This window comes from Gopherus flavomarginatus, chromosome 11, assembly GCF_025201925.1.
Source record: "Gopherus flavomarginatus isolate rGopFla2 chromosome 11, rGopFla2.mat.asm, whole genome shotgun sequence".
Classification (NCBI taxonomy): Eukaryota; Metazoa; Chordata; order Testudines; family Testudinidae; genus Gopherus; species Gopherus flavomarginatus.
The window spans coordinates 48,576,498-48,719,255 of record NC_066627.1 but is presented as its reverse complement, the minus strand read 5'-3'; the positions used below and the strand labels follow the sequence as shown (position 1 = coordinate 48,719,255).

At 49.6% G+C, this 142,758-nt stretch overlaps 2 protein-coding genes and 1 long non-coding RNA gene across 12 annotated transcripts; 1 reads left to right on the top strand and 2 right to left on the bottom strand.

Moving 5' to 3' along the window:
• Positions 1-7,231: 7,231 nt before the first annotated feature.
• Positions 7,232-48,790, bottom strand: UCKL1 (uridine-cytidine kinase 1 like 1). Of its 7 annotated transcripts, none has more exons than XM_050918312.1 (17): positions 41,256-41,688; positions 40,677-40,771; positions 32,096-32,314; positions 31,298-31,491; positions 29,781-29,887; positions 28,866-29,036; positions 27,585-27,656; positions 24,176-24,365; positions 23,521-23,582; positions 17,515-17,534; positions 13,760-13,858; positions 12,932-13,025; positions 10,815-10,877; positions 10,014-10,136; positions 9,217-9,324; positions 8,409-8,565; positions 7,232-7,623 (listed from the first exon to the last, which is right to left on the bottom strand). In XM_050918312.1, the coding sequence occupies exons 3-17, from the start codon at positions 32,182-32,184 to the stop codon at positions 7,553-7,555; spliced, it is 1,620 nt and encodes a 539-aa protein (XP_050774269.1). In that variant the 5' UTR covers positions 32,185-32,314; positions 40,677-40,771; positions 41,256-41,688; the 3' UTR covers positions 7,232-7,552. The 7 variants fall into 7 exon arrangements, with proteins under 7 accessions (XP_050774269.1, XP_050774272.1, XP_050774275.1 ...); XM_050918315.1 differs by lacking the exon at positions 17,515-17,534 and adding an exon at positions 21,471-21,487 and having other exon boundaries at positions 41,256-41,686; XM_050918318.1 differs by lacking the exons at positions 32,096-32,314; positions 41,256-41,688 and adding an exon at positions 48,672-48,770.
• Positions 48,791-48,992: 202 nt separating this feature from the next.
• On the top strand, positions 48,993-56,887 carry LOC127031530 (uncharacterized). Its single transcript, XR_007768561.1, has 3 exons — positions 48,993-49,183; positions 55,953-56,006; positions 56,636-56,887. It is a non-coding gene; the product is annotated as an uncharacterized LOC127031530 (long non-coding RNA).
• A 14,322-nt stretch (positions 56,888-71,209) lies between these two features.
• ZNF512B (zinc finger protein 512B) lies at positions 71,210-133,800 on the bottom strand. Of its 4 annotated transcripts, none has more exons than XM_050918262.1 (17): positions 133,665-133,800; positions 122,472-122,597; positions 113,223-113,302; positions 111,481-111,624; positions 107,168-107,340; positions 106,725-106,978; positions 105,928-105,999; positions 104,413-104,547; positions 98,728-98,852; positions 95,593-95,685; positions 94,534-94,632; positions 93,140-93,310; positions 91,795-91,986; positions 84,112-84,213; positions 82,772-82,834; positions 77,609-77,707; positions 71,210-75,523 (listed from the first exon to the last, which is right to left on the bottom strand). In XM_050918262.1, exons 1-17 carry the CDS (start codon positions 133,744-133,746, stop codon positions 75,230-75,232), a joined length of 2,304 nt encoding a protein of 767 aa, XP_050774219.1. In that variant the 5' UTR covers positions 133,747-133,800; the 3' UTR covers positions 71,210-75,229. The 4 variants fall into 4 exon arrangements, with proteins under 4 accessions (XP_050774219.1, XP_050774220.1, XP_050774221.1 ...); XM_050918263.1 differs by having other exon boundaries at positions 111,496-111,624; XM_050918264.1 differs by lacking the exon at positions 94,534-94,632.
• Between the last annotated feature and the right edge of the window lie 8,958 nt (positions 133,801-142,758).

The following is a 142,758-nucleotide window of genomic DNA, read 5'->3' as shown; positions in this document are numbered from 1 at the left end:
CAGTGCACAATGAGAGGGCTCCTGGCAGCAATGGTTTCAGGGCGGTATCTCCGTCCTGCCTGTGCTGTGCCTGCGAGTGAACTGCATGCACTGTGTGGCATGCTGCCAGCAGGCCTTTGGCATGGAGCCGCTGGTGTCTGAGCAGTGGGCTCGCTGCTCTGGGCAGCGAGAGGAAAGCATGCAGCACGTGGTATTCAGGGCAGGGTTCCCTGAAGGGCTCTGCCTGGGACAGGGCCCATATGGAGGCCATGAGTGGAAGGGGGCATGTGCTCTCTGGCTGATTGAGGAGGGACTCACAGAAGTGGAATGCGGACTCCCCGTGAGCTGTGCCTGGGGCTGGGGCTAGCCATGGGAAAAAAGGGGATTATTTGCAGCCTGTCCACTTGCGCTCGGTTTCCGGAGGGTTACAGGCCACTTTGTGCTGTGACTTTGCAGCGTGCTCCTCGGGGGGGCATTCATAGCTGGGGTACATTGGCCCCGGCCATGCCTCGTTTGACTCCTAGGCCTACATGTGGCAGAGGACAGAGAAGTGTGTGAGTTCATTGGGGAGCTGGGGGCAAGTCCAGCATCCCCCTGGTCCCAACACGATGTGGGGGAGTCTCCGAGCACCTCTCCTAGCTGACGTCAAAGCACCTTTGGGAATGCTCCCTTGGCTGCTTTCATGACTGAGCAGAGCCCCCTCCCCGTCCATGGGAGCAAGGCCTGGTAGGTGAGTTTCTAGCTACATTTTTTCAGAAAGGTCAAAGCCAGGCATTTCCAAGGAGTGTAGTTAGGTGCCATCCAGTAGGATGTACCTTCCTCTCCTGGCATCACTGCCACCCTGCCTCCCATCTGTTCAGGGAGCTGGGCACCTTGGTGAGGCCAGGAGGAAGGGATGGAGGGAGGGCACATCTACACTGCACGGTAAAGCCAAGGTTACTGGGACTCATGTCAGCTGATCTGTGTTAGGGAACCCTGGGCTTGAGCGTCTACAGTGCAGTGCAACCCTGTAGTCAGACTTTTCTAACCTGGGCTTGAACCTAGGTCTCTGATGTCCACACATCAATGCTCAGGCCCGAGTAAAATTAACCATGTCCCAGAGTCCCTAGTGCCATCCCGCCCCAAAGGTGGCCAAACCTAGGATGGTGGTGCACTGTGGGAAAACTGCATGGTACCAGGAAACCACTCGCTTTGCAAAAGGCTTGTAGGTTCGATCTCTGTTGCAAACCCAGGAGGCTCTTTGCTAGTGTGCATGCAGATCAGTGATCAGAAGAGAATGGGTTTATGCTAAACTGAGCTGCTGCTATTAGAAAAGGGGGTGGCTGGCTTCCTTTTTCAAGAGAATGGATTGCATATTGTTGGGTTAAGCGAGGACTAAGGAATTGTCCCATGGAATTGTGGGATACTTCTGGCTAACTCCCAGGACCCAAGTCAAGCAATGCTGTGTCTATGCTGCAAAGCAATGAGGCTTGGACTCTGGGTCCCAGTTTAACTGGCGTTCAGACCCTCCAGGCCAGGGGGGTCCTGAGACCCTAGCATCAATTCCTGGGTTAGCACAGTTGCAGGGTAGACACAAAGAGGGGTTAGGCTTGAGCTGAGGTGCAAGCGCAGGGTTACATTGCAGTGCAGACATACCCAGAGGGCAAGTCACACACAGTTGCAGAAGCGAGAAGGAAATTGGTTCCATCGCTGAGGCCTCCTCACTTGCCAAGTTAAATGGCGTCCTTGTCTAACGCCTACAGGGTGGCCAGTGATGCTGGTAGCTCCCTCTTTGTCCCCTGGAGAAAGGTGTGTGTACGCTCTTGTACGCCTCACTAAGGCCTTGTCTACACTGGAACGTGGTACAGCTTTACCCTAAAGTGGTAGGACCTGCCCAGTGGGCTTGCAGTTACAGCGCTGTGAAGGTGCTTTACGCCAGCAGAGCTCTTCCTCTACAGCCAAACAGCAGCATAAAGCACATGCCGCCAGCTCCAACTGCAGGCGTATGAGGTGTGGTACTGGTGCACGAGTTAGGACTGCAAAACTTTTGAAGAGCAGAGCAGCCCTAAGAGTTGGTTTATAGCCTAGTGTCAGCTCCCTAATACAGGCAGGGCTCCAAATATAGGCCAAACCACTGGTCCCCTCAGTAACCAACTATGAGAGACCCTATACACTTTGGGAGCAGGCGAGGAAGGGGGCAGAATGGTCAAAGGGGCAAAGGCAGTCACAAAACCTACAGCCAGACCCATGGGCCCAGCTCCTTTATGGGCGTTGAGTGCCTAGTTCTCACAGCTTTCGATGTTTGTTAGGACCCTGAAGACCTTTGACACTCTGGGCACTGAAGATTTGGAGACGGTTTTCCCAGCTCGCCTGGGGAAATCTTCACCGCTCCTGGCTAAACGCAGGAGAAGGAGACACTTCCAGGGCTCCAAAAGGCTGTCTAGAAGGTGAAAGTTTCTGGCCTCTTTCCACCTTGGCAGGGGCAGCTCTGCTCACCTGGCTAACTTTGCGCTATGTAACAACCCTTCAACTGCTAGTCCCCTGTCTGAGCTCACCTGGCTTGCTGATTGGTCTGTTCCCGCAGGACAAATTATGCTTGCCCAGCTATTTAAAAGGAATCCCTGCTGTGCCAGGATGAGTTAGAGAGGCCTGGCTAATGGTGATGTCGACAGTTCTGCTAGGCAGGTACCTGTGTACTACCCAATCAGCAACAATCTGGGGACAGGAATATTGTGATTAAAAAATGACAGCCCTCTCCCTTGAATTTTGGGATGGATGCTCACTGGCCAAGCCCTCAGGAGCCTGCAGTGTTTGGCCTTTCTCAAATCTCCACACTGTTTCAAAGCACATTTCAAGCCATTTATCTGACTAGCACTGGCAAACACATGCTAAATTCATATGCCATAAAAGCTTGCAGCAGATGGGCTTCTGCTTACCCAGTCTGTGCCCAGAAGCCCCACCATGTGATCTGTTTGACCAACCATATCTACTCAACCCCGCTGAGTTTAGTTTGTGTGACCTTGCGCAAGCTGTCGAAACCCATTGTGCCTCAGTTTACCTCTGTAAAGCAGGGACAATGCCTGCCTATGCATGAGAAGCGCTGCATTTGCCATGTACAACAACTTTACTGACCGTACTAACTCCTAGGCAACGCTACGTATTCTTGCATGCCAGCAGATGGCGCTCTATTAATTAACGAGCTACGGGCCATAACTGGCAGCATGTTGCCATCTAGACCTGAGAGCCCGCTATGGCGGGGCTAAGTGCTGGCTTGCGGTTGCTCATTCAGCATCAGCCCTGCAAACAGGCGGGTGCTTTGCAGCTTGGGTCGCTGTGACTCCTAATTGCACAATGGTAGAGTTGCTGCAGGACAGCAAAGCACTTGCGGCTGAAGCCTGGGCCTCCAGCCCCTTTTATTTTAAATGACCATTTTGCCAGTGAGCAGTTGAGGTCTTGCAGCGGCCAGCGGGGCAGATTTGCTGTTCACCACATGGAGTGATGGCTCCACTGCAGCTGGAGCGCTGGGGGTGTCTGTAAGCAAGACAGCGCCGAACGGGGACCGCCCTTGGGCTGAGGGCTAGATCTCTTATTAAAGAGGGGCAAGGTTATCCAATGTGCTTAAGTGACTTAGCAGCCTGCAGCCCATTTCCAAACGCGCTACTGCAAGGAAAAACCCACGGCACCGAGGCCCAAAGCAATTGACTCAGGCTCGCGCTGCTGGGCTGAAATAGGCCCAGGCTCCAGCACAGCTGGAAACAGCTCTATTGCCATCATTAGCCCCTCAAGCCTGAGTCAACTGACCCGGGTGCTGAGACCCAGTGAGGTGGGATTCTCTTTGGGGTGTAGATGTAACCCACACACCTCCTGGGTGTGGGGTTCTGTTCCTTCTCCTGGCACCGAGACCACTTAGAAAGAGATTAGTGAGTCTGCTCTGCAGCCTAAGCTAACAGCTGGCTGGCTTTTATCTCATGCAGTAGAGACTCATGCATTAAATGCCAGAGGTCCCACCTTGACTCCTGCCCGCCGACAACTGGGGCCTGTCAATATTACATAAACATACCCTTAAGGGCCTCAGTCTCACTGATAAAAATCCAGGCTTCTCTGGCTCTTGCAGTGCTTTACCCAGGCAGCAATGGTTCAGCATCGGCAAAGTGGGGAAACTGAGGCACAGAGGAGCAAAGTGATTTGCAGAAGGTTACAAAGTACCTCTTGGAACAGGGAATAGAGCCCAGCTTGCCTTGCTCCCGAGTCCAGTGCATCATCCACTGGGGCACACCGCTGCCTTCCTATTGTTATCTTCCTACACAACCCTGGACCACAGCCTCAAAGGTATTCAGGCACGGCCTGCCCAGTGAGTTCCTATTTCTTAGCAGCTGGAGGTCCCTGGTGTCCTGGCTGATGTGCCAGGGAACAGAAAGGAGTTTTCTAAAACCCTGCCTGAGTCTCCACAGGCTGCAGCCTCCTCCCTGGGAGCCTCTGTCATCTTATTGCATGTCAGCTCTCCCCGTGGCAGCGAAAAGGCTGCACGACACTGCCCCTCTGCGCTGCGCTTGGCTGCCAGCAAATGATGGCAGGCTGCAAGTAACGAGGCGGGAGACAGGCTGTTTTCCATCTTCCTGCTCTGGGGAAGGTGCTGCTACGTACAGCGGGAGGGGCTCGTAGGCTAATTGTCAGCGTTTGGTTAGGGTGATCCTGTCAGTGAACCCCCAGCCTCCCAGCCCGTGTCCTCCTCTTCCACCTCAGACCAGAGCCTGCCGTGTAGTCTAGGGGCTGCCAGCTTGACACACCTTCACGGCCTGTTTCGTGGTGGCCCAGGACACGAGCCCTTTGTCATGTACTCCACGAACGCAGGGATGCACTGCTGCAGGGGCAGAGGTGGCTGCTCTCAGGCAGCAGGGGGAGGGCGCCTGCTAGCCTGCTTTGAGACAGTGACATTATTACCCCCCTTCCCCTGTGTGGCACAAGGGCGGGGGGGGGTCACACATTTTGTGCGGCAGCAGCCACCACTGGCTCCTTTGACACCAGAAGGGTTCTGGGGTGTCTGAGCACCCTCAATTCCAGCTTCTGGGGCTTTCAAAGCCGAGGGACTTTGGTTTCCCTTGCGAAGGGGAGCATGGAGCTCCTCAGGATGCAGCCAGCCGCGCTGCTCCCCTCCCCCAGCCTGCAGCCCGCAGGGCCGTGCTCCCCCCCTTCGCTGGTGTGGTGAGACCTGTGGATACGTGTCCAGGCGCAGGAAGTACAAGGCCTATGCCCAGCTAAGCGGATTGTCCGGTGCTGGAGTTCAGCCACCACTCCGCAGGGCAAGGGCTAGGCTGATGGAAGCGCTTTTCTGGTGACCTCGCCGTGTCTAGCCTGGGGCTTATGGCAGCTTAACGACTTCTCTCCAGGGGGTGAACTCCCTCCCGAGGATGTAGCTAGTATAGGCGTGGATGCTGTGGGGCTCCACAGCTGGAGCACCCACAGATCAGCTCTTCCCCTCTCCCCTCCAGCATCTCCCACCTACCACAATCAGCTGTTCAGCAGCATGCAGGAGGTGCTGGGGCGGGATGGGGAGTGGGGCAGGGTGGGAAAAGGTGGAGTGGGAGCTTGGGAGAAGGAGTTGAATGGGGCATGGTTTGGGCGAGAGCAGAGGTCAAGCCCCCCTTTCCCCCAGGAATTCAACACCTCTGCTAGGTTGACCTACATTTCAGGTATAGCACAGGGCTTGGAGGGGAAGCCCTGGCCCAGGCCTTGCACTTGCCTCCCTCAGCTAGGTCTGGGTTTGCTCACACCGGCTGCGGCTTGCCTTGCTGCTCCTCCTTTGGCTTGCAGCTAGCGCTGTGGGTCATTTACTCAGCCCTGGAAACTCACTTTCTTTCACTGCATGTATGCTTACGAGCTTTTGGGCCACCTACGGTTGGAGGTATTTTTAGTGCGAGCTTATCAGGTGTCGGCACTGCCTCCCCGCACAGCTTTCAAGTGCTGAGATCCTGCGTTCGCCGCGTGCGGGGCTGAGTTTGTTTTAATTAGTTGAGGATTTGCGCAAGAAGCTACACTAGTGAGTACAGCTATTTTGAGCCCAAACCCCTCACTGATTTCCACCCTGCTGCTCCCACGCAGCTTCCTGCCCACATGACCTTTGCTAAGCCCTTCCAACAAGCACATTCCTGCCTCAGCTGTCAGCTCATGGGGTGTGCCTGTGTACCGGGGAGCTGGGCCCTCTCCCTGCAGCGCAGCAGGGCTGGGCGGACAGACTCTCTCCTGCTCCTGCTGCCAGCAGCTCTGGTGTTATGATGAACCTGGCCCTGAGGAGCGGAAAATACTGGAGGTTGCTCTGAAATCCTGCAGGAAACTAGCCCTGGCTCTTCAGCTGTGCAGGTTTCCTGTCATCATCCATTTATTTTGGCAGAGACACCTTCCCGGGAGGTTTACCAAACTCGAGCAGCTTCCTGCTGACAGTCCCCATCCCCCCCACTGTGTGACAGCTCTGATTCAGTGAGGACAAACCCGAGGAGGGGACACAGAGGACAGGCCCCATCCAGGCAGATCAAGAACCACAGGAGCCAGTGTGTCTGCACTCGGCTGCTCTCAGCCTGGCTGCAACACGTACCATGTTGTCCTTCGTGCCTTGGGCTCCCTGTTCCCACATGCATCTGAGGAAGTGGGTATTCACCCACGAAAGCTCATGCTCCAAAACGTCTGTTAGTCTATAAGGTGCCACAGGATTCTTTGCTGCTTTTACTGTTCCCACAGTGGGCTTGTGCCTTTAGCCCTCCTGCTAGTGTCTGCACTGATGGGAACAGGCAGCCCCTAGAGTGGGAGCCAGCCACGCAGGCAGGATTCGCTTCTGACCGCTGGCCAGAGCAGCAAGGACCCAGTGCAGCTGCAGCAATGGCCTGTGCTGCAATCATCAGTCCCCAGCAGTGCGGCTGTTCGCTGCATAGTGACAGGAAGACAAGGATACAGCACAACTCTCGCCTCCCCCAGCGCTCCTCCTTCCTCTTGCTAGGACAGCAGGACAGCGCCTCCGACCTCAGCCATAGCCGCCCTTGCCTTTCAGAGCGCCTAGCAGCACCGTGCTGCTCCTTTTCCAGTCCTCACGCAGGCCAGTGCCGTCCTCGCTGCTGTACCGTGTGTCCCAGGACAGACTGGTGACGGCGGAGAAGGGATTGGAGCATTTTCAACCCAGGCACCAGATTCAGGGTGATAAACCCAGGAGGAGTTTTAAAATGAGCTTTATCTGGGAGCTGCACAGGGATTAGACCTGCACCTGGCCGGGGGGTTGGGGCTATGCTGCAAGAAAACTGGAGAAAATCTTTATTCTGTTTGTTATAAAATCTCACATAAGTTACATAGGCAAATATTTAAATTAAAATAAATTAACTCCGCTCTAAAGTGGGACATGTGCCTGTGCACATACAGTCAGCTAGGATTTGCATTTCTTCCTTTTTAAAAAATAGGCCCTAGATTTCAAACGCAACAGCTGAAAAAAGATCTATGCCCCAGGAGAAATCTTTTTGGAAATGTACAACAGAAGAGTAAGGTGCAGTGGCAAAGCTGCCTCGGCTCTGGGGTGGGGTCCCGTCTTCTGACCCAGGGCAGGCGGGGGTGTTTGCTAGGTGTCCAGGGTGTCGTCGCTCCAGTCAGGGGGGGCATCAGTCCCGAAGTAGCGATCTCCAAAATTCCCTAGGGCATGGGGGCAAGGGGCAGGGGGAGAGAGAGACACACACACACACAAGACATTAATGTGAAGTTACCCACGGAGATCAGTGCCGCAGGAATGCTGGACACCCTTAAGCCAGCTGGGAGGGAACTACCCCTGCTTCCCAAAGAACACGAAGGACGATTGCTCTGACATCCCGTGGGAGAGCCCCCCCTCCAGGACAGCGTGCAAGAACAGAGGGTATGCTGGGCCGCCCATGCGCTCTGCTCTCCCACATGGGCACGGAAAGGCCAACGAGCGCCCCCAAGGGAGGGTGCGTCAGTTTCCGTCACTTGCAAAATGAAGGTGGAGAAGACATGCTGAACGAGGAGACAGCACTGGGATCAGAGCAACCTTCATTTCCCCTTCTTGGGCGATCACTGCCAGCAGCCTTTCCCTTCTGCTCCCAGCAGGCACGGCTCGCGTCAGACAACACCCTCCTCGAGAGCTGGGCAATGGCCCCAGCCTGCCACGGACCAGGGATCAGCCACTCCCTGTCCAGCTCTGCAGTGCCAGCCTGTTAGACCCAGGCTGGCTAACTCTATGGCTAATGCTGTCCCTGCTGTCTTTTCCTTGTAGACTTTGCCCACAGTGGACTCTGGAGGGGCTGAGGCTCCTGTGCGCTGTCTGGGGAAGGAGGAGAGCCTTTCCTCGGTTAAATGCTGCATGCTTTCGTAGCAAGGCTTTGCAGAGCAGGGCGAGCTCCCCTCTCCCGCCCAGCCGTCCCACCCCAAGCAGGTTCCAGAGCTTGTTCCCAGTGGGTACTCACCGATGCCGGGGATGATCCGGAAAAGGTTGTTCACCTTCTTGTCCACAGCCGTTGTGATGATTTTCACCTGGGGGAAGGCGTAGGCCACCGAGTGGACGCCCATCTCCGCCATCAGTAGAGAGAGAAGGAAGATTTTGTCCTCAGGGACGTCGTGATCCTACGAGAGTGTCACGGCGTGAAGGGGGGGAGGGGCCATGTCCCCGCTCTGGAGAGACCCCTCCTCGTTATGCACAGCCCACAGCGGCACAAGGGTCTGTGTGCTCCTCCTCCCCCAGCCCCAATACGCCCCAGCCCTGACTTGGAGAGAGCTCCACTTTCAAGCAGTTCAAACCCTTGGTCTCCCACCCCAAAAGGCCAACACTGTGATTGGGCCCCTGCCCCTGGGGACTGAGAGCAGCCCCCTTCCTCATCTCCTTCTCAGAGCCTCGTCTCCTGGCACCCCAGGACCCGATCTCCCTGCGGGGCTGGGGCCGCCGGGAACCAAGTCTCGGGAAGGGGCTGGCTTGCGTTGGATGTGAATTCAGTCCCCGCAGGGCTTGTCCCCATGTGCTGCCCCAGGGGAGGGCGACTATGAGTGTCTGGCCAGGAAGGTCTCTGTAGCTTGCACCACGCCAGCCGGTCTCCTTCCTCTTTTCACCGCGGCGCCCAGGTTTAATGATGCTGGCGTCAGCTTTGTTTACTTGGACTCCGGGACTGTGCATCAGAGAGCTAGGCTGGACCCATCCCCTCCCCAAGTTCCCAGCACCCCCAGGGCTGCTCCGGGGTTTCCCTTTCTGAATGGAGATGGGCCCACACCACCCTTCCTTACCAGCAGCACTCTCACGGCCATCATGGCCGCCGCTCCTGTGGAGACCGTGCAGTCCATCAGGATCACGTGATCTTCACTAATGTCCTTCGGCAACCTTAGGTAGTGGAGCTGGGCAAGGGACAGGCCAGAGAGAGATTTGGGAAAAGCTCTGCTCACACCCCTTAGCTAGGTGGGGGATGCGTCACCTGCCGCAGGGCATCACTGCCCACTTACCCCATTGCTGGCAGGATTACTGGGCTGGGCTGAATCAGGTACAGGTTGCCGGCCTGTTACCGGACCCTTTGTTTACGAGGCAGCTGCTGCTAAACGCCTGGCCGGGCAAGCGCCGCAGCAGCGGGCTGGTGCTGACCAGACGGGGACCAATACTTAGTGGAGAGCATGCATTTAAAAAGCCCCAGCGACTTCAGCCCAATTGTTTTTAATGGTGAGTGCACCAGCATGTGCACGTTTCAGTGCCTCCCTGGCATGCCTAGTTACCTTCCTGCCACACTCAGCTGTGGCCGGTGTACGTGCCACTGGCTAGTTGTCTAGCAGTCACTGCACGTGCAGCCACGTATGCATTTTTGCACAGACGACTGTGAAAGCCTTCACTTGAAGCCAGACATTTTGGGTCTCAGTGACTGATAAATGCTCATTAAATATGAAAGCCACCAACCAGCCGCCTCCTGACAAGACCTGCTGTGGCCAGCAGGAATGAATGAACTGACTGCAATTAACAGGCACGCGGCAGCGTTAGGGATCCCGGCGACAGAGACGCTGCTGCTGCGAATGGTCCCGGGTCACAAGGCGCCCTTTACCTCTGGCTCTCCAGTGTTGCTGTTGGTCTGGATGAGGATGGTGCCGATTCGGACGTCCTTGCACACAGCTCGGAGCGCCGGCTCCATGGTCTCGCCTGCTCTCAGGATAGACACACCTGTGATCTGACATAGAGAGCGGGGATGAAGCGGCCATGCGGGGCCCCTCAAATGCTCCCATGTCACCGTTCCCTGGTGTCCAAAGGAACCAGCCCTAGCAAGGATCTACAGCCATTTTGGATCTGGAGGCCTCAAGGCACTTCACAGCAGCAGGTAGGATCATTAGCCCCACTTGATCAGCGGGGTCCCAGGCCCTACCTGAGGTCAGTGTAAGAGCTGTGCGCAGAACGCAGCCCCCAGGCCTGGTCCCCTGCTCCCGTTTGCCCAGGCCAGCTCTGGGACTAAGCCATGCATGGCTGTGTGGGAACCACGTTTCCTCCAGCAGTGACAGGGTTAAGCAGCTAGCTCCGCATAGCTACCACCCAGACACAGCTGCCTCCCCAACAGGGAAGATGAGAAGCAAAGCGATTCGGAGCACCCACAGGCACGCACCCCTCATTAGTGCTACTTAAGGGCCTGACCTGACTAGTCACTGCTGTAAATTACGCAGTAGGCTTCAGGATCCCCTGGTTTTTACAGCCCAGCAGCAAGCCAGCCAGCCCCTGGAGCAGACCCAGCTATTCCAGATGCTGAGGGGCCTGATCAAAGGCCTGTTAAGTCAGGGGGAGTCTTCCCATTGACTTCAATGGACATAGGATCTGAGCCACTGAGTGTAATTGAATCCAGCCTTTCCCTTCCCCTTACCTGCTTCCCACTGTAGGATCTGCCTTCGTAGTCCTCTCCCTGAGGGGTCTGGACAGTGCAGCTCTAGAAAGATCACAGCACAAGCTTTCACACGGGCTCAGACCGCCAGCGCACCGGAGACAGGGCACAAAAGCCACAGGCTGGTGCACCATGGAAAGTCATGGAGCCAGGGGATCTGAGGAGGTGATGGAGCCCTGGACACCAGCCATGTGAGCCAGAGATGGCCCCTTACTGAGGTGCAGAGGTCCAGCCACCTCAGAAACATGGCTGCGCCTGCACTGTGCTCTCTGCTCCCAAAGCCGAGCGATGGACACACCTTCATGCTATACAATTACCTACCCCACAGTAGCAGCGACAGTGGAGACACAGCTTTGGGGGGGGGGAAGGCGAGGGGCAGTCCAAGGCCATGGAATGAACCCCCCCGGAAATGAAGGACCATCCCAACCCTCCTCCCCACCTTCCTTGCCCTTGCCTTGCATTTCTTTGATCTGCCTTCTATAAACATACAGGAGAGAAAAAGCAGGAAAGAGTCCTGTGGCACCTTATAGACTAACAGATGTTTTGGAGCATGAGCTTTCGTGGGTGAATACCCACTTCATCAGATGCATGTAGTGGAAATGTCCAGGGGCAGGTATATATATGCAGGCAAGCTAGAGATAATGAGGTTAGTTCAATCAGGGAGGATGAGGCCCTGTTCTAGCAGTTGAGGTGTGAAAACCAAGGAAGGAGAAACTGGTTCTGTAGTTGGCAAGCCATTCACAGTCTTTGTTTAATCCTGAGCTGATGGTGTCAAATTTGCAGATGAACTGAAGCTCAGCAGTTTCTCTTTGAAGTCTAGTCTTGAAGTTTTTTTGCTGCAGGATGGCCACCTTAAGGTCTGCTATAGTGTGGCCAGGGAGGTTGAAGTGTTCTCCTACAGGTTTTTGTATATTGCCATTACTAATATCTGATTTGTGTCCATTTATCCTTTTCCATAGCGACTGTCCAGTTTGGCCAATGCAGATAGCAGAGGGGCATTGCTGGCATATGATGGCATATATTACATAGGTTCCTAACCAGATCAGCCATACCATCACCGGTTCATTCACCTGCACGTCCACCAATGTAATATACGCCATCATATGCCAGCAATGCCCCTCTGCTATGTACATCGGCCAAACTGGACAGTCTCTACGGAAAAGGATAAATGGACACAAATCAGATATTAGGAATGGCAGTATACAAAAACCTGTAGGAGAGCACTTCAACCTCCCTGGCCACACTATAGCAGACCTTAAGGTGGTCATCCTGCAGCAAAAATACTTCAGGACCAGACTTCAAAGAGAAACTGCTAAGCTTCAGTTCATCTGCAAATTTGACACCATCAGCTCAGGATTAAACAAAGACTGTGAATGGCTTGCCAACTACAAAACCAGTTTCTCCTCCCTTGGTTTTCACACCTTAACTGCTAGAACAGGGCCTCATCCTCCCTGATTGAACTAACTTCATTACCTCTAGCTTGCCTGCATATACATATATATATAGATATAGATATAGATATAGATATATACACCTGCCCCTGGACATTTCCACTACATGCATCTGACGAAGTGGGTATTCACCCATGAAAGCTCATGCTCCAAAACGTCTGTTAGTCTATAAGGTGCCACAGGATTCTTTGCTGCTTTTACAGATCCAGACTAACACAGCTACCCCTCTGATACAGGAGAGAAAAAGAGAGCCAGCCAGCCAGCCAGTGTGTCTGTGTGTGCATATTATATATATATATATAAAATCACACTCATACCCACTGCCAACACACAACACGCCCCTGCACATCCTTTTCCCCCCCAGGGAGGAGGCGAGAACAAACCATGTAACAGCTGTCAGTCACACTGCTCACTGCACTGCTGGAAGGTGTGTAGACACTAGGGGCATGAGTGTGGTGTAAGAACCCATATACAACAGACCAGGGTCCCATCTCTGGTGACTGCTGCTGTCTGACCTAGGAGAATCATTTCTTTTTAGCCTTTTCCACGAGAGGGCAAGTCCAGAGGCAAACACAGACCTCCCCTTGTCCCTCCAGAAAGGAGAGAACAACGGGCTTTCCCTGCCATCCCCTCATTCCCTGTACGTACCTGGAAAGGCAGAAATGACAGCGCATGCTCAATCAGCAGCCGCATCAGCCTCTTGGAGTAGAAAATGAACTCGTCTCTGCTGGTCTCCTTGTCTCTAATGGGGAGAGGAGAAAGGCACGTCCTGTCCGTCAATGAGAACTCTCCAGGAGATGCTGACTGTGAGTCAGAGGCTGCCTTAAGGGCAAGGCAGGGTCACGTAGGAAGGAAAAGGTGGACCAGATAAACAGGGCAGGTTCCTCAGCCTCCTCCCAGGTAGAGGCAGCTGATACCATCACAGGCCTTCCACCGGGGGATCCAGCCGAGGACCCTGAACCTCTCCAGGCCCCTTTACCGGGAACTGTGCGATATTGGGTCATCCTACCCCACCCCATGTTGTAGTTTTGTTGCTGGGACACAGGAACTTTTGCAAAGGCAAGCTCCAAGGTGGAGCCATCGCTCTGGCTCAGCGCCCCTGGGTTCTAATCCTAACTCTGCCGCGATCTTGCTGTGGGGCTTTGGGTAGGTCTCTTACATCTCTATGCCTCTGTTTCGGTCTGTACCAACCCAGCTCTTGGGGTGGTGGTAGGAACAACTGTTCACAGCTGTACAGGGCACCGAACATGCAGACGCTCAGAGTTACGGGTTGACATTATCAGATTTTAAATGGATGATTCTAGGAAGCGGGTGAGAACTGCCCAGCCCGACTAGGGTCTCTGGCCCGGGGCAGGATTTCATCTCTGGGGGGCCCTACGAGTAGGAGATGTCAAACGCCGAGACCAAGGCTGGATGATGCTAAAAGCCCCCACACTCATAGCCTCACCCACTCCAAATGCGAGGTGGCGCACTTACCGGATGATGGTGTGCATGCCACGCACTTGCGGGGTACTCTTCAGCACGCTGAGGGTCCGAGGAAGGGGATGGCACTGGTGGGCAGAGGCCAGCGCTGCCCTGGAGACCAACACAACACCACAGCTAGGTGAGTGCTCATTCACGTGCATAAGCAGGCATCCAGTCAAACCCCAAGGAAGACACACACAGGTGACAAGGGGGTTGTTAATGACCCTAATGAGGAGCCATGTCTAGAATCCTGGAGCCTTCGCATCCCACCAACCCACACCTGTCCCCAAGGCAGCTGGGATGTTAAGGCTCCAAACTGGGTGCACAAACATATTTACCATCCAGGATGTGCCAGTTACTGTAACTGACCAGTTGTGTCAGGAGAGATGAAGCTTCTCCATAAAACAGATCACACTCTCGCTGCTTATGGGTCTCATTTGTTTCCTTTGCCCCAATTCACTGGATGGACCCCTCAGTCAGTCAGTGAGGAAGGAACAGCTATGGCAAACACTCAGGAGTAAAGTATCTCAAATCTGACCCCATAAAAGGTGCCTCTCAGAGCCAATATTTTCTGGCACATCATCAGAAGCAGGGTACTTCGTCAGGGTGTTCCACTCCCATGCACTGGCTGACAGCTTTGATCTCTTGAGATTAACGGCACCCCTTGGGATGCACGACTGTTCTAGGAAGAGTTTGGTGTGGGAGCTCTGGTCCATTCAGAGACAGTCACGTCATTACAAAATTAGCAACAGCCTCAAGACACTTTATAGCTGGACAGGGCTGGTGGCTGGGGTGACTCATCTCTGGATGAGAAATCAATTAACATTGCGGAGCGCAATGCCTATTCCTGGACCAAGGAAATGCCATTGATAATGGGTTCCCATTAGCCTGCCTCTCTGTTTGAATGATGTAGTAAGGGCACGTCTCTGGCTGGAAAGGATGAACCAATCAGCCTTGCACATGAGAAACGCTGGACTCAGGCAGCTGCACATTGGGTCACACAAAAAATGATTGCAACTGGTTCGGGAATATATTGGAGGAAGGAAAAGATAAAAGCACCAGCCAGGTAAAGATTTAGTAGAGAACCACCCTGGTTAAATAATGCAACACACACAAGCAAGCCAGGAGGAGGAAGATGACTAGGTAGGGACTGAGGAAGAGGGGCACGGCGACCAGATTCCTCCATCTACCCAGTCATCCTCTGGCCTGAGCTAAAACAAATGCAAATCAAGACGCAAGTGAAGCCCATTGAGCATTTGAGGGTTTTATGCTTATTCCACTAGCTGCTGTTTTGATTGTCAAAAAACAAAGATGTTTCTTTATGGAAATAGACTCTCTCTGTGCTCATGACACCAGAGCTGTAGCCTGTGAACATGCTGCATGTGTGGGCACGCAGGGATCCACCCTGCTGCATCAGCTGATTACGCAGAAAGGCTGCAATAGGTTCAGAGGAGGGTGTGTGTGTGTGGGGAGTTCCACTCCCCAGAGAGAGGGTAGAAATTTCAATGGCAGGAGCCAAGCTGGGAAATGGTATTTGTGAAATACTTTGAGGGGATCTCTCAATACACCCCCACCAAGGGTGGAGAGACCCAGTGTGCAGGAAAACTGTGCTCCCCTTTACAAAGGAGGTGCATGGGGTGCACTCAGTTCCAGGGGGAGGCTTTGCAAGAGCGTTATCCAAAGTGCCACCCCGGCACCACTTGTGCTCTGAAATAAGATGAACCCCTCAAAAGCTCAGGGGTGGGTGGTCAGCGAAACAAGCTGCACTCGGTTAGTGAGGAAGAACCCCAGGTTAGTCTTCCTGGCAGCCGGCTTGTGTCCCACCCCTCCCCATGCCCACCGCGAGGCTTCGCCAGTAGCAAGAGGCTCCTGCAAGTCCCCTCCTCGTGCCGCTGCTCCAGGCTTCCGCGGGGCGATCTGAGGGGATCTGTCACACCCCAGCCTCGCTAGAGGCCCTCGCTCTTCGTAAGGAACCAATCCTGCAGCCACTTTAATGGGGAATGGCTGCAGGATCGGGCCCCAAAACGGGTTTTGACTTGGCCCACACTGGCTTGAGAGGAAGAGAATTGTGTGTGTGTGTGGGGGGGGGGGGTGTCAAGAGGGATAAAAAAACAAACGAAAAAATGAGAAATAATCAAAGAAACCAACTGGAGCCAACAGTCTGCGTCATAAAACAAGGGCAGCAGGCTTGGGGCGTCTCCAGCATGCCCCCTCCTGGGAGAACGGGCTGCTGCCCCCGCAGCGCTGGTGGGGCAGGGATAACGGTGCACTACCTTTACACAGCACCTGGATCCCAAAGTGCGTCACAGCCTGACCCGAAACACAGAGCTGTACACACCCGCTGCCTGGGGGAACGTGGCAGTTCTGTGGCAAGGGCCAGCAACAGCTCCAACCGCAGGGCACCTACAGTAGATGGAAAGCTCCCAGAGGTGGAATTTGAACAGGTCACTAGGACAAGCGACCTCGATCGTGAAGAGTCCCATGGGCTCCTCAGACAACTCCCCCGGGGGCGGGACCTTAGCTTCACCTCTCTGCTGAAAGACAGAGCTCAAGGCTGGCAAAACTGCCGCACAAGAGCCAGCGGTAACGGCGCCTGTGCAGAGCAGCCCACTGTTTTGTTGTTAGACCTGGCAGAGGATTCCCCAATAACCCTGCCACCTGCAGGACCTAGTGCCACTAGCCAGGGAATTGCACCTTACGGCTCCGTCCCCGGAGGATGGCGCGCTGCATTTGCAGACTCATTGGGATCCAGGCCTTAAAGCGAGGTGTGTGGTCAGCACAGTCACAAGCCACAAACCGAATGGCCCTGTGGGTTGCAAAGGCCCTGCGAGGTCACAGCTCTCTGCTGCCCAAGCCCTTGCATCCGATCCAAGTGCTAGTCACCGCCGCCCTCCCGCTCTCCGCCCCCACGCACACTGTGGTACATTACTGTGTGCCACACCAGAAAGGATCAGCCCAGGATGTCTTCTCCAGCACCTACACAAAACACCACGACACAGTACTCGGATGCCACAAGTAGGCATAACGCAACCAGGAACACCCCTCTTACACCACTGAGCTACGAACAGGCCTGGGAGAAACTGTTATTTTGTCACCTACGTTTCCATTGGTTCCTGAAAGGCTTGCACTTTGCTTTCCAGGCTGTGACAGCAGAGGAACCCCTTGGGGCGCCTGCAGCCCTAGACCACTCTGTGAGGTGAGAGTCAGACCAGAGATTAGTTGCTGTGGATCTCATGGCAAACAATCCCCCAAAGCAATGGTGGGACTAGACACCTCATGCTCTGGGGAATTCTCCATTTTCAGCAGAGGGGAAGGATGGTTCAGTGGTTGGAGCAATACCCTAAGACTTGGGGGAAGGAGTCAAGTCCCTGCTCCGCCACAGACTTTATGCAAGACCATGGGCAAATCACTTAGCCTCTCTTTGCCTCAGGTCCCCATCTGTACAATGGGGATACTAGCACTGCCCGGCCTCGCAGAGGGTTTCTAAAGAGAAATACATTAATGACTGTGAGGTGCCCAGGTACTATGGTGATGTGGCCATATAGGTACCCAAGACCGATAGCTCCATACTCTAATTCTCAGGAGCATCTGATCTGGAGAAGAGGTACTTGTGGGAGGGGGGGTTCCTTTCAGTTCAGCTTAAAGAACATCACCCATGCTCCCTCTCTGTGCACCCCCACGTTCAGCATGCAGCCCTGGCTCATCCCCCATCACCCCGCAGCTCCCCTGATTAGTATTAAACTCAAAACACTGCAAGTGCTCCTCACATATCCCAGCGTAGCTTCCTCTGTTCACCAGATGGGAGGGACGTTCAGGGAGAGACAAAGCAGGAAATACAACACGGGTTTAAAGGGGAGGGGAAAAAAAGGAGAAAGCATTTTAATTAGTCAAATGACCGGGGGGCGGGGGGGAGGAGCCATGATCCGTATTAACTTCAAACAGTAACAGTTGGATTCGATCAACACCCGAGACATCAGGGAGCGATCCCTCAGCAAGGGTCTTTCCCACCGAACCTGTGTTTGCGTAACAGATTGTCTTAGATGTGCTGCCCTCTGCTGGACAGCCTCCAAGGGCCCCCCCAGCACTCACACCAACCCAGCATGGGGGGGGGGGGGGGGACATGACAGCATTATGTCCCTTGTGCATTCAGTGGAGCAAGGCCCCAGTCCGAGCCGCGGCCGTGGCAGAGAAGCGGGATGCCACAAAAGCCAGACTGGCAGGAGTCTATTGCGCCCTCCAGGACTTGCACACCTTGCTCCTGCTGATCCTAACAGGAGTTGGTGTCTAAGGCTCCGTCCTCGACTCCTCTGCATGGAGGAGAGACCACACCTCCTATCCAGGACTCGGTGCATTCCCACGATCAGAGAGAGGAGCCTTTGTTTACTCCAAAATCCCAGTAACCGGGAACGCAGGGGAAGGACACACACCAAGGGCCAAGCCTGAAGCTGGGCCTCAAAAAATGCCCTGTTGGCACATGCAGACAGTCACAAGATGTGCCCACCAACCTGCTTGCCAGGCCCACGAGGGGACACAAGCATTCTCACGTGGGTGGCAGATGCCTCTTGATAAAGACCCAGTTAAAGATTTGGCCTGAGCTGGACAAGGACATCTTGTGCAGAGATGGGCCTGAAGCGGCTGCCCGACTTTGGGACAGTCCCGGCTCAGAACCCAACTCCACAGCCCAGGCTCCTCTCCCAGTGGAATGGGAGCTTAGTCCAGTACGTTACATGTTTGCACGTGCATGGCACGAGCACTGGACGTTCCTCGGAGAGGCACCAGCAATCCGGCCCGCTGACCAGAACTTGGCATACAAGGGGATCGCAAACGGGCAGCGAGAACAGCTCAGCAGCTGGCACAACCAACCTGACAGGGACAAGAGCTCATGCTCTCGCTCGACCCTGTGCTTGAGAATGGTGAACTGGCCAGGCTTGGGGGGCCTGCAGGAGTTTGTACCTCTTTGCTGTCTTGGCTCGCAGCCATCCTGCTGGTGAGGCAGGTGAGCAGAATTTCCTCTCCCCCCTTCACTGTGGCTGGCCAGCAATGGAAAATTCAGCCAAGCAGCCGTGAGCAGGTAGAGAAAATGTCTCACTTTGGAAACTTATTTCCCTCCCCAGAACGAAAGCTTCAAGGAGGGGGGGAGGGAGAAATGAAAGCAAAAGAAATATGGGGGTGACCGTCTCTCAGAAAGGCAGGGTGAATACCATCAGTTCTTTGTTGTACATGCAATCAGACAGGAAGCAGACAAGAGACAGCCAGCTACAAAGAAGCTAATGTAGGTAAGGCATTTCAAACACGTACGGCAGGTGGCTTTAACGGCTGACATTTCAAACAAGGACTGCTACACTGTGCCACGGCTTGATATTTAAAGACACAACTGGCAAAGGGCACCTGGAGGTGATCTAGACCTGGGGAGGGGAAGCTCGATTGGCAATGGTGAATTCCTCTTCGAGAACACCCGTTTTTAGAAGCAAGTCCAGTTCTCAAACAGCATGGCGGAAGGGGGAAATAATGGATAAAGGCGTCACCGAGAGCATCACACTTCAACGCAAGCAAGTAGACTCTGGGGTCTGCTCTGCCAAGGAGTGTACATGTCTGTTCCTACCGGTGTTAATGGGAACTGCACGCGTGGGTGTACAGTGTCTGCACACGGATGGCTCAATGTGTTGCAGTTTCAGACAGGAAACGCACCTCCGGGTGTGAAACTTAGAAGCTGAACGTCCAGTGATTATTAAAATTTTCTTTAAATGAGTGAGAATTTGGATGCATCAGCAATTAACCCTGTTAACATCCAGTGAGATGTTCATCCTTGTAAGTTACTCTGTCATTGCACACTGGGCTTAGAATCAGCTCACCTCCATCACACTTAAAAAGTTCCATTGACAAAGTGCCAGAGAGGGGCCAAAGCGATGGAGTTTGGATCTGGATTCCTAGCCAAATTTACCTACAGTTTGTGTGAAAGGTAGGTTAGCCTGGGCCCAGATCCGACATCTGGGTTTTTCTCTACCAGTTACAGATTATGCGTAGCTTCACCAACACAGCATTTGAAAGGCACGGACATTAGAATGAGGGATTTTGGTGTTCATTAGAAGCCATTGAGAACTGAGGCTGGGGAGTTTGGTTAGTTGAAAAGCCCAATTTTTTTCAGGCACATTTCACTCTTTTTGCATGTCCCCATCTATCAGCCGTGATCCGCTACCTAACACACGTGCCCCTGGGTGGACAGGGTGCTGGAAACAGCTGACTTAATAAAAATCTTTGGGTTTCATGAGTTCAAACCAATGTTTGCAGGCATGTTCCAGCTCCTGACCTTCATTTTTTTCAGACTTTTACCAGAAAGGAAGCCTTGATTGAAATCCATGATAAGAATTCTGAGGTTACTCAAGTGTTGTGGTTGTAGTTATTTGTGCAATTAACGTGCTGCAGCACTAAACTCTCCATTACAAAATCAGCACCATTTTATTAATTTGTAGATTTTCAAGAGGCATGAAAAAAAGGCAAAATCAAGATTATGAGTGGTACTTTTTGGATTTCAGAACAATATCAGTTTGGGGGACAAAATCAGCCTGTTACAAATTATACATATGTAACTGAAAAATTTTCATGGTTGTGTCACTATATGCCGCCTTCAGCCTCGACCCTCCAAACACTTATGTACATGAGCACAGTTACCCGTAGGAGTAAAGTTACTCACACGTATAGATGTTTGCTACATTAGGCCCCGAGAGTGTTAAAAGTGAAATTTTAACCATCCAATTTACTTGCTTGAAAATAACTAGCTTTGGGAAAAAACAGAAGCTTTTCTATTCATTTCTGGGTTTGCAAAAGCTTTTTTTATGCCAAATGTAAACTTCAGGCTTACCTGAGTTATGTGTCTCTTTAAACAAAAAGACATACATCTAAGTGGAAACGCATTTTTAGAAATGCATCTTTTCGCCGCCCACAAAAATAGCTGAAATCTTAGCTGAATGCCTAATGGAAGGGAAAAAGTTGACGCACTATCTACACGCTGATAATGTAAGGATAACTAAATAGGTGTCTATTCTGTATATACACCTGGAGCTACTTAGCAATCCTATCTCCCACTGAAGTTATTTCCATAGAACTTGTCCTCCTGGATCAAAATGTGTATGTTACTACTCAGAATCAGTCAAGTTCCCTTTGGGTGCTATTACCCCTCTGCTTTAGTCTCTCGCTCCCCAGGGCTGCCGCAATTCTCAAGGAACTTTGTTTAAACTTGGCGAGGGCTCAGCTTAAATTTCCTTTGGGTTATGAACACAAGGCCCTGGTTTTCCTATGTTTTTCCAGCACCTCTGGCTCAGATGATGAGGTCTCCAAATCACTTTTCACATTAGTTGAAAAAGAAAAACTGGTGAAAAATAACAAATGCTTTCCCATTCTGCAAGTCGGCAGCTTTGTGAACATCTCTGATCCACCGAAGAACAAGTTAGGCTTGGATCCAATGTCAGTGGGAGTTGGACTGGGTATGCGGTCAGGTCAGATATTGGCCATATAAACTGCAGGTACCTTCACTTACGCTATATGCCCAGAGCTCAGAATATTGCCCTCCTGGCTGCACCTGAGTTTAGAGGGTGAGATGAACACTATGGGTCCGAGCTCAACGAGGAAGCTACTGGAGTCTGACAGAGACAGTGCAGCCCAAGCAGTGCCTGGCATTGGAAATGCCTCAGGTCACGCAGACAGGACAGAGTCATGAGGGTCTTACCTGACACTGAGTTCACGCTGCAGCAGTAACACAAAGACACAACGCAACCGGCATTAAGCATTGTCAAGCCCACGGGCATTTAGAGACAAAAAAAAGGGAAAAAATAGGAATATTGTCCTGCGTTCACATTTAGTCTTTCTCCCTCCACCCCACAATAATGCCCCCCTCCAAAAAACTCAGCATCCACAGGTTCTCCCAAAACAGCCGTCTGGGAAGGACCCGCATTTCTCACCCACTGTGAGGTTTATCTGAAAGAAAGTTTTGCTCCTGAGGCCTGTTCCTGGAAGCAGCAGCTATCTCATCTCCATGGAAACCGGCCAGGTCTCAGACCCCAGCTATGAGTCAGTTCAGAGACTGCAAAACCACTTTCCATCTTGCTTTAGATACCAGTTCTTCTTCTGATAAGACATCAGCGTTTCATACTTATACAAGAAAACAGCTCCTATGGTTGGGTAGCAAGATGAAACCTGGATTTCACAACCTCTAGACCTGCCATTATTTCAACTCTACAAATAGGGCCGTTTGCAGCAAACCATTGGGACCTCCTTTTAACTAGGAGAGGAGACATTTTTAGAGGGACACACTCTAAGTAAGTGCTAACATATAGGAGCAGTGTCTCCTTTATGGACTTGCTGGCCTGTGTGGTATTGCATGCAGTCTCATGCACTGAGCTTCCAGGCAGCAAGATGGCTGTAGCCGAGTGGGAGCTTAGAAAGGCCAATTGAAGTGGAGAATATTATTCCCAAGTGCATCTGACATCTGTGCGCATGTGCCCTTCTGGAGCGTAGCTATCTTGAAAAGCAAACAGATTCCAATGCTAAATCAAAGTGCAAAGAGACTTCTCCCCCTGCCTCCAACATATCCCCGAGTTCACATACAAAAGCTATAAGAACCTGAGTGCTGTGGTGCCGAGATCACCAGTCTGCCCTTAATCTTCCCAGGGAAACTGAATTGCAGCACTCAGAGTACGGTACACAACCTCATACGCTGATCTGACACCCACTAGAGTGCTCAGACGGAACCCACCCTCCAGAGCTGTTACACTCCAGTTAAGGGATTCAAGATTTGTGAAAACTTATGGCTGAGGATGTGGAAATCGGAATCTGGATCCGACCTGGAGCTGGTCCAGACTAGTTCTCAGCTCTGAGGTTGAATCATGGTAGTTGGGCTGGATGCTGCTGAAAGGTCTCAGCTCCCAGGGGGCAGATCTCAGCTGTTTTCATGAGGCTTTGACCAACATGGGGGGCATCTGAATTGGATTTGAAAAACTGGCCTGTTCTGAGCGTTGTTCAGAGCCGGAAACCTAAGGGCTACACGTGCTTGGAGGGCAGGAACTGGTGGAAGAGAAAGGGCCAGAGCAAAGCACTGGAGGGAGAGGTCAGGGCCAGGTTTGTGCTCAACTCCCTGCGGCTGCTGAATTTCCTAGGCCTGCGGTTAGGAATACTGTACCGGGGAGGAAGCCAGTACAGTGGATTCCACTTCCTGGCAAGCTCTCAGTTCCCAGCAAGAAGTTGCTATTATCCAAGAGTGCCCAGTAAGGGACAGGTAGGTTCCCGGGGCTGCAGGCATGGAAGGAAGCACTGGGATATGCCGTGCCGAGCCCAGGCCCAGGTCCAGGGCAGGGCACAGCCCAGAGGACGCAGGGAGAGGTGCCATGCAGCTCTGCGGGCCCCCAGCACCCTTGTGCAAAGCTCCAGCATCCAGGCTGCAGCCCTCTGCCTTCAGCTTGTAGCATGCCACTGCACAGAGGCAGGCCTGGCAGCGGCGAGCACGTGGACGCACGGCTTGCTTTGCCCAGCAGTAAGGCAGGTGTGGTGGGGCGGAGAGGAGAGGGAGGCTGGAGAGGAGTTTATTTAGGAGATCAGGAATCTCTATTATCGCCCCACTGCTCTCACATGCAGCAAATCCCTAGACAAACAATACCCGGGCTAGGTGCTGGATGGTGTCACTAGCCACGCCACTGCCCCGGCTCTACCCAGGCGGTAAGCACCCATATTGCCACCTCCCTAAGGCCAGGCTTTGAACTGGAGCTTCCCATCAGAGCCCTTACCTCTTCCAGCTGGCTGTGGACATGCTGGACGATCAGGTCAATGGCCACCGTGTTCCCGCTACCTTCAGTGCGCCAAGAACGAGAGAGAGACAGGGTGAGTTACAGGGACTCAGCGTCACGTCAGCAGCACCCTCTCCGCTGCCTGAGACTCTGAAACACGGGAATGCTGGGTCCCTGTCTTCCCGGACCCAAACCGGTAATGCTGCTCCCTGCCGGTTCATCTCGTGGCAGGCCCAGGCTGTCAGCTGGGGTGAACTGAGGCAGACCCACCGACGTAACCAAAAACCACCCACCACACAGCAGCCCTGTTAGCTCTTTGGCAAGGCTTTGGCACAGCCAGCCAGCTCACCCTGGTGCCAACACACGCCCACAGGGAGTTGCCAGGCCAATTAATCTTGATTGGGAGCCATCAAGAGCAGGGGCTTTAGGGATGGGCAGCAGGGTCATTCAGTGCCCTAGCTGTTGCCGCTGGGCAGCGTGCAGTTGGCATTGATGCCAGCTGGAGGGCAGAAGGGAATAGCCAGAGGCAGAGGGAGGAGGTGCGGGAGCTGGCGTTCGTACTGCTCTGCTAAGAGACAACAAGCCCAGGATTTCTCAGCGAGCCAACATAATGAACGAGGAAAGAGGCCCGCGACAAGCGAGCCGTGCTGGGTACCTCGGGGCACGACGATGTCGGCCAGCCGCATGGTGGGCTGGATGTACTGGTCGAAGGCAGGCTTGACAAACTTATTGTACTGCTTGATGACCCCCTCGATGTCCCGGCCACGCTCGCCAATGTCCCTGCGCAGGCGGCGCACCAGCCGGATGTCCGAGTCCGTGTCGACAAATATCTTCATGTCAAGAAGCTGAAAGGAGGCAGAATGCGCACACAGTGGGGGTGAAGCATCACTCATGCTGGACCCCTCCCACTGCGCTGCCTGGAGGAGGGGTTATCAGGGAGGGGAAGCCACAGGTGGAGACCTGCCAGTCAAACCAGCGAGAGGAAGGGGAGCTCTCCCTCTGCTGTTGGCAGATCCCCGATCCCCCTGTTGCTGTCACAGAGCTGAGGGCCAGGTTCAAGCCCCTTGAAGTGAGCTGAAAATCACCCACTGGGATGTCATCGGGGTCCAAGCAGCCCTGGAAATCACAGCAGGGGAACTAAGATATGTCAGGGTAGTGCTTGGAGTCCTGCTGCACAACCTGCGTCATCATGACAGAGGAACAGTCCCCGACCTCTGGTCTCACCCGGCAGAAGGGAATCCATCACAATCTCCTCTCCTAGCGTGCGTTTCCCCTACAGCTCAATGGGACCATCGGTGGGAGATTGTAATTTGCCTAGTAGTGAGGGTCTGCCACCGAAACGGGGCCCATGCAGCCAGAGTCGGTAATGGGTACAGGCACGAGAAGTTTGGTTCAAAGACCCATCAATGGGGGAGGGAAATTTTATACCTATTGTCACCCTTCTTTTGACATCAGTGTCAGCCTTCTGCTGAGCAACAGCAGATGTCAGGGCCTTGCAGCTCAGCTTCCCACTGGTATCAAAAATGTGACATCTGAGTATATGTGTAACTTATATATAGACCAGTCCTGGAACAGAGGTGGTCAGCCAGCATGCAGGGAGCAACTCCACCTCAGGAGCTGATCTCAAACTGCTGCTTACACAACTTCCTCCCCAAGGACCACTTCCTCGATGCAGAACTGTGCCTAACAAAAAACCAACAACACAACACAAGATACGTCTTCCCAAGGCTAAACACTTGCTTGCACACTAAGGAAAATATCTTGGAAGACTCTGTGTAATAGCTTCACCTGCCCAATTAATATTATTAAATATATTTAGGCATGGCAGAAGTTGCTTTTTTGGGTATAATTTTCCTGGGTACTATTGATGTTTATTTTTAAGCTTTATTTATTTTTATCTATTTAAATCTTCACAGTTGTGGGAACATATGGAGGGGTCAGACTAATTATTTAATGAGAGCAGATGTTGAGATTCAACAAGTTAAAGCTTTATAACTATTAAACATGAACTGTCAACATCACATGTCAATACATACAAGGTAAATATCCTTAAATCCAACTCTTGTAAGTTCTCAGGAAGCATTTTTCACACTTTGTCCAGCTGTAAATTTCAATGATCACTGCTGGGAATATTTTGTGTATGTGTGTGTGGTGAAATCAACGTTCATTGATAAAAAATCTAATTCTTCCAAGCCTAAATCTACCCCTAACCTAATCGCCTCTATATTGCGAAATTTGAATATAGCCCTCCCACCCACGCACCTTCAGAGACACCCATGAAGTGACTAGAAATCCAGGTCAACTGAGACACTGTAGTTCTCAAGCCGGGAGCCCAGTCAGGATGGGCCAACTTTTCATTCTCCAGGCAAAGGCCCAGTCCATAGTCTGCCTGTGGAACTCACTGCCACAAGAGGTCAGAGAGTCCAATATAGCAGCTGATTCTCTTTTTAAAGGGCTGGATAAACTTGTGCCCAACATCAGGATCAGTAAGGTGGGGGAAGGGGTAATCCAAGTTAAACTTCAGGCACGCACTGCTCGTCATGGGTCAGGAAGGAATTCTGTCTATCCAGGTTCTTATTGGATCCTCTCAGCAAAGCCTCTGAGTGCCCTCCCTGTCTCCTCTGTACACAGCATTGCGGGACTCACTAGTGCTCCTTCACCGTCCTGCAAAGAGTCAGGGATTGGCCAATTCCAGAGAAAGGACATCAGGCTTTATGGGCCTTCGGGGGTCTGATCTGTTGCACTGGATCTAACACAGCCTTAATCAGCCAGGTGCAATTCACACATCTACTCTCATGCCCGTGAGACACATTCTGTTCTAATACTCACTTGTACTAGTAGATCCCACTCTTTTGGCGAGTGCTATTTCCCAAGCTTAAGGCTGGGGAGGAGATGACAGTGACTAGTGGCAATGGCAGGGACTTATTAGGATGCGCCAGAATGTAACTCCTGGACATTGGCTGGCTAATGCCAGAAGTGGGCCAAACACAGCAGGTGGCCCATGGCTGCTCAAAGTCACAGCGCTGCCTTTAAGCAGGAAAAGCAAGAAGAGTCTATGCTCCTCTGCGGCTACGGCTACACTTGGGAGATAGGGGTGCGATTTCCAGCACCCGCAGACGGGTTCCTGCTACCTCCCATGAGCTAGCATGCTAAAAATAGTACTGTAACCACGGCAGTGAGTAGTGGCATAGACTAGCTGTAAACCTGCCCGACCTGCCACTCTCTGCTGCCTGTTCGACCCCAGATCCGCGGGCTGTAGCACGCTGGCTTGATGAAAGCTAGTGCAAATGTGGCTTTGTGAGCTGGGAATCCCACCCCTAACTCCAAGTGAGATTCACCCGGCTGACCACTGGATGTCATTATTGCTCCAGACGAGCCGATCACGAGAGTGCCTTGAGCAATAAAGCAAAGCTTCTGGACGAAAGCGGGCAGAGGCATTCGGGTTTGTACACAGCTTGACCTCTCACGTTACATGTTTCACGTATTGCGTTAGTGCACATAAAAAATAAGGAACTCGCAGGCCTGGCAAGGATCAGATAAGCTTGCAGTTGCTGGACCAGCTCGTCCTAGCAAATGGACTGCAATGTGTAGAGATTAGGAGTACAGAATTGTGCCAGACTTAGTGGTGTTTTTGTGCAGCGGACAATTGCCACCAGGAATTAGATTGTAGCCACTCAACTCATTACACCTGGTACCAAATCACCAGCCTCCACATCTCTACAGATGGGTTAGAGCATTAGCCTGTGTTTTTCCCAACGTCCTTCAACTTGGCTTTGTAATCGTTGGCAGCTGAAGCCCACTGAGATCCTACAATAAACTCCCAAAGCTATCAGGAACAGATCTGCTGAAAGTATCTATCTCCCTGGCCCCAGATACTAGAGATCATTAGGGGAAAGATTCCACCTTCCCTTCCTCTCTACACTGTGCGTGTGGATGGAGAGGCGCACAGAACGGAATGCTCCCCTGCCGCTCCTACTTTCCCAGCCAGGACGTGAGAGGAAGCTGTGAGACCCTCTTGGCTTTGCCTCTGCAGACCATCGTCCTTCTGAAGGACCCTCTCTCACCTCCAGGAGCTCCTTGTCCGCAAAAGCCATGATGCCTTCAAAGATAATCACGTTGGCGCCGTACAGAGTTTTCTGGGAGGAAACAGAAGGAAATCGGTCAAACTCAATGCAGTTAGAAAGAGAACGAGAGGAGAAAAATACTCCACGGGAGGGAGAGATGATAAAGGAGCATGAAGTTCAGCATGACAGGAAGGATTTCAATGCCCCGGGACTCCAGGGTCAATTAAGGGTCATTGCTGGGCCCCAACGAGTGGGTGCTTGAAAAGTGCCGCTGGGACAGCGGACATGACAAGGGCACCTCCCTTACAGTAAAAACTGCAATGGAAAAGACCAGAATATGATCTATCTCAGAGGGTCCAGCCCCTTAAAAGACACCATCCCCAGAGAGAGGATGCATCAGATAAAGGGAGCAGCAGCCGGCCTCCCACATGTTTCCAGGCAAGAGATGAGGCTGCTTTTCAATTGATCTTCAAGCCAAGGAAGGAAGTAAAGAGCTCAGCCTGACTGGGGACTGAACAAGCCCATTACGGAGGAGGCTGTTCCTATTATTGCTTATGAATACCAGTCCTGAGATGGGCGACTCGCACTGCTTCCACTAAAGAGACGGTCTTTTCATTTCTCCTTGCCAGCGCTGGGAAATCTCACCCACTCAGAGCCTTTCCATGTCAAATCTCTGCCCTCCTCCCTCAAGACTGCAGACATGATCCTCTCTGCAAGGAGGTCTGGATTGAATTCCCGTCAGACCTTCTCCGTGCTACTCCTCACATCGACGGCCGGGGTCAGTGTTGCATAATCTACGGCTCTCCCTATGTAAGGAGTCGAGAGACAAGTGCTCACGCACACCAGCTTCTGTCCCTGGGCAGCTGAGACTAGAGACCTGCTCTGTTGGCACCAAAACCATGGGATTCTACCACTTGAGCTAGTGGGGAACTCCCTTTGCTGCCAGAAGCAGCAGATCCTTTATCTTCTGTTTGCCAGCCACTAGATGAGAGGATCGCTCCCTCCCTTATACACACCAAGCCAGCCCATTTAGGGAGAGCACAATGCCACTGCTGGGTTCCTACCAAGCCAGGCACCAGAAATAGACACCATACTTCCCATACAGCAATGTGACCCCTAGGCAGGGATCTTGAGTTTTCAATCTATGGCGTTTGATGGGACTTTTAGACTGAAGATGAAGGTGCATTATCCCTCTTCCTAGCTCAGCATAGCCCCTCCACCTCCAGCACACGAATCACCCCGCAACCCCCAGGCCCCATCAGTCCCTTTGTGTCCTCGTACCCATTCCTTCTTCCGGCTGTGGCTGGTGAAGTCGTAGATGGGGATCGTTACACTCTTGCCTTGCTTGAGTTTCTTCAGGGTGGAGATGATCAAGTCAAAGTCGAAGGCGTCGGGGTGGTCGAAGTTGAAGTCGTTGCTGGCCGCCTGCTCCTGCTGCTGTTTGGTGAGCACCTATCCGAGACAAGAGGGGGCGAGGCAGGGTTCATTGCCACCCCGTCGAAGCAGAGAACGGCACAGCCTCAGGATGCCTCAGCCGGGAGCCACCCGGGCTGCGCTACGACAGTGCGTGGATGCACGTCCCTGACACGAGACAGCAGCATGACAGCCCAAGTGTGAAGAATTGCCCTAGAGCCAGGGATTCCCTGGGTCTCCTACCCCAACAGACAGAAGCAGCTTTGCTTTGGCATATGGGCTGCAGCGGGTGAGACCCCAGCCCTTTTATTTCTAAGGAAGAGGGAGGACGGACCAGTGGTTAGGGTGGCCCTTTCTTGGAGTCTGGATGCACAGGGCTTGGGCAGATGGGGGAGGGGGGCAGCTCCTTGGACACTGACCCCGACCCCTGCGGCTGGGGAGCAATGGGGGAGTGCACAGCCTCCTGCAGCCGTGGGAGGTTCCCGGAGGTGGGTCTGAGCTGGCCCTGGGAGTGGCTTGTGGAAGAGGAAGTCCTTTTCCCCCTCCAGCCCAGCCAGGATGAGCAGCTGGAGCCCGGTGCAAAGCAGGAGCCCCTGGCTGGGGGGGCCCCAGCCCCACCCCTCCCCAGCTCCTGATGCAGCCAGGCCACAGACACACACTCAAAGGAGTCGCCTATCTCCCCCGACCTGTTCTGCCAAGCACACCCCACTCAGCAGGACAGGGAGAGGACTCCAGAGCGGATAAACACGCTTGACCTGGGCTAAGGAGCTGGCAGCAGCTCACCTTGTAGAAAGAGTCCATGGAGAGCAGCACCACCCAGGGGACATCTAAAGCTTCGATGATCATTCTGGCCACGGTGGTCTTTCCAGAAGCACTGCCTCCTCCCAAGCCTGATGGGGGGAGAGAAAGGGAGAGTAACATGAAGCAAACATCCCGGCAGCCCGACCTTCCAACCTCAGTTAACACTGGCAGATCTCGCCTGGCCGCACTTGAAAAGTCAGGAGGGAACCTGTGGAAATCTACAGCACGTTACTTCCCATTCGCATAATTAAAAGTGCTGCGACGCCAAACAAATGATTCTGTAATTACAAGCAGCTGGGGATGGCGAAGGCCCTTCAGACGAGAATCATCAGGTTAGGAGGAGAGCCGGCATTCGAACCAGCCTGGAGAGAGTCCTGGTATCGGACACACACGACAGTAAAAAATAAACTCCTCCCGCAAGCACGAGGGGCCAACAGGGGGACATTGCTGAGGGAGAGATAGCACCCCTCCACCGGCCTGGCTATTTGGAGCATCGCTCACTATGTGTACACAGCAGCCAATGGCATGAGACCCTTATCTCGGTGGGATCTTTGGGCACCACCGTAATACAAACAGATACGTCCAATGTCTGTCACTCTGCAACACACTACGGGGTGGGGGGTCCCAAGTTCTAGGCTGCGTACACAGAGGATCACTCTGTGACCATAGTCACTGGTAGGACTACAGACCCGCCCCACTCCCTTGCGGTCCTATATTTACAGATTCCAAAATCAGACAAAACCATTGGGATCATCTAGTCTGACCTCCTGTAGAACACAGGCCAGAGAATAATTCCTAGATCAGGGGTTGTCAACCTTGCAGAAGTGCTGTGCTGAATCTTCATTTATTCTCTAATTTAAGGATTCACGTGACAGTAATGCATTTTAACGTTTTTAGAAGGTCTCCTTCTCTAAGTCTATAATATCTAACCTAACTATTGTGGTATGTCAAGTAAATAAGGTCTTTAAAATGTTTAAGAAGCGTAATTTAAAATTAAATTAAAATGCAGAGCCCCCCGGACCGGTGGCCATGACCCGGGCAGTGTGAGTGCCACTGAAAATCAGCTTGCGTGCCCCTTCGGCACAGTTGCCACAGGTTGCCTACTCCTGCCCTACAGCATTGTAGCTTCCAGCTGCCCACGGAGAAAGATGAGGACCCTAACGGAGCAGTCGCTAAGACAGACTAATCAGAGGCACAACCCTCTCCCCTCCCCCACCAGTTTGAGAAGCTTAGAGGCCCAAGCTTGGGAACCAAGCTGGAGTCTCTGGCGTGGCAGCGAAGTGTGCTAGGGAGGTAGGAGCCATCTCAGAGGGTTGCACTGTTGCAAAGGACCCTATGCCAAGCACGTACCAAGATCCCTGCTATGGCAGCTGTGAGGGATGGTACAACCTGAAGGAACACACCCCACGCCAGCACTCAGCAGACAGCCTCTGAAGCCACCCTCCGGATGTTAACGCCCGACAGGCCTGTGCTCGGAAAGCTCCCAGCAGATGCCTTACCGATGACAAAGGCCTCTTTGGACTGCGTCCCGTGCTCGTTGTACCATGGCGGCCGCCCAGCTGTGTAGATCGTCCTTTTGCTCGTCCGCAGCAGGGGCGGCTCGGATTTGCACTGGCTGGTGGTCCGTTTCCGGGGCGGCCTCGTGGCACCCACCGCGGGGTACAGTCTGTCTAAGGAGTCCGCTCCGCTGGTGCTAGGAGACGAGAAGAAGAAGAAACCTGGTCATCTGGGGCAACATTCGCAGCGGGGGCCCCCCCATCTGTGAGGGCATCCCCTCGGGAGCCGTGTAGGGGGGGCTGAAACTGACACACTGACCCAAAAAAACAGGCCAGAGGGATTAACAATAAACCGTGTTCTCCTGAACTCGCCCAGGCGAAGGAACACAGCTGGGTTAATGACGAACCCTCCTCTCCCAGCCATTGTGCCATCTCTGCAGTGGATTCTGCAGTGGTTCTTTGCACTGCCAGTGGGATGGAACAGACCCCGCAGGGTGGAGGCCAGAGGAGGGTCGTGCCCAAAGCACTGCATTAACCCACTGCCTAAGGGCACTCCTGGGTCTGACAGGCTTAAGAAAGAGGCCGTTTGGTAACAGGAAGTTGCCCCAAGTTCTGGCCCTGACTAGGGCCATCAGCAGCAAGCTGCTATTCAGGGAAAGTCTCTAGTGGATAGAAGGACCTGGAGCTCATGACCCCGGGCTCTCTTCCGGGCTGTGCCGGGCTTCTTGTGTGACCTCAAGCCAGTCGCTCAACCATTACGTGCCTCAGTTTGCCCATGTGTAAAAACTTGCCTGCTAGTACCTCACCCAGGGGGAAGTTTGCTGGTGAAAGCTTCTGAGATCCTCCCTGGCAAAGGGGCTACAAAAGCACATAGCATTGGGAAGTGCCATGATGGAGAGAGTCTCCTCTCGAAAGCTCCCTCAGCAAGCAGTGAATTCTGTGTTATCCATGTGCCAGGGTAAGAACGTCTCTGTTCTTTAGCCGGGCCTGGCCTGAAGCAGCCCAGACGTGTTTACATGACTGTGGAGAACACATAAGCGTCTATATGAGGCCACGCACTCCCACTCCTTAACACACACCTCTTCAAGCAATATCTCCTCCCTCCCCCACCCCCATTACCCAAACTGCCCCCCCACTGGCCTGCCCTGAACAGCCCCCTCGAGTCTCAGCTCTCTCTCTCTCCAGGGCAGGGAATGAGTGCCCAGCTGCAGAAAGTCAGAGGATCTGTATTTAATAATGATTATTCTCTGCCTTTCAGTAGAACCTAGAGGTCCCACAAGCAGGGCTCTCCAGTGCCTGGTGCTGTACACACATGGAAGAAAAACCAGTCCCTGCCCTGAAGAGATTACAATCCACATCATACCAACACGTGGCAAACCCCCGGCAGCCACACACCCACCTGAGAAGGCAGAGGGGTTCATGGGGACATAAAGAAAAATTACCCATATAAAGGGATCAAAAATAGCCAGGCACAGACAGGAGCCTCCCCCACCGCCCTTCCCTGATAGCAGGGTTGTATTTGCCTTGCAGTGGCTGTCTGGCTGCAGCCAGTGCATTTCCAGTGCTTCTGGCCTCACAACAGAAGGGGGATGCAGGCTGCTGTAATACAAGCACACGAGCTCCTGGGGAGGGGTGCGCGAGAGGTGGGTGCATGAGTGTGCTCTGTGCTGCGCTGCTAACCGTCTCCTCCTCTCATCAGCTGCTGCAGCAGGAGGGCGGGGGACCAACCTCTTGGCCAGGTTCTTTCACGCTTGGCAGCCCCACGGCAGAGGCTCCGAGTGGTGCTAGGCGGCCCCCGGCCAGGAGATAAGCTGCAGCCGGTGCTGCCAGGTCAACGTGCCCGGGATGGAACAGATTATTTATCTCAGCTCCTGCCGACTCTGGCCTCCCTGCTCCTCGCGCTTTCCATTTCCGAGGCTTGGGGGTGGGGGGAGCTTTCCTCCGTCTTAAGCACACGTGAGGGGATAACGACAGCACCAGCAGGTGCAGCCTGGGCAGGGAAGCAGGCTTAGCACAGCCTGCCCCCGTCTTCTGGGGCCCAGTGGAGAAAGACCCGAGCTGGCGCGGGAACAGCAGAAAGTGAGGGTCGCTGGCAGAGCGCTATTACTCTGGCTCCTACCTAGGATCCAAGCTACTCCTGAGACCCCTGCCCATACAAAAGGGTCAGGGGTCCTATCAGCCTTCCCCCTACAGGCCCCCCTCCCACCTGGGGAGAGCAAGGAGGCCCTGACACTGCTCCCCCCTCGTTGGGGGCCCCATCCAAGAGGCCAGCTGCAGAGCCATCACCCTCGCAGAGAAAATTGGCAAGCGTCACCAACCATTTTTAGATCAAGATTCGGTGTTTTTCTAAAAGATCTGCTCTAACGCAAAGAGGAATTATCCAGGGGACCTCCTATGGCCAGAGTTATCCAGGCGGTCAGACCGGATGGTCACAATGGTCCCTTCTGGCCTAGGCAGGTGGGGCACTAGCAGATAAGAGGGGCACCGAAGGCTGGACGCTAGAGCTGGTGCGGACACCACTTCCTTTTTGTCTTGGAACACCACTCTTTGCAGGACAAGCCCGTCATGGGGCCACCCACTGCTCTTTGCAGGACAGACCCGTCAAAGGGCCACCCACCGCTCTTTGCAGGACAAGCCCGTCACGGGGCCACCCAGGTCTGTCAGCAGGGCACAGAAGGAACTGGAGACAAAGAGATGCTTTGGACATCAAGCGCCTCACCCCCATCCCACTTCCTGACCCCAGCTGATTTGCTGAAGGGGCCAAAGTCTGGGAGAAAACAGCCAGGCCACAAAGGCAGGCAGAGGAAATCACTCTGCGCAGGACAGGAAATCTGGCGATCTCCCCTTGCTATGTTCACTGTGCTGGGGGGACCCTCCCACTTATTTCCAGGGGATCCCCCCGCAGCATGATTTCAGTGCCATCCTATTTCTATGCTGTACTCTCTTTAAGAAGCGAGATGGGGAGCAGGGGCTGGGAGTGGTGGAAAAGGTGTGTATTTGCAGCCAAGTGAGTTCAGAGGGGCAGTGGAGTCACGCAGGCTGAACGGGCTCCTGGAAGTTGGAGCAGCTCCCGGCCCTCTGCGGACTCACTCCAAACCCTTTTGGTCTCTGACCAGCTCTGGCTGTAACCTTTCAAACCCTGCTTGAGAGGCTCAGCGGCAGGCAACCTGCCCAGGGATTAGGGAGATCATCTACCTGGCCTGGAATTTAACAACATGCCAGCCTCCATCTCCCAGTGAAACTCGTGCCTGGCTGCAGAGAAGATGAGCTCTCAGCCTTCACCAATCCCACAGCATGCAAGCGCCCACCGCCCACACGGAGCTGTTTGTGATGGTGGTGACAGGTTTGTTTCTTTCCTATTGGCTTGATGGCCCTCCCCCCCCACCCGCCACTACCTTTGGGTTTCTTCCCTACCTAGCAAACACCAATCCCCTCCCCAGCTCCCAGGGTCTGAATGGAGCAGAAACGGGACCATCTCGCCTTTACCAACTTCTGCTTCCTCCGACGGTAACAGCACGAGCCCTGCAGCCCCAATTGTGACAGTCGGGTTCTGATGGACAAGGAACAGTAGCTGCTGCAGATCCAACATGAAGAGCATGATCCTTTGAGTCCAACACCCAGGGACTGGCTTGGGGAGTTTTATATTTCTTGGCTACTCAATGGTAAGTTTTTATGGTTTTTTTTAAAAGCTTTTCCCCCCTCAGCCTGCTTATAACAATTTTAAACCTGGTCAAAGCTTGGTCTGAAAACCCTCAGCAAAAGGACAACTGGAAGTTTAAATGTTCAAAGCACCTGCTGCAGCTACGCAGAACAAACAGTGAAGAGGTGTAAATCTTGGTCTCTCAGCTAGCAGGAGAAGGGGTTGGTGGGTCAGGCAAAGGGCCAGGAATCAAGCAATCTGGATTCAGTTCCCAGCTCCATCACGGATTCCCTGCATGATCCTGAGTGACTCACAGAGCCTTTCTGGGCCTCAGATAACAGCTGTCTTTCCTTTCCTCTGGTTCTTCTATTTAGGTCACATCTAACCAGAGGATGTGGGCAGCACCTGCCTCTCCTTTACTTTAGTGGAGTTGCATCCAGGTGCAGGGATCTGACTACACAGCAACATCCATGACAGAGAATTAAACAGCATGATCACAAACAGGTGAAGCCGACAGGGAACGTCCACTGGACTGTATCAACTCAAAGGGCTCCTTCCCACACAGAGAAAGTGGGAAAGCACGGCCAGATAGCCTGGGTATTTTGTTCTGCTCTCCCTTGGGGGACCCTGCAGCAGCAATTAACAGAGCCCGTTATTCCCCGAGAGGTGCTGACACCCGAGAAGGATGCTGCTGCGTAGACAAAGACGTTCCAGCTCGATAAAAGCAAAGGTGACGAAGATGCAGTTGTTATTTACCGGGGAGGAAAAAATGTTTGTTTCATCTACATTCCAAATGCAGCTCTCTGGCTGGGGACTGATAGCTCGCTGAAGCGTCTGAGCGAGTTTTACCGATGGAGGACACAGGGATCCTGTCTACCAGAGCCCTTCTCACTCTCGTTTTCCTAGCCGCATCAGCGATACCATTGTGAGACGAGTGGGCAACCTCAGCTGGGCTCTGGGCAGTGCAGGGCTCTCAGGGCAGGATGAGGTTCAGTAAGCTTGGCAGGGCAGAGATTGTCTCATCCTCACTGGCGGTGTTCGTCCCGCAGGCGTCTCCTGCATAGCTCAGGTATGAGGCCCTGCCCGTGATCTCACATGCACAGCGTGGGCAAGATCACACCATATGGAGGGCACCATTTTGAGCCTGAGCAGCAGTGAAGACGGAGCAGCTGACACCCGGTGAGTTGGATCCAGCTTTTAGGGGGCCCTTCGCTGCCTTGGGACCCCTGCAGTTGGGGCAGATTTCCAACACTACAAACCAACATGAGCCCTACTCTTTCAAACCAACATGAGCCCAGCACAGTGGATCCCCTGTCCCCGACTCCAATCTCAAGGTGCCACCCTACTACAAATATAAACTAGGGCCAGGAGCCAGGATCTCTCAAGTTCTGCTTTGCCTCTGCCTTTGGCTCAGTCAGCTCCAGTGGGCCCAGACTTTCAGAGGTGGCTTCTAATTTTGGATGTCCAACACAAGACACCAGCAGGCTGATTTCCCAGAAGGGTCAACTTCCCGCAGCTCTCACCAACTTCAGCTGGCATTGCACATACTCGGCTCCTCTGAAAATCTGAGCCCAGGTGGTTCAAGCCAGGCCCAGAATTAGAGGCTACACTTTGAAAGTTGAAACCTCCATTTTGTTGTGCCTCCGTTTCCCCATCTATAACACACACTCCACCATGGCCCCACCTTCCAGGATGCTGTGCTGATTAACATTTGTACAGCACTTGAGCTTGTGAAGTACCGTGCGCACACAGCAATCCCACTGGTTACCCAGCTGCAGTGTTCCAGCAGTGAGGTCCATTGGGACCTTTTCTAACTTCCGTTGCCATGGGATGCATAAAGATATGCGAGGGAAAAAGATGACTTAGACATTTCCGTTCATGAGAAGCAGAACCATCATCTTGAAGGGCCCTTCGGGAGAACCCTTCTTGGATCCAGCAGAGAATTTTCATCCTATTCCAAGAGTTCATTTGTTATTTGCTACATATTTTTGCCTCCAAGTAGCCTTGCAGTTTAACACAATCCCATAATCCAGGTATTAAGTGAACATATGTTTATTTGTTTCAGCTGTTTTGGAGTCCAACAAAGATCATGAAACAGAAACTAATGTTGCACTTCAACTTTTTTTACTGCTGTATTTTCTGATAGTGCACCAGAATTCTTCTGTTCAGTCCATGTAATGGCAATTCCCATATATAGTTCCCAGACAGGTTTTTTTCGTTGGCTCCAATCTCTTTTTTTAGTTCACAGTGTCAATGACCAAGTGGTTATAATTAAGGCTGTGTGTTTTCTGTGACTTCTGCAGTGGCTGGTGCTGGGTCAGGGGCTGCCCGAGCTGGGCAGCCCCTGGGCCAGCAGTAGCAGTTTGGGTGTAGGAGGAGCCTCATGGCTGGGGTAGGGGATTGGGGTGCAGGGGAAGGGGTACGCTTACTGGGGGGGCAGTCCCTGGCTCCCACAGGCATGTCCCTGCAGCTCCTAGGCAGAGGGGCTGGGGGGCTTCATGCACTGCCCGCTGCTCCACCCCCTGTGGTTCCCAGCCAATGGGAGCTGCACCTGCAGAGCCGGTGCTTGTCGCAGGAGCAGCGCGTGGCCCCTCCCCCTAGGAGCAGAGACACGGAGCTGGGTAGGGAGCCTGCGAGCCCCACCAACCCTTCCCTCCCACCAGCGGGGGGCTCCCCCACAGAGCAGCTGCAGCCCCTTGGCCAAAGTTTTAGTTAGGGATATATAGTAAAAGTCATGGGCAGGTCACAGGCTGTGAATATCTGTTTACTGTCTGTGACTTGTCCATGACTTTTACTAAAAATATCCACGACTAAAACGTAGCTTTACTTATAATGCAATCTTGCCTGCTTAGATTGTAAGGGGTTTGCAGAAGGGACAGTCTCACCACGTGCGTATGGCATTCACATAGAATTATAATGCTTCATCTCGCAGTAGTGCTTAGGACACTAGTCACAGAACGGGAGCCCAGCGTGCTAGGTGCTGTACAAACACAGAACAAATGATGGTTCCCTGCCTCAAAGAGCAGATAATCTAAGTGGGGCCCTGATCTCTGTTGGCTGTAACATGAAACAGCCTCAAGCATGGGCATTTAGCACACACAATCCTGCCCCTTAGGCAAGGGGGCTACAGTCCGCTCTGGGTTAATGGCCCAAGGCCACATGGATAGGTATTTGTAAAAAGAAAATTTGTATTTTGTACTAGGAAGAAGAAATTGGGCCTTGAAATTTCTGGAGAGAGTTAAAATAATTTGATTCAGAACGATCACTTGCTTGGCTTACGTTGCTGGAAGCTGGAATTACAATGAGAAGGTCGTACGAAAGGACTGCCCGCTCTGGGAGTTTCAGCGGAGCACTCTAGCATTGCTCAGGTGCTTTGTGGGGTGTGACAGGTCATCAGAAAGCATTTCAAAGCCTTCGGGACACTATAGCATCGTTCAGTTCTAAAGCCATCTCCTGTTGTCTGGGTACCGCACCTGGCCCAACAGGGTCCTGCTCCGCAACTGAGACAAGGTAATCCTCCCCAGAACTGATCACCGACTCGTAGATCCTGAAACAGGCACAAAGTGAAGCCCATTTGGCTCACCAACGACAATGAAAGCCAAACGTTAATGCCACCTCCTCGACACGAAGGGGATCAGCCCTGGTCGTAGATTTCTCCCCACGGTTCTATGGGTAACGTTCCGAAAAGTAACTAAGTGACCTCGGAGCCGAAGTCTTGTTGAAAACCAGCAGGACTCAGGCTTCGGCATAACATTTTAAAAGCACTAGGGGATGGAATCCTGGCTCCACCCATGTCAATGGGACTTTCGCCAGTGGCTTCAACACAGCCAGAACTTCAGCCTATATCTGAAGCACAATGGTCAGGAGAATGGAAGAGACCAGGAATGATCCTTATACTGTCTCCCCTGTTGGTCTTCAGCTTAGACCTCAAAGAAAGGCTCTGATACGTCAGGGATACCCTTCCACTTCAGTGGCTCCCCAGCTCGGGCCTTCTCATTGCTATTCCCAAAGGAGGGGAGTGGAGACACACCAGCGACAAGTAATCTCTCCTCTTCCTCGTCTGCTCCCTAAGGTACAGCCTGGTGGGACATGCCCCTCTGTGGGAGCACGTTTCCAGTGAAGTCAGTCCAGGAAACCACCGGGGAACAACACATCCCACCATGGTATGTTGTATTGGGTGGGACAGGGAGAATGAATTTCCAGTTAAAAACAAAGTGTCATTTCAGCCCAAAAACACTACAAGAGTTTAATATGAGGAAGGCTGGGTGCCTCCCAAATGTATCTGGGTACAGCGTAGTGTTGCCTAGTGGCTCATGCACTGGACTGGGACTCAGGAGACCAACAATGTTCTGTTACTGCTGGGAGACCTTGGATAAGTCACTTCCTCTCTCCGTGCCTCATGGTCCCCATCTGTAAAATGGGAGAATGATACTGACACCCCCTGCTCCCCCGCCATCAAACACTTTGAGATCTGTGATGAGAAGAGCTGGGTTTTAATAGTGTGAAATTATTATTCGCTGCCGGGTAGACAGAGAAGTTTCTTCTCCTTCCTTGCTGCCCTTTGCCCCATCCCCTCCCACTCAGAGACACGTGGATTCTGGATAAGCCAGAGAAGTATTATTTCAGCTTTTAACATTAAACCTGACCAGATGAAGGACAGAGACACGCTCTGGCTACACAGCCCAGGACACTCATCACAACACTCCCAACCTCACAAAATTCTCTTGTGTCTCTGCAGATTCCTCCTGATTCTCAACCACAAACTTTCCTCCAAAAAGGACTCCAGATTAAATCCTTCCCATCTAATTCCACTTGCCCTGACCGGGGGAGGGGCGGAGCAAACTCCAGGGATAATTCTGGTTCCTTGACCAGTGTGAAATACCAGTGAATTCGTTCCCCAGTGTCCCAGAGAGCTGTCCATTAATCCTGGAGAGTAAATCGACTGCACTCCTGTTGGTGATTGATGTGTTAGCCCCAGTCTCTCTGCTGCAAAATGGGATTTAGTTGTGCAGATTAATATTGGCACAAACTAAGGTAGCTTTTCTTTGTCACTCAATTTACCCATCATACAGGGGAGAGAGGAGACGGATGCTTCCAATTTTAGTTCAGACTTTGCCCCTAGTCTCAGGTAGTCCTGGGGCTGCCCCCCTTTTAAAGTTCAGTTCCTTCCATCCCAATGCATTCTGTGCGCCAAACTGCCATCTATTGACGTTAGGACCAGCTGGCATCATGGACAGGATCAGACAGGCTGAGAGGCCAAAGAGAAGACACCCCCCCACACACGAGGGTCGGGTCATCTAAAAAGGCAGCAGATTTCATTTTCAGCAGGAAAAAGAGTTCACACACTTCTCAAACACTCCCAACTCTGAATAAAAAAATCACAGTTCCTCCTTCCCCCTAACAGCCAGGAAAGGGAAAGAGTGAGTTAAAGGGGATCCCACCCCTGTGTGCAATATGCTAACCCTAACCATTGAGCCTGACTCTCTTCCCAGCTATTCCGCCCCCTGCCCCGCCCAACCATCACCACCACCACCACCCCTAAACCCTGCAGCAAGAGGAGCTGTTTTGCCCAGGTTTCATCCTGTGTCCTGGGCGAAGCTGCTTTCTCTCCCAGCTGCTGTCTCCAATGTCCCAGCCTTTGACAAACAGCCACAGGGTTCTTGGGTCTCGAGGCGCTAAGAGTTCATTCACAGGCAAACAGGGATTTAAAAAAAACAACAACAAGCAAACTCTGACACTCACCTGCCTTCAGCCCTGAGGGCCCAGCAGCCAGATATCCCAACACCCGCATACATCGGGGGGCTGCTCATTTCACCCAGCTGCAGCAGAATCCGGGTCTAGTGAGGGGTGGGGGGGGAGTTTCAGGAGTTTAGAGAGAGAGGGAAAGTAAGTGTGTGTGTGTGTGTGTGTGTGTGTGTGTGGCTGGCCTGTCACATGGCCACCTGCATGGCACTAGCATTGTAACAGGGCTGCCATGTGAATGAAGCACTCTGGAGAAATGACACCAGCGTAGTCCTGCGTGGGGCTATTCCCTACCCCCAGAGAGCCTGTGGGGCTGGAGGAAGGGTTTCAGACACCCAGCATAGTTTGCTTTGCAATCCCAGGGTTCTGGGGTGTTAGTGAAGGGCTGGGCAAGGAAGACAGAGGGAGGAGAGAAAGAGCCAGCAGCAGAGTCCTGGAGTGGCCAACGCGTCTAGGAAAGGGATCGCTTATCCTAGAGATTATGTTCATTACCTGATATTAATAGCATGGACTTTGTTAAAAAAAAAACGCAGCAGCACCTCCTCTTCCCCTTCCCTCACTCCGACAGGGCTCGCTCACCTGCTGCTGACATTCAGAGTCCGGGCTCGCTGGGGGGAGCAGCAAGGATGCCCCACTGCTGGCGTAAGTGATGGGCCTGTCTCACCGACTCCCCCATCCAAGTAATTGTAGCAGTGTCGGGATAAAGGGAGCTGCAGCTGGGGCTGGGGGGGAGCCAGAGTCCTTCAGAACGGATCAGAGCGAGCAGATTAGCAGGCCCATCCCATAGTCTCCCCCGAGGGATGTAGCAGATATTAGCCGAATACCCAAACAAGAGCCAGTGAGACTCTCTCTGTCCTAAGCAGCCCATCACCAGAAGCTGAGCCGGGGTATTAATACTGTCCTGGCTTTCCTGGGGCAGACCCCAGCTCTGCAGGGGAAGGAGCCAGGAGCCTCCAGCCTCCTGGCTTTTGGCTACAAATTCAAATTCAATCTGAGCAGGGAAGTTCTGAAGAGCTCGCGACCGAGCGGGTTGCTGGAGGTGGATCTGCAGCTGCGGAGCTCTCCTTATATCCCCTGAGCTGCTTCCAGCCCCAGCACAAACAAGTCTGTGAAACTCAATACCCCCAGCCATGGGTAACCACGCAAACAAGACACCCCCTCACCCCATGCACAAGGACGCTGCATTCTGCGCTCTCAGCCGTCCTGCTGCCAGGTGCTTTCCGCCAGCCCTGCCACTTCGGCAGCAATTTTCCACCCGCTGCTCCTCTCCCAGCTTAACACGCCCTTCCAGCAGAGAGAACAACACGGGACGCAGCTGCACATGGGGAAAGGCAGGGAGCTTGGCATGGCGCCACGTGGCTGGACCTGGGGAAATACCTGACTGCCAGCAGGTGCCCACGGGCAGCTAAGCATGAACGAGCGGCGGAGTACAGGAAAAGGGGACTTGGCAAACTGAATGCAGGGAGTGAGGGGAAGGGTCAAGGGGGCAGGATTCTAGGCAAAGGACCACAGATGGGCTGGTACAGCAGAGCTGGTAAGGAGTAGGGGACTAAGAGCATCAGGTCAGCTCCCAGACTACTGCACTGGGCAGCACAGCATGGGGAGGAGGTGACCAGACAACTTTTGTGAGTGACCTTTAAAGGCCGTTAACGCACGTCTCTGGGCGGGTTTCCTTTGTTGAGGCAGGTACAACACTTCAGGGATCTGATTTTCAGGAACCACAACCCCAACTGGTCAACATAAGCTGCGGGGTCTGAAAGCTGAACTCCAACCGCCTCTGATATTTAAACACTGAGCAGCCTGTTGAGCTGGCCTCTGGAGACAAAGGCCCAACTCTGAAATAAACAGGACGGCGCACGTGAGTGGGTGAATGGGATTTCGGGGCACTGGGATCCTAGTCTAGTATGGGGCACACATAACGTTAGCACCAATGCACAACAGCTAGATTAACAGAAGAGAATGTTACCCCGAAACATGTTACCAAATCACTAACGCTTGGACCAATGAGGACGTGTAAAGAAACAGACAAAAAGAAACTGCTCCAAACCCCTGCTTGAAATAAACAGTGGAACTGTGACACAGGGCCACAGGGAAGGGAATTCAAAGGGAAAGCTGACAATGCGTCCCTAACTGGAGCCATTATACTGAGCCGTCCCCCCAAACAATGCTGATTGCACGGCAGAGCGGGCGAACTTCAAAGGAACACGTGGCGAACTTTTCTGCTCTGTAATTTTATTTTAAACTCCCCCGTGTCTGTAAAGCCTTTTCAGAAGTTTAAAAATAAAATATCTCCCCAGCAATTTCTATTCTTTCCCATTAAAGAAAAAGACATAAGAAGCTGGAGCCCTCCCGACCAATGATTCATTGTTCTTTACAGTGAACATCAGAGAGCCTTTTTCCGGTCTTTGTTTCAATGTCCAACTGACAGGGCTGTCACTCATTCTCCTGACTGAGTCTACTCCACAGGCTAACCTAGCTCCTAATCTAGTAAGAGTCAGACAAAATCGCCTTTCTTCATTCTATGTTGTGGCTGTTTTAAATGTACGCCAATAACAATATTTTCCATCTTTGCAAAGCGTTTCGGACTCTGAACAAAGGCTCAGTGGCAGCACACAACAGGAGAACATCAACTCAAATCTAAGGACTGCACTTTCTGGTACCACAGATTGCCTTCCAAAGAGCTCACTGACATCCCAGAAGAAGAGTCTGAAAGGAATGATCAACAGCACTGTCCACCCCAAGCTATATAGCTGCATTCACACTGGGAGAGCTTTGCTTGCATCGCATACTGATAGTCCTGGACTGACAAAGTGCTTCTAGTGTAGACATGGCCCAGGAGGGCTAAAAAACGTACTTCTAAAAAGAAACGCAAGCTGAGATTCTCATGTAATCAAGTGAGAATGAGGTCCAAGACCTGGGACTTTGAATCCCTCCCTCCCCTAAAGACAGCAATACAATAAAATCATCAGAGCTGGCAACCTGCGTCAGAAGCACCTACGTTTCCTTCAGTTGATTCATCCAGATTTGGCAACGGGTTAGTTGTGAAAATCAAAGAAGGTAGATTTAAAAGAGTTCTTGAAACAGGTCCTCTTGTTAATCTCGCCCCCTTGCTCCTTGACCCTCTTTAAACAATCTCTCGGCCTCTTTAGCACGCGTACCTTTCAGATGCTTGTGAACTTCCCTTTTCAGCTGGTTAGGCTGATGGGAGCACAGAGGGTAAGATACCGATCATCATTTCTGTATTCTATTAGTTCTACGACTGAGACCCCCGACGGCCCTTGGGTGGGTGTAGGTGAAATGCAGATGAAGAATGTTCGTCAGACTGGGGGATGACCTGTGGCTGGCGTTGTACATTGATTATGAAAATGGCCCCGATATTGTCATAATAGGACATGCACTAAATATAAAAACTAGTGTCACTTCTTCCCAATTTGCCTTAATTCCCGCATGTTCATGCAGAATTTAGGAAAATGCTGATCATTTATTTTTCCTTTAGTTTTTAGGACAAAGCTGAAATTAACCAGGGCTCCTTCTGTTATAGTGGCTGTGACCCCAATCTTACAACTGGATCCATGAGGGCCTTTGTGTCCATGCACGACCCAAGCAGGAGTCCACCCACATAGATCCGACTCCAGGATCAGGGCCCGTGTGCGTGAATCCATTATAGCGGGCCCTGCTATGAATGTAGCATGGCTCATACTGCTGGCTGGGCAGAACACACTAAGGCCTGTATGAACACTGCCTAATTTATTTCTTCTGCTGACCCTCCATGACAGCGTGGTGGCTCTCCCACTTCAAAAAGGGGCAGCGCAAAGAGAGATTCAGGATCTGAAGGACAGTCCCCCTGCAGACTGTACATGACTCCGAGCCACTTGGGTCCTTATGCACTTGTCAGGGCCAGATCCTTGGCTGGTGCAAATCGACACAGCTCCACTGACCTTGGTGGAGCGAGGCTGATTTACACCAGCCGATCAGCTGGCCCTCATGTCAGTCTCTGTTGCCTTGCCCCTGAGCTAGAGGCTATCTGACCACGATGAGCTCGCTGCCTGGGAGGCCCTTCTGCCGTAGCGAAGTGCTGCTCCAGGCCTTCCTTTCATGCAGTGTTAACTAGTAAAGGCCACTTGAGAAAGAACCAGTGAAATGCCCGCGAGAGAAGGGCTCTGAGACTAACCGCCAGCCGTCCTGCCGCCCGCTCAGACTCCTGGGCTGCGTTAACCCTAAGGAAGGAACCACCTTTGATCCTGCTTGTCACACCCAGCTCTCTCTGTGACAGCCCCATCAGCTGCAGCGTAACAGTCCGGCCACTGGCGCTCCCAGGGCCAAAGTCTGAAGGGCGTCTCATCCTTAGAGGGGGACACCCATCTTCTTCTCTGCACACAGGGGCCTCTGTTCCTGGGTGGGTGCAGAGGAGAGATATCAGCAAACAATTAAAGCGCCTAAAGGAAGCATGTAAGTCCCCCAGACTCCTCTCATGCAGCTGCTTGGTGCCCATCAGACTAAGGCCTTCCCTACATTAGAGAAATGTGCACCAGTGTAACCGCGTTGTCGCAGTTACACTGTTGCAAACTCCTAATAAGAATGCATGAGGCTAATAGAGAGCAGGGCTTATACCAGCCAGTACAACTGACAAAAGTAAATAATTTATTTGAGACAGACAAGGCCTGAGCCCACCAGTCCTGCCCTGCTCAGTGCAGTGTGCACAGCTCAGGGACAGAGGCTGTTTCCCGCCCGTCGTTTATTAAACGCTGGGCTGTGCTGAGCTTGATTTGAGCTTGGGTATTTCTGGGGCATTCTCAGCTCAGTTTTGAAAGTTATTCCCACCCGACTCCAGCATGTTCAATAGGCCAGGGGAACCGGCTCCACCAGGGGAACACAGGACTGGCGCAGGGCATGCTGATGTGCTGGTCAGATCTTGTTCTCATGAGGGGAACCAAGAACTGAAGCACTCGGCCGAGCCTAGCAAAAAGCAGAGCCCTGGCAGCTGTGTGTGCAGGATGGACAGGGAGGGCAGATGCGCCTCTTCCCTCGCTGAGCCTCCCTAACAACAGAAAGGGAGCAGTGGTCCTTCCTCCAGACCTCCCCGGTCCCTGCCAGCTCATCAGATCAGCAGCTTCAGCCCAGGTGCAGGAGGGAGCAGTTTGAAAGTAGCGTTCTGCCCCCTCCCACCACCACGACAACCAGAGCAAGACGCGTAACTGTGACTTGGTGCATGATGCAGTGCCAACCTGCACCAAGAATATGGTCCCATTCCCCTGGTGAGAGGCAGGACCCAACTCCTGACACTGGCAGAGCCACTGGCACAGCCAGTCTAGATCACCAGCTGCACAGGATGAAAAGAGTCCAAAGAGTTAAAAAGTTTCTGCTCTAGGATATAACCAGCAGCAGCACCTTAATCTACAGCTAGGGTCAAGTTTAAGGGGATGGCAGTAGCACCCCCTAGTGGCAAATGTCCAAATATTTAAATACTGCAACAGAGATTATCACTACCACCACTTCCTTCTATGGCAACACCATTCCACAATGATTAAGCAACTTGAATGCAATACTCATGCCCACGGGAAAAAATGAAGAGTCACTACAGCTAGCTGAGAAGGGAGCTCACGCCTGGACAGAAAGGAGTGTTTACATAAGGCAAATCATTTAAAGGGGCCCCATCCACTTAAAAATCATGGGCCTGACCCTCCACAAACATACACTACATTTACAATGGAGTGAGATGGAATGATTATTCCCCTACATCGATATAACAGAGGAGAACCAGGCCCCATGGAATTACACACACACACATTTTCATCCTCTGTTAATAACTTTAATTACTGAAGCTAAATGGAGTTTACAAATAACGCGCTGTTCTCACCGCTGTTTATGATCTGTTCATTTTTACATTTCTGACAGCTTGGACACAGGAAACCACGAGGTCAGTGTAGCTGATACCCTACCACTTGGTTAAAACAGCCACTGTTCTACAACCCAGCTACTCATCCGCTTCTCTAGCTATTACTCAGTAATGCACTTCCTTCCCCTGGTAAACTCATTATGTGCATAGGCCCCATTTCACAGTTGATGAAACTGAGGCAACAAAAGGTTAAGGGCAGCATTTTCAAATGCAGGTGCCTGACTCTCTCTTTCCCCCCAAGTAAATGGTCTGTTTGTCACTGACTCATCTGGAAATCAGTGCATTCAGCGTCTCTGAAAAATGTAAGCACTCAAGTTTGAAAAGTTTGACCTTAGTGACTTGCCCACAGTCACACATCATGTGTCTGATTAATTTGGAGCAGAACACATGGGAACTCTGGACTCCCAGGGATTTGCTCCAAACACTAGACTGTGCTGTCACAGGTGCACTGCACTGTAGTAAGCGTTACTTTGCAGTATTTATTATCAATACCCTTTGCAGACACTCATCATGGAGTTCTGAACATATCACCTCTAGAGCTAGTATATTCCAGGCATGGTCTCAGGCCAAAGTTGTTTTTTTTTTGTTTTGTTTTTTTTTAAATAAAGAAAATGTGAGGACTATCCATCCACCCATTTTTCTGTTAGGTGAGTAGGGAAAAAATATACATGTCTTTTCCAAGATGGCAAATTTTAAGACATTTTTGCAGTGCATGATATTTGGAAGAGGTGTGCGCACAGATTTTCAAACAGCTAAACTTTAATATTTTCCAGAAAGCTAATCCTCACTGCAGTTTAACCTCTTGACCATTTCACAAAGCAACAAGAAAGAAAGTGACTAATTCCTTGGTTTTGTGTATGCAGACTAGAACCCTTTGCTAAGGTTGAGGTGTGTGAAACTAACGCCCACTTGGAATCTTTCCTCACCAAAAGAGTTCAACCCAGAGATCGTTTTCACAGTTTTAAAGATAGCAACAGATAAAGATTTCACAAGTGCAGAAAGGTTCCAGTTGTGTTTATAAACATCAGGTGAAATCCTGACCTCTCTGAAGTCAATGGCCATTTTGCCATTGACTTCAGGAGGGTCGGAATTTCACCCCAGAAGAATAAACTGCAGATTTTATAACCCTTGCAAGAGCAGTCTGTGATGCTTACACTGGTCACCCCTAAATATTTACAGTTGAGATTTGCAAGTAATTAAGGGTACCACACTATTCCCTAATGAGAGCAAGGCATATCATACTATCATTACAATGTAAAACTGTACAGTTCTGAAGGGTGACCGCTGTGCAAAGCAAGAAGCCCGCCGAGGACTCCACCGTTATCACTGGGCCCATCATGGTCATTTGGAGCTTCATGCAGAGAGCTGGGTTTGAACTCAGAGCTCCTGTACTAGCCCCAGATACCTGAGTCTAACAAGAATCTCTGCTAACAACATGGGGCCTATGACACCAGGCAGCTGAGCAGGTCTGATTAGGCCAGTACAGGGCAGTGGAAACACAAACACTTTTCACTCTGAAGTATTCCAGTGCACTTTCCAAATGCTTGCCATGCTAGGGTGACCAGACAGCAAATGGGAAAAATCAGGATGGGGGTGGGGGTATAATAGGAGCCTATATAAGAAAAAGACCCCAAAATCAGGACTGTCCCTATAAAATCGGGACATCTGGTCACCCTACTCCATGCTGCCCCACTGGAATGCAGCCAGCTCTGGGGAGGAGGGTGCCCATCAGGTGCACAGCACCTTGCAAGGCAGAGAAGGAAGGGAAAGTTTGGACAAGCACCCTAGTGCAAATCCTGCCCCTTGCGAGTGCCGTGGAGATGGTTAATGCTCATGCAGAAGAGACAAAACCACTGCGCTCCAGGGCTCCTCAGAAAGTCGCCACCACAGCAAACTGCAGGGGCAAAGCGGATGCATCTTGAAGCCACCCCCTTGGAGAGCTCAGGGGAGCCTGTCCTGCCTTGCCGGTGGACTCCAGTCCTACCTACCACCCTTGCCCGGGCAACCGCCCCCGAAACAAACAAGCCATAGGAACACCCACCTCCTGCACCCCAAAGATCCGCCACGGCAGCCCCTGGCTCCTCAGTGCGCCCTGTTACCTGCCATCTCCCGGCGCGCCTCTCTCCTCATGCACTGCCTCTCCCCCTCCATCACCAGCCGCTGCAGCCATCGCGCTTCTCCATCAGCTGTTGGGAGAGGGGCTGGGGAGGGAGGCGCTCTCAGCCCCGGGGCTTCATGGGAGTTGTAGTTCACAGGCGGGAGCGAAGGCGCTGCTCTCAAAGGCGAGGAATCCATGGGTGGACTACAACTGACCGGATGGGTCGGAGCCCTTTGCATCATGGGAGTTGTAGTTTTTTTTGAGGGGGTGTTGCAGGGGAGGAAATTTAACGACCGTTCAAGGAAAGGAAACTGAAAGGGGGGGTTGGAGGTCACGGGGAGCAGAGCAAGGAGATTGATGCTGCTGGCCATGCAAAGCCCTGTGGTGGGTTTAAATATAAAAAGAGCTTGCAAAGGACCATAGTGCGCACTAGCAAGCCTGCAAATGCCAGAGTGATCCGCCTGCAAAATATTAGCAGTAAAGGACACCAGGCCTGCAAAATACTTGAGCGGGGTTGGTGACCTTTCAGCAGTGCTGTGCTGAGTCTTCATTTAGTCACTCTAATTTAAGATTTTGCATGCCAGTAATACATTTTAACGTTTTTAGAAGGTCTCTTTCTATAAGTCTATAATATATAAACGATTGTTGTACGTAAAGTAAATAAGGTTTTTAAATGTTTAAGAAGCTTCATTTAAAATTAAATTAAAATGCAGAGCCCCCGGACCAGTGGCCAGGACCCGGGTAGTGTGAGTGCCACTGAAAATCAGCTCCCGTGCTGCCTCTGACGAAGACATGCATCTGACAAAGTGGGTATTCACCCACGAAAGCTCATGCTCCAAGACGTCTGTTAGTCTAGAAGGTGCCACAGGATTCTTTGGTGCTGCCTTTGGCACCCATTCTGTAGGTTGCCCACCCCTGTACTAGAGCTACTTAACAGTGAGCCTCCGAAATCGTGAGCCTGCTAAGTATGGGAACTATATAACTTTATTGCATATGCCAAGTCAACGACCAGGCCCTGTTGTAAACGGGAAGAACTGGGGGAAAGGGAGCTCTCCCAAAAATGCTTGTGAGAGTTAAAACACTTTAGTAGTACGCTGCACATTCCTTCGGTGCTGAGAGAGCCTTTCAAAACTGCTTGGCACGTCTATGCAGCAAGTCCTATAAGGAAGTTAGTCACATAAGCTGGGTATATTCTTAGACTATTGTGTGTGACCAGCGGTGGGTTAACAGCAAATGGTTGCTATATTCTTAAATTAAGCATCAGAACTTGGGTTCCATTCTGAGTCTTCATAGATTTTTAAAGGCAGAATGGGCCATTATGATCATCTTGTCTGATCTCAAGTCATAGAATTTCATCCAGTAATTCCTCCTTCAAGCCTATGACTGATCTCAGAACTCTTCCGGTGTATTTTATTTATAAGCTCATGGAGAAATGATGCATACACTATCTGTCACAACTGAATTAGCAGATGGTAGATAATGTGGTTGATGATTGTTTGGAAGCTTTGATTCTGCAAAGAATTCTTAACTTTTATGTGCTTAACTTTTCATCCCAGGAGTAGTTCCATTGAATACACAGTGCGTAAAGCTTGGCTAAGCATGTGGCTTTGTAGGATCAGGGCATGAGATTTCTTTTTCCATGATCACAAAGGTTACTGGAATGCTTTCTCCCACAAACAGCTGTACATTTGAATGAATGCGACTCGAGACTCAAAAGGGGCAGAAGAAAATACTGGAACAGAAAAGAAGGCAAAAGAGTAAAATGTTTCTTTGACAGCAACGTTCTTGCGCCATCCACACAGCAAAGATTGCTTTTCTTCGGTGCTCTGCCGCAATGCACTTAAACAGAAAATAGTGATTATAACATCATCCAGCAGCCCCTGAAACACAAACACTCTTAGCCAAGGCTGGGCGAACAGACAAGAGCACTTGTTTCCTCCCCTTCTCACCAGCACGAGGAGCAGCTGTTGGCTGAGTCATTAATAGCATCAGTCACCGAGAGGGCTACAGGAGAGATTTGTGCAAACAATGCTAAGTTCAGAAAGGAACTGGCTCAACAATGCAAACTCCATGGGGAGAGGGGCTGCTGATCCGCTGCACTCGCTTCCCCATGGCATTGTGCACATTCTTGCACTGCCTGAGCCCCTCGAGACTTAAGTGAATTATTGACCCTTTGCAGACACTTGAGAAAACAGACGCGCAATCTCCCTTCTTCACTGGAGGGCTGCCTGGCCTCTTACTTGCCAAGGCGAACGCCACATGGTGCAATGGCACCTGCCACACTATGGATATTATTAGATCCAGATCTGCTCTGAGCTACATCCCCATTGAATTTGTGGGTTTCCATGGGGTGTAATTCAGGATGGCTTGTGTTTTCGAGGGGGTAGGGGAAAGGGCAGATGCAGAAAATCCCCCAGCTTGCTTTACACATTCCTAATCTCCCTGTCAAAGAGGGCCTTAGCCTCATTTCATTGGGATCGAATGGTCCAACTCACAGATTTGTTGGCAAACTGCTGCGTTAAGGGACATGTGGCTAAATCTGCTGCTTGTTTGGTGATCTGCCAATAAAGGCATGAGAAAGCGACGAGGATTTTATTGTCAATCTGAACTGGATCCTACAGGCAGGTTTCATTCTTGCATCTTTGGAGCTCCCCAGCTGCTGTGAACACTTCACTGAGGACTTTGCAAGGGCCAGGTAACACCATACACCCGGAAGTGAAATGAGGGTGGTGGAGCATTGCTTTAGACTGACTACCATATCTATATATTCACAGTTCATGCCGGAGATGGGCCCAAGCCATAGAATTCAGAAGTAGCAGGGGTCACAATTTGCCCCCCCTGGCCAATTGTTTCAACCTTGGTGGAGTAGCTGGTGCAGTCGTCTGATGCAATATCCTGTCATCTGTGGTGAGCTGAGTTCAGTTCTTCCCACAGAAGATGAGTACAGATGCATTTGAGTCTCATCATAGCTCCCAGTTGTGCACATCACCCAAACACCACACAGTTAAACGCAGCTGGCAATGTCTGCTTTAGAGAGGCCAGAACCTGCTAGCATAAAGCAAACGATGCTGAAAGCCAGAGTTAAGGTGCAGGGGCAGAACTATATGGAGGAAGCTTACCCCGAGCCTGCCCTTGCTATGCCTATTGCTAAACAAACTCATGGAAAGGTAGATCCATCTCCTTGCACCTCCATAGGTGACTTTAATGAGGCTGTGGGCAGGTGCAGGGGAGTGTTGGGGCCTAACTTTACATGGGGAAAAACCAAAGTGAATCTGGGATTAGCAATCATCTAGCCAGGCAAATGCTCCCTGAACAGAGCCTGAGGGCTTTTCAATTTTACCCATGAGAAGGCCAAACGGGGAGTTTTGCTATCTGAGCGTATTTGAATCTCCCAAATGAACTGGGGATTAAACAGGTCATGAGCCTGCCTTTCCTCCTGCAGTTGGTTGAAAGTTCCTCTGCAGTTTATAGTCACAGCTCTGGCCCGCTCACAATGGACTGAAGGAAAAGCCTTCTGGTTATGGAAACCATCCGCTGCTCTCTTGCAGAGTAGGAGGTGTTGTCCATGGAAACACATCACCACGTTTGGCTCCAGCCGAAATCATTCCCATGTCTTATTTTAATGATTCCCATTTTCCCACTCGGGGTAGAAGACCATTTCCCGAAGTCTCAACTTTCCATTTTTGTGCTGGATCAGAGCAGCCTGGGAGCATCACACAGAGCCAGGGGGGCTAAAGGAACCAGGAGAGGTTTTGAATAACAATAGCTCCATCCAGTGGCTGGAAAGGGTTTGCACGTGCATATTCCCTGGAGATTTTCAGGAATGAAAACCTTTGGGGGTTGTGACTGGAATACGGCATGAGAAAGCCTGACATAGGGACCAGCATAGCAAGATCAGATGCATTTCCCCCAGACTTGACCTCAATCAGCTAAATCAAGGTGCCAGGTGGAAATGTATGTCTGCACTGAGGGAGGTGACTGCTGATCACTACACTGTCCCCGGTTTAACACGGACCTTCCTTCTAGACCAGTGATTCTCAAACTTTTGCACTGGTGCCTCCTTTCACATAGCAAACCTCTGCGGGTGACCCACCCCTATAAATTAAAAACACATTTTTATATATTTAATACCATTATAAATGCTGGAGGCAAAGCAGGGTTTGGGGTAGAGGCTGACAGCTCACAACCTCCTATGTAATAGCCTCGCGACCCCCTGAGACATCCCGACCCCCAGTTTGAGAACCCCTGTTCTAGTGGAAAGAGGATGGGTTTCTATGGTGATTCTTAATCCATGCCCCTCATCTCCCTAGAGAGAATAGTCCCCCCAGAGGAGGAGCTGCGTCAGGGGGTCAAAATTCAGGAGACCTGATCCCTTTCCTCTTCCCCTAGTAGCCAGAGATCATAAATCTAATCCTGCTCATATTGACGTCAATGGCCAAGCTCCCATTGATTTCAATGGGAGCAAGATTGGGCCTAAGACCTCCCCTAAACCAGCTCTTGCTTCTCATTCCGTTACAGGTGCATTAACCCACAGCTGAAGCCTTGCACCCTTCGGGTGGCCCGGCTGCCTGGGCAGCAGTGATGCCCCAGGACTGATGCAGACGCTTGTTCTCACAGCCAGGAAGGGACATTTAGTCCAGGGGAGAGGGAGGTTGCTGGGGATGGGACCTGCAGCTGGAGCGCATCCAGGTCTAATGCAGGGAACAGCTGACTGTGCCTGAGGGTCCAGCTGAACTGGCCTGAGTTCCTAGAAACCTCTCACTTCAGTGCCAAGCGGGTTAAGTCAATGGGCCTAAGAGAGCAGCGGGGCCTTTTGGTTTTTGCTGTGCAGTGATCAGCATGACTCTGTTATTCCTGAAAGAACGACAGGAGTTCTTGCCACGCCGGCGCTTGTCCCAGCTGAGGAGCTGGCAGCCAGCGCCGGGCTAGAGAGAGACACGATCATTATTCACATCCCCGCCCCGGCCAAGCAAACGCCCCCCCGCCTGCCAAGAGCACATCCCTTTGATCTCCCTCCTGGGGGGCAGCTTTCAGGCTCTGTTCACCTGATGCTTTCATGCCGGACCACCGGCGGCTCAGCCCAGGTGATCCATTTGCTGATGAATGAGGTTCATTCAGCAAGAACAGCTTTTATTGAACACTAGAGAGGCTGGGCCAGCTGTCAAGCTGTGGGCTTTGCAGCCAGGCTTGGAACAGCTGGAAAATGCTGGTCACTCGGTCTCTTCAGAGCCATTCATTCTTCTACCCGCACTGTGAACACAGAGAGGGTGTTTAAAACAACACAAAACAGAGGATGTAGAGAGCGTGTTGTGCCAGCTGCCAGCCGCGGTGCCTCTTACTGCCTGCATCCCTGGCTGGAAAACTACCCAGCATGCAGCTTGCCCCAAGCAGGTTTAGTTATGTTGGCTTACGGGTCCCGGCCCATTTGTATAAGTGCAGAGAAGGATGCATCTGCTGACCTCTTTGTAATGCAACCTGCTAACTCTAAAGGACTCCCCTCAAGTAGCTCAGGTAGGAAATCTTCTCAGGCTGCCTTGTGAATTTCTCTATCATATCTTGATGCATAGAGGAGCATTGTGCACCTTTAGTCTATAGCCCCTGTACTTGGACTATTAATAGAGCTCCATTCATGCTAGGGAGACGTGGGTCCTATGGGGACTAGACTGGTGTGCACTTTAGCATGTGGGTTCCATCCATGTGGAAACTTGAGTCCAAGCGCCACATGAAAACTTGCTTTGCCCTGGTGGTGTTGCAGGCACGCCAGTACCATGCTGAACCCACGTCGCAAGAGCAACACTCCAGCCAGTAGAGACACAGAACCGGTATGAAGCTTCTAACGGGGGAAGACACAGGACCTTCTGGGATCAGCACTCCCCAAAAGTAGGCAACAAGCTGAGAAGGTGGCTGGTCAGGTGGTGTCTCCAGCTGATCTGGTCAGGGACAGCTGTCCTACCTCTGTGGACTTGCAGAGGCAGGGTGGGGTTGGAGATAGCACCTGCCCCCTAGCAGAGTGAATGCATCATCTGCAGGCCCTACCCTCTTGGCTTGTTTGGAATCTAGTTCCTACTGTGGGGAGAGTCACTCGTGACTGATACACCAGGATGGGAGGAGAGGCCGTGAGGCCAGCAGGTGAACATTCCAAAGAAAAAGCTAGCCACTGTTTAAGCATTGAGATTTAATTTGAGTGCCTGCCCGGGGGACGATAGCTGGGGCCGAGGCTGCTCACCTCTTTGCAGAATCAGCTACTTAATAATAACAGCACTTGGCCTCAGCAGATCTCCAGGCATGTTACAAAGGCGGCCAGTAGCATTGTCCACATTTTACAGATGGGGAAACTGAGACACTGCACAGTGAAGTGACTTGTTTAGGCCACCTTACCAGCCAGTGTCAGAGTGGGAACAGAAGTGGGGTCTTATGAGTCCCTGTCCAGTGTACTATGCCTTAGGCCACATAACCTCTTAAGCCAAGTGGGCTCAGTCTCACTCCCATCCAGACCACCTCATCCCAATAACAATAATTTGCTCTGCTGGGGGGAGAGTTCCTTTTCAGCACCCAGTGAACGTTCCTGCAAGGAACTCAAGGCAAATGATAACCCTGAGCTTTCGGTGAACAAACTCACTCACACCACACTACAAAAAAATCAAAAAAAAATCAATAAACATTTATTTGATACAGCTTCTTTTTGAATATATACAGTACATAGATGTATCCCTTCTAGGTGTTCAGTGGCGCTGTTGTTAATAATTATTTATTACAGTACTCTCAAGCGGAGGCTTTGTCTATGATTAACAAAAGAACAGATCGTCACAAATTGGGAGTTTATTAGAAGATAGTTTACTGTTAAAACTTTTTTTTATTTTTTGCAAATAAACACTTTATATATATATATATATATATATATATTTATATATTTATATATATGGTTACAAGTGATAAATTGAAAATCTTTTTTTCCCAAATGCACTTATGCACTAAGAACTGGCATTGACCAGAAACATTCGGACATGTCATGGAATGGGTACCACAAAGAGAACGGAAAGAAAAAAAAATCCCCAACAGCTTGCGTTGATGTGCGTGAGTCTACTGGGATGAAAGCAACTCCTGTGCCCATTTTGGCTGGATTGTCCTCAGCGGTGACTCCAATCAGGAATCAGTCACCATGTAGAACTACAGTAAAAGAATCTGACCAGAGATTGATTTTCTCCCCGTATTGAACCGTGATATTTGCTGTCATTGCGTACAAAGGTTTTCCTGATACATTGCACTCTCATTTTCACTTCAGAGTTCCGCAAAAGGAAGAGGAAATTTGAGATCAAGTCTGGAGTTGGTGTTTCAGGTAACAGTTTGGGCTAGATTTTCACAGCTTGTGTGAAGTGTGTGGTTATGGAACTCGAGTGCACAACCACACTTTGTATGTGTGATTGAATCATGTTGTTTTTGAAATGTTAGCCCTTCAATTTATGATTTGCAGACGCACATTTAGGGCCAGATTTTCACCCACTGGAGATGCACTACTGCATGTGCAAAAATGTTCGTGAAATTTGTGTGTGCAGTAACCGTGATGGTGTGCAAAAGAATCAGTGACATTACCTGATTTGTGTGTGTAGTCAGGGTCGTTGCAGTTCCGAAAATCTGGCCCTTCATTTAGATTTAAGAAGACAATAAAGTCCATCACACAGTTATTAAACCCCGAGAAGTTTCTGGGATTTGCTTACCATGCAATAGCTGCCTTATTACATCTAAGTTAAATGGGCATTTGGAAGCCTTCATTTAAACCATGATGGTGTTATGCACAGAAAGCAATAACCCAAAGAGCATGTAGGGATGCCTTCAGCCTCTCCTGAAACATGGGGGTTCAGCACGACTGCCCTGTTGCAATACTTTCCTGCATTTATAAACTAGCTAGATATTCACAATCAGTTTGGTTTTTCAGACCCTTCTTATCCCTTTCTTTGCTTGCAACAGGCCTTCATCAGCTTAAGCTGAATGGAGTGGGTCCATTCACCACGTAGCACAAACAGGCCAACCCGCGCTGCTGTTTGAATTGCTCTGCTTATGTCAACCCATTTTAGAAGATGGGGTTTGCAAGGGCTCGGTGACGAGAGTCCAAACTCCAGATTCGTCAGTTTCGTTCAATGAGGGCTGGCTTCGATAATGGAGCCAAAAGGCTTTGCGGCGTCTCCCTTGGGGTGACCCTATGGCTTAGGTGTTTCAGGTGTAGTTATTGCACAGGCTAGAATAAGAGGCGCTACAGCCCTGGAGGATACCCCATTTGCAAATGAACTGCACAAATGTCACATGCTGCACTCCCTGCACAGATTAGGAATCAGAGACAAGGGAGCTCCCAACAATCAATCCATGATGGGGAGAGGGGACAAATTCCTTAATTCAAAAATGCAGATGAGGCAGGTGGTAGCTGCAGGTAGTGGCAGTGGTCTGCCCCTGGATTAACTTCCTTAGGCGGCCCAAGCCAGGCCAAACCCTTAGGAGAGAGGTACCATGGGTAAAGGGCTCACAGAGAGCTCGGTAGGACCAGCATGGGAGTAAGTGATAGACATGTCATCAGCTTATGTGACTGAGTGAGAAACGAGCCCAAATACCAGCAGAGCTATAGCCTGATGAAACAGTGGACCCAGGCATGAATTCCTTCTCCCTGTAGAACTCCCGTTGGCTTCAATGGAATTTACACGTCGGGAGTAAAGAATTGGGCCGTAAACAATTCAATTCCTATGCCTATGGGATATACAATAAAATCAAAGTCCGAGGTACGTATGGACCCTGAACACAGCACGCTCCAGGACCTTCCAAACCACTGATTGACCCTTAACCCAGCTCAACTAGATCTGAAGCTGATAAAGTGAGAGAAACGAGCTTGGCTCCGAACTGAAATGGTTGTAGGCTCATGTCTCGTATATACAGGTAAACGGGCAGAATGAAATGGAGAAGGAGGAAAAGAACATCGGATTAGCCACCACCTAGTATTAATAATGGGGGCTGGCACTTCGTGGGCGGGATACCATGCCAGCCAGATGAATCAATGCATGGATTCCCTTGGCAGCCTGAATGATCGCAAATATTTTCCTTTGAACAGCAGGTTTCCTATAAAGTCCAGCCACCCCTGCCCATCCAAAAATCTCCACCAAGCATCCTTTTACGATGGACAAACCACAACACAAGCAAGCCAGGACATTTCCAGCAATATCTAAAGGCACTGGGGCAGTTTCTCTCTGAACCCCTGCTCCCATCTGTTTTCAGAACAATGTAGCTATTACAACATGCTATTCCATGGCCTGGACCAGAGGCGACAGACAGGTATTTCTAGCATGGCTTTTGAGATGCGCCTCTAGGACGGCCACAGCTTCCCTGCCTCAGCTTCCTTTGGAGAATAAGTGGAATAAAGATGTCAAGAGCTTGACTTGCACCCGAGATCATCTTAATTCCCTCAGTTTGGGCGACAGCCCTGTTCATCCTCAGCGTTCCCATCTATTCGGTTTTTTGTAAGGTCTCCACAAATCCTACTGAAATGGGCCCTTGCTTGCCAGCCATTGCTCTAACCCAGATCCTGGGTTTCTTGCCTCTCCATGTACAGAGCTATTCTGTGTTAGAAAACATAACAAAATGTGAGCACGAAGGCCTGAAAAGGAAATCAAAATGCAAGAGGGAGCCTTGCAACTGCATTGTGCGTGTGCCTTATTGTGAAGGAAAAACCTATTAATACCTACAACTGATGAGTGTCAGTTTTATTGGGGATTTAACACAGATCAGATTAAAATGTGATCAGTTGAGTTTCTGGAAGAAATTTCCCTAAGGTGATACAAAATGGACTGATCTCGCCTACAGCTTGTGAAACGTCAGGGTTGGATTTTGAAAAGCACTCAGCAACCATCAAATCTTGTTCCTGGCGAAGTTAATGGTTAAAAAAATAAAAGGGATACAACCCCCCCCCCAGAATGCTTCGGCAAATCTCTCCCTCAGTATATTTGGGATCAGCTCCAGAGAGACCATTCACTGTGGTGCCCTTTATGAGGTCGGTTGTGGTTTCCTGTGTATGTCTGACCAGAACTCAGCCTGGTAGCCATTCAGCATCTTGGCTGGGACTCACATCTAAGGTTCCACTCCCACAACCTCTATCCATGTAACTTTGGGGGGCAGTTATGTTTGTGTAAGAGCTCAGAGTCCAGTGACAATCATTCCGGCTCTCTAGTTATGTGCTGACTTTTCCTTTCTATCTGCTCTGAAGTTGGCGATATAAAGGTCCCTAATGGAGGGTAAGGTGAATGAGCAGAACCTATTGTCCAGTGCCCATGTGGAGGAAGCAGGATTTCTTTGGCAAAACAGGAATTCCAACATAAAACCACTGCTTCCTTTTGCAATTTTTGGATGTTCTTTTTTGCACCTCTTGTACCTGGGTAGCCAGGAGCCCAAAGACAGAGCTAACAGATCACAGACATCAGAGTTGGAAAAGACCCATTAACTCATTCGCAGGTCCAGTGCTTGGAGCAGAACTCAAAGGAGGTAGGGAGGTATAGGGGCTGTAAACCACCTTTCTGCTCCCCTGATCCTTGGGGCTGATTTGGTTCCCAGCACAATTTAGAGCAGCCACAAGTTTGCTCTAACTTGCACCAGCTTGTAAGAGCTGTCCAAAAACTGCTATACTGGCAGGCATTGTTGGAACGCCCTCCCTTAGCTGAGGATGAGAGGGGGCAAGTTAGGGCAGCCACAGAGATGAGTAAAGCCAACTCTCTGCCAGCCAGGAATTTCCCCCGTTGGGGGAATCCTCAGCTGCCATGTTATGGAAGCTTTACAGACTCTTTGCAACACTAGTACAGCACAAAGAAGCCAGAGTAGGGGTTAGGACCTGTTCTACTGAATTTGTCCCATTGCCACAGTGGGAGGTAAGCCAGATCTGCACCAGTCTAAATCTGGAGTAAATCTCATACACTGAAAGGGAACTGGAGCTACTTCAGATCTGTGACAATGTAAATGAGATCAAGATTTGGCCCGCAGTTTCCAGATAGAAGAGGTATTATAGAGTAAACCGATACTGTATTTTACCTTTTACCTTGGCCAAAAGAACATGCCTCTGAAACAACCTGAAATTATTTTATATTGAAACTCATTCTACATCTAAGCCCTGATCTTAATTTGGGGTACAGCTGATGTTATTTTAATCCTCACCTACCTTAAACTTAATCCCCCAGTCTGGAAGAGCTATTCAATCCAAGCAGATCCTCTTCCTGAAGCAGAGTAAAGTGCTAAAGTAACCACCTCAGGAAGCTAACGACAATACCAGACACCAGGACCGGTGTATCCAGCACTGACATTGAGGGGCACAATTTCAAAAGTGGCCTGCAAAACTGTGCACCTATGGATGTATGCAGACTGAGTACCTGTGCATCTAATTAGTTATCCGTGCAGTGCATTTACCTCATTTGAAAGCACAAAAGGATACTCCCACCTGTTCACCTATACTGTGGGGGCCAAATTCTGAAAATGCGGTCCTTACTTATTTCATACCCTATCGATTGTTTTCTAGGGATACCTACATATGGGGAGGGCTGTGCTGGATGGAAAGAAATAGGCTCAAATTTTCAGCTGGCCTCCACAAACTCCAGTTGTCTATTTAACTAGCTGCAATTGCGCACGCAAATCTGGTAGTACGACATCCATTCAGGTGCCTGTTGAAAACGTGAGCCATAGTATATAATATTTTCTTAAATAAAGATTTATTATGCAGTTATTTTTCAGGTGATTAAAAAAGTCTTTTGAACATCTCCCCCACTTAAAATCTGCTCCTGCAGCTCATCAAACTCTTGGGCTGAATTCCTGCTCACAGTCATTCAGGACTTACGCGAGTGAAACTGACCGGTATCTGCCTCCTTTGCACTGCAAATCACAGAATCATAGATTATTAGGGCTGGAAGGGACCTCAGGAGATCATCTAGTCCAGCCCCCTGCTCAAAGCAGGACCAATCCCCAACTAAATCCCCAAATGGCCCCCTCAAGGATTGAATTTACAACCCTGGGTTTAGCAGGCCATAAATTACCCATTTTCCTTTAAACTCCTGAGAGTTGTGCAATTCTAGCAAAGAATTAAAAGGGCTCGAAAGGACCCAGGTCTGGGTGGCTTTTCTGACTATCCCAGAAAAATGGTGAATTTCATGACTTTAAAAGAAGTGTCACAACTGAAGACAATGCAAGTTACTGCAATGAAGGTGCTACGATAACAAGCAATGCAGATGATGACTGCCGCACTCCCTGCCACATCCAGGGAAGAAGTTAACTTGACTCGATTCCTCTCGGGTCTCAGATACTGAACTTTATTCTTTTCCATGATGTGCTAAGAAAATAACTCCCTCTCTCTCTCTGCTTCCCATTCCGCTGCTGTAATTGCTCCAGGCTGGAAGGTGTAACTGGCTGCTGGGTTCAGAGAGGTCTGCATACCAGTTTGAATCCTTAACCGAGTTCTGCTGGTTTCTTACCATTATGAGTAAAGATGCCATTTACTCTGCCGTGCTACCATTTTTCTGCTGCTTGAGATAGCAAGAAGCCTAACAGAGAGAGCTCCCCAAATCAAACCCCTGGATCCAAACACACCTCAGCTTTGGGGAAGTCTTGCTTTGAGCCTTACATTTTGGGTTTGTATCTAGCTTTTTACATCCATCAGCATTTCTCACTCACCTAAGCCCATTTTTGAGTATCCAAGGTTGGGGTTTCTCATCTGAGAAGCCCAAAGTAGAAATGACCTAGCAAGAACGAACAGGTTTGCAGGCTGTCCGTAAAGATGCTATTCCCCACCATGATCGGAAATGCTTCCTGGGGGGGGGACGGGACTGTATTGGCTTAGCCTGTGTTGGGGGGAGGAATTGTCCGGTGGCCCCGCTGCTGTTTAACGAGAATTCATGATTGCTCTCTAGGCTGTCTATAGAACTGGCCTTCCCAGGAGGGGGCGCCATTGCACATCCTCATGTCCAGGAGTGACTGAGGCTCAAAAAGCCTTTCAGCATCTTATCATCAAGACTAGAGAGAATGTGGAGGGAAGCACGTGTCATGGACATCAGCACCACCTGTCTGACGTCAGGCTGGGTTATTTGGCCAGCTCCCTGGTGAAGATTGCTGGGGAGTGGGAGGGACGGCTCTGGGAAACAAACAACACAGAATGACCCGTCCCTACCCCTTCCTCGCATTCTGGCTAGAGCAGGGGTAGGCAACCTATGGCACGGGGGCCGAATGCAGCACGTGAGCTGATTTTCAGTGGCACTCACACTGCCTGGGTCCTGGCCAGCGGTCCAGGGGGCTCTGCATTTTAATTTAATTTTAAATGAAGCTTCTTAAACATTTTAAAAACCTTATTTACTTTACATATATTACAGACTTAGAGAAAGAGACCTTCTAAAAAACGTTAAAATGTATGACTGGCACGTGAAACCTTAAATCAGAGTGAATAAACGAAGACTCGGCACAGCCCTTCTGAAAGGTTGCCAATCCCTGGGCTAGAGGTTCCCCACCATCACCCTGTCCCCATCCCCAGTTCGGCTCAGTCTCATTCTGAGCAATAGCCACAACGCATAGCCTGACCCACGCAGATGCGAACCCGGCTAAAGGCACTGCCTGGAGCTGTGACGGCATTTGGATTTCAGAGCCTGAAAGAGACCAGCACTTAGGGCAGGTCCCTGACACAGCCTAGGAGAAAGGAGGGCCTTGAAACAGACTTGGGTGGAGAGCGGCGGCTGCTGACTGGGAACCCAGCTGTGAAGGCAGAGCTGCCTCCAGCAGCAGCGCAGAAGTAAGGGTGTCAATACCATGCCATGCCACCCTCACTTCTGTGCTGCTGCTGATGGCAGCGCTGCCTTCACAGCTGGGCTCCCAGTCAGCAGCTACCGCTCTCCAGCCACTCAGCTCTCTGAAATCTGCACTCCCCTACAGTAGCCAGATTTCAGTGGGGGAGACCAGCTTTCATGGCTGGTGATGTGTTTTTCATGGCCGTGAATTTGCTAGGGCCCTACTCGTGTATGTCTCCACAGAGTAGAGATAAAGGTATTAGGATTTTAGTACTTGAATCCGATGGGACGTCTCAAAGAGCCCTAGCTGTTCCCATTCTAACATACCATGCCACCCTCACTGTGCTGTTATAAATAGGCATGATTACAGAGGGCAGATAATGGGGGGAGGCCTGATGGCTCAGATCTTCAAAGATATTTAGGCACCTAGCTCCCATTGAAACCAAAGTTTCTAAGAAGTGGTTTTTCCCCCCAGCTTCCATGCTGGCTGAGGACATGATCTAACATCCGTGACGGCAGTACATATGCCAGCCTTGCCCTATACATCCAGGACAGATACAGCAATCCTGGAAGCCAGGTCCAGCTGATGATCTAGCAGAACCAAGCAGAAAAGCAGTTAAAACCGTGATGAGTGCAAGTGATGACACTGTTTCTATTGATACAGGGACAACCATGATTGGCTGCAAGAAATAATATAGGCCAGTGTCACTGCTAACCCTGAGTCACTCCATGAATGACCCTCCCTTTGAAATCAATGGGGCTCCTCTCGCTGCAGCACAAGCCCCCATATGTTTCCTTTTTCCTGAGAATTGACTTTTAATGAGTGGAACCTGGACATGATTTTCCTCATCCCAGTAAAGCCAATGGCAGTGTTCCCATCGGCTTCAACAGAAGCAGGATGGGATCCAGATTTATATATGTGCTCAATGTTTACAGTATGTTCTTCCATCTACTTTCTGAACTTCTTCCAACAATAAAACACTTCCTCGCTGAGAATGAAACCAAGATGGTGGAGGGACCAATGCAGACTTCAGCCCCGGGGAAACCCCCCCAGCAAGAACAATAAACCAATCCTCTCACAACCAACTTTAAAACCTTTCTGCTCAATTAAAGGCTCAACGAGATTTAAATCCAAAACTCTAACCCTGATGGAAAATCTCACCACCAGAGAGTCCAGTATTTATGACAACGAAGAGTAGAATAAGGGTATAAAATATGGTACCACTAGTCACAACTAGCAACTGGAAATTTCACAGATAGCAAAGACACACACACCAGGATGGTAAACATCAAAATTCACATAATCTATTGCAGTCAGTGATGCTCTGAAAAAACAGCAGTGATAAAACTATAGTCAGAACGCCTATTATAACTAGCTCTTTTCATCTGTAGACCTCAAAGCACTTTACAAAAGCAGTCAGTACCATCAGCCCCCTTTTACAGATGGGGAAACTGAGGCACAGAGCAGGGACATAACTGGCCCAAGTGTCACCTGGCAGCAAAGCCAGTAACTAGAACTCCAGCTCTCCCAAGTCCCAGTTCAGTGCACTACCCACTTGGCCACACTGCCTCTCAGAATGAGACTATCCTCCTCTCCTGGCCAAGTTTTATAATTAGCCTTACAGCATCTCCACTCCCTTCCCTGTAATGGAGGTGTTGAAACTGGCAGTGATACAGGGCTAGATCCTCAGCTGGGGTAAATCAGTGCAGCTCTTTTGAAGGTAATGGAGGTAGGTCCATGTACACCAGCTGAAGTTCTGGCCCTCAATTTTATAACCGATTTTTCCTGTTTTCTGGCTGCTCCTGGGCTCACTGATCTATGGCAAGTTTCTGAGGCCAACTTCCACCAGATGTGAAAGACACAAAGAGTGGCAGCATCTAACTGGAAAGATGCACCCCCAATACAGTTTGTGGGTATCGGAGGAGAGATGGGAGCTCTTTAATGAAGGCCCTGGGAGCGGGAAGGAGGGGAGAGGAGAGAGGATCCCCAAAGAACTCCGAACAGAACTGTGGTTCAGGTCTTCAGCCAGCATATACTGGCATTGACTTCAATGGAGCTCCAGGCATTGACATCAGCTGAGGATCTGGACCTCTGTTAGGGCTATTTCCAGTTCCTCCTCGCGACCTCTCTTTCTATAACTCTTTTCATGAACTCATCATAGCTACAGAACAGGTACAAGCTGTCACTCCCCTTGCTCGTGAAGATAAAGGTCACAGTGACACCCAGCTGCTGTGTCTTCTGCATGGAAACTGCACATGAAATACAGAAATGACTGATCAATAGAAAGGACGCAAGCCTCCTCACCCCGAGCTCTGCGATACGTGTTTCAGTCTTTGATCATTACCAAGTCGGGAGGTAAAGGTAATATTTTAAAAACGGCTTTTGCAGTTAACACTCGGGTTTCAACAGCAGCAGCAAAGGAGCAAAACCAGTCGAAAGGCACGTCACAAAGGTTTGTATGGCAAGAGTCAGTGAGTAGGAGTTGCCTGCATCTCTCAGAGGGCAGAACCTGGGCTCAAATGTCAATTTCAAAGGTTTCCTGGTATTACACAGATGTGCTGCAAAGCTGCTGCATCTGGAGAAGTGGCCAACGCCCTGCTGGCACTGCTACCAACCTGGAGCTGCACACAGCACTTCGGATCACAGGGGGTTGCTGATGTCAAAGGGCCTGATGTCCTTTGCACTAAAGGCCACTTTTTACACTGCCAGCGTGGGGTAAAGGGGCCTTGGTGGTAACGCACATCAGGGCCAAAGTGTTTTACTCTCACAGGGAGCCAATGTGGACTTCGAGGGAAACGTTCCAAACAATGTGGCTTAGGTCACATGTGCACTGGTGCGTGCACACAAAATCTACCACTGGGAACACATGAGTTCATACACATGCACAGGTAAGTGCACTCACCAGCAGCCGTTTGTGGACACAGTCACCCAGTCTGGCTAGGCAAATGCACAGATTACCGGCTCCATATATGTATCAAAGTGCCATAAAACAGAAACACACACACACACACACACACACACACACAATCTGAAACAAGCAACACCCCAACCAACCCACTCTGCACACAGTGGACGCCATTACATGCACATTCCCCATATGGGGGATCTTGTAGTAAGCCTGGTAATTAACTGTACATAGAGTAAGTGCTACTGCGACCTTCCTGGCATAGATCAGTGCAGCTGTTCACAACAATGGAACTACACCTATTTCCAGCAGCTGAGGATCTCTACCTCTGTATTTAATGGATTTGACTGCACTGTTATGGAGAACGTCTTTCTTCTGTTTGTTTCTGAACTACCACCCCACACTGATCTGAGCTCCCACTGGAGAGTCCAGCCTGGCATGTCTTTAGTTAGGAAAAACTCCCATTGCAGTCGACTGGCTTAGTGCTTGCTGAGCAGGAAGAGATCAGGCCCAGATGAGATACAGAGTCCGGTGTGTAATACTCACACAGCCCCGCATGCATGCAGAAGGGCCAGATGTTTTCTAACAGTCACTGAAGCTACAAACAGCAAATATAAAATGACTTAGGAATATATTTCATGGCTTTTGGCTACCAGCAAGGAGCTAATTGCATTTGCAATGTCTGGGCCCCAATCCTTGGGGCCGGCCAAGTTTTGCTCAGCGTAGGAACTGAGGCAGGGGATCTGCTAGGGGGCCTATGCTGGATCTCTAACATCCAGAGATCCCCCATATCGGGGCAATCCAGAGCTGCCCAGTTAGGGCAGTTTTATGCCCCTTTGCCAGGTCAGAGCAGTGCAAAAGGGCTGTAGTGGGGGCCAGCACGTGGCCCTTGGTTTCCAGCCACCAGTGACACTGGTACCCAGATACTAAGGCATTTGAAATGCCTAAGATGGACAGATGGATATTTCACTGGCTGGGCAGTACAAGCACGGTGGCCAGGCACTGGCACTGCACTTTAGGTCCCTGAGAACTGAGGAGGGCAGGGAACATAAGCCTCACATTGCTCTACAGAAAGCTTCCATGGACTGAATGACCCTGGCGGGCTCTGGAGGAAATTCTCTCCATCCCTCCTTGGCCAAAGCTCAAGAGCTGAAAACTGAGGGCGGGGGGGGGGGGGGGGGGGGGGAGAGAGAGAGAGAGTCAGCACTGAATAGAAATGGAAAGTGAAAGAAGGGAACGAACTACTATGAAAAATATGTCACTGATAGTTAAACAATCAGTCAGATCAGAGGCCTAGCGCTTGGCTATCATTAAGTCTGGGAAAGGGCAGTCCTGGGAATTCTTGGCCATCGGGCTTCAGTTCATTACCAAGAATCTAGAAAGTGGGAAACTAGGAGTATATGTGGAACCCTGGCAGGACTATCAGACATGGGCGTGATGAACACATAGAGCAAACTGTGATAGCAGAAATGAGCTCAAGAGATGCCAAGCTTTGCTTCCGGAGAGAGAAAAGGAATGGAAAGGCTTGAGACCGGAGCAGTACATGAAATGTTAACATGGCTGCCACGTTGGGCCAGTTGGTCTTTTTCTGCTTCAGAAATTTCCGATTTCTTCTCCCCAGTGTATTGATGACTCTGGAGGTTACGTGTCCCAGTGTGCACGAGTGCCTAACTTGCATGCACAATGACTGCTGCTGCATGTGCAGTCATGGAAACTGTGTGCACAAGTAGCCAATCAGGTGAATTTGCACATGCAGATACCCAGTGTGTGCACACAACTGCGGTAAGAGTGCATGCAAATTAGACATGCAGGTGCACACACCTAACACATTTGAAACTCTGCACTGAATCTTGCGCTCACATTCATTTTACTGATGTGCATTTTCCTAGGCTTTGTCCCAGGCAGTCTCCTTTGCTCTGCAGCTGTTTGTGCTGTGAAAACAGAAAGGATGAAGGGCAATGAAAAGCTATTTTTAAGGCAAGTCTCAACACTGTTCGCACTGCTGAGAAGAACAGAGCTGCAGCTGCTTAGGCATTCTGCAAGTTGGAGTGAGGCCTGGGAAATGATTCCTAAGCTGCATTCCTCTTGGGAAGCAGGAATTATAAGGGAAGAGAATCAAGTACTTCAACAATCTCTGTTTACTGTACACCTTCCCCACAGGTGGGCTGAAGACACACCACTGATCTGTAGCCTTTCCATTCTCTACAGCCACAGCCTTCCCACACCTGGGACAGGAAATATTTGGGACTTTCTTTTCCTTTCTCATGACTAGTGGTGAAACTGCAGCGTAATAAAGAGAAGGGCAAATGAAAGTGTCCCGTCTTGGGAAGACAGATTAATAAGATTTTTTTAAAAGGATGGGCAGATGGTGCCTCAAGTGGTTGGATCAGGAAGCCTGAATGTAACCCATGAGATTTTTGGATAGAGATGATGGAATTCAAAGGCCACCAACTGTATCTACGCAGCTGTGACCAGGAATGAAATGAACTAGAGGCTGTCTTGCTATTCTTCCATACACAGGGTAACCCCATAATTCCCCTCTAGTTGGTCCTAGATATGAACTAACACACAAATCAGTATCATCAGCATTGGCAGGATGTTTAACATTGCTGAGTGCTCGGAACTGGGTTCACACCACAGAAACCCACAGAGTCCTTCAGACCCTATTCTTTGGGAATGCCCTTTCGCACACGTCCCACTTGCTTGCATCCAGCCTGTAAGGCTCATGAGGAAGGCAATGCTCATGTGTGCACCATGATTTGGACTTCAGATAAAACCCTCTTTGCGCAGCTCGAATGTAAGTGCTTCAGGGCGGGGTCCTATGTGCTTTGCACACAACAAGTGCAATGGGGCTCCAATCAGGGCAAGGGCTGTGCCTTCCTATACGTCTGGTGCAGAGGGGCCCTGATCCTGACTGGGCTCCTGATCCAGATGGAGGCATCTGGCGGCTACTGTAAAACAAATACTATTTAATGGCAGCATGGAAACTATGTCTGCGGGACTAAGTCCTCGCCCCAGTGTGTGGATACAAACTGACCCATGCACTCTGCTGTGCTGCATAACTGATGGTTTTTCTAGTACCGATCAACAGGCTGCTTCTCAGAGGGGCTGGGCAGCTGCAGGTCCCGGTAACTGCCATGCGATCAGCACCCCTGAAAAGCAGGCCGCTGGTGGGGTGGATTTGTGGAAAAGGTGAATAGGCAAGACGCTCTCCCAACCAGGATCCTGAATGCGCTGTATTCAGGTCTGTTATTGCCTGGCTCGCACACAGGTGAGCAGCAGGAGGATGGGGGGGGGGGGGAGCTTTTCTCGCCCTCAGCTGTGTGGTCTGCAGGAGTTGCACACAGAACTGCAGGCCTTGAGCTCAGGGGAGGGACATAAAAACGGTACCTACCTTTCATGACTGTTATTCTTTGAGACATGTTGCTCGTGTCCATTCCATTCTCGGGGTGTGTGCGCTCATGTGCACTGTTGTCGGAATTTTTTGCCGTAGTGATATCCGTAGGGCGAGCTGTGGTGCCCTCTGGAGGGCCGCGCTCATGTGCCAGTATATAAGGCACTGCTGGCCCTACGACTTTTCAGTTCCTTCTTCCTAGCAACTCCGACAGAGGGGCAGGAGAGCAGGTATTAGAATGGACAGGAGCAATACATCTCGAAGAACACCAGTTACGAAAGGTAGGTAACCGTTTCTTCTTCGTCAAGTGCTTGCCCATGTCGATTCCATTCTAGGTGACTCACAAGTCGTATCCATGGAGGCTCGGAGTTCACAGTCGTGCGGCTTGCAATACTGCTCTGCCAAAGCCAGCATCGACCCGGGCTTGCTGGGTCAGTGCATAATGGGATGTGAACGTGTGGATGGGCGACCAGGTAGCAGCCCTGCAGATATCTTGAATCGGCATCTGGGCCAGGAAGGCTGCCAACGAGGCTTGCACCCTGGTTGAACGGGCAGCTACAATCACTGACGGTGGCACTTTCGCCTGTTCATAGCAAAACCTGATGCAGATGGTGATCCAAGATGAGATTCTTGGAATGGACACAGGAAGGCCTTTCATCCTGTCTGCCACCACGACGAAAAGCCGTGTCAATTTACATAGTGGCTTAGTCTGTTTTATGGAGAAAGCCAGCGCCCTCCTGACGTCCAGCGAGTGTAATCTCACTTCTCATCTGACTTATCAGGTTTCGGGAAGAAGACTGGTAGGTATATGTCCTGGTTGGTATGAAACTACTGTAAAAACTATAGACCAAGTAGGTACCAGGAAAAACCACTGTCCACTTGCGAGGCAGGAAGGCGGCACTCTGACCCACCGCCCTGGCAGCAAGAGGGAACGGAGAGCAGCGCCTCATACACCAGCACGTGAGCACGGCACTCCAGAGGCTGGCCCTATGGATACTGCTAAGGCAAAAAATGCTGACAACTGTGCACCTGGGTGTGCACACACCTAGAATGGAATCCACATGAGCAAGCACTCGAAGCAGGAGGACTGGTCTCACCTTTTACCCCTCAGGGTGCCCCAAAGGGCCAGCCAGGACTCCATCCCAAACTGGTCAGCTGCATGGGGTAGAGAGAGCTGTGTAGTACTGATAAACATCACCTCCAACAGGTCCATTCTGCCTCCGGATGTTCCCCTGCTCTGCCCCTCCTGAGATGCTATCAACTCCTGTCTGATTCAAGCCATCTCTGTGCATGTTTGAACTCTCAAATCCCGGACCCTGTGCTAACCCCTTGGGGAGGCAACTGGTGCTCCATGGGGAGCTGAACTGGAGAAGCACAGAGCCCAGGGAAGCAGCTCAACCACTTCAGGTAAGGAAGAAGCTCCACTATCAACACAGACTCATGTCACTTTTCAAGCCCCCAGCCACAGAGGACAAGACCATCAAATGCCCATGATCTAGCACACAAGCACACAGCTGTCCTCCAGCAGCATGAACCTGGCCCACTGCTGTTCACACACCAACCAGCATCAGACACCGTGCCACCAGCAGGACTGAACCACAAACTGGTTGCCACTGAGTGGAATCCATCCCTTTTGGGACTTGAACCGAGGAACACGACGACATCTAAAAGCAGCAGCAGCTGCTCTACCATTTGAGCTTAAGGAGAACCCCTGCATCAGCTGTCACTGAGAATAGTGCTGAGATACGTTTTCAGGCTTTAACTGGGTGACACTCACACAGCTGGGGTGGATGCATGTCAGCAGATACTGTGCAATCAGAAATGGACCAGAAGCCAAAACTTGGATCCAAACAGCCCCCAAACTTTTGGAAAGTTCCCAATGGGAACCCAGCTCTAAATTCTCCTCTCTAACAGACCAAATGGAACTCACAGATCCAAGAACTCCCAGATACAGGAGTCTTGGAGACCTGGCTTCAGATGCAGATTCTGTGGCTCAGGCCCATTTCAGACACACCTATGTAATAGATATAAACAACTGCAATGCCCCCTGTCTGATCACAACCCATTCCACACTCGAGAAAGGCCTCAGGAGAGAATGTACTGGACCATATGAGAGGAGCTCCCCAATCAGTGGCTCTCCAGAAGATCCCATTTTGAACTGCGCAGAACTGGGCGAGACCCCCGAAGCGGTGCTGGCATGTCCCCTCGTGTTGAGAGTATCTGACAAAGCTGCTTTTGTTTGTAAATCTGGGACGTCACAAAACCGAAGTGTCCTCCTGCAATTCCGTTAATGAAAAACGTGCGATGGTCACTGAAAATAAAGGTCAAGGTGTTTCCAGTGCTAAGGAGCCAGTCCTGCCTCCTCTTCCGGGGCCAAAGGGAAGCCCAGCCGCTGGAACCCCACGCATGCTGCACAGCCCAGATTGATGCACAGCCCAGACCTGCACAGCCCAGGTCTCCTTGGAGAGCAGGACACTGTGGATTTAGAGCCAGGAGCCATTAGCCTTGAGTAGCTGCTCTGGTACCATGAGAAGACGACTCCTCCTTGCAGAGTCCCCAGTGCCTGGCCCATTTACTTGGGATGAGGGGAAGATTTTGGGCCTAGGGGCTCAGTTCTTTAAAGGAGGTAGCTGTGGGTGCCCCAGCAGAAGCATGTGCACTGAAGCGTACACAAGACACACGGTTGTGCTGTGTGACAGCCAATGTGCACAACCAGACCTGCAGAATTTGAGGGTGCAGCAAGTATGCTTTGGGACCCACGTTTTTCAAGGCTTGGGCCTACACAATACCAATTGTGTTTAAGTGTAATCCTGCTATTTGTACTGTACATGCCACGATGCATTCTCCTTGCTTCTTTCCACAGCCTTTCCTCTATTCCTTTCAGCCACGCTTTCTGCTGTGTCAGGATCCTTATCTGAACATCTAAACATCTTCCAGCTGGTGTTTAATCTGTAACTATTCAAACAGTTCTCACTGAGATTATGAAAAGCAGGCGCCTGAAATCAAGCCTCTAATGTCCAGATTTAGGCTCCGAGATAAAGTGACCCAATTTCTCAAAAGTGCTGAGCATCCAGCAGCGTTCACTGACGTCAACAGGAGCTGGGTGCTCAGCATGGCTGAGAAATCAGGTCACTTTATTTAGGAGCCTATATACAGATTTAGGAGCATAACTGGATGTGCTTTTTTTGAAAATCCGAGGCCCCATTACTTCTCACATCCGCTCTCATGCTGCGTTCCATTCCTGCGAGAGAACAGCAGAATGCTACTGCTGCTCTAGGACCTTTTAGCAAGTGGCAATATTAGCACGGAACAATGGCAGGATAGCACCTCCCTGGAGCATCGGCGGGATACAGCTTAACAGCGTTCCACCACCCTGGGAAAAATAACCCTCAATGCAATGGCTTTCTGGTAATTACTGCTTTGATGACTCCATTTGAAACAGGCAGCCCTACTATTGAGCTCTGTCTGGCTAGAATATCACCAAAACGACTGCAAAATTTCAACTGGTCTTCTTTTTCCTACTTTTTTTGCAATGTACTGGAAAGTTGCGAGGAAAGTTAGCTCCAGTTTATCCTGTAGCAAAGGCTAGGAAATCGTCGGCCTTCTGGCTACTAAGAAGCATCCTCTTCCCCTGGGGGATAAGATCTGTACCTTGTGCTACTGACAACAAGATAAACAACAGAACCGATGATGCCCAAAAGGCAGACAGGGCCAGATGTGCCGGCTAATTAAATTTGTTCACTAATTGCTTTAAAATGCGGCCCAGCAGTGTTCTGTAAACAATGGCCAAATGCAAGGGAGAGATTTTATCCCGAGCAAACTGTAGGCCACAATTTTCAGGGGCAAGTAGTGGAGGCTTTAGCCACACGTTTTAATTCAGCTGTCAAGATATATGCTGGGCACTTAAGCAAGGATTCCCCAGAGGAGTTGACCTGACATCAGGAGTAGACAGCTCTATCTCTGAGGCAGTAATAATGTGTCACTGGAGAAGGTGGTTAATTATTACTGAATGGCTCTTCAGAGCATGAAAAAATACTAAGAATCGAGAGGATGGAGGACAGGCTGTGAAATGCAGTGAAGCAAAGTGAAGGTCAAGGTTTTAATTGACTAAATGAGCAGAATTTCTTCCCCCGAACGTAATCTTCCAACCCCCCCAATTTGGAACAAATGAGGGAAAAGCTCCTTGGGTTTTGTTCCACTGGCAAGTGAAAAACATGTTACAAAAATGCTCTGGTAAGCCTCCTTGTGATATGAACTGCAGTGAGCCCCATGTATTTATCAAGGAGTGAGGTAGCCTGGTTTTTGTCTAGAAGCCGATGGACTTTGGTCTGGGGAAGTTTCGCCTCCAGCCCAGAGCAAGGTGTTCTGAGAATTTCTGCTCAGAGAAATACTAACACAAAACAAGTGTGGTTGTTTAAAAGGGACTCTCAGTAATGACAAATTGGGAAGATGAACTGAGGTCAGTATGAGTTTCAGGGGATCAGAGGCTGCTCTCCTGGGCTGCGGCATGTTCCTCCCAAAGGGAGGGAGTAAGAACGAGTCAAGAGAGGAGTGCATCCATCAAGCCACGGAGGTGTGACTATAAAGCATGACCTGTGATTGTCACTTGGTGTCAATGTAGTGCATCAAATTCAGGCTGGAGAGATCTCATTGGCCTAGTGAAGAGAACTGGGTGACTAATTCATAGAGCACTTGGATGACTTTTGCCTCTTTCTCTGTCTGTGATCATCCTGCAATGTTCTCAAATGGATTCGTTATCGGAAGTTCTTCACCCTCTTGGGTCTTTGTGAGTCTTCAGTATTCAAGAGTGGAGCTGATTTGATTGGACAGATAGGTCACGTGGTTTGTTTCTGACCCCTGACTGAATGAGCCTCACTCTTAGAATCAGCTTTCCGGGGTGAAGGCTCATGATCACGAATTTGAAAGTCTCTTTCTGCCAATCCTCCACAGCGTTTGCTCCTGTAGTGAACACTCCTGCCAGAGAAAGCGAGCACAGAAAGGGGGAATTCAAAGAAATGTCCATGCATATTTTCTGCAGCAGTCACCCAGCTCTGTTGCTAACAGGCTATTTGTACCAATAGCTAGTATCAATTTGATACAGTATTTTATATTGATGTACATTTTTTTAAAAAGTCTGGAAAAGTTCTCCCAAAATCCAGAGGGTTTTTCTCCCCTTCAATCTGGCAATGGAGCTCAGATAATTTTGCAACTGCCCAGCCTTCAGTTAAAAAAATAAAACAAATGCCCCCCCCCACATAAAAAAACTCTTCCTTGGGACTGGTTTCATTCAGCCTGATCTCCAGAGGTGCTGAGAACCTGCTACGCCAGTGTATTTTCGTTGGAGTCACAAGTGCGCTGCACCTCTGACAGTCATGATCTTTTTCTCATGCCCCGCAGGCATGTTTCTTGCCTCGTTGAGCATTCTTTGCTGCTTGTGAATGACAATAGCCCAAACAGACAAACTCCTTGTGCTACGGCGAACGCACCGCCACATTCGGTCACCACACCTCCCTACCCTGACGGTGGAGAAGAAACCATGCCCAACACACTGGTCAGGCCATGAAACCAACAGACCATGGGTTAAATGCTTGGAACCACAACATCTTTTGAAATCGACAGGTGGGCTTCTGAGCTACAGCTCCCCGTTGGGAATCCAGCACGAGCATCATTCAGAGAAACAAAGTGGACTAACTGTGGCTCTTCCAGGGGGGTGCCATGGGGCACCAGGTTGCCTTACAAACCCCAAATCTTTCCTAAGGGTGCTATGCTTTGGATCCTGGCTATAACCATCTTCTGCATCTGGCTTCGGGACTGGCATCTTCTAAGCCTCACCAGCCACTGCAACAGGTAGGCAAAACCTATTCACTGGAGACACCTCTTCAACCCTGCCCCTAGGTCATCACAATTAACAAGCCACAGGCTGTTGCACCATTTGTGGGCGTGCTACAGATGGTGTCTAAAAGATCATTTCCCTCCCTCTCCTGCCCCACCCAAAAAGAAACCAATCATGTTCCTGTGCTGGCACTGCAATCCAACAAGCAATCCCAAATAAAAAGCCTTTACGCCCCGCCTCTATTGCACTTTCCTCTCGCTCAAGCATCACCAGTTCAGCACACAGAATTTGAAGGAAGCGGTGAGCGGGGGAGTCCCCACTTTGCAGGGGTTTGGCTGCGTTACGTGACAGGTCAGCAGAAGAGTTGTGCAGCCCGTGTGTACACACAAGTGCACACGCGTGTGTGTGGAGTGGAGTCGAGGGGTACGGGCTTGTGCACGGGGGTGACGGATGGAGGATCACAGTCTTTTCTTTTTTTCCAGTGTGAAACAAGGTCCATGATTTTAAAGTGGTTTTTTGTTGTTTTTTTTTTAAAAAAAACAAACAAACAAATGGATGAGCAGGGGGCGGGGGAGAGAAAACCGTGAGGGGCCCCACCCCATTACCCTGGGCTGTAAACTAATGCTCGGAGAGTCTCTGAACCCCTTATTTCTCAGGCATCTTACTGGCTCCCCCTTTCCTGTGGGTGGGCAGCTTGGTGCCTCTCTCTCTCCCTTCGGGGCTGCAGTTGGATCCTTCCCAGGGCTCCGGGACTTTCTTATGATTAGTCTTTGCTGCCGAGCTCTCCTTGCCTGTCGGAGACGTTTCCGGAGGCCTTTCCTTGGGTTTCCTGCCCCTTTTCTTCCCACTTGTGCTTTTCTTTTTCTCCTCCTGGCTGGAGGAAATCTGGTCCCTGTTCTTTTTCTTCTGGGCAGCCTCTGAAGAGGTTCGGAACCAGTTCTGTGTCCAAAGGGAAAAAGAACAGGAGTAGGGGTTAGTCACCCTCCCAGGTCAGGGAGCACTGTCCCAGCCACTCCATTTACACCTCCCCACCGTCCTTCTTATAAAACCCCCCTATTTTCCCTCCTGGCCTCACTCTCACCAGGGAAAACTCCTGTATTCTGAACACATCCCCCCAGATTTCCCTCTCTGACCTCTGAAATCCCCCTTATTCCATCCTCCTGCCCCTGTTCCCCCAGTTTTAACTTGTCAATGGGTCCTGTACAATGATGCAGCACATCTCCAGCCACAGTCTGAATGCATCTCTTAGCATCTGTCCACAGAGACACTGACATGTAATGATGGAAGCAGGGGGAAGGGAAGCAGGAAAGAGGGGACTCTTTGGGGAAGCTTAAGTTTTGCAAATGCCACAAATTAGTTTTGGATGCTCCTGACTCCCAGCCTGGTGCCTACCCACTAGACCACACTGCCTCTCATAATGGGGCCCTGAGCTGCAAACCTTTTCCTCCTATAGTTTACACCATTTTTCTGTCTAGAGGGGAAACAAATCTGTGCTGTGTATTAAGGACAGAAGGAACGGTGCACTCTGTATGTGCTATTCAGGTGCGGATTGTATCTCTCTTCACATGAAAATTTCTCTCTCCTCTTCTCCCCCTTCACCCCCTCCTCCCAGTTTCTCTCTATTTTTCCTCACCTCCCAGGCTCCGCTCCACTTTCCCCTCTATGTTTTCAGTTCCCTTTCTCTGAGTCTCCACTCTGCTCCGCTCCACTTTCCCCTCTCTTCCCTTTCTCTGAGTCTCCCATAAGCAGAATGGGAACCTAACAACCTTCAAATCAGAGTCAAGCTTTTCAGCCTGGGGGTTGGTTGGAAACTGGGCTGAATGAGCTTGCCACTGCCCACCCTGAACACAAAGTGTGTAAAGTAAGGCCATAGGAGAGCCGTGCCTCCGGACGCGCCAGAGACTAGACTGGGTGCTCTGGGGCCTCAGATGAAGGTCCAACAGGTGGAACAAGGAGGGAGGGCCAGAAAAGCAAAGAGGTGTAAGCTCACCCCCCACCCCTCCCGCCTCTGCCTAAACCAGGGGTGGGGAAAAAAAATCAGGGTGTGAAATTGTATGGAGGGCCGGGTAGGGAAGGCTGTGCCTCCCCAAACAGCCTGCCCCCCCATCCGCCCCCTCCCACTTCCCGCCCCTGACTGCCCCCCTCAAAACCCCCAACCCATCCAACGCCCCCCTGCTCCTTGTCCCCTGACCACCCCCTCCTGGGACCCTCGTCCCTAACCGCCTCCCGGGACCCCAGCCCCATCTAACCCCTCCCACTCCCTGTCCCCAGACTGCCCCCCCAGAACCTCCACCCTATCCAACTGCCCCTGCTCCCTGTTCCCTGACTGCCCCCACCCCAGAACCTCCACCCTATGCAACCGCCCCCTGCTCCCTGTCCCGACTGCCCCCCCAGAACCTCCACCCCATCCAACCGCCCCCTGCTCCCTGTGCCCTGACTGCCCCCCACCAGAACCTCCACCTTATCCAACCGCCCCCCGCTCCCTGTGCCCTGACTGCCCCCCACCAGAACCTCCACCCCATCCAACTGCCCCCCGCTCCCTGTGCCCTGACTGCCCCCCCAGAACCTCCACCCTATCCAACCGCCCCCTGCTCCCTGTGCCCTGACTGCCCCCCACCAGAACCTCCACCCTATCCAACCGCCCCCTGCTCCCTGTGCCCTGACTGCCCCTGGGAACCTCCTGCCCCTTATCCAACCCCCCGCCCCCTTACCACATTGCTCAGAGCAGTTGAAGCTCGCAGCCCTGCCGTAGCCAGCCCCGCCGCCCATGCTGCCCGGCAGGAGCGGTGGGCCAGAGCGCTGGTGGTGTGGTGAGGTGAGGCTGTTGGGGAGGCGACGGGGGCTGGCCTCCCCAGCTGGGAGCTCAGTGGCCGGGCAGGACGGTCCCGCGGGCCGGACGTGGCCCACTTCTGGCCTAAACACTGCTAGCTCCAATGGGAGCTTCTAGTGGACACAGATGAACCTTAGCAGGAAACAGCCTCAACCATGCCCCGGAGCCCCATTGCACCCTGCCCACTTCCTTACCTCTGAGTGAGTCTTGAGGATATGGTATTTGACTCCACTTTCTGAGCTAAACTCCTTCTGGCAGAGAAGGCACTGGTACTTCCCAACAGAGTGGTCTCCCTGAAAGGCAGAGAACATGCTCCTGTATTCCAAAGCAGGTTCAAATGTGTGCTGCACGAGAGAATACAGCCTCCCTCTCTCTTCACTATCCAGAAGCCCCTTGGAAATCTCTAGGGATTGTCTGCAGAAAATGGCCTGCTGCTTGGGCCCATGATGATGGGTCCAGGGCCACTTGAAGGCCACAAATGCCCCCTCAACATCCAGAGCTCAAAGACTTTGTCTTCAAGGTAAATGATTAGATGTATTCCTAAAATCCTGCATCCATGGTTATGTGGACACGCCAGCGCCCCTGAAGTTGCAGGCCAGGAATTTACCATGTAATCCGGTCCCTTATCTGTTACAGTGAGGGGGCTCCTTCTCCTCAGAAGGATCCAAAAGGAAGAGAAGCTTCCTTTGATACAAATGGAGGACAAATTTTGGGCGTGTGTGAAGATGCATGCACATTCGCATATCTGACTTGTGTGGGCAATTACTGCAACCATGGTAAAGCTGCAAACATTAATATGCTCAATTAGACACCTGTGCATGCAATTACCCACACAATATGTGCAAAGCAGGTGCACAGATGAACACATGTACCTGAAAACCTGGGCCTACTCCCTAGAACACCCATGAAAAACATCAGGGAACATGATGCGCAGGACTTATTCCCTGGGGAAGCAAAGGAGTGTGAGGATCTTCCACACACAGAGAGGCATGTTTTCCTCCACAATGGCATGGATTTTAATTGCCTGAAAGCCAGGAAACTCAAAGCTGCCGTTCCCATGGAAACTGTAATTGTACCTGTGTATCAACACATAAAAGTAACCCCTCCTACAATAATACAAAACACCACATGTGCACCCCAAGGGGAATGAATGATGGTTTCTGTGGGAGTGAAAATGGGAATTTCCTGGTGTTTGTGCATTTAAAATCTTGACTGTAATATTACATTAACAGACTCTTTTTTTTCCATTTAATATCGCTAGCTACACGATTTCTTTACTGTCAGCAAATTCAGTGATCGTTAAGAACACCTACTGGGAGTGAAACTTCTAATTTATGATCAATGGGTCTTTCCTAATTTTGCCTTTATACTCTTGAACAGGCCATTAAATTGCTGGATTTTCATTATTAGAGTCCTTGTGAAAATGAATGATTTTTCGACTCTGCCTCGGTCCACTGGCACAGAGGGGATAATGCATTCTTTATTGACCAGGGAATTACATATTAGGCCCTCTGGGCGATGTATGGGCTCTGTGGGAATTTCTTCATAATTGGGTTCATGTTGTAAATTTTATGGCAGGCAGGTCTTTCATTTTCTAGCTGTGTCTGCATACAGGCAGGCCAGGCCAGCCCAGACTCCCACTTCACACACAATCCAGAAATGATCAGGCAAAAATCACAGATCATTGATCCATACTGACCCCAGTGCAATGATTCTGCGTCAGTTTGACCCTTCTTAATGATAGATAAATATATTCTAAACACTCCACTGGGATTTCATGAAAAATATAATTCAGTCCAGTTCCTTAGGTCTCCTAAGAATTACTGGACGGTGTCTGCCAGACACCCCAACTACCCACCCCACTGATTAGAAGAGAGGATTATTGTAGGTTTAAATCCTGCCGTCTTTTTTCCAGCAAAACTTCCTCTGAAGTCAATGCTAGAGTAAGAGCTGAGGCCCTGTTCCTCACACTAGTGTTAACTTGTGTGTTATGAGTTCTACAGCAGCCATGGGGCATAGTATCCTCCAACAAGGTTCCTCCACTGTATCCTCCAACTAACCTCCAAAGCTGTCCGATGGCCACTAGTCTGTGCGTGGGAGCCACACGTTCCCTATCCTGCCTGTCCCACATTGGGCTCCCAAACTACATCTCCACACAGTGGTAGAGGACACCTGCAGACTGCTTGCATGGGAATTCCCCATGCTCTCCCCATGTCACGGGACTGCACTGAGTCTATGTCCTTCCTTGCACAAGTTGGAGAGCAGGGGTCGCTCCTGAGTCAGGACGACATGATTTGATCTGTTCTCTGGATGCTAGAGGCAAGCCCTGTAGATTGCTGCTAGCACGGATTATATCAGGGATCGGCAACCTTTGGCACATGGCTCACCAGGGTTTGTTTACCTGCCGCATCCACAGGTTCGGCCGATTGCGGCTCCCACTGGCCGTGGTTCGCCGCTCCAGGCCAATGGGAGCTGCAGAAGCAGTGCGGGCCGAGGGATGTGCTGGCAGCCGCTTCCTGGAGCCCCCATTGTTCTGGAGCAGTGAACTGCGGCCAGTGGGAGTCACGATCAGCCGAACCTGCGGATGCGGCAGGTAAACAAACCAGCCCGGCCCGCCAGGGTGCTTATCTTGGCGAGCCACCTGCCAAAGGTTGCCGATCCCTGGTCTACATGTTGCAAAATAAGGTACATGAATTTGTGCATTTAGAAAATACATGGGCGGTTGTTCGGCTGATTTGTGAGTGTAGTTACCACAGCTGTGCACTCAAGTGACCAGTTAGGGATGTAAGGGATCATTTGTGCATTTGTTCCCTGTGCGCTGCCATGGTAATTCCATCTACAATTAAGGGTGCAGCTGCCTGCATATTTTTTGCAAATGCAGGCCTGCATGGTCTGGAGTCTCTTGGCTTTGCTGTGAAGGGGCCTCTTGTTCCGGCAAGCAGGATAATTTTGCAATCCATCCAAACAACAGGTACAATCTCCTCTATTTTGTGAAAACTCTGCTTTTTGTGCAGGATTTCTGCATATGATTTTCTAAATTCTCTCATTATTGTTCTAGTTAAAGGTAGCGGGGACAGGGCTGTGAACATTTTCAATAATAATCTGCAGGTAGGGTGACCAGACAGCAAATGTGAAAAATTGGGACAGCGGGTAATAGGAGCCTATATAAGACCCCAAAATTGGGACTGTCCCTATAAAATCAGGATGTCTGGTCACCCTATCAGCAGGTATGAATTTGGCCCATAGGAACTGAAGAGTTGCCTTCTGGAATCTACTACATTCCATGTGATTTAGAGCTGAAAGGATTTCAGGAGATAAAAGTTTGCCAAGTTCTTTCTGGTTCCAATTCAATGGGTCTGCAGTGACTCGCCTTCTCTTGCGGTGGGCCAATGTTCCTGGAGTTAATTTAAACTGGAAGCACTACTGCTGTATCTCTCAGGTGTAACAGCCCTCACGCTCCATTACAGTGGAGGTCTTGTACTTACCTAGATAGATAATGTGACTATGTGGCCATTTCCCTGCCCTTGGTTGGACTCTTTATGTGACACATGGTATTTCTATAGGCTGGGATTTCTGAAGTGGATGAGTGGAGTTAGGTGCCCAAGTCAATAGACGTTACGTGTCTAATTCCCTTAGCACCTTCCTCTTTGGCACTGAACGACGGGTTATTTTGTATTTACTGTACTGTGTGTTAAGCATCAGAACCCAGCTAGACGGTTAGGATGAGAATCACTCTGTCTAAGGAGGAGCCTAAGCAAGGATGCCAGAGGCACTTAAGCCCTGTGCTTGACAAGCTAGACAGCATGTTAAGACGTGTCTCTCTACTCCTTGCTGACCACGAGGGTGGGGTCCATACCTGCCTGAATAAGGGGGCATGGTGGACAGCCCTGAGAGTATGCTATATTAGGCTCGATACACAGCAGATACACAGCAGGGTTTCCCATCTCCATAGGTGTGTGGCAGGGCTGTGTTCTGTCACCACAGCTGTCCGGCATTGCCACTGTCTGATGGATAAACTTGCGACGGCAGCTGTCACTGAACTGAATCCTGTTCTGCTTTGAGATCTTCAATATGCCAATGACATTGTCCTGTTGGCTCAGTTTGGTGAATCGCTGCAGCTGAGGGTCGGTCTAATTGGGCATGAAACAACACACGCTGGTCTGGTGATTAAGCCAGAGAAGTGCCAGGCCACTCCCATCAAGCAGCATCCAGCTCCAGACTGCAACCCGCTCAGTATTAACCTGTGCGGATGGTGTATCGAGCTGGTGGCAGCTGTCAAACACTTGAGCAGCCTCAAAGGTGGTGCTGGAAGATGCTCAGAAGATGCGTCTGTGCTTCCAGCACCAGCTGCTGCCGGGTTTCAGGTCCTTTGGCAGCCTCTGCGGGGGCATTGTGACATCCCGTTTGCCACCCAGCCGCTGCTCTACAGAACACAGCGACACCAGGTCAGGTGCAGCAAAGTGAAACGTGGGTGCGGAGGGAAGCTTAAGAACACCAGATTGATGTTTTCAGTTCTCGTCCACTTTGTCAGCTGCTTCATATCAAGTGGCAGGGCAAGATCAGAAAGGTGAACCCAGCAACTGCCTCCATCAGCACTGGCTTGGTTTTGGCAGCTCGCCTGGTATGGGCGTATTATTAACATGGAAAACCAACCCATTCCAAGGCGTGCGCACCAAGGGATGCTGCTACGCGGCCAGTGATCACATGGGCGTCCAAAGTTTTGAGGGTATGACAAGATTGCTAGTGATGGACACAAACTGAATATACAACCCGACCACCTTAAGTCCCTTGCCAGAGATTGAGCTGGGTGGTGCTCAATCTCGAAGGAGGCCATGCCCCTTTGGGACGTGCCATGATGATGATGATGATGTAGTATCCAGCTCACAGATGGCAGGTGACAATACAGGAATTTGTATTCCCTCTGCACTGATCCTGTACAAGGACCGTGGGCCCGTCTGGGGTTCAGGGAGTGCCTGGTTTCCAGCTGGACCACTGCACAGGATGACTTTCACCCAGCCGGCTCTACCTGGCAACTAAGGCCCCTGATTTCAGTCAGCATGAGGCAGGTACGCCTCTCCTCACCCCTAGAGGTGGCTTGAGGGCCTTGGAAAGTTTCCATTTGCACAGCTTGCGTGGGAGCTGAGCAGAGTGTTTGGGTTCCCAGTGGCATCAACCTTTCCCAAGGACCCAATGCAATGAATAGTTTTTAAAAAACCCTCTGACATACTTTCTATCTGTGGCATATGGCCCATTTCCCCCTAATGAGTGGGAGGAGAATGAGAGAGAAGACCGCCCACCCTGAACAGTGATGGCAGCAAAATGGCAGAAAGTCTAGACCCATTTTCAGACAAACTTACCTTGTTGCAGTTAGTCAGGTGGGCTTTCAGGCCAGAAACGCTGGAGTAGATGGCTTCACAGCTCTGCAGAAAGAAACAAAGAGGCAGAGAGGTCTAGCAACTTGCTTCCTGTCTTTCTATATTTCATGGACTGCAGCCCACCGTACCCAGGAGGCTGTCTTTGATTGCCAGCCCTGGATAATCAGCATGAGGTTAATTTTCTGTGATGCACAGGGATCGAGCCACACGTTTCCTATTAGTGCTAATGGGAGTCATGTGGGTTCGTTCCTCTGCACCAGGGCTGAAAAACGTATCCCTAAATGTCTCTGTGAAAAATGTACCTTTTTGAGCGGTTAGGAGGCCCTGCTGAGCTCCCAGAGTTCTTAAAGCCTCAGCAGAAGATCCAGGCAGAGAGGCTAATTACCCAGGCAATAGCATAATCAGTTTCTTAGCAGCGTCTTTTCAAAGTGCATATATATGACATTAATTAGCTAACATGTCTCACCCTGCTAACATCCTGGTTTTAAAATTAGCAAGGCTTCATTTCAGATTATAAATCAATGGCCCAGTGAGATGGGTGCAGTTCACATTCAGAGGAAAGACAGGCAAAGCCTGAGTTTCAGAAGCGGTTAGATGCAGAAGTGCACACCCAAAATGCACGCACCTAATCCACAGGGGAAATTACTGCGGCTGTGCATGCACAATTGGGTATTTTTGCATGCAAACAGCTAATCTTTGCTCTTTGCACACTCAGTTACTTGAGTTGCACAATCAGTTAGTATAGTCACATCTATCTAATAGAGTAAAAATCAAGACTCTGACTTGCTTTAATATGGGACAGTCCAGGGAAATGTGGGTCCTATACAAAAAGAGACTCCCTGGATCAAAACCTGCAAGTCTTAATTTAGGCAAAACTCCCCATGACTTCAAAAAGCAGCTCCCATAAACCAGAGCCGGCAGTCTTCAGGAAGGTCCCTCTGCGCCGCTGTTATTGCTCAACAAACAGAGCTCTCCCCTTAGAACAATGAGCCCCGGATTCCCCGTTCCACTCTCTACCCTTTTGCTGGTAATTATGTCCATCGGTATTATAATGAGTACCCCAGGAGTGCACAGTGATTGGACATGCTTCAAACAGTCATATGAATGGGCCAAATCCTGAAGTTTTTACTCAGGCCATGCTTCATTAACTTCCCTGGGAGTGTTACCTACGTACAGACTGAATAAAAACCTGAGCAAGCATCTCACTGTTCAGTTCAGAGGTTTTCCCATTGAGAATTCCCTCTTTCTACTGAACATTCCAGCCTTGTGTTTTCTTTTGAAAAATCACACCCACACACCCTGTGTACAGAGAACCTCCTTACGTTATTGGGGCAGTTGACGTGTCCTTTCTCCTTCACTTCATTTTTCCAGGTTTCCAAGAGCCTCGGATTTAACTTCGGAAGCCCTGGCCGGGTGTAATTTAGCTGCCAAACAATAGAACCTTATTAGCAGAGTTGCGCACACCAGCCCTCTGGGCCTTTGAATGGGTTCCCCCCCGCCCCAAGAGGTGAATCAGGGCTAAACAATGAGTTTGGAGGTTTCAGCCAAGTCCTTCATAGCTATGTCATCCTCGCCACGGAACATACTGAATGCAACCCAGTGTGAGAGCCAGTCTCTGCTCTGGAGTGGCCAGGACTGCGAATGAAAGCGAGGCTGGTTAAGGTATATGACAGAGTAGCGCGGGAGAACTGTCTACAGTATAACTGGTGCCAGCGAGTACTATTTGAAGCAGCTGTTTTCCAAAGACAGAAACGTAGCTGTCCTGGAGTCTGAGCTCCCATTGACTTCAGTGGGGGCAGGACTGAGCCCCACATTTCCACAATTTTGTGCTAAAGATGCCCCTATAGCATTGCTGCACTTCCTAACCAATTAACAAACCACACTCTATTGCTGGCAGAGGGGGTGATGCCTAACTTTCAACAGCCTATATGGCTTCCATCCACTGATTAACAGGACTATTCCATTAAACAATGAAAGACTCTGTGTCTCCCTCTGCTCTCTTTTTTGGCTTGGCCTCTCATTCCAAGTTCCCTCATTCCAGGTGGCCTCTTATTCTCATTTTAATTACAGCTTTGTTAGTAACTTTGGGGCTTAGTGTAAGGGACCAGACCTTCAAATGAGCCTCACAGTGGACTCCATTTCTGCATGCGCAGCATTGCACACACAATCATGTCCATGGACAATTTCTGTGCTGTACTCTTGCATGTGCATCTGTTGGCTTAAGTTTTCAGGAAAATGTATGTGCAACTACATGCTTGCTTTGCAGGCTGTGTTGTGGTAATTGCATGCAGAAATGCTCATTTACATAGTCTAACTGGCTAGCTGTAGATGCAGCTACTGCTGTTGCATTTGTGCATGCATTTGTGTGTGTGGAACTGCAGACAGTTTTCTGAAAATTTAGATTGATGGATTTTGTATGTGTGAATTCTACCACCTGTGCTCACAAGTGATAATGCATAGATTAACTGCGCTTGAAAAAGAACAGGATTTGTTTGGAGAGTGTTCCCCAAAGGAATTCAAGATCACATTTTCCAATAGACTTAGGAGTTGACAATCTACAGTTCTTTCTCATCGGTGACTTTACTGAACATGCTGATTTTGCCTTCTTGCTTTCTTCTACTTAGGATGGGGCGACATGCTTCCCTTCCGGCAATCTACTCTGAAACATGGCACTCGCTGAGAAAGGGGATGCCAGTGTCCCACCAAGTTCAGATGACTTTAATCACCCAGAGGTCTGTCCTCAAACACAGGCCTTTCATTGCCAATCAAATGTCACTGAAAAATGAAAGAGCCACATCTCAGAACAGACCATTGAACAACGTTCACGCACTCAACTCTGTCCAGGAGAAATGGGGTGCCATAACTGGAGGCTAGATGGAGCCAACAGATTCCTGACGGGAATCCTTGCTTGGAGCTGTGTGGGGATGCCATACCTGAGTGGGGAGGAGCACACAAAGCATTGTCCACTGGCCCTGAAACCTATACCTGGGCAGCAAAGGTCCCATGCCCTTTAATTAAAACTTTAAAAAAATCAATAGATAACACAAATGAACACTAATAGCAACTGGATATGGAGCCAGCAGCTGCCCGACCCCGCAGCCTCACAAGGGACGCTGAGATTCCAACATCTCTAGTCACTCCAGCTTCCCAGCTCCAGAGAGAAATCAGTGTCACAATAACTTGCAAAGATCATGTTTCCCCAGAGCACTGCAGTTCCAGAGACGTCAGCATCATCTTTATGTCTCTATTAAGAAGGAGCCTCAGGCATGGAATATTTTATTTTTTCCATTTATTTTCTCAAATGGCCTGTAAATAAAAATCTTCATGGCCAAATCATTAAACAGCTACAACTGTATTTGGCTAGGGCCCAATCATCATTTCAGGAGAATAGCTGGGGGTGGGAGGATGAGTGGGGTGGGAAGGCTTTTTGACTGAAAGTTGTATTTAATTAGCTTTCATATTTCAATCCTCTCCCTCTAGACAGCTCTCCTTCCCTAAAACACACCATAACAAATCAAAACCACACTTGCTGCCCAAGCCAGCAAACTGCAAATCAAGCAGGCTTTATGAGTCAGAGAGGTTCTTAGCACAAGTCACTGTTCTCTGATCACATGCTGTCTCTGTAGAGCAAAAACTCTGGGAGGAAGGGGAGATACAGTTACTAGGCAATTCGCCTTTGGAGATGTAGGTTCAAAGCTAGTTGGGTTACAGGTATAATGAGTTTGGGAGTCTCAGCCCCATGATCCTTAATTAATTAGCTTTTGTGCAAAGCACAGAACCCTGTTTTTTGAGATGGGCTGGAACCAGCATCTTGCATCCTAAACTCATTCCTGCCCCCACCTGGGGTTTGCTGGAAAATCCAAACCCAGATTTGAATTTTGCTCCCTTGCTTTATAATAGGCCAAGTCAAATGTCCATATCTAACCTGGCCTGATTTTGGAGGTGTTGGAAATCTAGATCCCAGTGTGGATTTCACAGCCTGAGCCCAGGTCTAAACTTGTCATAGTTCTTTGTTCAGCCAAAGGCCAGAACTGGAACTCGGTGGCTGTCTATCGGTGGATGCACTGAGGTGTGTTTCCTCCTTTAGGCTAGCAGCTTTGCTAGCGCATTTCAGCCTCGATCAGTGCGAAAACATCACCCCTCAGTCCTCTAAAGAGATTGCCAATGGGACAGTGGTGTGGATAGATGCTCACAAGAGGCTAAGGCAAGACCAACCAATTCATTGCACATGTGATCTCAGCTTGGATTTGAGCCTCCAGTTCCAGGGCTTAGTCACTGAAAGCTAGGTCTAGGGTTGCCAACCCTCCAGGATTGGCTGGACGTCTCCAGGAATTCAAGATTACACTTTAATTAACGATTATGTCATGGGATGAAAGCTCCAGGAATATGTCCAATCAAAATGGGCACTCCTTGGTAGGCCACCCACCCCTGCCTGAAAGCCACAATCTTTATAGCAACTAATTAATCAAGACATTGATGCAGCCAGAGAACGTTCACCAGAACAGGCCATAGCACTCAGCCATTACTTTGCAGGCGCATCTAGCAAAACCACAAAAGCAAATCACAGTTTCTCCCCCAAAAGACCACAACAGAGACTGGAGAAGAACAGGGCTTGGACAGCAGAGTCCCTGCCTGAGATAAGGCACATTAAATCTAGGACAGGGGAGTCGCTCTGGGCTTGCTGCACAGAGAACTGCTTCTCCAAATAAGACTGGTCCACAGAGGGAGGGCACCAAACCATGAAACAGATCTTCTGTCACCTTGCCTCTTCGAAGTTTGTTCCTTGAGCTCCAGAGAGACAGCACTGCACAATTTCTTTCCTTCAAAGCATTGAGATACGTGCACACATCACTCCAGAGCCTGGAGCGGGTGTGAACAAAGTCTGAGATCTGAGTGATGCCCCGTCCTGGATATGTTAGATTCACTATGTCCCAGTAATGCCAGAGAAGGTTCAAGGAGAAATCTGCACAGTGTCTTCCTGGGCCTTTCCCAGAATGTGCCCTTCAAAGCGTGACGTATCCAGCAGCTACCTAGTGTGGAACACCTCACCCATTTCTGTTTAAGCAGAGTCATGTAAAGATTATGGGCAAGAAAACAAGGCTCTAGTCAATATTCAGAAACGTGGATTTGCTTAGTGCAGAGAGGAACATGTTGCTGAAGTGCAGTAATTTTGGAGGAATTGTTTTTCTCTAGTGCCATAGAGCCTGGGTTACAAGGAGCTTGTTAAATTGTCTCAGAGTCATTATAACAACCCCCATCTGCAGGATCTGAACTTAGGTTCTCAGCTCTATAGCAGCCCACTACTACTTTAGCTACAGGAGAACTTCAATCAGCTGGTCGTTGTAGAAGTTTGTTATCTTCTGTGGGGGGCCACCAATCGAAGGGACTGTAACACACATTGAGCAAGCAGAAGACCTGGGTTATGAATGTAAAAGGGGGGTACATCCATTTAAGAAACTTTCCACTGGGGCTCGAAGCAAACAAATTGTCAGCTGGGGGAATTGACAGAACTGAATTGTTCCTCTAAGGCAGGGGCAGGCAGCCTAGGGCACGCATGCCAAAGGCGGCACGCGAGCTGATTTTCACTGGCACTCACACTGCCCGGGTCCTGGCCACCAGTCCAGGGGGCTCTGAATTTTAATTTAATTTTAAATGAAGTGTCTTAAACATTTTAAAAACCTTATTTACTTTTCATACAACAATAGTTTAGTTATATATTATAGACTTATAGAAAGAGACCTTCTAAAAACATTAAAATGTATTACTGGCACACGAAACCTTAAATTAGAGTGAATAAATGGAGACTTGGCACACCACTTCTGAAAGGTCGCCGACCCCCGCTCTAAGGGATAAAAAGGCTGCAGTGAGTTATTTTGCAATTGTGACGTACCAAACTACTCCCAGGATTTAAACTTTGTTCTCAGGACTATCAAAGGTGCCCTGAAAGGGGGAGAGATGGGACACATTGCCTTTTTCATGAGCATTTTCCCTCCAAATGCTGTGGAAGTGGTGGCTAATAGATTGGGAATTCTGAGGGGCCAGGGACTCAGAGGGGCTCCTTCTAAAGTAGATGGCAAGTATCTGGCTCTGGCCTTTACAAAAGGGCATAAGGCCTTAGGCACCCAAAATTGGGGAGCACCTAATTCCCTTATAACCCTTGAAAATGGCAGCCTTGTCTACACTAGGGAGGATTTACTGGTGTAGCTTCACTGCAGCCCTTCCCCAGTGGAGATGCAGTTTACCCCCAGTACAGCTCAGACCACTTCCCCAAACAAAATAAGCTACACAAGCAAAAGGACTTTTTTTTTTGCTGGTATGAATGTGCCTACCCTAGGGCTTTCGGCAGCACAGCTATGTCAGTTAGGGGAGGGATTTCTTCAGCCTCCTGGCTGACAAGTTTAGACCAGGGCTGAGTGAAGCAAGCCAGTCTGGTGGGGAAAAGGGCAATTCTGGAAAGGAAAAAAGCAATGCAGAGCCTAGCAGTGTATTTTAAAGTCAGCAAAACTCCTATCGGCAGCCCAGCGAAGACCCTCCTGCCTCTTTTGTGGCTGTTTATTTTGCGAGTGAATAGGGAGTATAATGAATTTACTTTTTGAAAAGATGAGTTGTCAAGGCAAGGAGGCCCTGTTTGCAACACACTCAAGGCTTTCTGAGAAAAAAATTCATCTTTGTGATATCGACCCTACCTAAAAGTCAAGGAGCGATTCGCCCATGACAACCCCCTGGATATGTCAGCTTGCAGTCAGATTTCTTGAGATCAAGGACCCTTCTTTGGAGCCCAGAATCTGGATTAAGGCCCTTTAATCATATTTTTTAGACAAAGTATTAACTAGAAGTGACTTTCCCACAAGAAGCTGACATCAGTGTTTTGGCTAAGAACATGGGGGAAGATGTTACGCCTCTTTATGGGAAGGACTCAGCGTTCACGCATTCCTGGGAATGACCTTTCTTTTAGAAATCATAGCACTCAGGGACTGAAATTCAGAGCAATCGGAAAAGGATTTCACAGAGCTGCAGCCTGGTAAAAGGCCCAGGGCCCTGTATATAAAGTAAAACACACTCCCCAACCCCAAAATACAAAACAAAAAACCACCAAAGAGGGAGAGGGACTCTGGCAGGAGATATGGTGGAGAGGGCCCAATAGGACAGCTTTAGAATTCAAATCCAGATCTGAATTCCATAGCTGGCTCCCAGACTCAGTGATGAACCCCCTCAAGGCTCCTGATCCCCAAACTCTGGGAAAGCCTCAATCCAAACCTGGGCTAGCAATTGCTGGACCTGGGTCTCGCTGCTGTGCCATCATGTCCGTATTGCACTACGTAGACCATCCGACTGGGGTCTGTGGCTTGACCTCTTTCCACACTGCAAAATGACAGGGCTTGGACTCGAGTCACAGCAGGACTTGGGCTCTGACCCACCGCCCTGGCAGAGTCCTAGCACCTGGATCCTGAGTACTTGCTGATCTGAGCCAGACTGACATATGTGTGGATGGAAGAGGGGTTTGGGCTCAAATCTGAGTCAGAGCCCGGGCTTCATGGGCTGTGTAGACATAGCCTGAATCGCCAGCTCCCTCCAGTCCCGCTCCTTCTCAGCCAAGCTCCCTCCAGTCCCACTCCCTCCCGCCCCACTCCCTCCCAGCCAAGCTCCCTCCAGTCCCACTCCCTCCTGCCAGCTCCCTCCAGTCCCACTCCCTCCCGCCAGCTCCCTCCAGTCCCACTCCCTCTCGGCCAAGCTCCCTCCAGTCCCACTCCCTCTCAGCCAGCTCCCTCCAGTCCCACTCCCTCTCAGCCAGCTCCCTCCAGTCCTACTCCCTCTCAGCCAGCTCCCTCCAGTCCCACTCCCTCTCAGCCAAGCTCCCTCCAGTCCTACTCCCTCTCAGCCAGCTCCCTCCAGTCCCACTCCCTCCCGCCAGCTCCCTCCAGTCCTACTCCCTCTTGGCCAAGCTCCCTCCAGTCCCACTCCCTCCTGCCAGCTCCCTCCAGTCCCACTCCCTCCTGCCAGCTCCCTCCAGTCCCACTCCCTCCTGCCAGCTCCCTCCAGTCCCACTCCCTCTCAGCCAAGCTCCCTCCAGTCCCACTCCCTCTCAGCCAGCTCCCTCCAGTCCCACTCCCTCTCAGCCAGCTCCCTCCAGTCCCACTCCCTCCCGCCAGCTCCCTCCAGTCCTACTCCCTCTTGGCCAAGCTCCCTCCAGTCCCACTCCCTCTTGGCCAAGCTCCCTCCAGTCCCACTCCCTCCTGCCAGCTCCCTCCAGTCCCACTCCCTCCTGCCAGCTCCCTCCAGTCCCACTCCCTCTCAGCCAGCTCCCTCCAGTCCCACTCCCTCTCAGCCAGCTCCCTCCAGTCCCACTCCCTCTCAGCCAGCTCCCTCCAGTCCCACTCCCTCCCGCCAGCTCCCTCCAGTCCCACTCCCTCTTGGCCAAGCTCCCTCCAGTCCCACTCCCTCCTGCCAGCTCCCTCCAGTCCCACTCCCTCCTGCCAGCTCCCTCCAGTCCCACTCCCTCTCAGCCAAGCTCCCTCCAGTCCCACTCCCTCTCAGCCAGCTCCCTCCAGTCCCACTCCCTCCCGCCAGCTCCCTCCAGTCCTACTCCCTCTTGGCCAAGCTCCCTCCAGTCCCACTCCCTCCTGCCAGCTCCCTCCAGTCCCACTCCCTCCTGCCAGCTCCCTCCAGTCCCACTCCCTCTCAGCCAAGCTCCCTCCAGTCCCACTCCCTCTCAGCCAGCTCCCTCCAGTCCCACTCCCTCCCGCCAGCTCCCTCCAGTCCCACTCCCTCCCAGCCAAGCGCGGAGACGTGTCCTGCCTTGGACGGAAGCTGGTGAGGGTGAGACGAGGGTCGGCGAGTGTGCACCTGTGTGAGGATGCCCACACACCGCACTATTATTTTATTAAATAAGGGATAAATGATCCACCCCAGCTGTCAGATTGGTTCCTTGGCATGTAGAGGTGCGTGGCACTCCAGTGTCTCCACTCACACCTAGCGTAATGGCAGGAAAAATCAGGAGTTCTTACTCGCTTAGTTTCAGGTACCAGGTCCTCCTTCATCCTTCGTTTGGTCCAGTCCTTGGCCAGTTCATCCTCAGCTATCTCCTGCAGGTGGAAGACTGCTACTTGGGCTGATGTGCGCCGGATTCTACCACTAGGAGTCCTTTCAAAATCTTCTACTGGGCTGGCCTCTGGCTTCACCTCTGGCTCTTCGGGAGGCTGAAATATGGAAAGGATTAGGAAAGAGAATGGCTAGCAGCTGTGAGAGGAAAGACCTATGACAAAAGGGAAGTCTTCCTATCACTGGTGCAGGGAAGTTCAGCTCTTGCCTTTGGAAGCTTTCAGGGCCTGTGTATTTGTACGCCAGCTTTTGCACACTCCACTGATTGCACTGCATGTTGCAAAGGAATTGTCACATACAGATAAGTTTTGGGCTTACAAAATGCTAAAGGCACTTTCCCAGGCCTTCTCCACAAACATGCAAAATTAGAGGCTGAAGGCTGCAAATCTGGCCCTCCAACCGGAGTGAAGCTTCCTTCTGAACAGAGCTAGAAGTCTAACTTCTTTAGTGAGATGGTATTTTAACCCTAGCTGTATTCCCACGTATAGTAAAGTCTCACTCTGAACAAGTTACAGCAGTGAGTGACTGTCCCATCATAGAGTTCAACAAAATGTATGAAACACTGACTAAGTGTACCCTACACTGTAGCTGGAGGTGTAATTTCTAGCTCACGTGGATCTCATCAAGCCAGCGCACTAAAACTTGCCATGTAGACACATTGGTGCAGGAGGTGGGATCGGCTGGGTGAGTACCATCCTGCCCGGGGCCTAGCTAGCCCGCGCCGCCGCTATACTGCTAGTTTTAGCACATTAGTTTGCTCACCGATAGCACGTATATGCTGAGCTAAGATGGAAGTTACACCTCCAGCTCCAGGATAGATGGACCCGCAGAAGTCAGTTCTACCAGCCTTATTCACACTGAGCAGCAGGCACTCACAAGAATAGCCTCCAGTGGGGACTCTCTTTGGGTTTGTGATGGGGTGGGTTCATGTCCGATCAGAGGATAATTTCACGTTCAAATTACATGTCTGACTGAACATTTAAATGGGCAGTGAGATGTGTGTACACAACAGCAGAGAACTGAAGCTTCATTTGACTCTTGTTGTTCCACTCCGGAACTTTTCTCATCTGTCTCAAAACTCCAAGGTAGTGTTTAAAGAAGTTAGGGACAGTTTGGCCCCATTGTAATGAGAGTTTCCTGCTGCCCTATGAACATAACGTGGGCTTTGGGGGTTTGCTGCCGCTAACACACTATCTGCTTAAGTGAACAGAGACACAAGCTTTAACAATCAGCCTTGCTCTCGAGTCTCACCGAAGAAGCGTGCTCCGACCGCACGTGGTAGTCATGTCCTGCCTTGGATTTATACTTCTTCCTGCAATGTGGGCAGGTGAATATGGGCTTCTCCACTTCAGAGGGCTGCTTCCCGCACCGTTTCTGGTGGTACTGGTACCCCATCAGACTGGAAAAGTTGGCTGTGCACCCCTATGGAGATGGGAATAAGAGAGGGTTAGATGGTGCATTCACTGCACATGCATGCAAACAGGCTGAAAGGATCATAGCTCCATCACTCCAACATTTCAAGGAGGAACACATCAGTACCATCTACCATGCTGTTCTGCACCTTCACAGTATGGCCCCTGGACTTCCCCATTAACTCCTGTGGGAGCTGCAAACCACAGGCAGCTGCACCTTCCCCGCAACCTCTCTCTAACTAGTTTGGGAGGTATCTTATCATGTCCTTCATTTTGCGCAAGGATGTTGTGTCCCAAACCCATTCTGCGTGTTGCCCTGGAAATGGAGCAGACATTCCTCGCTTTCTGGGGAATCTGTCCTAGTTTACTTCTCTAAGATTACAGCTCTGCCAGCTGGTGTGCTCCACCTCCGATATGATTTTGTACCATCCACCAAACCCGTCAAAGGCACAATTCTGAGACTTGGGTTCAGAGCAACCCGAGATCTCCGCTTGTTTAGAGCACGCACAAGTCAATGGAAAGGCGCCTGCCCAGTGGACACCTTCATTCCAAAACATCTTCAAAAAATTACATTTAGCCTCAGACACGGAGAAGTAGAGGGAGGAGACCAGTCTGGGCTTGACCTGTGCCCCCTGCAGCACTTCAGCACCCAAGTGCGAGGATTCTCAGAATCACGTATCACAGACGGGGTGAAAAGTGTACATCTTGGGGTGGAGAGAACTGCTGCATGTGGGACCAACCTGGCAAACCCTTCACAGCCAATTATTTTGCTCCTTTACCTGTTCCCAACGTGCCTGTTCCCAATGTACACTGTACATGTAATTGCAGCTATTCACTGAAGTTCTTCAGTGAATAATTCTTGCCCCAGAGCTTGCCTGTGAGCAGTTTGTTGGTCACGAGTATTCAGCATTCCCACTGGATGGGTTAGATACGATTGGACATGCTGGCCCACATGTGTTATGTCTCTGTTCCCTGACTGGAGGAGATTCAGGGCAGATACTTGAGTTTACCAGTTGGGAATTCCCCTTCTGTGAATATTCCTCAACCTCCCTGTTTCCATGATCATTCCTGCCAGGAACTGACAGATTGCACACACGCCCGGGGAGAACTGAGCTGCGGCGAATTCATTCTGAAACGCCCACAGACACAGAGACGTCTCTGGCTGCCTCTGTATCTGGGTTCTTTATTCCTTTCATCCTTTTGCAGAACGATAAGTAGGAATTGTTCTTATACCTCGTTGGGGCATTTCAGTTTCCCCATCTGCTTTAGCACTTTCCTCAGCCTTTCCCGCTCTTCCTGTTCACCAACTCCAGCAGTTTCCACAGGACCAGGCTGGAAACAAGGAAGTAACAGAAGCGACAGAGTCAGCCATTCACTCCTGTCCTCTGTGCCGAGTGCTGTCGCAAACTTCGCCCTCACAAGAAATTACTCTCTCTGAACTCTTAGAGGAGAGTCTCGGGTTAAAAGTCATGGGCTGGATTTTCCATAGTTTCAATGCCCTTGAAACTGCTTGCTTAATTTGCCCATACAGTTAGCATGTGTTTGCATGCAAACGGCTAATTTGAAAATCCATATGCAACTCATAAGTGAAAAAATCTGCTTTTACAATAGACCACAGGAGACGGATTCACAACAAAAATGCAATATGGAATTGGTAAATTCAGGACATACAGAAAATACAGTTATGCCTTGCCCTGGTCTCCCAGAAACATATAGGACCAGATTTTTAAGAGCGGCCTTAAAAAGTCTGTGCCTGCCAGCTTATGTGCACACAGATAAGTTCCTGTGCAAACCCCACGTTTGCATGTCCTAGGTAGACTTGGTTGCATGCCCTGTGGAGGGTTAAATGCCAAATTATGTGATTCCTGCAAGTAACTACCCATTTCCCATGGTTTTGCAAGCACAATTTTGGAGGCAGAGTTTAGGCACTTTTGAAAATTTGGCTCCACAATTTTGCAATTTTAGTCTTTTCTGGTCATGCTACGACGTGCGGAGTCCAGTGGATGTCCACGCTGTATATGTGGCTATACGCTGTGTGTTAAGGACTGACAGTGCTCAGTACAGGGAAATCAGGGCGTGTTGCAGATCTGGATTGAGGTACATGTTGGGAGCTGTGTGTGGGATGGTGGAAAGCCAGTGCTTCCAGCCCTTTGTTTGCATAAGGACCAAATTCACCATTTAAAAAAAAAGAAGAATTGTTTCTTCATTCATCTTCTTCACCTGCATCTCCCGGAGACAGAGAGAGAGAGAATGAAAACTGGAGATATCAGTGTGTGCTCCGGGAGCCCTTACCTTGTTGACATGCTCGGCCATGGTGTGATAGTTTAGCCCAGCTTTGGACTTGAACTGCTTTGTGCAGTGTTGACATTTCAAGGCATCCTGCAGCTGAACAGATTAAAGGGGAGTCACCACGCCAGCCATTTCATTTTTTATTTCCCAGTGAGCACATTCTGCCTCAACCCAACAGGGAACACGTGATGCAGGCCCCACAAGATGACATTTTGAAAGCTACTGAATGATGCTGGATCTGAACCAGAACCTTAGATCAGAACCCCAGCCCTGGGATCCAGTCTGAGCTGGCAGCTTTATCCTCTCTCTCCAATGCACCTTAATGTGGGTTTCTAATCCTCATGCCCCAAACTTCGGAGAAGTTTGATTTCAGGCCTGGATTTTCAACTCCCCAGACTTGGGTGCACTTGAACCTGGGGTCTCAGTTCAGCTCATTAGAGGGATACAAAATGTAGATCTACTGGTCTCGCAGAAACTGCACTCTGCAGACACCTGTAATCATGATGAGTCCTGGAATGTGATAGACTCCCCTCTGCTACTGGACTGTCCAAAACTGAAGAACTATTTGAAAATGTCATCGAGATTTCATCAGCAGAATAGTTTCATGAGACGCTTACTCTGCCATACGACCCCTGACTCTGCATTACATGTGGCCTGTTAAAAGATGCAATGAAAATGAGCTACTCTGCATTGCAACTGCTATCCCGCTGATGGACAAGCAGAATCTACAAAGCGATTAAGCTCATATTGACTTCCACTGAGGTGAATATCAAGATTTATCGACCCCAGAGGCAAATACACACCACAGTGAACCAAGAGACAGCAAGTCCAGATAGCCACCAAAACGAAGTCAATGCATGTCATTCTTCCAGTCGTTCACACAGCTGTCATTTAACTGTATAAAGTGTAGGGGGATTACCCTGTAGGAAAACACCAGCTCCTAAACCATCTCCCTTCCCGGCTACTGGCATAGTGCCCAAGAGATCTCTGGTTGCCATATCAGGCCCTTGCGGCTAGTGGAAATTGATTCAAGTCCGAGCAGGTCCAATCTACACTGAGGAGCAGGTGGGCCCACAGCTGGCTAGGATCGGGCCCACAGGTGGCTAGGATCGGGCCCACAGCTGGCTAGGATCGGGCCCACAGCTGGCTAGGATCGGGGGAGCAGAAAGCTTCTTTTGCACCCTCACCCTGAGCTGAGCTCCTCAGCCACAGCAGAGGATCTGGGTCTATAATTCCATCATGGGAGATTTTCCTGACATCAGAAACCACAAAGAAGAGCCCTAGGTAAGGTCAAAACTTCCAGCAACAGAAGTTAGTCCAATAAAAGATATTGCCCACCCCCTCCACCTCGTCTCTAAAATATCCTGGGACCAATATGGCTCCAACACCACTGCAAACTATAAACCATGGCTAAATCACGCCCAAATCAGCCAGATTCAATTCTTCCAGAAGTGACAGGAGCACCAGCTATGGGCTATAAGCGAGCACCACAGGATGGTGCCCCTCTGAACGGCCCAGCAGGCAGCAAGAGGCCCAGCTACCTGATCTGCACAGCCACATGCCTGTTTACATGCGGAAAGACAAGTTTTACTGCTCTCACATGGATTCACACATCAAGCAGGCTGGCCAGTCTCATGGCCCTCTACATTACCCACTGGTCTAGGGAGACCTTCACAAAGCACACTGTAAATGTAACAGAGAATGGATGAAATCTGGACACCACTGAGAGTTTTGCAATTGACTTCAACGGAGTCAGTGGTCAGAACTGACCCTATGTCATCTTTCTATTAGAATGGACTTCTTCTAACCCACCAGGAGCCTGATGAAGATGGAATTGGTTTGTCTGAGGGATGCTGACGCAGAGGAGAGTCAGCTTTTCACGGTACCATTACTGACCGACAGCACTTTGACTGGCTTACTAAACACACCTAGTTGCCCCAAAGTCTGGCCTCAGTAGCACGCATACAATGGGTATCAATGCATACGCAGCAGCGGAGGTGTTATACAGCTGCAACTGAGGGTGTGTCCAGACAATAAGAAAACAGCTTATGCAAAAATGTACTGACCCAGTTTCTTAAAAACTTTTGGGGCACCTTTATGTGTGTAATTACTGCAATTGTGTGTCCAAATTGGGGATTTGCCTGGAAAAACCGACACAATTATCCAACGTGTGCGCTCAAGGGCAGTACCTGCACACACAAATTAGGCACAAACGCTGTGTGTGCAGTCGCATGCCTAAACAGTTTGAAAAGCAGGCACCCATCTTATGTTTTAAATGGATTCTGAGTAAGTTGGTTTTTCAGAGACTGACGTTTAACAGGCCACATTTTAATACAGAGATGCTCTCTTCCACACCTCCACTTGCATTCATTATCCAGGGAACCACCTCCACCCCTTGACAATGCCTAAGGTCTCCTGTGCCGCAATATCCTACATGGAAAAGTAGTAGTACAGAGGCACTGAGTGTGTGTTTGCCTTATTTTAAACACAATTTAAATCCAGACGGGGTGTTTTTCTGAGAGATGTGCGTGACCACAACCACAAGTTATTGGGCTCAGTGCACGAATGTCCCATAGTGAACCTCTCTGTGTTACGCAGGAGGTCAGATTAGATGATCTCCATGGGCATGTCTGGCTTTAAAAATCTATTAATTTAGCAGCTGGAAATGAAGGCGGAGAAGCCAGCCTGAAGCGCCTAGTCAGCTCTCTGGAGACAACCAGTAGGTGTCCCACAGCTTGAGGTTTAGCAAGCACCAATATCCGTTAGAGAAGAGTCATTAATTATTAATTAACAAACAAGAGCAAGGATGGCCCAGTGGTTAGGGCACCCACTTAAGACTTGAGAGCCCCAGGTCAATTCCCTGCCCTTCCACAGACTGTGTGTGTGACCATGGGCAAAACCCTGAGCTTTTCTGTGCCTCAGTTCCCCCTCTGAACAGTGGGGACAAACAGCATCACCTTATCTCACAGGGGTGTTGTGAGGGTAAATCCATTAAAAACTGATGCGCTCTGAGGTCTGCTGATGAACAGTGCTCCATAAGAGGCAGGTATTTGTTATTATTAATAATTTCATCTTGGGTGTGCAAATCTCTTCACCACCAGAATAAATTAGCTCAACTTGACCATTGCGAGCACCTACTTTTTGACAGACGTCCATGTGCTTTTTGAGCCCAACAATGGTCTTCCTGGTTATAACGCCACACGTAGGACAGGCAACTTCTCCTTTCTCATTGATCTCCCGCTGCCATTGGTCCTCTGGGTTTGCTAGAGGGCGGGGAAGAAAAGCAAAACAGGTAAAAAGGTTGGTGCTAGAGGGACAGCACTTTTTCCAGAGTAAAGTCCTTTCCAGGATTCATGAATAAGTGAAACACCAAGGTTCGAAAGGTTGGAAGCCACTGAAGTTGTCAAATGCAACAAATCATTCATAGAAAAGCCCCCAAATTGCAGACCACATTTCCAAAATTACAGGGGCAAAAATGCAGTTGGATGCCTAATTTGCATATAAAATTATTGCAATGGCTTGGGCAAACAGAGCCATTTGCACAGAGTAATTTGATTTGCATGCCCATTATTGTGCGCAGTGGGGAAAAACGAATATTTCCAATATCTGGTCTTGCTGGGAAGCTTCTGCACTTTGGTAATTCATGCACCAGGGCGTCCCTGTTTCATGCATGGAGTCAGGCTGCTAGGCCATGTGATTGCAATGGGGTTTACAAACCCCATGACGAGCATAGGCAGAAGGAAGAGGAGATGAGGCTGACCACAGCCCAGCACAGCTGCAGACTTGCTGATCGTGGAGGCATGTACCCTCGGCTGGGACCAATAAGGAAAACAAGCCCAGCTATAAAGGAAGCAGAACAGAAGAAGATGGGGATGCCAAAAGGACTGGGATAGCTGAGGGGTAACAGCCCCATACCGGTCTGCCTCTAAGAAACAGAGAGAGACAAAGGAAGACTGCAAGCCCTGGAGGTTAAGAACTGACTGACTCATTTCAGGTTAAGTTGAGATGAACAGGGGGAGACCAGAATCATGTCCCCCAGATATGGATATGGCAACAGAGCTTGCTTATACACACCAGGTGTGATCATCATCAGATCCTTTTAATGCTCTGCCAGGTATGGCTCAGACTTGGTTAAGTAGGTAGTTTATACACAGCGCTACCCAGTGGCTGAACAGTACAATACAGTTTAGCATTCCATTACATCTCCCCCTTTAAGTTCTACACCCCTACCATTTCCCATAGTTACATTATCATGCTATCTTTGTAGTTCAGTACAGATCAATCTGTTGTATGTTGCAGAATCCAATTGGTTTTCTAATTACATGACTCAAAAATGTAACAACCTGTTCATCTGGCTGTTCATTAGTTGCAATGACTGGCTGTGGCTGGTTTTGAATCCTGGATTCTTCTTCTTCTTCTGCATCTGTCATCTGTAATGCTGTTCTGTGCTGTTCTTTCTGAAGAGCAAACTGGAGACATCAACCGTTTCTGTTGAACTCTTCACTGTCGGTCTTGATCACATATGATCAAGTTTTTCTTTGAGACAGCTGGCGTTGCCCATCCTTTTTCTACATCCAATTTGACATGAACATGGTCACCCGGTTCTATATGTGGCCATTCTCTGAGTGGTATCTGCTGTAGAAGTTGTTCATAAGCTCTTTTAGATTTTTTACCTGATTTGGCTACTCTCTTCATGTCTGGCCACTTTGGAGATAGGGTTTTTTCCAAAGTTGGAAGAGAACTTTTGTGATGGTCTTTCTGTCAGGAGTTGTGCTGGACTATATCCAGTATCTGCTAACGGTGTCAATCTGTAACTCAGAAGAGCAAGAATGGATCTTCCTGCTGTAGGATTTTCCCGGCTGTCTGTACAGCTCTCTCACCTCTCCAATTTGCTTGTGGGTAATGTTGGCTCCTAGTAATAGCATCAAAATCATGTGTTGTTTGGAATGACTTAAATTCTGCTGCAGTAAACTGTGGTCCACTGTCCATCACTGGTTGTTCTGGAATACTGATGTGAACAAAAGTGGTACTTCAGTTTCTCAATAACACTGCGACCTGTTACATCTTTCAGGTACATTATTTCAGTATACCTGGAAACAGTCCACAAGCACCAGCTAATTATGTCCTCTGAATCTGCATAAATCTGCAGCTAATCTCTTCCCAGGTCCCTCAGGAAGTGGTGGCTGTACACTGTATGGCTCAGCATTGTCTCTTATGTTGATTTGAACTGGATCTCCTTTCAAAAGTTCAGTATCAACAAATCCTCTATAGAGTTCTGACTTCCACCTTTCTTACTGAGCCCATCATGGCTGCCGCCTTTCGGCTGAGAAGGTTGTTGGTCTTTGATCACACACACTCTGAATGCAAAGCTTTTGTCTTTGTAAATTATTTCTGTGACGAACTGTCCTATGCAGTTCAGAATCCCTGGAGGGCTACTCAGAGCTGAGTCAAGTGACTTCAGCTCTGGCCTGGGACAGAAAGTAAGTCCTTTCTGAGATGACTCTGACATCAGCTCCTGAGTCAATTTTAAAGTCAATGGTTCTGTCGTGAACATTCAATTTCACTTTCCAGGCAGGCTCCGTGTCATCACAAGTGATAGATCCCAGAAACAATGCCTCTTGATTGTCTGTAATTTGAGTCAACTCCCTGACTGCTTTGGTGCAGCAAACAGCCACAAAATGTCCATATTTCGTGCATGTATTACACCTTGCGTCTCCGGCTGGCCATGCATCATCTCCCAGGATATCACTTTTCCCACACCGTGTGCATGTAGGCTGGAATTTGTCCCTCTTAGCCTGGGAGTTCTCTCACCTTCCTTCAGGAGTTGTATGATAATGACTTTTAACTCTCAAGTGTTTGTTCATAGCTTCTAAGCTAGTTTCAGGGTTTTCGGGCTGCACCTGCCTTTTGTTCTGTTGTTTCACTAATACTGACTGCTTTACTATCTGAACAGCTGTAGCTAAGTTTAAATCTCTCTTCAACTGTAGCTGCTGTGAAAGGTTTTTATCTGTTAACTCAATAACCAGTCTCTCTTTGATATTCTCATGTTTTGCATTCTCAAAATCACAGTTTTCAGCGAATGTATGCAGAACTCTTATAAAACATTCAACATTTCCCCTTGGTTCTTGAATTTCTGGTGAACACATGTCGATGAGGTACAAAGTCTGCATCAAATATAGGCAGAACCCTTTCATGGACATCTTTGTGACTGTCTTCAGTAAAGTTAAAGGGTTTAAAAATATGCTCTGCTTGCTTCCCCATAGCATAAATTAAAGAAGATATCTGGGTATCTCCAGTTTCTCTGTGGAGTTTGTTTGCAGTTCGAAATCTTGCAAATCACTGCTTCCAGTCTGTCCACTGGAAAGGCTTATCAAAGCTGAAGTTCTCTGGGGGGCACTGAAGAGTGGCATGTTGATGAGATCTTGCAACCTTTGCTGCTTTGTTCCTTCTGTCTCTGATCTTAGTTTACTCCTGATCCCATGTCATGTCCTTGTACCAGATACGGACTGGCTACAGACCTTGCTTATGATGATCACACCTGGTATGTTTAAGATCCTTTAATGCTCTGCCAGGTAGGGCTGAGGTTCATTTCAAGAAGGTATTTTACACACCATGCCACCTAGTGGGTGAACGTATAATAGTGTTTAGCAGGCCATTAGGGAAAAGCTGGGACTACTAGACAGACAGCCCCTAGCGTGGCTGAGAGTGATCCTTCCTTCCCCCAGCTACTCATCTCCTCTAAGAGAAACTCAGAGAAGGAATGAAACATAAGCGTCAACGTCAGGCTTCCGAACCGACTGTGTGCAGGTAAACTCTGTAACTGGTATCTCTGCCACCTCCACAAACACAGGCAGCTGCTGTCTGCATGCCAAGTTTCCAACGTGTTATTTAAATGTGTGATATGAGATTTAAAAAAAAAAACAAAAAACTCACAGGAGACCAGATTCTGATCGCAGACGGCTGTAAATCTGGAGTTCCCTCCGCTGACTCAGATAGGGTGACTCTGCTTTTACGCCGGGAAGTGTGGTTAGCATGTGGCCCACTGAGTTTGTATATTTGAATGTCTCCGCATTGTGATGAGCTGAGAGAGCCACTTATTTGCATGTGCAATCAGTGAAAAGCACTGCAGCTGTGTTTATTCTGCACCTCCTGCATGCCTCTCGCTAAGATTGCCAGCGAAAGCAAGTGCCGCCCGAGGAAGAACTCCGAAACGCAGGCTCCAGCTAGAAAATGGTCGAGATGTTCATTCAGTTCGTAGTGGAAGAACTGTGCACAGAGCACAGCCGATAGTCCAGACACTGGTCCCACTGAAGTCAGTGGGAGTTTGGTTAGTGACTTCATGCATGAGGGGCAAGATTTGGGCCTATGTCATTTTTCATTGCTTATAGCGGGGGTAGGCAACCTATGGCATGTGTGCCGAAGGCGGCACGCAAGGCGATTTTCAGTAGCACTCACACTGCCTGGGTCCTGGCCACTGGTCTGGGGGACTCTGCATTTTAATTTATTTCTAAATGAAGCTTCTTAAACATTTTAAAAACCTTATTTACTTTATATACAACAATAGTTTATTTATACATTATAGACTTATAGAAAGAGACCTTCTAAAAACGTTAAAATGTATGACTGGCACGTGAAACCTTAAATCAGAGTGAACAAATGAAGACTCGGCACAGCACTTCTGAAAGGTTGTCGACCCCTGGCTTACAGCGTCATTACTTGAAACCAGAGTGCAGATTCTAGGCTGCCTTGGGGAAGTTTTGTGATGCTTTCCCTGCACAAAGCTGCCCTAATGCCATCTTCACTGGCCATTGGGCAATCTTTCCTATGCAGCAGCATCACTGGGAGCTGCTGTAGTGGCTCCTATCCCACCCTCCCTCCCTGTGGGTGGTGCAGGGGAAAATGCCAAGAGAAAGGGGTTGTGGCAAGGACACCTTCAGGGCTGGCTCTGGCTTTTTTGCCGCCTCAAGCAAAAAAACAACCAAACAAAGAAAATCTGTGGGGCGGCCGGAGCGCGGGTGCAGGGGGACTCCCGGCGCTGCAGACGTGCCCCAGGCAGCAGGGGAGGGGGGCAGGAGTGGGGGGGGAGAGAGAAGGGAGGCGGTAAGGGCTTCTGCTGCGACGCCTGTCGAGAGGGCTCCGCGCCGCTCCGGTCAGCGGGGAGGGAAGGACGTGGGCTGCCCTGCTGGGCTTGCTACAGACCAGGTACCAGCTGGGGCAGACAGAGGGCGCAGCCCGCTCCCAGCAGGGCACTCCTCTCCTCTGCGCCGGCCAAAACGGTGGAACAAAACAAAAAAACAAAAAACAAACAAAAAAAGGATTCGAGGGAATGCTGCCCCTTAGAATCTGCCACCCCAAGCATAAGCTTGCTTGGCTGGTGCCACATGCAGCTGGGGTAACTCAGAGAAGCCTATTGGCTGCTCTAAATTGTTGTGGAGAACTGGAACAATGGAGACCAGCCCAGCATCATGAAGGTGAAACAGCAGCATAATCTTCTCAGCCACCCTCTCCTGAGCTCTGCTAAGCACTTGTCAGCCTCGGCTTGAGATCTGCGCCTCAATGTCACTAAGACCCCAAAGTCCACATTGAGAGCTGAGTCTATCATGAATGGGAAGGTTAAAAAATAAGCTATTTCTGAGTGCTCCAAGCATTGAGACAAGTGTCGAAACATTTTCTAGTCATTCCTCACTCAGGTAAATTGACTTTGGTCTCTTATTATCCTAGCTCCATTAACCAATCTGTTGCTTTGTTTTTCCTCCCTCACTCTTGGGAGGTTACTACCAAGTGACCCAGTTCTCAGCAGGCCGGGGAATCCTCACGCCTCACCTGACGATAAATGCGTGACGGCCTCCCTTTTCACACCAGCTCCTGGAGGCTTCTTTTTCAGCTCATCCATGCTGCTGGTCCCCTCCAGTTTCTTGGCTCGATGGGCCTTTGCCTTGTCCTCTGCTTTCGCCAGGCCTGTATTAAAAGACATAGCCTTAAAAATTTGCCATCATGAATCCTGGGACTTCATTAAACAGGCTGTGTTGTCAGACTGTGTGAAACTGCCTGGGAATAGGAGAGCAGAGAGCAGGGCTAGCGTAAGAGTGAGTGCCAGGCACACGCGGGAACAGAGATCCCTTGGGAGACCAGGCTGCTGCCACCTGCGCTGCTGAGTGAGCTGCCGTGTTGCCAAGTCTGACTGCAAAGGCAAACAAATTTGCTCCTGGTGGAAAAGAGATTAACAGGCAGAGTTATATACACACCGAGCCAACGGCACTCGGGCCAGCTTCCCCGCTTAATCATGCCTTTGTGTCCTTTCTCCCATCTCATCTTTGCATCTTGATCCATGCTCGGAACAAGCAATTCCTTTCTTTTCATTCTGGTCCCTCAAGACACACTTCTTATGTGATTCCTTTTGGCCATAATCCACTGAGGAAAGGGGCCAGGATTGTGTCTTCCCCTACATACTATATAGTGCCAGACAAGCAGCTGATGGACCAACAAATAAATAGCAACAATAACAGCTCCATCTGATGCCCCTCTGCTCTGCACATGCAAAACCTCACGCTGTATGGGCAGTTAATAGGCAGGTTACTCACCTGGGCATGTGCAAGAAATGGAAGATACAGTTTTAAAAGCCACTTTTGAAAATCTGGCCAATGGGGCAGATATGGGTTGCAGCAAGACCTGTTTGACCAGAATCACTTTTTGGTCCAACACCCACAGCTTGGAATTTTAGAATGCAAGTCCCAAGAGCCATGTGCATTTTTAGGCATCTGTTTCATGCTCTTTCTCCACATGCCCGCATGGGAGGAGTTACATGTGAAAACTGAGCATTTACAAGTGCAAATGCGTATTTGTGAGAACAGCGTCTGATTTGCTCAGGCAATGGCAGGAACCTCGTGTGCAAAAATGATGCAAAAATGTTCCACGAACTCCAGGCCCCAACTGGCTGTTAAAGGCACTAGGGATCCTGTAACCAGTTGCCAACATCTGAGATGGGGAAGGAGATGAGGATGCTGCAGCATCCTCAGGGTGGAGCTGCAGGTAGAATATTAAATCAAAGGCAGTATGATGCAGCCATACTTCTGGTGCTGCCCAGCCCTCCTTTTTTGGGTGGCAGGTCAGAGGAGATCATCTCAGTCATAAGCCATTCACAGGTGAAGTTTTAGGTCCCATCTTAGATACAGAGTCTAACCAATGCCTCTGTTGGAGGCTCTGCTAGGGGTGCCCTGGGTAATGAAGAGATCACAGATACCTGCCTTCACAGGAGCAGGTAGGAGGGGCTGTATTCTGGGAACACACAGGGGGAAGCGACAGGCTCTGGAATTGAAACAGGGCTGCCCCATATGTTACCTTTCAATCCAAATGTCCCCGAGATGGATGGCTGCTCCCCGGTAAATTTCTTAGGAGTTTTCTGTTTCCTTCCTGACTCGAGAGAGAGAAAACAGAGATAAAAATTTGGTCAAATAACTGCACTGCAAATGTGGGTTTAAATACACATGGGGCAAAGGAACATGGATGAACTCTGGATCAGGAGGTGAGCAGTAAGGGATCCAACCTCACTTTACCCTCCCCCCTTCCAGGGGCTTTACTGCCCTGAAATGAAGCAGCTATGGATGGGACCCTCAGCTAACACCCTCGTATAGCACTAGAGGTGCTGTCCTTCTTCCCAGAGCCCAGGGCAGCTGAAAGGTCTGCTACCTAACCCTCGGATCCGAGATGTTATTCCCTATCCTCGTAAGGCAGATCTGACTGCTGAAGGCTGTTTAACAACCTGGAGTGGAGTGACTAATGGCTCCCCTATCCCCCTACGCAGTTTCTGCACGTATGGTCTCCTTAGTGCTTTGAGAGTGGAACTCCATTTTCCATCCCCAAGGCAGTCCCGACCCATGTCAGTCTCTCCCCTCTGACTGGCTGCTCTGTGTACGTGGCTTCGATTTCTGGCTGTGGCTGTGCTGTGCAGTTTCATTGTGTCCTGCTCCCTGGGAGCCAGATGCACAAGTGTAAATGGAGAGCGAGGCCATTGCTTTCAGCGGAGTCAGCCTCCATCACATTGCTGTGCCGGAGATCGGGAGTGACTCTACCCTTCGCCCTGGGACGCCACCCGCTCCAGCCTCCTGAACCAACGGAGCCCCGGGCTCTACTCTTACTGTGCTTCATCCTTTCTGGGTCTTCCTCCTGGAGGGAAGCCTGCGTGCCCCCTTGTTGTTTGGGGTCCTTGCAGCTCGAAGACTTGGCCATCGGGGTAGTTGCTGCTACTGCCTCTGCTGCCGTGATCTGAAACACTTTGTTCTTCCTGCTCTCCACTAGGCACTCTCCATTCTCAGGGAGCTCCTGGGCCACAGTCTTCTCCACCTTTGCCTGTTTGGGATGGATGGTGGGGGAATCTGAACTCTCAGCAGCTCTAGGGCAAAGCATAGAGGGCTCATTTAAAGCAGAGTCAAGAAAGCAACGTTGTTGACACCTCTTCCAACCCACCAGCCAATCGGGATTGCACTCCAGTGGCCAGTGGGAAGGGAATTGGGAGTTTTCCCCTTCTCTCTTCCCAGCCTTCCCCAAAACACTGGCAAGCAGCTAAGCCACGTGCCGGTACCTTTTCTTGCCACTGGCCTTGCCAACAGCTTTCTGCACTTTGTTTTCTGCTTTGCTAGCTGATACTGGCCTATCCAAGTGGTTCCAGAGCCTGTGCTTTTCCAGCTGGGTCTTGGATGTGAAGGCAGCTTCGCAGTAAGAGCAAGGGTAAGTCAGCTTCTCCAAGATCGCCCCCTGCAAGAGAGCAGAGAGGTGGGAGAGGGAAAGGACCAGCCCTTTCCCTGAAGGTGAAAGAACCTTCCTGCAAACTCACACTGCCAAGACTGGGAGGTAGAAGAATCCCTTTCCACGAGCACCACCAGCAACACGCCACAGCAGGTGAGTTTTTCAAAAGCACCAGGGCCATAGGTACCTGATCTCCATTGTCTTTCAATGGGAATTGGAGGGTTATGGTTATTTCTCTTTGGCTCCATTGAAAATTCCAGCCAGCATTTTAAATTGGAGCCAGGGAGTGCTTTGGTGAGCTACACATACCCTGGTGCATCAAAATGGGAATCTGGTCCTTCGTGGGGATGAAAAGAGAAAACCTTTTTAAAAATAAAAGCATAACAGAGATCTCAATACAATCAGCTGCCTAAACTGAAAGCGCAAATCCTGCATTTGCACATGCAAACAGGCACAGAGACGTGCAATTGGAAGGCTGCTAGAAAGCTGGCGTTTTGTGCACAATTCAGATGGCTGCTTCCTGAGAACAGGGGGCAAGTTTATTTCAAGTTGCAGCTTTGAGCTGGAGGATGAATCCTGAAATGTGATTTCCTTTCCCATCCTCTTTTCACTCCCTCATTCCATGCAATCTGGGCTCGACATTCATTTAATTCTTAGGCAAAGCCCTGCGGAGGGGCCTTAGCTCCCAACTTGCTTTAGAATTCTGACAGGGATCAGGCCATGTGGGGCTTGGATCATTTTGCTAGGGAAAAACCTGAAGTTCTCAAGCAGTCTTTCCAGAGGCAATGGGAATCCAGGGGGATAGGGGTAGGGGTGGGGTTGCCTACGGAAGGACTCTGTTGGGTTACAGGAAAGAGCTGCCCCTTGGCACTGAGAGACGTGTATAGACAAGGAAGTGTCAGGGGATGCAGCATTAGTCTGGCCTGTCTGGATAGAAGGAGATGGACTTTAATGGATGTAAGCAGCAACTGAGCATTAGAACTCTCCGTCTCCATTTAAGAGATTATGGGTGAAACCCTGGCCCTGCTGAAAGTACAGTAATGGCAAAACTCTCATTGACTCCAACAGGGCCTGGATGTCACCTCACGTGTATACTGGGAAGTGTCAAGAAATGCAGTATTAGATCTGCCTCTTTATATGCAAAGGTCCCTCCTAGGAAATCTGAACCCTGTGCACTGCCTCCTCTGACTTCTCCCCTGTACATTCAAACAGGGCACCAGCGGGCTCTGGCCTGGCCCCTATCTTGGGGGAATCTATTGCCCACCTCCATGAGGAACAGAGGGCCGTAGCTCCCTGGCATGGGGTGGGAGAAGGCAGCGCAGGCGTTGGGGAATGCATGCCAGGACTCTGTGCCCCGGCATAGAGATGCATTGGGAGTGAAGGAGTGAATGCACATCACTGCAGAACCACCCACCATTCCTCACCATAGGCAGGCAGTGCAGCAGCCAAAGGGGTTTCTGTAGCCCTCAGGCTGGAGTACCAGCCACAGAGTGGCTTTCTTCCCTCACACGTCCCCAGCACACAGTCCAGTCAGTTGGGCTAAGGGCTGGATACTGGCCTGGGCCCTCAATGAGCAGAGTTTCCTGTTGATTTGTATTTCGCTGGTACTAATGTAGCTTTGCACATGATCACGTAAAATTCGTCCACAATCTGACCTGAAGGGAACACGACAGCTGAAGAGGCTAATACATTTGATAATCCCGTTTCAGGGAGTGGATATGTCATACTTCAAAATGTTCTCTGTCCATCCCCTGAGCTACCCATGCCATGGCAGGTAAAGCAAACCTATCCCCTGTTCATTGCCCACGCTACCTCTTAATAAACTACAGAACAGCAGCAGAGACTGAAACAAACAGCAACCCTCAGTGCCATAAAAGTGGGGCAGAAAGTTGAGGGGAGATTGCTGATTACAGAAAGATTTCTGCAAACACATCACAGCTCAGTTTTTGCTGCCTTCGAATCTCGACAAATTCACCTATTTGGAGCCTGCCCAGAAATTCTGCACAATCCCAACTGCTCAGATAGAAATGGGGGGAAAAAATTCTGTGTCTGTGTGTGTGTGTGTGTGTGGGCGGGCGTGACTCAATTAAAAAAAAAGACAACATATTTCCTCCTCTAGCCTGTTTTGGGTTTTGAGCTGCACAGGGCAGGGATTGTGCCTCCCTCTGTTTGTAAAGTCCCTGGAACAAATTGGGAGATACTGCCATGTAAATAAATCAGTCTTTATCAATAACCCCCACCACCATCTGCAAAGAACCACCTTCAGGACCACATATCACACAGGTGCTACCCACACTCGTATGTCTACCTTGTTGTGGGGACATGGTTACATCTCACACACTGCTCCAAAAGTACATTCACCTTGCCCTCCACCACTCTCCCACCTTGGGCATCCTTAGCGAAAGTGATTTTCTTTTTAGAGGGGAGGTCACATAATCTAGGTGAGCAATTTCCTTTTGCGGGCTGGTAGTGCAGCCTGGATTTCTGCACCATGCGCACAGATAGGCATGTACCTGCACACGCACGCACAGATACTTGCACAAAAGACAACCGCAAACAAAATTAGTATCTTCCTGGATAGAGAAAGGCCTAATTAAATGAAGTTTTTGTTCCCGTTTTAAACAGCTGAGTCATTCAAACTAACCACAACCATATTTTCCCCCCTAATACTTCAAACAGTGGCTCCACTGGGGAGGTTTTGGATTTTTTAATGTTTTAAAAGGTCCAGCTCATTTCAATTGTCATGTTCCTGACATTCATTGCCAGCTTTGAGTGCAGGGGACTGGCCTAGATGACCTGTTGAGGTCCCTTCCAGTCCTGCACTTCTACGATTGAAATGAACCAACCCAGGCATTTTGTGACCTTTCCACAGATTTTCAAGGAATATTCAAGACGTCTATATTTTGAGGAACAAGAGAGCTTTGTCTTCACTAGGAAAAGTGGTGGAGTGTAGGTCAGGTTTAGCTAACACGTGCTAACTACACCTCACCTGAACGTGAGCTTTTTCCTAGGGTACATGCAAGGTCAGGGGCACTGGAACAATTTGTATAGTGGGGGTTCCGAGAACCATTGAACCAAAGTGTAAACCCTGCATATAATGAAAACCACTTCAAGCTGGGGGTGCAACAGCCCCCCCGCAGCCCTCCTTGTCCCAGCACCTACGTGTGTGATTTAACAGGTCAGTGGTAGCCCTGATTAGGTTTTAGCTCAAGCAGGTAAATCAGTCTAATGGTGTTACCTTGCACATACACTAGGAAAAAGGTTAAGTTCAGATCAAACTTAACTGCATAGGCCCCCCAGGTTCCCCGGGTGCGTACTCGCATAGCTAGCTCACGGTGTAACCCACCTCGCTGCACCCTCACTGATACTCTTAGCAAGCTAGCCAGAGCACTGCTAGAGCACGTGTCGCGAGGCTATGTCTACCCAGCATTTGGGAGCGAGCAGGTGCGGGAGGTCGACAGACATGGCTTAGCGGGGCTTGCATTTGCGCTCTAACAATAGCTGTGCAGACAGCGCTTTGAAGTGGCAGCTCAGACTAGAGTCCAGGCTCTGAAGCCCACCCACGTCCCTACCTTCAGAGCCCGCGCTCCTGCCCAAGCCACAACTTCAAGTGCTGTCGCGCTAGCATGAGCCCCACTAAACCAGGTCTGTCGACCTGGGCTGGAAGGCTCATTCCAAACTGCTGTGTAGACACAGCCTAATGGAGACGAGACTGTATTCTTCTTGAGATCTGCCCAATAATCCAAGCCAGCCGGTTACACAGCTTTGGTGGGCATGAAACCACTGGCATGCAACAGGCTGGTGCTCACTAACACCACACCATCACATGGAAAGCAACCTGGAGAAACCCATTCCCATAGCTGACAGAGCATGTGATGAATGAGGGAAAGAGGTGCAGTAGGTACTATTCAGCTTTCCCTTCCAGCCAGAGGTCAGATGTCAGGATGGCACTGCACAAGGGCAGATGGTTCGAGGAGGGATGGGGATAAAATATGGACTCAGTATGACAGTGCCTGAGAAAACTTGAAAGACCTAGGCAGCTTAGCCCTACTGCTGAGAAATCGTCCAGACTTGGGTGTTGTGCTGGAAGCGACGGGGAACACTGAAAATTATACACACAAGAACTGATCATCAAAAGGAAACACAAACCTTCATCCTCCTTACCCCTTGGCAGCGCTGATAGTGGTACTTCAGGCCGTAAATACTGGGGAACTCCAGCCAGCAGCCTGAATTGGGGCACTTCACCCTGGAGTGGGCCTTGAACTCATCTTTCCACTGGTTCATCAGGGGCAGCTGAGAAAGGGAGACATGGTTGCATACAGCTGAATAAACACCTTCCAGCATCCCGCGAACACAACACATGCTGAGGCAAACATTTCAGAAGAGCTGGGGTCGAATGTGCAGGCCCAGCGTGTACTCAAAATGTGCCCCTGCAAAATGAACTACTTGTACCTGACACCACCTGCTTTCCACTCTCAGTCAGGTACATGCACTCAGGTTCGCTTCAACTGGGGATGCAATCATGCACTCATACACTGCACCTGTTGCAAAAGGGAAGCAGCCCATCTGTGTTTCCCAGGTGACTAAAGTACATTCCAGCCCAGCTCAGTAAATCTCACCAAAAGTCGCTTCAGTGATTTAACCAGCCCACATTTCATCTAGTCAGCAAATCACACCGCACCCTAGTCTAATAACAACCTGCTCCGTATGTTGTCCACGCTACAGGGCTGAAATGAAATTGTACAACTCCCCAGGGAACAACTCACACCTTACTACGCGCCACCCGATAATTAAACCAGCTCTGACACCCCCATGATGAATACGCCAGATCTCTAACCTGCCTAATGGAAAGCACCGTCTCTACATGCAAAAGCCTATTCAGGTGACTCACGATGTTGAGTGTCCAACAGGAGACACCATAAAGAGGCCCAGTTCTCAGAAAGTGCCGAGCAACTACACAGGTGTCTCAAGCGTGGCACTCAACCTGCCAGTCACTCGTTGGAAGCCGGACCGCATCTATTTTTCACGTTATGCCAATGATTTATTCCAATCCCGCCCATCAAACACCCCCGCCTTTGGCCACCCTACTGAAGAAACCACACTCTGGATCATGCCAGTTGTTAAGCCATACTTTATATATAATCCCCATAAATAAACCATAGCTCACATCACCCTGTCACTCATGTCACTCCTGTAAGCACATCACACTTGGCATCAAATTGTTCAAAGGGGACGCACCCAGCTGTGCAGACAGATGTGTGTGCAAACACAGCTTCATTAGCACATGCGACAGCAGGGCCAGCCTGAACAAAAACGCTTGCAAAGGGGCAGCTAGATAGCTGAACTGCGGCAACAAACACTTGCATTGTCTGGTTTTTAAATCAGCATCCCTGGGTCCTGCTCCTGAGAGGTGCTGAATCCAGTGGGCACCCAGCACCTTGCAGGTCAGTCCCACATTGCACCGCCCATGATCACAGAGCTTTAGTGATGTCTCCCCCAGCTCGAAGGGCTGCCCTAAGGACTCAGACTGGCATCTGAGCTGCTAACCCAGGCTGCAAGGCAGCCTCATGCTGGAAGGTGGGGTTCCTTTGAATTAGGCTGGTTGTTGTCGCTCCCCTTCTCCCTGGCTGATGCACACACAGGCTCTGTAACAGCATCGCCCCCAGATTCCTTCACAGTCAGTGGAATTAATCCGGGGGATCAGGAACACCACCTGGGCACCTGGTGCTGGCCCTGCCCCACCTCAGACCCTTAGGGGTTGGGCTGGCTTTTTACTAACTACTTTCCAGGGGGCTGGACAGGATGAGGAAGAGAGAAGGGGAAGGAGAGAATCACAGATAGAGAGGCGGGGGAGGAGGGGGATCAGGGTATCAATGGATTTAGATTCTTACAGGAATGTCTTTCAGCACCTGGTTTTCTGCCTTAGGTCTCCCTTTCTTCTTGCCTTCTGTTTTGTCGCTGGTTGCATTTCCTGCAAACAAACACAGAACATGTGGCCCACAGCTACCCAGCCAGCAAGTCCAGACCTTGATTTCCGTCATTGCACTAGACTTCCCCTGCCTATTACCCACCATTTCCTAGCCCTCCCTCCTGACTGTGCCATGACTGTCCAAACTTCGCACCACCACAATTCAGCCTGAATCTAATCCAGGGTTAGAGTCAACCTCAGTGCATGCTAGCAGCCAAACTCCAAGGGCAGGAATTTCAAAACACTCAGCTCTGGCCTAGTTCTGCCCCTGTTTAACTCATTGACCTCAGCAGGAGCCACGCCCGGCCAAAGCTGAGTGCTCCTGAAATCCCTGCCGACGCATCCGTTTCTTTTTGTCTCCAACAATAAACAAGCTTGGGCTGGAAAAAGGAGCCAAACCCTGATGCCCTAGGAAGGGAACCAGGGGCAAAGATACAACAGGATCGAGTAGCCCGAGCCAGGCTGGAAAACATAGGAAATGTCCCACCCCCTCTTAAAGCATTAGAGCTCCGCTGCACTCCCACCCTGCCTGCACAACAACCACTCCCAGCAATGGACAGCGCCGTGGCAATTACAGGTGTGCTTAGAATGGAAGCATTATGGCAGAGGAGGTGAGAGCTAGGAGGAGATGGCACGGGTAGGGGAGAGTGACCAGTTATGGCCATGGAGCTGATCCTGGGGAGCTGCAGAGACTGGAGGTGAGACAGTAAGGCCAGGAAGAAGGAACAGACGATGGAGGACTAAACAGAGGCTACATGCTGCACATCATCTCCGTGAGGCTGTTTAGGGGGAAAGTTCACCCCTCTCCCGGGGGGCCAGCATGCAGCCTGTGAAGTGCTTACATCCTACCCTGAGGGCCTTGTACTCGGCCGACCCTCAGCCTGGGCTCAAGACGTAGCAGCTTTAAGGCTCCTGCCCCTTGGTTCCCTACATGAGCCCTCGCTCCCGGGCAACCCTTATTGGTCCCAGCAGGAGTTCAGCTCACTCTTGGGGTCTTTCCAGAGCCCTACTTACAGTGACCTCGTCTCTAGCTCCTGGCGGCACTTCCCAAGACCCACCACAGGTCACTGGTTGGAAGCAGCCCGCCAGGGCCTTGGTTCACATCCGGCTTGTAGGATCAGTCTGCCCTAAACGGGGGGCTGAAGGAAAAGGTCAGCAACTGCCTAAGGCTGAATTACTGGAGCTCACTAGCAATCCCTGGAGAAACACCCCCCACCCCTCCTTAGGCCAGTCTCCTGCTCGTAAGCTCCACTTCTACATGGGGACCTCGGAGCACGTTCTGGGAGTATGTCTGATGAGTACTGCCTGAATGCAAAAACAGGCAGACGGACAGGGTGCGTTCCAGCACCGGCCTAAACGGGACGATCATGATGTCTAGCCCTTGTTCTGGCTCCACTGTCCAGGGATGAACTGCACTGGAGCTAAAAGAATAATTGATAGTTTGGGTCTGTCAACTCAAAACAATCGCCCCCTTCCCCCATTTTTTAGTATAGTTTTCCATGTTATTTTCCCCTTTCTGTTTTTTAAAAAACAAACCGAGCTACATTTCTAAACGAAACGTGTTTCTGAAAGGAAAAGTCGACATTATCATTTCGAAAATATCGATGTGAATGTTTCAACATTAAAAAAAGCCATTTTTTGCGGCCAAAACTATTCACGCATTCGACCCAAAATTGTGAATAGTTTTGGTCAGGCCAAAACTGCATTTTTTTTTTACCAAATAAACTATTTGTCCCAAAAATTTCACCCAGTTCTAAAACTTTTCCCATGTGAACTAAAATTGGATTATCATAGTTTTTCTGCTATCAAACTTGCTGAATACATCAACAGCAGCAAGGTACCTACCCAAATGACCCTGGTTTGCAGAGTCCATCTGCCAAGCTGATGTCCCACAGGGCTGTATTTTCATAAGATCCACTAGCATCCTGCATTACAGCCAGCATAATGCACCCTTAAAATACAACCTTAATCAACGGGGTAATCCTCTGAAAATTCCATTAGGTCGAGCTCCTTTGGTATTGTCATAAACAGAGTGTTAAGGGTTAATGTCTCTTATACCTGTAAAGGGTTACAAGCAGGCAACTGGACACCTGACCAGAAGACCAATCAGAAGACAAGATACTTTTAAATGTGGGTGGAGGGAAGTTTGGGTGTGACTTCTTTGTTCTTTGTTCTTCTCTCAGAGGGTTTGAGAGAGACCAGACATTACTACAGGCTCTCTAAGTTTCTTTTCAAATAGAAGGTAAAAACCAGGCGGTTTAGGCTTTTTAATTGTTTTACTCTATTTGCAATTGTGGATCTGGCTGGTTAACTTTTATATGTGTAGTTGCTGGGAATATTTTGATTTCTATTGGTACTGGGGGGAAAGTCTCTCTCTGGTATCTGTAAGCTATAGGACCCTGTATATTTACATCTTGAAGTTACAGAGATAATTCTTTACTTTTTCTTTCTTTTATTAAAAGATTTCTTTTTAGAGAACCTGATTGATTTTTTTCTTGTTTCCCTTGTTTTATCCCAGGGGATTGGGATAACTCACCAGGACTGGTGGGGGAGACGGGAGGAGAGAGAGAGAGAATCTCTCTTTGTTTTCCTTGAATCTGTTTGCCTCTTTGTGAGAGGGAAGGGAGATGCTTCTCTGTATGGTGATTTAAGAGGTTGGATCAGTATCTCTCAGAATAGCCCAGGGAGGGAAATTCTGGGAGGGGGAGAGGTGAGGGAATGGCTTATTTCTCCTTGTTTTAAGAACTCAAGGGATCTGGGTTCTTGGGGTCCCCAGGGAAGGTTTTGAGGGGACCAGAGGGTATCAGGCCCTGGAAAATTCCTGATTGGTGGCAGCATATCAGAACTAAGCTGGTAATTAAGCTTAGGGAAACTCATGCTAGTACCCATATTTTGGACGCTAAGGTCCAGAACTGGGAAGGAATGCTATGACAGGTATCCAATGACCTGGGTTGTTCTGCCCAGGACCGGCTCTGCAGTTTTCGCCGCCCCAAGCAGCGCACCGAATTGCCGCTGCAGGCCGCAGGGGCAGTCCGTGTGCCCTTAGGGCGGCAGGCGTGTTTCCGCGGCGGCGGCAATTCGGCGGCAGCTTCCGTTTAGCTGAAGCCGCTGCGGACAGCTAAATATAGAAGCTGCTGCCAAATTGCCGCCACCGCGGAAACGCACGTGCCGCCCTAAGGGCACACGGACTGCCCCCGCCGTCCGCGGCGGCAATTCGGCACTCTGCTGGGGGCAAAAACACACGGACTGCCACCCCTTGAAGATTGCTGCCCCAAGCACCAGCTTGGAACACTGGTGCCTGGAGCCGGCCCTGGTTCTGCCAACTCCTGCACCAGTGTCCCAATGTAACTTCCTATCATTTCAAGCAGGACTGACACTCTCCTTTCTAATTTCATACACTCCCCCAAAAACAAAAACAGAGATGAAGCCCCAGTTTGGCCTAACCCCACTCAGCAGCAGAGTTTTCATTATTGTCATGGGCCTGACAGAACAGCACAGAGCCCTTCTGAACAGTTGAGAATGACAATGTGTATTTACATATCACAGTGCCGAGCACTATATGGCTGCTTATGTCATAACATTATGGTCTCCAGCTGGCAGCCAGGAGGCCTTCCCAGCACTATTCCAGTTTTACACTGAAATCAATGGAGCTACTCTAGGGTAAGGCAGGAGTAGTGCCGCAGAGAATCAGTATCACCAAAGCAGGCTGGAGCTCTGCCCTTCCTCTTCTCCACTGCAGATTGTCAGGGTCTCAGTCAGGATCTTGGTGCATCAAAGATTTTTCAGGGGTCTACTCCATACCCCACGGATGGGGCAATTACATACTTAAATTCCTCGTGAACAGTCGGAGGACAAGCCTACCCCCATGCTGTTCTCCTGGCCTATCACATCAGCTAACAGCACAGATGGGAGTTCCTTGCAAGAGGAAGGGGGCAGTTTCCTTATCCTCCTTGCCTGCCTCTGAAGATTTTGGGATACTAATACAGGACATTCCAGGAACATCCTCTAGGATGAAGAGGCTCGGCCCTGCGAAAGACCGCAAGGGAGACAGTTTTGCTGACCATCTGTGGTCAGTGCTGCTTATTTTGCAAACAGGAGCTTTTGGAGTCGACTGAAGTATGTATTTACTGGCAAGGAATCAGAAGAGCCTCCAGTCACACTCTAAAGCCATGGTCGAGTTTCCCTCGCTGCATCACAGAACAGGCTGTGTGAGTCAGGGTGAGCTACTGCACCCCAAAACCATTGGCCGTTGGTTTTGTTATCAATACAGTTGCTGACATGGCAGATTGAGTTTAAGGGGGCCTCAAATATGTACCTTAGAGGCTTTGGTCTTGTGCCTGAGGTGGTGGGTATGAATGCACCACAAAACACGTCCTGATTGTGCCTTTCTGGTATCGCAATCTCTCTCTCTAGTCTAACTTCCAGGTCAGGAACCTCCAGTTAAAAACATCGTTTTGTTTCACTTAATATAGCATCAGGTACAGGAATGGTCTAGTGCAAAATGGCAGAAGCAACTAAGAGTGACAAAAAATAGCAAATGCATCTTTTTCAGTTATATTAAAGGACATATTAGTGATTACATTTTCCATGTGCTCATTTCTTTGACTGCTAGCATTCTCCTTCTTTTCCTGCTTCCTCCATCTACTCAGGGTATAGTTTAAAGCAAGCATTCAAAAATCATAAGTCGGGGCCCTCAAAGTCATGAGATTGACTTTAAAAATAATACATTTTGGGAGTGGGAGTGGAGGTTATTTGCTTTCTGGTGTCTGAGAGTTAAAGAGTCACGTTTGTCCATAACCATAAGTCTAAATCTTACTTTTGCTTTTTAAATGAAAATTGCAGTTTTCATTTAATAACATGACTCCAGGAGCTGGGGCTGTAAGAAAAATACTGTGAGAGTTGTGCTAAAATATGATCTTAGCTATGATTCATATTGCTTGGCACATGCTTATATACTGATTTCAATGTGAGATGAGGGCGCTCAGCAGTTCTGAAAAACGAGCCTCCAGGCTTTTAAAAATTTGGCAACCACAATGGAAACATCCAAAATTAGAAGCCACTTTTGAAAATGCAGTGTACAGCAGAAAAAACATGAATAGGGGAAACAAATTCTTAACGTTTTCCGTAACTAAATTAGACGTTATTTGCAGCTGTACTGTAAAGGTGCAAATACCTGCAATCATGGTATAAAAACTTCAAAAGACTTTGGGACCAAATTGTCAAAACCGAGCCTCTCTGTGTGCATGCGCAACTATGCCTGCACAACCACTTGCATGCACAATTTTTGGCACACTGCTGCTAACTAAGAACACTGACACATATCAGCTCCAAGCCAAACACAAATGGGTTCTGAGCCAGTGGGACCGTGCAAAAATGTCTACATGCCCCCAAAAGTGAAACCATCCCCCCTCCAGAGGGCCAGGACATTGAAGCGTTTCTTTGAGGGCTTAATTGCAACTGAAGTGGTGCACAGAGTGAATTTAACCCAAAGGCAGGTTGAAAAGATGTCCCTCGGCAATATCCAGAATAGGCCAGTAGAAACAGTAAGCAGTAAAATGAAGATTCAGGCTTAGATGCAGAGGGTTTAATTAAAGGAGGGAAAAAACACTCCTAGTAAATGCTCCATCTGAAGGGGAAACAAAAACAGCTTGTGGAGAACAATTTACATCTACAAAAAACCACCAACAGAAAAATCAAACAAAAAACAACCCAAGAATACACTCTGCAAACTCACATGCTGCACTGCCAGAGAATTCAAAGATTTCGGCTCAGAATTTGGTTCTAATTTAGAAGCTAGATCTGTGGGGAGGGTTCTTTTTCTTTTTTTGGAACAACTATTACAAGTTAGATGAAAGGCTACCTGGCTACCTATCAAACTTTCCCTCAGGATAAGTTGACTCTCCAGTTTTATGCTATATGCCCCAAATACCCTGGGGCAAAGAGGCATCTAGAAAATAAGGCTGTTTACTATTTTATTTCTAGTTCCTTAAAGTCATACCAGCTGTTCTGCTCAGCTTTGACAGCCATGAATCCATCGTTCTGCTGATCCACAGCAATGTGTGTGGAATATGTGGCTTTTAGTCTATGGCACAATTATAACCCTTACAGAATATAAAATAACTGCTGAAAGCTGAGCTCTCTGCCTTATAAAGCCACATATCTGACTCCCCCGTAAGGAAACCTCATTGCTCCAGTACAGCTCCCATAGCTCCAATATAACAGAATGATGCATTTTAGTGGTCAGAGCAACCAGGAGCCAGCTGGTGCTACAGTGGGAACCAGAACCCATTAAACCAGGTTAGTTCACAGCCATGTACTTGCTGCTGTTTATGCCATTCAGCCTCACACTTTACAAACAGCCTCGCAAAACTGTCATGAAGACACACCCATGCAGATGGAAACCCTGCCTGCCCTTCCCCTGCCAGGACGATTGAGCATAATGAAAAGAGAAATGAATGCTGTGCACTTGCCCATCAAAAACAATTACGAGCCCTGATTAAGTGGGTTAATAGAATTTTGCATGGTTGCTTTGAAATCATCTTAGTTCTGGAGTAAGGTTTGCAGGTCCCCTTTCAAAACCTTTACCAAAGTTCTGTTAAGAGTTTTCCACTTATTAGAAATTCTGTTTGTTGGTTACATATTTTTCTTTGCCTCCTGGATTCTGAGATTGTAAGGTGCACACAGGTAATAGTTTCAAGATTTTCTATGCAACCATGAGGGCTAGAAACTTTACTTTATTGTAAGTGAAAGCTGAGCTTCTCACATAATCACATGACTCCAGGAGCTGGGACTTTAAGACTAACACCCAATATTGCAAGACTCACACTAAAACATCAAGAATTGGCAACCCTGCAACTCCACTGTTCTCCCTTGTCAGGAGGGACAGTCCTTTCTGAAAAATATCTGTTACTTTTCCACTTTGTCCCTCCAAAACACTCTGCCAGTTCAAAATATTCCAATGCAGCAAGAACAGCGTGCCCCCCGTTTTTCCATGTAGTTCCCAAAGAAAAGAAGCAGGCCAGTGGGGGGCCTGACATGTTTGGAATGGTTGGTGACAGTTCATCCTCTCTATATTTTTAAAAACTTTTGAAGACTTTAAAAACTTTCTTTTAAAAAACATTAAATCCTTGTTCATACATTTCCAGTACTGGCAGAGATGCAAATTGCTCCTTCGTCAAGGATGAAGAAGAGGGAGCAACTGGAAGCTTAGGCCAGAGGAACAGAAAATATATCACTTATTTCCCCAACATCTGGACTCACAGCTACCCATCTGCACCACCTGCCAGTTCCACTGCACAGCTGCAGGGAAGCCAGCTGTGGTTAGTGTGGCGGGATTATGTATTGTATTGGCATGCCGTGCACAGCTCAACGCCGCTGGTGTTAAACCCAGATTGTTTATAGTCATGTACAAGGGAGGCTGCTATAAGAAGCCTGCCTGATCCAGGTTGTGGCCATTCCCACAGCTGTGAAGAGAAATGCAGTGTACATCTTCTAAAAGAAGTTGAGAGACAGGGTCAAACCCTGTACCTTTAAGGCACATGGTATTCTGTGCAGATTCTCTAGGTATCCAAAGCCCCTCATGGTCAAGACCAAAGCCACAGCATGAAAACCATGCTCTCCTTGAAACGGATCCCAGAACAGACAGGCTGGGCACAGGGCTTTGGAACGACTGTAAGCCAGAGAGCCCCAGCAAAGCTATTACTGCAGAGGCAACTTCTCCCTGGATCTGCACAAAGCTTAACTTCACACCTGTGAAATTAACCTTGTTAGGAGCTAACACCCCACAGAACTCTCCCACCAGCGGGAATAATTAAAAGTTTTCGCTCCGTCACATTCATTTAAACCAGGAAGTGGAGGAATTAAAGATGGAGGGTGTTTTTATTTTATTTTAAAGACTCTGACAAGAGCTGATACAGCAAAAACCAAAAAAGCCTTTAGACAGATTTAGTTCACTCTACTTAGCTCTGAGTGCTATCCGAGTGGTGTTAATCATATGTCCATAATTACTTATTTTCTACCTCGCTGCAGCTACAAGCACTTGTGAGCACTCAGACAATTGGGCTGCCCGTCGGAGCGCCTCTTACACCTTGTTTTGGGGTGGGATGGATGCTGACCTGTGGAATGGAATGTCTCATTCTTTACCCCCAGGATGCCTTTCATCTCAGTTTAAGAAGAGTTCTCAAACTTTTTCAGATCACCCAGTTGGCTGAACTTTCTAACAGCCTTTCCTGGAAAGAGACGGGGACATCAGCGAATGCACCGCTCCTTTCTGCCAGCCGGGGGAGGAGAGTTTCAGGCTCTTCTGTGGACTGGCACAAACTATCCATGTGACAAATCTCATTACAAATAAATAGATAATAATAAAAAGAGTTCCATGCCACCAGGACCAAGAATTCATACAAACGAGAGTTCTGTATCCAGATTGCCTAGAGGCATGGTCCTGGCCATCTGAATGAGCTGCACTGTGGGGATGACAGAGACTTCCCTTATGTTGATGGATGACGGAGGTCATCTGAGTCACGCAGTGCTGGTGAAAGGTCACTTAATGGGGAGGATGAGCTTCCTGACTGGGTCTTGCACAGCCAGGGCATTCGGCCCAAGACGGTAAGCTGCAGAAAAGTAACTCAAACTTATGGCAGGTTTATAGGTCCCTGGATAGAAAATCAGCTTTCACTGGAATGACAACCTTTAGCAAACAAATCCCACTGGCCTCACACATTCACAGACCCAGCATTCTGGGCTGTGTGCGTGTGACAAATGAGACCCAAGGCATGATAGACTAGATAGACAGCATTCAGGAGGTCTGCTTCTCTATCTCTCAACTGCCCCTCATTTCAAGCCACATCATTCACTTCCGTCCCCAATTTCCCTATGTTCTATACAGATCTAGTGACCCCTCGCTTTACTGGAGAAAAGCATTTACATTAGCAATAGAGATGAAACTGAGGCAGCAGAAAGTGTCATGCTACCCAACCGAATCCTCTAGCATTTTCCAGGTCTGCATGTAAAATGTGTGTCCCTCAGTCTGGATCTTTGCATCACACGCAGGCTTTGGCAGGCTGAGAGATATGTCCCCTTCCCCTTGGTTTGGAAGATGGCGGTTCCAAGACCTACCGTGTGCCCTGTCTCCTCCACCCCCTTAGTTCTGAGAAAAGAAAACCCAATTTCTTACCCAGCTTGGGGGGCTCAGGGGTCGGATTTACCCTCAACTCTGTCCTGCTGCCTTCTTTGCTTGCGCTAGTTTTGCTGGACCCTGCAGCTCTCCTTCCACCTCTGAAGGAATACGGATCTGCCATCTCTAGAACGAGCAGAAGACACGTGTTAAAAACACACAAACCCTCTGCCTCAGAGAAAGCACACGCTACAAGCAAGAATGGCACCTAGGGTGGAAAAAACATTAAACAGGACTAAATGTTCTCATTCAAAAAAAGATGCAGGGTATATTTGCAAATATTTGTTTTATGGTTGAGTGATACTATAGACATGGTTGAGCAGCGGCTTTCATTATAAACCCGTTTCCTCTACACATACAAGAGCAAAGATTTTATTAGAAATGACGGGCTGGATTCCTACGCAGAAACAACGAACAAACAGCTTTTTCTTCTTTGCTTATTTCTCTGCTTTCATTAGAAGACAACAAAAGAAAAAAAAGTGAGTTTTAATGAACAGATCCCGTGATAAATTTCCAATTTTCGTTATGAATGGCAAACTTGTCTAAACTGAGGATTGTTAATGTTATCTAGATCCCCGGATTAATAATTCAGTTTGGCTTCTCTGTAAATAATGAACATCAGAAATGATCATGAGAAGCCCGATCTCGCTTCTGTGGAAGCCGACAGCAAAACTCCATCAACTTCGATGGCGGTAGGAAGAGTCCTTGGAATTGCTGGTTGCTACAATTCCAGCCCGAGTGGGAGTATTTTCAAACAGGCTGTAAAAACATCACAATAAAATGAACAGAGGGAGGGAGGGAGGGGTTTAAACAAGTGGCACAAACACACGGTGTAGACTTCTATCCACTAGGCCACCCACGCAGCAGAGACGACGGGATCCTCCGGAAGTCATTAGCAGCAGACGTCCTTATTGCTTTAATAGCTTGGAAGCCTCTTAGGGTATGTAATGAATCCGCTAGTGTTGAGTAACTGGTGATTTTAGGGCAGCATGGGGCAGGTGTATCTAAAGGCTGGACTGGAGAGGCAAGCAGCGTCTCTATAATTCGCTGCATTGTGGAGACAAAGTAGATGAGAGTCAATTGAAGCATAATTCTTTCCCATTAGCCCAGCCTCTGTTGTAAAGGATGATTAAACAGACTATGCCAGATCCATCCTTGGTGTCATTCCACTGAAATCAATGGGGCTGAACGAGGGATGAATTTGGCTCATCGGTTTACATTAGCAGTTTGTTCCTCTAATGCACAAGTCAATTTCCAATTGGGATCTAAGTGAGAAGACCAGATTAATCTCCAGGAGGACCCAAGGGCTTGCCCCTGCCTCTTTTACTCAGGTGAAAAAGGTTGCATGGTTGGTCCTCAGTTCAAATAAACGGGCTGTGCAGGGCTGAAATGGCAATTCCGTAACACATGGACATGGCCAAATGCTGTAACTCAGGGGCTCTCAGCCTTTCCAGACAACTGTCCTCCTTTCAGGAGCCTGATTTGTCTTGCATACCCCCAAGTTTCACTTCATTTCAAAGCTCCTTGCTTACAAAATCAGACATAAAAATAGAAAAGTGTCACAGCACATGAGTACTGAACAATTGCTGACTTTCTCTTTTTTTTACCATATAATTATAAATAAATCGACTGGAATATAAATATCGTACTTACATTTCAGTGTGTCGTATATAGAGCAGTATAAACAAGTCATTGTCTGTATGAAATTTTAGTTCATACTGACTTCACCAGTGCTTTTTGTAAAACTAGGCAAATATCTAGATCTACCCCCCGGGAGACCTCTGCAAAACAGTCCCATGCACAGAGCCCAACCTGCCTGGCTCTGTGGCCAACTCACCCCTGCTGTGTTGCCACGGGAAAATTATTTAACTTCTCAATTTCCCAAGCTACAAGACAAGGATGCTAATATTTACCCACTGTCTGGGGGGAAGGGGGACAGGGGGAGGATTGATTAGCTGATGTTTGTAGAGTTCTCTGATGAGGTTAGGTACTGTTATTAGAAGGGGTGTGTGTGTGCGTGTGTGTGTTCGTTCTGATGTGGCTAGGCACTGTTGTTAGAAGGTGTGTGTGTGTTTTTGAAAGTGGGAGAAGAAATAGTCCAGGTCTGGGAACCTCTTCCAAAAGCTACTGTGCCTCTAACAGGGATCTTCACATGAGCACAGCTCCTTCAGTGCATATAAGTTAATGACTGCACATTAACAACTGCTTTTCTCTCTCAGGAGGGTATTTTGATGTCCCACAGAGCTGACGCGCATGAATCACAAGGGCTTTGCAAGTTTTAAGACAGATATAATGTTATCCCGCCACACACACACCTGGACACAGACACTCTCAGGCTAGCCCATAAGAGCCAGGCTGCCAAGCAATTAACAGATACTGCGGCAAGGCACAAAGCACACGACCAGACACTGATTCTGTGCCAGCAGCTAGTGGGCAAATATTTAGTCCTCTCGATGGACATCACACTCCAAATGTTTCCTGGTTTGTGTTGTTTATTGTAGGGCTGCTTGTTTGTATTTACTATTTACTTACACTCAGGTGTTTGTTTTGCTCTTGGGTTTATTTGGGCAAGCTGCCCCTTTGTACTTATTGGGCCCAACTCTACCCTCAGTTACACATGTCTACACCAGGAATCCACTGAAGTCACTGGAGTGATACCAGAATCAGACCCACTGTGCACATCGCAGTTTTGTAAATAACAACACCTAGCTCTTATCAGCAGTAGATCTCAAAGCTCTTTACAAAGGAGGCACCATTAGCCCCATTTTACAGATTGGGGAAACTGAGGCACAGAGAGGTGATGTGATTTACCTAAGGTCACCCAGCAGACCAGTTGCAGAGCCAGGGCGAGAATTCACATTGCTCCTGAATCTCAGTCCAGTGTTCTATCCACTAGGCCGCACTCTTGCCTAGAGACCTTTAACTACAAGCGCCTAAAAATTCAGACGTGATTTTGCAGTTATTTATACTCTGCAAGTCTGCATTGCTGTTAAATTAAACATCTTTATAGCCCTGCAAATGCAGATGGTCCTTTACAGAACACATGCTCCCTGCCCTCCAGAGCTTACAGGCCAAACAGGCCAAGCCAAAGATGGGGCGCATGTTCAGGAGAAGAAGGGATGCTTAGTGATCCCCAAACACCACAGCACCAATGTGTCTTGTCCCCTGGCTCGTGGCACACACACCTGTCTCCCACCTCCATCTCGAAACACTCAACACCCCTCTATGCCTAGCTGCTGCCTGCTCTGGTCCCCAACAAGCCTGCAGAAGCTGGGGCACCCGTGAGGAGTGGGGCATTTGTGGGAAGTTGCCACATTCCCCCTTATTCTGCAGCAGCAGGGCTCCCATCAGAGCCTTGCTCCTAAAGTCTCTTTCTGAATGGCTCCCTTCTGGTGGGAGGGAGAGGTTCAGAGCAGGGAGGGGGAGGTCACAAAGGCTCAGCGTTACCTGATGTGGGGAAACCCCCTGGATCTGAAGGGGGCCAGATGCCAAAGACAGCAGCCCCCTCCCTCAGCACATCCCCACACAGCCTTGGAGCTCCACACACCAGGAGCTTCCACAGAGCTGTGGGAGGGAAAGGGAGGGAGGCTGCTGGGGCTCCCTCTGACAAAGCATCCCCACGTAGCAGCGATGCTCAGTTTCCCATCCTCTGCAGGATTCCTCTCCGAGCAGGACATGGCCTTGAGTTAGGACCGAATCCCATGTCTCGATCAGCACTCAACTCCCAAAAAGATACTGCTTCCTTTCCTTGGCCCCGACAACCCTGCAGCTTCAATGAGCTGAACAGCCATGGACAGCTCTTTCATCCTAGGGTGTTCCTGGAGCCCTGGATGCAACCGCCTGGTCTGAGGCCTGCAGGAGGTCAGACTAGATGACCATAACAGTTCCCCTTACCCTTAAGATCTATGAACCTATGACTGTGCATACGTTGAAGGTGCAACCAATTATGCTCATTCAGTCCAGCGGCACAACTAAAGAACTGCAAAATCAGCTCTGGTTTGTTCTCCAGTTAATATGGAGATATACCTATCTCACAGAGCTGGAAGGAACCTTGAAAGGTCATCAAGTCCCCACAGCAGGACCAAGTACCCTCCCTGACAGATTTTTGCCCCAGATCCCAAAATGGCCCCCTCAAGGACTGCACTCACAACTCTGGGCTTAGCAGGGCAAGGCTCAAACCACTGAGCTATCCCTCCCCACCCACAATTAAACAGATCAGATGTTTCACCACAGAACCTCCTACAAAATTCCTTTTTTTGCATCAGTTTGCCTTAACTCGGTTAACAAGAATCTACACAACACTGGCCCTAATTAGACACCAATAGACACACAGCTCAGCAAACCCAACTGGCCCATCTGAGCTGCCACAACTCCCCTGCAGTTACGCGAAAAGAATTTTCATTGGACTGCTCATCATGTGCTAAGGCCTCAACCCAAGTCCCGGCAAAGGTCTAGGGACTAGAATCATTTGGAATTCAGCTTGTGTACAGGCACCTGCCCTGGGCCTCGTGGTGAAAGCATGAGACTGGGATTCAAGAGGTCTATTCCCAACTCTGCTACTGGCCTGCTGGGTGACCCTGGGCAAGTCACTTTCCCTCAGTGTATGTCTGTTTCTCCAGAGATGACAATGATAATGACCTTCTTTATCCAGGGCTTGGAGATCTACCGGTGAAATGTGCTACAGAAGAGCTAGGGATTATTATCATCATATTGTGCCATGTGCATTATACCAGGCAAACATTCCCGCAGTGCTGCATAATGTACCAGATACAGGGTGACATTCTACTGCAGTGTCACTGGAAGGCAGGAGACGTTTCAGGCGTTCCGCCTCCAAAGACACTGGGCTGCAGCATCAACTGCAAAGCAACCTGCTCCTGCAAGCTCTCCATGCATGGAATTGCCGTTGAAGTCTAGGCAAGGACTACCAGGTACAGAGAGGTCGTGCAGGGTCACACAGAATTTTAAGAGGAGGAGAGGTGACCTTCATGGGACTCCTGGTGTGGGTCAGGCCAGCGCATGTGGTTTGTTCTGGGAGATGGGGTAACATGCTGAGACTCTCCAACGTGTGGCGTTTGGTGATGAAAGCTTGGTCGTGAGCACAGACACCAGAGTTAATCAGTCTCTAGATCAAAGGAGGAATTATAGCCTGGACTCTGCATTCTCTGGCATTTGGAGCAGAACAGAGGGAATCATTAAGTCAGCTCATTTAGCCTCTCTCTGTTTGAGGTGTATTTCTTAATTGTTATAATTTGTAGCCCAGCAGTGGCTGGAAGCCCTCACCAACATCAGGGCCTTATGGTGCTTGGTGCTGTTCACACAGCCTGAGGCAGTCCTCACTCCAGAGATCTTACAGTCCAAGCAGACAGGACTGACAAACGGTGGGAGAAAGGAAGCATTGTTACCTCCATTTTACAGAGGAGAAACTGAGGAATAGGGAATGACTGTGGCAGATCTGGGAATTTACCAGAGATCCCAAGTCCAGGGCCTTACCCAAAGAGCATCCTTGTCTGTGAGCAGCTTGATATTCTGAAATGTATTGGTTATTAGAGATAATTATTCACAGAGATTTAATAAATAATTGATCCACAAAGTATGCCCAGTGACTTCCTGCATGCAATGCATCCGATATTCTACTTCCGAGCCATGTTGATTAGCTTTGATTGGGCCCATGGATCACATGGTATTGGTCCCGTGCCTTGACTGTATGAGCATAACAGCTAGAATCCCATTTCTAAGGCAAATGCTCACGTTAATAATTTAACAGTTCTCTTTCCACAAATATTTTCTAATATCTGCTATTCCCTTGAAAATTCCTTCCAGTAAATTCATTCGCAGAAACACAAACACGAAAAGGAAGAAAATTCGAAATACGAAGAGAGAATGTGAAGGTATTCACCCAGCACAGGTTCAGATCAAACCTGGGACATCGTCTACACACAATTGCTTTGTGATTTAATTGATTTGGCTTTACATACATAAACAAGCACACAGCACCTAACACAATGGGGTCCTGGTTCACGACTAGGGTTCTAGGTGCTACAACAATACAAAATAATAAATACAACTACTAATCACAGTACCGACAAAGATCCAGCAGAAGACAACCTGACAGGGCTATGCTAAACCTGCTAACACAATAAAACATGAAATTGCACACTCCTTACCAGACCAGGATCGCTCAGGTATACCATACTATTGCGTATTTATAGTGTTTTAATGAGACATGCAATAGACAATAATACCTGTGTTTGTCTCATAAATCAAGTACATACTTAGACAATTTTTAATGAAGAGTCTATTATTTACTTGACAGACAGCAACATTTCCTTTGAAACCATTACATGGGAGACAGTGTTATCTAGTGGTGAGACTGAGAGTCAGGACTCCAGGGTTCTTTTCTCTGTTCTCCCACTTCGTGAACTTTCAATGACACATGCTATGTAAGGACACAGACGCAAGAGAGCGGTAGAGAAAATTTGAACTGAGTCTAAGTCCAGGAACTCCCTTGGTTCTACCCATAGCCCCCTCATGCACATATAGAGAAATTCACCCAAGGAATGGAGGTCCCATGAAAGACTCTCCAGGTATCATAGACACAGACTTTAAGGTCAGAAGGGGCAATTATGATCATCTATTCTGACCTCTTGCACAACACAGGCCACAGAATCTCATCCACCCACTCCTGTAACAAACCCCTAACCTATGTCTGAACTACTGAAGTCCTCAAATCGTGGTTTAAAGACTTTAAGGTGCAGAGAATCCTCCAGCAAGTGACCCGTGCCCCATGCTGCAGAGGAAGGCAAAAAAACCCCAGGGCCTCTGCCAATCTGCCCTGGAGGAAAATTCCTTCCCGACCCCAAATACAACGATCAGCTAAACCCTGAGCATGTGAGCAAGACCCACCAGCCAGACACCCAGGAAAGAATTCTCTGTAGTAACTCAGATCCCATCCCATCTAAAATCCCATCACAAGTCATCAGGCATATTTACCGCTAACAAAGATCAATTAATTGCCAAAATTAGGCTATCCCATCATACCATCCCCTCCATAAACTTATATCTGGCTTCAACACTAAGTTCATGTCTTTCTGCCCCCACTGCTCCCCTTGGAAGGCTGTTCCAGAACTTCACTCCTCTGATGGTTAGAAACCTTCGTCTAATTTCAAGTCTAAACTTCCTGATAGCCAGTTTATATCCATTTGTTCTTGTGTCCACATTGGTACTAAGCTTAAATAGTTCCTCTCCCGCCCTGGTATTTAGCTCTCTGATATATTTATAGAGAGCAATCACATCACATCAGCCTCAGCTGGACCGTGGCTGCAACCACATGGTCCCCTGTCAGGCTGCAGAGGTGAGGTGTGAATGGTAGAGGGGGGCACTTCACCCCCAGACATGGGAAGTAGCTACCAACACGCAAGGACAACCCTCAGGCATTTGGGAGTCTTAGATGAAGAGCACCTGAAAACTCCCATTGACTTCAATAGGAATTGTGGGTGAAAATCAGGAGCTTTAAACAAATGCCTAATAATAATATCAGTTAAACCATGAGAGCCTGAGCAAGTTTTAGTACTGATGCCTTGAAAGACTTTACTTCCAAAACTTAAACCAGAGCTTTCAAACCAAAAATGTACTCGTACCACCAAACCATTGTTCCCTTCATTTAATGCACATGCTCTCTTAGAACAAACTTTTTTTTGGGGGGGTGGGTGGGAAAGGGGCAGCTTAGAAACTCTCCAACATATTTTATGTTCCACCTAATTGCTTTTGACACCTTTCCTCCTACTTTTAATTTAGCCTAAAATAATAACAAAATTACTTATATATACACATGGGGGCCAAATCTGGTCCAACTTGATGGATTTAGTGGAGTTGCGCCAGGGTAACAGAGCAGAAATCAACCCAATATATTTTAACCAAACTTCTCACTCTTTCATGGCACATGTTGGAGCCAGGTGATCAATTACTTCCAACCTCTTTCCAGCCTTTCCTCAACTTTTGGTTGAAACCCTGTTGTGATTCACAATGGGGGCAAAAGGGGGAAAACGACAGACCTCAAATATAGCAGCACTAGGGGTTATATTTATGACATTGGAACAAAGAAATTGATTCCAGATTCCCTGCAGTGTAGAAGAGATGGCCCAGCCTTGTGATTTAGAGATACCAGACTGAAATGCTACACAGGGGAGCTGAATTCAAGTTTCCAGCGCTTTCCTGAGCAGCTTGAGACAGGAGTTGCCAGCAAGGCTTTTAAAGCAGCGCATTCTACAATGCAATGTCTGTTACTCCAAAAACAAACCATGTCTCACCAACACAAATGGCCAGATGAGGTGGAACAAGAGGGGAGCAAAGATTCAAAAAAGCTCAATAGGACGGGGAGTCCCAATAATACAGAGACCAAGGATGGGAGTGAGGAAAAAGCAAATGAGGGAGAGACTATTTACCAGAGGGCTCTGAAAAATCTAATTGTCAAGGTGATAAAATCTATATATAATTTTTCAAACTTGCTTTCATGCAAAATGTCTGGATAACATGAATTGGGGCTTGGAGAGTGTATCTCACTCTAATGCAGGACATATTCAGCCCTGACATAAACTGGCATAAGTCCTATTAAAGTCCGTCATATTTTACACAGGTAACCTGCTACCACAGTAACTTAACTTTTTCAGGCAATTTTTTTCTCTGTCCTGTGAACTGATCTGGTGTCACTAGGTCTGGGGGGACCAGTGTTGACACACAGATATTGGCATTTCAAGGTAGCAGTTAGAAAGTTGGCATGTTGCTTCCTGGAAATCATAGCTATTTGAGTTAATGTGACACTAACTATAAGAGGGAAAACAAAACAATGCCATGCATAAAAACCCATCCATTTCCACTCATCACTAAATACGCTGGGTCAAGTTAATGGAGTTACATCCACTGCCACCTGAATTTGGCCTTTACTATCTAACCCAGCATTTCCTGGCTTGATCCCCACTACCTACTAATTGCCATGGCTTAACAGTCCCCAGTGAGTCCACATGCCAATGGCCTGTAGGTCTTTAACAAATCCCTTTCCCCTGACATACAAGTGTGACCTTCTCAGGTAAAGTGCTAATCATGGTGCAAAGGATACGCCTGATGTGCAGCAGGCCAATATCCACTTGCTTTACTTATTATTAATCATTTATAATCTGCTGTAAATGTTCATGGCATTGCTCAGGGGTAGGACAGTGCCGAAAAGGTCACAGATCCCTGCCCTGGAGAATGCAGAAGCTAACGGCACGAGGAGAGAGTCAGAAACAACAGCTAGCAGAAACCAAAAGGCTAAACTGATGTTTGTTGTTCTTGTGAGTTTCTGACAAATCACTTTCCCTCAGTATTGATTATAGTTTCTTCTGGCTGTAGACGGGAACCAGGGCAACGCTCTGACGAATGGACTGAGCAGTTCCCTAGTTCCACAGCAATTTCTGTTAGTCTCTCTCCAAATCACGGGTTGATCCACTATTTGGTAACTTTCTTACAGAAATGTTCTGTGTATTATACAGATATTCCTACGCTTTCTATAGGCACACGGCACTTAGCGGACTAATTCCCTTCTTTCTCAAGCAGTGGAGGAACAACACGGCCACACAAAAGCTGCGCTGGAATTAAGAGATGGTAGATTTTACATTTATATCGTTCAGTACTGCAGTTTGAAAGGACAGACCTAAAACCAGGTTAAAATGGGTGTAAATGTGCCCATCTTTCATCACAATGAGTATGTGTGCACACACACGCGTGCACACAAACACAAAGCTTCTGATGGTTTAAAGTTTCTGTTTCAAACATATTAGCTCTCGGCCCCTGGCACCAAAGCTGATGGTAAAGCATGAAACCTAAAAGACATTAAACAGAATTAACCTAATCTGATTTATAGCATTCACAGCCCTGTCTGGCCTCCCTAGCCAACTGCCCACCTGGCACAGAAGTCTCTGCCCCAGCCTATGTGAGTGCTCATGAAGCTGTAATGTCCCAGATCTGACCTAGCCTGCCCATGACAATGACAAACTGGAGAGAACGTCTCTGGGCTGGCTTTATAGAAGGCACAATTTAGCTGTAATGTTTCTGACCCAGCCCATCCTATGAAAACATCCAGCCAGCTGCCATGTCCCTGCTGGGAGTGCTCAGCTGACTAAATGCCCCTGCCTTGCCCAGCCCATGTCAATGTCCAGGTGGCTATAACATCCCTGGTCTGGGCCATGGGAGTGCCCACCTGGATGTACTGTCTCTGATCTGCTCCATCCTTATGGGAGCCCAGCCACCTGTCATGTCCCTGTTTATCCATGTCATTACCTGCCTGCATGCTTTGCCCTTTGCCTGATCTACCTCTCCCAGGGCCCATATGGCAGCCACATGGCTCACATGACCTTGGCCTGGCCTGGCCTGCCCCTGCTGTACCCACCTGGCCTGAGTGTCCTTGCCCTGCCCCTCCCATTGCCCACCTGGCTGTCATGTGACCTGCCCAGGTGTGAGCTGAGCTCACCTGCCTGTACTCCTGCCCCCCTTCCTGGAGCTCAGCTGGCCGCAGGTGCCCCCCGCCTTGCGGTCCCTCCCCCTGGCTAAGGTGTGGGCAGCAGGGGCTGCCCCACGTGGATGTCACCTGTCACCGCGTGGGGCAAGGAGCGCACCGCTGCGGGAGGCTGCACTGAGACTCAGGGGAGCAACTTCCAAGCCCCCTTCTTTAAAGTGCCAACACTGCAAAAAAAAAAAAAGAGAAAAGGAATAGAAAAATCCCCTTGCACTCCTAGCCCGCCCTGCACTCCCAGCCCCCCCAGATCGCCTCCTCCGCCCTCTGGATTTAGTGTCCACCCTCTATTAAGAAAAAGGGAGGGGGTGTGGGGTTGGGTTTTTGTTTTTTTTTTGCAAAAGGGAGGGGGCGAAAAACTATTTTTATTTCTTGTGCTGGGAAAAATAATTAAGGGGAGGAGGAAAAGGCAGTGAAGCAAAATGGCGACTTTTTTATGTAGAAGGAGGAGAGAGGAAGAGGGAGAGAGAAGGCGGGGGGGGAGGGAAGGAATCCCAGGCGCACCGGGAAAGGAAGCAGCAAAATCCTCGGGAGAGGGCGATCGGGCCCGGGGAGGGGGCGACCAGGCGGAGTAAAAGCAGGGCCAAGGGTGGAAAAGGACCAGGGGGGCGGGGGAAGGGAGGAGGGTTGCCAAGGGGGGGGCTCCTTACCTCGGTGTTTGTGGCGAGCTCTCCAGGGCCCCCGCACGCACACACACGCGCGCTTGGAGCGGGCGAGGCGGCGCTGGCTCATGCGCGATCCCCCGCGCCCCCCTTCCCGGCTACCTTTGACAGTTTTACGGTCGGGGAAGCAACTTGCAACTCTCGCGTTATTATTTTAATACTGCAACAAGCTCCGCTCGGAGACAGTGGGCTCGGTCCCCCCCCACCCGGGCGCCTGGGTGGAGCCGGGGGGGCTTGGAGAGGCGAGCGCGGGCACCCTGCGACGCGCCCAGGGCGCAGGAGGCAGGTGCGCTCGGGAGCAGCCCGCTTGGAAACGTCCAAAGGTGGGAAGTGGACAGCGCTCGGGGCCCTCTTCTAGCAAACGTAGGGCCAGAGGCCAGGCAGGGGGCAGATGTGCAAGACACCCGCTGCCTGGGCGCCGGGGACTGGAGCTGGCTGGCAGAGGGTGGCTCTGCCCAGGCCCCTTTGGATCAAGGGGATAGTCCAGCCTCCACCCCGCTGGGTTTAATTTACAGTGGGGCTGTGTGTTGTGTGTGCAAACAGACCCTGGCTCCCCACAGGTTTTCCCTCCACTGAGGCTGTGCCCGACCCTGGTTAATTCTAGGGCTATCCCTCCCGGAGGGGCTGGAATAATATTTATAGCAGGGGTGCTGAGAGCCACTGAACCAAACTGTACGCCCTGTATTTAATGGAGACCACTTCAAGCCAGGGAGTGCAGCAGGGCCCCTGTTCCAGCACCTATGGTCCCTCCTCAGCAGAAGTGGACTCCCTGGCACATACCCACCCGTTACTTAGCCCTAGCAATCAGGGGACATGCATCTGATGAAGTGGGTATTCACCCACGAAAGCTCATGCTCCAAAACATCTGTTAGTCTATAAGGTGCCACAGGACTCTTTGCTGCTTTTACAGATCCAGACTAACACGGCTACCCCTCTGATACGTTACAATCAGGGGACAAACTCTCAGGAATCTGGGTTAAATAAGCAAACTATGAAAGGGCAGTTTCTATATCAGGAATAAAAGAGAAACAGCCCCTGTCCGTAGTGTCCCAAGTATTTCTGTGCCACCCAAAGGGGGAAGTTAAGCACATGGGTAAGAATTTACAGGAGGAGGGCCTGTGTGCGTAGAGTGCTTTGCAGGCATATGATACAATGGTCTGGCTTGTTCTCTGTCAGGTAGCTTGTGTCCTCATACAGCCCTATGGAAAGGGAGTGCCCACTGATATCACCATATCAGAAGAGTAAAGCTCCCCAGTCCTCTTGCACAACTGCAAATGAGACCAGGTGCAGAGTAGGAGAGAATGAAGCCCACTCTTCCAAAGAGTTCAAAGTCTAAGGGCCTCATTGACTTCAATTGGAGTAGCACAGCAGGGAGGGTTCTGCAGGATCATGCCCTCCAGGAGCAGATTACTCACAAGCAAATCTTCGTGAGCTGACTGAGGAGGGGGTGAGAAAAGAGTGCAGTGAAGCTATGAGAGAAGAAGATGGAACCAAGCCAGCATGTTGTTGGTATCAATGATTATTATCGCTATTGCAAATGCACATGCACGCAAGGGCTAAATCAAGCTCAGCTGTTGGCATCAAAACTGAGATGATTTTCTGGGGAGGAAAAAAAAGTCGTCCTTCTCACCAAGTGTCAAGTACTGAAAAGAGAGAGACACCCACAGATGGAGTTAATTAGAAGGGAGTCAAAAGGTAGGGTGGAAGGTTAGGCCCATGACCTCTCTGTATGTAACGGGAGGTTGAGTGGTTAGGGAACAGGGAAGGGGGAGATAAGAAACCTCAGACCTTGGAACATGTGTTACCTCTCTGTGCCTTGATTTCCCCATCTGTATATTGAGGATAAGACCAGGTGCTATATAAGGGCCAAAGATTGTTACTGTAAAGATAATTAATAGAAATTATAGCTGTACCCAGAATTTGAGAGCTGTCATGCTTGGAATCTTGAGTCTAGTTCCTCCTTAGAACAAATGACATTAGCTTTCTTGGCTGGCATTTAAGACAAGAGCACTCTCACAGACTGGCAGAATGGTTGGTAGATTTTCCCCAGAGAAAAGCTGTTACAGACCCCATCCTTTAAGTACCATTTGTTGCAGTCCATGTAGTACCACACACACCCAGCATTTATACCTGAACCTTCATCCCTGGCTCTCAACGTGATTTAGGAACATTTGTGGATTAAGCCTCATGCCACCCATTTGAGGGAGATAAGTATTATTATCCCCATTTTACAGATGGAGAAACTGAGGCACAGAGCTGTGTGATAAAATAGGGTCCAATCCTGAAACTACTTACAGGAACTACTCACATGAGTAAAGTTATATGTGTGCGCGCATGCTCATAAGGACTGGCCCCAACCCAAAGTTAGCAAAGCCAGCAACAGAACCCAGGAGTCAGGGTCGTATGTTCTAACACTAACCTACCCCAGCTTTGGGCTCTATGAGGATTTTTCCACCACCTCTTGCTGCAAGCAGCACACACAGGGAAGAGGATCCAAATTTAGCAATTTCTGCTGCAAAAAGCCTTGGAAGTAAAAAAAAAAAGCCTCAGAAAAGTTCCTGCATGGTTCATGGCCCTGACAAGATTGCTCAGGCTCAGCTTACAGCAGGGGGTGAACAGGGAGGGACTTTCATTTGCTGGGGGAAGTTGGCACAGTGTGGTGTGCAGGTGAATAGCTAACTCCCTCCCTGCCTTTTGATGGTGGCAGTGGAAATTAACAACCATGAGAAGGAAGAGCCTTCTGAGATCTCAGAAGATACTGTGCAGCTGTGTGTTAAAACTCAGGGCCAGATTCATCCCTGGCATCTACTTCACTGAGGCTAGTGGAGTTATGGCAGAGATGAAATGGGCCAGTGGGGTGTTAATGACATGTTTCCTGCTGGAAAGCTAAAACAAGAGCCACTTTTCTAACCCAGTTAGTGGGGAAATTAGATGTACAAGCCAAGCCCTTGCAAACCTCTCATAATTAGGGTCCTACTAAATTCACAGTCTATTTTGGTCAATTTCATGGTCATAGGATTTTAAAAATCATTACATTTCATGATTTTAGCTATTTCAATCTGAAATTTCAAAGTGTTGTAATTGTAGAGTCCTGACCCAAAAAGGAGTTGTGGGGCCTGGGGGGGGGGTTATTGTAGGGGGGTAACGGTACTGCTACTCTTACTTCTGCGCTGCTGCTGGCAGTTTCACTGCTGGAGAGTGGCAGCGGCTGGCCGGGATCCTAGCTCTGAAGACAGCAGTAAGGGTGGCCGTGCTTACTTCTGCATTGCTGCTGGCAGGGCGCTGCCTTCAGAGCTCGGCGCCTGCCCAACAGCCGCTGCTCTCCAGCTGCTCAGCTCTGAAAGCAACACAGAAGTAAGGGTGGCAATACTGTGACCCCCCTAATATAACCTTGGGACCTCCCTGCAACTCCCTTTTGGGTCAGGACCCCCAGTTTGAGAAACACTGGTCTCCCCTTTGAAATCTGGGTAAAAACACACAAAAGACCAAATTTCACAGGGGAAGAGTAGATTTCACAGTCCGTGATACATTTTTCATGGCCGTGAATTTGGTAGGGCCCTACCCACAATGCATTGAGACTGGCTTGGAGCCGGCCATCAAGAACGCAATAAAACACACATGCCAGCATAGTGAATAGTCCCTTAAAGGGCACCAAAACAATCTTTGATTTGTTAATCTTTCATTCTCCTTTTGGTCAAGGCCACGTTAGGTGGGCTTCTGCCATTTTCAGGTGGAAAGTGCAAAGGGGAGTCCCACCTAATCAATCCCACTCACGAGGCTCCTAGTGGGTTCCCTTCTTGTCTCCATCCCAAGGAAAGAGCTGAATTAACATCTGTGCAGAGCATATAACTGCATGCTAATAATAATACCTAATAATTAGACCAGGGGGCGAGAAGTGAAGGACCAGCCCGCCTTCTTGCTATAAAATGAGGCATATCTGGGGCAGCTTACTTCCCAGCCAAGCAGCAGGATGTGAAGAGAGGCATTAAGCTGCCTCAGTCAGGGAAGCTGGGAAAGCTGTTACTGACAGTTAGTTTCATGTACGCGGTGGGACCATGGATCATCTTGAGCACGTTCAGAGACTCCTCCTCAGGACAAGGCCACAAACCGAGTGCAGATGCCTTTTTAAACGCTCCTCCGTAATGTCCCACATGTTCCTCCGCTGCTGGCTAGGCCTACCACGCGCACACGTCCTGAGAAATACGCACCCACATGGGCAGCACAGAGCAGGAGCCTGGACGTCTAAGGGAAACAGAAAGTACCCAGCCCCCTGGAATGTGCTCTCCTTCCTTGTCATTGCCTTACGAACATGATGTAGTGGAGCCCTTGCTCAGGTGCCACGAAGTTTGCTCTCAGCATTTTCTACGTATGAGCTATGAGTGCAAGGTAGCCCAACCACCTAGACCAGCATTAGCAGGCTCGGATAGCAGCCAACCACAGGTTTGACTGAGGTACCTATCTCTTAAATAGTAACTGTGATGGACTTTATATTACAGTATTTTCAGACCACGCTGGGACAAGGGAAAGGGGGCAAGAAATTAACTTGGAAATCCCCCCAGCAAATTTAGAACAGCTGTTAGGAAGCTGCCTGCAGGCAGAGAATTGTAACCATGTGCAATAGCCTTCCGGGAGGGGCGGCAGAAGCCAGAGGGAAGGAAACCTCGGAGGTCCTGTGTGGAGCAATTAGGTGGTGCTTGCGGAGCGCTAGAGGTCTGAAAGGGGGAACGAGCCACGAGGAACTGCTTAGCTTCCCCCTCTCCTGGGATTTGTAAAAAAGATTATTGGTGTATAACCTACACACATAAAAACAGAGCCACACAGCATGGGGGATTTCACCAAGGCAAATCGCCCTGCACAGCCTGGGGGAGGAGAAGGCGCTTTTGCTGCTTCATTGTTAGAGATCAGCTGTGAGCGCTGCAGCCCTGATTCTGATCTATTGCATGAGTGCAAGTTTGAGGTGACGCCACTGAAATCAACAGCTACTCTGGACTGACACCAGTGTGATTAAGATCAGAGTTTGGCCTCTTCTTGTGATTTGGGTTATTAGAGTGCCTAAGAGTACAAATACAGAAGAAGAAAAAAAAGTCAATCACTCTTACTCTAGTTTTATGACTGATTCACTTTTGCATAAAACTAGAGTGGGGAAATCAGGCCCATAACATAGAGCAGGTGTCGGCAACCTTTCAGAAGTGCTGTGCTGAGTCTTCGTTTATTCATGCTAATGTAAGGTTTCGCGTGCCAGTCATACATTTTAACGTTTTTAGAAGGTCTCTTTCTAGAAGTCTATAATATCTAACTAAACTATTGTTGTATGTAAAGTATATAAGTTTTTTTAAATGTTTAAGAAGCTTCATTTAAAATTAAATTAAAATGCAGAGGCCCCCGGACCGGTGACCAGGATCCGGGCAGTGTGAGTGCCACTGAAAATCAGTTTGTGTGCTGCCTTGGGCACACATGCCATAGGTTGCCTACCCCTGACATAGAGGGTCTGATTCTCCAATGCTTTGCACCTTGTGTCCCCATTTACACTGCATGCAAATTGGGTGTGAAACAGCCAATGTAGAATGGTGGCAATTTGCCCCCATTTTGGGGGGGCAGAAGGAAATGACTACAGAAGGTGCAAGGCAGTGGAGGATGAAGCAATCAAAGGATGTAAATGAAATTGATTTGCAGACCCAGTGACGAGGAAAGCAATTACGTGGCCAGGATCAGATAAATATTTGCAGAGACCATCTTACCGTGCTCTCTGCTTAAGCCTTTTCATTTTTACACATCCTCTTCCATCCTAAAATACATCTGTGGTTCCTTCCCTTCCTCTTGCAGTGGCTCTCCTGCATTTCCAGGCAGGACAGAGAAGTGATACTGATGATCCTGAAGGGGGAAAACCAAGGGCATTAGTCAGAGTGGAGCAAAACAAACAGCCACTATCATCTCAAGAGGCAAAGGCAAATTAAAGTGATATTAAAGATAGCCTTTGCTGGCAGCTAGTAACCCTGCTGTTCCACAGGCATTCGGCTCATAATTTATTAACTGTTGGCAAGGGAGGATTTTGCTGAGAGCAAAAACGATGTGACCTGAAAGGGCATCATATGGGACAAATGCCTCTTCACACCCATGTCTCTGAATGCTTTTCTCACTCCTGGCTTGTCCCAGTGGAGGGATCTCCATGGCTCGGAAGGACAGTGCCCTACAAACTCAGTCTTGCAAAGTATTGAGCACTCGGAGTGGAGGGTGCTCATTACCCCCCATAAAATGCTCAGCACCTGCCTGGTTCATGTCCTACCCTTCTGCCAGCGCTGGAGACCAGCTGAGATTCCTTTCTAGCTCTCAAGGGTCAAGAAGTTTGGTGATCTCAGACCAGCCCTTTCTGCTTTGCATCACAAAACCACCTGCAAGATTTGGCACGGTGCAGCCTGCCATGGCGTTGACCACAAACTGTCCCCACCTGGTGGCCTGTGCAGGATGGCTCCAGGGGTCTCAGATCCGCTTCAAGAACACCGCTGCCATTGGCGCAAATTTGCTCCCTTGTTGGTAATCTCAGAGAGGCCAAGGACTGAATGGAGCATTGAGACTGAACTTCTCTCTCCAAGCTGGGTTGGGAGTGAGACACACTAGCAGGGCAGTCTCTGGACGCTTGCCCCGTTACTACCCGCCTATTGTCTGGATACAAAGAGGACTCCAGTCTCCAGGGTTGTCAAGCTGGCATCTTTGGCCAGCAGTCGATTCAAGCTATTTATAAACATATGGGCCAAATCCTCAACCAATTTCTAGCAGTCTGAAAAAAACCACAGAGCACAGAGTGCACCACTAGAGGGCTCACAAACCATTGAAACCCTGTTTTTGTAGCTCCAGTGAGTCAATGCTGATTTACACCAGCTGAAGATCTGGCCCTATTTTATTTCTTTTGTAAAGAGCGATTGATTTTGCTTGTTTAAGTAACAAATAACTTTGGAGTTCAGCCTCTAGCTCCTGAGCTGGTGTAGCTGTGTTGACTTCAATGGTGCAGAACGGTTTACAGCAGGTGAGGGGCTGGACAAAGGGTCACACACTCTGAAAGCAGAATCCATAAGTGCCTATGTCTTCCCAAGCAAACTGGAGAACTGCACATGCCAACAGGGAAGTAGCTGAGTTTGCAAAAAGCCAAAAGCACCCAGTTTGCATGCCCAGTTTTCGACTGGCATCACGAATGTGGTTTTGCACAGGTGCGCTCAATTACTGCTGGAGCTTTTGGAAAATGTGTCCCGAACTCTGCGCTGGTGCTTTATGCATCTTGAAAATAATTTATATTTTTATTTTTTCATAGCAAAAAATATTTACTATTACTTAAACTCCAAGTGCATACAACAAAACAAGCCCAATAGCAGACGGTAGACAATACATTGGGGTGAGCACCCTTCAGATGTTTTAAGCCAGCCCTCGAGCTCCCACTGGGCAGCAGGATCTGGGGCTTGCTTCACTCCTGTGCTCCAGATGGGAAGCGGGGTCAGGGGTTGGCAAGCCTGGGAGGGAGGGGGGAGAAGCGGAGCGGCGGTGCGCTTGGGGGAGTAGGCGGCAGTGGAGCGGAGGTGAGCTGGTGGGGAGCGGTTCCTCTGCCCCCACCCCGGTTACTTTCTGCACTCCTCCCAGCGCCCCCCACCGCCGCAGCTCACCTCCACTCAGGGCCGGCTCCCGGCTTTTTGTGCCCCAGGCAAAAAAAAAAAAAGGAGCCAGAGTGCCTCCCCTTGGAAGGTGCTTCCCCAAGCACACTTGGAGCGCTGGGGTCTAGAGCCGGCCCTGGCAAAGAGTAAGAGCTATAACACCCATGCCCGAAATTAAATCCCATTCTTAGGGCCCACTCCTGCCAGCTGTTAAGCACCCTCCACGTCTAATGACTCACAACACTGGGCCCTCAGTATCAGCTGAAAGACACAACCCCCCACAACTGGGTGAATTAAGAACAAAGTAGCACCCCAAGTCTTTAGTCGTAACTCCAGATTTCTCTAGTTAGTTCAGGCCTGACTTGGCAAGACACTTGGGTGAGAGTTAAAAAGAAACAAAATATCTTTCATATTGGAGTCGGAAACATGCCCCAGTGGCCCAGAATGACTATTTCCTAACATGCAGTGATAAATCTTTGAAAATTCAGAGTCTGCTCACACGCACAAGTAGGTGTTAAGCCAGTTTTGGAACATGTATTATTTCTTCATTAAACTGGAACGGTTCCTCTCCCCCGGCCCCACAGGTCTATCCTGTAAGTAGGTTGTTACATGGTGAATAATTTTAAAACACATGTTAATACCCAATAGGCTGTAACAGCTTCTTTCAGACCCATTAAATCTGCTGGAATCAAATAGAATTTAGATTTATAGAGCATCTTTCATACCCCAGCACTCTCGAGGCACTTTACAAAGTAACAATAACTCCTAGGAGCACAGGGACCATGTAGGCAATGAAGTGGCTGTGAAGTGTGCACACACATGCACACCATTGACGAGGGCAGGTGGCCATCTGCTCTCTTCAGTACGAAGGGACCTTTAGCTGCTTCAGTGCTACGTAACGAGGTAACAACTCCTCCAGTGCTGCCCACGTACTGGTATGGCCCTGATCCTACTTCCAATTTTAGTCAAAATCCCATTGGGCTCATGGGAACAGGGGCAGGTCCTGCCTGCGGGTTAAAGCGCATCCCTGGAACGTCAGCACTCGGTGACTGCTGTGGGAATAGCAACAGAACAGTTAACGTCTGGCTTAATAGGTCATTCAAGGAATGGCACCGCTAACAGCGTAATGGATTTTGTGTGGGGCAGCAAGTTCAGTCTGCTTCCAAGTCTCTCTCCATCATCCAGGCCAGAGGGCCAGCACTAATGGTGGCTGCCTATCCCAGGCCAGGACTTTGGGATGTTCCATTGGCCATGCACGTACTCCCATGCAGCACAGACAGAATCACAAAGCGTACAGCCTCAGACTCACTTTCTCCCTGTAGGGAGTTTGCTGTTTCCTGCACACAACAGTCCTCACGATAGTTTGTGCACCACAACAGCCCAGTTCACAGGGATTAGGGAGACCGGTAGCAAGTGATCAAAGGGATCAACAACAGTCACTTTTT

Coding starts and splice junctions, on each gene's coding strand:
- UCKL1 (XM_050918314.1), bottom strand. CDS start 32,184: ATGGCACTTCCCAATGCTATGTGCTTTTGTAGCCCCTTTGCCAGGGAG. Junction 13,859..17,514: donor AGGAAGCTACGCTGGGATAT/GTGAGGAGCACT, acceptor GTTGGTCTCCAG/GGCAGCGCTGGCCTCTGCCC. Junction 13,026..13,759: donor GGCATGCACACCATCATCCG/GTAAGTGCGCCA, acceptor TCTCCCCATTAG/AGACAAGGAGACCAGCAGAG.
- ZNF512B (XM_050918262.1), bottom strand. CDS start 133,746: ATGAGCCAGCGCCGCCTCGCCCGCTCCAAGCGCGCGTGTGTGTGCGTG. Junction 107,341..111,480: donor AAGGGGTAAGGAGGATGAAG/GTTTGTGTTTCC, acceptor GCTCTCTTGCAG/GGGGCGATCTTGGAGAAGCT. Junction 95,686..98,727: donor ACATGGACGTCTGTCAAAAA/GTAGGTGCTCGC, acceptor TAATCTGTTCAG/CTGCAGGATGCCTTGAAATG.